The sequence below is a fragment of the Miniopterus natalensis genome, chromosome 16 (genome assembly GCF_054644295.1).
Source record: "Miniopterus natalensis isolate mMinNat1 chromosome 16, mMinNat1.hap1, whole genome shotgun sequence".
NCBI lineage: Eukaryota > Metazoa > Chordata > Mammalia > Chiroptera > Miniopteridae > Miniopterus > Miniopterus natalensis.
Window position 1 is genome coordinate 33111367 of NC_142096.1, and position 144179 is coordinate 33255545.

The 144179-nt window shown below is 42.0% G+C and overlaps 2 protein-coding genes across 3 annotated transcripts; one reads left to right on the plus strand and one right to left on the minus strand.

Annotated features, from left to right (window-relative positions):
- Nucleotides 1–8557: 8557 nt before the first annotated feature.
- Nucleotides 8558–51820, minus strand: ANXA13 (annexin A13). The gene is made up of 11 exons (XM_087825186.1): nt 51653–51820; nt 33500–33575; nt 26978–27072; nt 24047–24217; nt 21679–21712; nt 21501–21580; nt 19491–19559; nt 19013–19114; nt 14675–14750; nt 11133–11245; nt 8558–8677 (listed from the first exon to the last, which is right to left on the minus strand). Exons 1-11 carry the CDS (start codon nt 51818–51820, stop codon nt 8558–8560), a joined length of 1104 nt encoding a protein of 367 aa, XP_087681312.1.
- A 25584-nt stretch (nt 51821–77404) lies between these two features.
- FAM91A1 (family with sequence similarity 91 member A1) lies at nt 77405–117938 on the plus strand. 2 transcript variants are annotated; one of them, XM_087825474.1, is made up of 24 exons: nt 77405–77509; nt 84388–84472; nt 85476–85627; nt 87271–87328; nt 88033–88100; nt 88646–88759; nt 90100–90190; nt 90570–90632; nt 94392–94498; nt 96099–96137; nt 96648–96760; nt 97204–97319; nt 98116–98228; nt 98578–98664; nt 101283–101415; nt 103699–103847; nt 105165–105299; nt 105436–105549; nt 107812–107884; nt 109705–109854; nt 111885–111989; nt 112491–112614; nt 113923–113992; nt 115960–117938. In XM_087825474.1, the coding sequence occupies exons 1-24, from the start codon at nt 77438–77440 to the stop codon at nt 116143–116145; spliced, it is 2517 nt and encodes an 838-aa protein (XP_087681600.1). In that variant the 5' UTR covers nt 77405–77437; the 3' UTR covers nt 116146–117938. The 2 variants fall into 2 exon arrangements, with proteins under 2 accessions (XP_087681600.1, XP_087681601.1); XM_087825475.1 differs by lacking the exon at nt 88646–88759.
- The last annotated feature ends 26241 nt before the right edge of the window (nt 117939–144179 follow it).

The following is a 144179-nucleotide window of genomic DNA, read 5'->3' on the forward strand; positions in this document are numbered from 1 at the left end:
TATTCTCTGTCTCCCCTAACAGAATGAACACCTCATGAGAACAAGAACTTTGGGCCCATAGTAGGTACTCAGTGAATATTTGTTGGAGAAACACATGGGCAGGTAGATAGGGCCTAGATGCTTGCCTAAGGAATTAGGGTTTTATGGAAAATTAAGAGGGCTTCTATAAAAGCTATGTAGAGCCATACTGTATATCCCCAGAGGGACCCTTTTGTGACAAGGGTCAGTAACTGGTCCTCCCTCCCTCTCTGTTTAACATGAGCCTGGAGGGTGATGGGAGGTCCTGGGTGTGTCCCTGGGTGGAAATGGAGCCTGGGTTTCAGGGCCTCCTCAACCTGCAGCTGTGTCAGGGCAGCGGTTCCCACCCTGGCTTCACATTCAAGTCCCTGGGGGAAATTTAAAATTTCCTAATTCCCTGGATGCACTCCAGTCTAAGTCCAATAAAATCCAAGTCTCCGGGGAGATTCTGTAAGCTGTGCAACCAAGGGTGGGAACCTCTGTGCTAGACACCACTGACGTCTCCTATGGACTCCAGGCCTGATAACCGCCTTCTTACTCACTGTAAGAGATAAAGTAGACACCAATAACTTTTCTCTTGATCTGCCTCACACCCGGCCCAAAGGTGACGTGCAGCCAGCTAAGTTCTTGGGTACGTTTCTATATTTGATAACCTGTTTGGAATTAGCTGTACATATCCCTCCACTGGGGTGAACCAGTTCTGGCCAGGCCTCTCATGCCATCCAGATGAAACATTATTTGGGGGGCTGGCAGCCCTGGGCTGGCTTCTGCTCTGCTGGCCCCATCAGCTGGCTGAGTCCCAGCCTCCCCTTTTACTGCCCTTGTGGCTGTCATATCACCCAACTTCTATTTATCATGTCCTCAGCAATGCTGTGGACCTAGAGTGACTTACTGTGGTTGGATATTATTTACATGTCACACGGAAGGTGCCAAGTTGGCTCCATCACCAGCAAATCTCATGTCCCTACTCCCCAGCTGGCCCAGGTTGAGGAGGCTGTAGGAGGCAGGTGATCTGAGGTCTCCCTCTTGGAAAGGGCTGTTGAAAGTCCTTTACTCTTGAAACTTGCAAATGAATTCTTGAAACTTGGAACCATTTTGCTGAGTGTCTGTCATCCATTCTCCCCATCCTCTGTGTGCTGATATCTATGTTAATCTTGGGCTGCACGCACAATGTCACCTCTGATGAAACTGAACATCTGGGCAATTATCTATAGACCTGTTTCTAATTGGACTAATTGGAATAGAATTACTGGAGCTGCAGAGAGACCTGCTGCTCCCATCTGGGTTCTCCGTGCCAAACAAGAGGCAACCAATCAGTAATTAGGTGACGGATTCCCTGGAGCAGTTCAAGACCTATTTTGCTCACTAGCCAAATCTCTACTTGCCCTCTTCCTCTCTCCACCCCCAGCACTTCCTTCAGAATGTGATTTTCATAAATCATATCCATGTGTCTTGTTTTGGAAACCATGAACAACAGCTGTGAACAGCATTGAATCTCCCTTATCTTTGGTACCCTGAGAGTTAATCAACTAATCAGCCCTCCATGTAATAAATATGTTGAATGAATCATCTCTAAACAAATCTTTATTTAGCACCTACTCTGTGTCAGTCACTGTCCTAGTCACTAGGGTATGGGGATGGTAGACAACAGGTAAGTGGAACAAATAAATCCATGAATAAGGCTGAGTTGATGTGAGGCGATAGTAGAGCTGTGAAGGCAGCGCTGTGCTTGGGAAGAGGGTGGAGAGAAGTCTACTTTCTATCTAATGGTCCGGGAAGGCAAGTGGTCAGATACAGAGAACCGCTCTGTGGACTGGGGCTGGAAGGCTGAGTAAGATGTGGTCCTTGGGCTCGCAGAGTTGCCAGTCTAGTTGGGGATATGAAAAACGAGAGCGATGAAAAAGAATATATTAAGGCCTGTGACTGAAGTGTGAACGGGAGAGCACAGGGGAGTGACTAACTACATGGGGGTGGGGCAGGGAAGGCGGGATCGGGGTGCTCAGATTATGACTGAAGGACACAAGGAAGTCAAAGGATAAAGTTGGCTCGAGAAGGGGCAGAAGGAAATTGTGTGAGGTGTTCATCTGGTCCACCACATTTTATTGAGCATCTACTAAATGCCAGGCATTGTTCTAGGTGCTGGGGTTACAGTGGGGAAAAAGCCCCTGGCTTCCTAGCATTCACGTTCTAATGGTGGGCTGACGGACAATGGATAAGTACAAATAACGTAATTTCAGGTGTTGACAACCCCTGTGAGGACAATCCAGGATAATGCTAACAGAGAGTTTGGGCGCCTTCTGGGGGCAGTAATGGGGATGAGACTTGACATGGTGTCCAGCACCAGCTTCTGGAGGAGGTGACCTGTGCTCTCAGATGCGATCCTGGGAGAAGGGGAGTTCCAGGCAGAAGGAACTACAAATGCAGAGGTCCTGAGGCAGGGCTAAGTGTCACAAGTTTGAGGAGTAGAAAAACAGCCCTACGTGGTCAGTGCCTGGTAAGTGAGGGGGAGTGGAGGTTCCAGAAGGAGTCAGAGATGAAAAAACTAGGAAAGCGGGAAACCCAGATATGAAGCCATTGTAGGGGTCCAGGCTGGACAGGATGGAGGCTTGACATGGAGTGACAGCTATGGAGGTGGTGAAACACAGAAAACTGAAGGTGTTTGGAGCAGTTGGACTAATAGGACTTCTGATGCATGGTCCTTGAGAGTAATCCAAGAGTAATCTGGGAGTAATCCAAGATGGCTTTGATTTGAGCAACTGGGTGGGGGCTGTTACTGAGATAGGGAAGACAGAGAAAGGAAGTGGTTTTGTGGGGGAAATCAAGATTTTTCTTTGCACGCATTTAGAATGGGGCGCTAACTGGACATCCCAGCACAGAGGAAGCAGCAGCCCCCATAAAGGCTTGAGTTATGAGTGGCAAAGCCTCCCGGTGTGGGAGGCAGCTGCCGGCAGGTAGGAAAGGCCGCCCCGGCTATAGGGTGGGAACCAGCCGGGAGGACAGACGTGTCTGGAGCTAGGGCACCATCGCGGTCCGTCCTGTCATTCCAGGTGGGAAAGGGCAGGAGACGTGAATACGTTTGACATCTGGCTGCACCTTAGATTTGCCTCATGCAATAGGCTGTCTCCTGTTTCCATTTCACGGCTGGCTACCCCAGCACAGATGGGTGACTTGGTTAGACAACTACGCAGCTGCTGTGTAGGGGGCTCTTGGCTTGGGTCCATCTCCATGCTAAGGGTTTCAAATAATCAGCAACAAGATGCTATGAGGTACAACTCCTCCACTTACACATAAATGCAGTTGTTGCTGCTGCTGTTTTGGGGAAGCTCAAAATGACACTGAGTAGGTGACCTCTAACAACATCTCTTGTTAGTAGGCAGTGTTGCCCTGTTTGTCGTGGAGGTGTTGTTGTTTTCATCTATGGAGGCCCTTTTGCTTTTGGTCCTTAAGTAGGGGAGCTTCTGAACTATTATCACCCCATTTTACATGATGGGGAAACTGAGTCTTAGGAGAGAAAGGTGGCTTCCCAAAGTGACAGCCTGTGAATGGAGGGTTAGGTACCGGGAGATGCAGCAGGTGATGGCGATTCCTCCGAGCTCTTTGAGCAGAAGAAAAACCTGTGCAATCATCATAGACAAATTAATGTTTCAGAAGTGAGAAAAGATGTGTATTCAGTGGAAACCCTTTTATCTGATACACTTGAGAAGGGCAATCAGAGTGTATATTTAAGCTGAAAGAGGAACATCATTACACTAAAACATACATCCTTTTATTTTTCACATGAAGCATTCAAATGCATATTGATTTGCTAAGAACATTTCTTTGCAAACGAGCCACCGATGGGTATTCAGTGTTATCATTTATCCTTTCTATTTTAAATGCAACACATCTTTTCCTAGTCTTCCCAGGGCATTCAATTTAGCTTTCAGAAAAACAAGAAGTCTTTCTTTTGCATTTTTGGTTAATCGGCTTGTTGAATGCTTAATTAAATTATGCAATTTCAATAGTGAGTACAATATGTATAAATACATTTGGGAATAAATACAATGCACTCTTGCAAAATGCATGAGCCACTAGGAGAGGGCTTCCTAGTCAGTCCCCTCCCAGCCTCTAGCCTTCAGAGCATCAAGGACATACATACACCAATAAGCAGACTGTAGAGAGGATGGGGCGTGTTGGATAATATGTCAAGTAGGTTAAGTGAGATTCGATTAAAGGAGGTCCTACTAATAAAAACACACACACAGTGCATATTTGTATGTGCCAGGCACTTGAAGTGAATGGAATACTTGTGTGGAAAGATTTTGCTTTTCTGATTCTTTTTCCTTCTGGCTCAACATTTTCCAAAGACTGGTTCCGATTTGAACTGGTTCAGTAGAATTTTAAAAACAACCGCTTTGATTTTGTTTTCAGTGCAGTTAAAAAAAAAAGTTAATATTTGGGTTGGGTTCAGAGTTCAGCCAATTAGTGTGTTCATTTTGGTTTGTGAGTCATATTATCCAGTCCACATAACTCACAGTGAGAAATGATTCAAACCAATGCTTTTTTCTTCTGGAGCCTAAAAATGCCTCAGGCCTATTTTGTCCTGAGATATCATTGCTCTAAGCAATCCTGAAGTGACAGTTATTGGGGACCAAAAATCACGAACAAGAAGAGGCTGACATGAAAACCCACTGTCTCGATTCTTACATTGAAGGTGGTCTTTCTTTTCCTTTCGCTTGCATTGTATTAGTCTTGGCTGAATGTATTCTGAGTACATTGAAAGTTGGTTACCTTTGAAACAGAAGACATCAGTATTTCTAGTTTAGTCACAAAGAAGCCATGGAGCATTCTCATAGAAACCTAAGGACAATTCCTTGGGTACCAGGTAGTGGAGGTCCGCGGACCACTTGACCATGGCCTGCCCTTTCTCCCCAGACCTGGCACAAACTCTGCCATTCAAAATGGAAATACAATCAGTGGTGCAAGCAGGGCGTCTTGTGGTTTGCTTTGATTCTTCCCATGGCTCCTATTGCTAGGACCTTCTCTTCTGCTATCTTGTCTCCTTGTGTTGTTTTCAATAAGTCAAAATCTCCCTTCTAGCATGAACCAGGTGGTACTGGATGAAAGTTGAAGACATTATATAAGCTCATGTTTAACTTAATATAGATTCAGATGGATCTATGTTTATGCTTACCCCTACATCAATACCTATATCTACACCTCTATCTATATGTCATCTATCTGCATATATATATAAATATAGATATATGTGATATATGGTTTAGTATACACACCTATATTTTCTAGTTCTGTCCACTGAGTGGGCCTAGAAGCAATGACACCCCAGTAATAATGAGCACACCCAGCACCCAGATCTTGGTTTCTAATACCATTATTCAACAAAAGGAACCAGGGCACCTTGGACAAATGGCAGATTTTAGAACTTGGGAGGAGAATATTCAAGATGGGCTTGGAACATCTTGTAGTGTCAGAAATTAAGGACTCAAAAGCAAAGTGAATGGGTGTGTCCATGGAACACAGGAGCAAACTGTAAGAGCTCCCAATAGACAAAACTGGAACAATTTGAGCAACAAAATAAACAATATGGTATTGGATTATAAGCCAAAGTACAAAGTAAATATTCATAAGTCTATACTGATATAAGTAAATTATTGAATAGATGAATAATAGGAGAGCAGGCAAACCTACTGTACAAAAGAATCCCAAATAATTTATATAAAATTCCCCACTCAAGGAGGTAGACCATAACTCCCTAACCCTGCAGTGTGAGTGGTACACAGTGGCTTCCTTTTAATGAGCACAGTGGGAATACCTAACAAAACTCTACCGAACCAGGTGATCAACACCGACAGTGATAGGTCATGCTGATAGCATGTCCCCTTGATATGATGTGATGGGAATGGCGCTTCCTCCCCCAAACCCATAACCCCAGTCTGACCATGAGAAAAACATCAGACAGACCCAAACTGAAGGATATTCCACAGAATACCTGCCTAGGTCAACAAAAACAGGGAAAGTCTGAAAAACTGTTGCAGTCTAGAGGAGCCTAAAGAGACATAACAACTAAATCTAATGTGATATTTGGGAACTGGGGACAGAAAAACAACATTAGGTAAAAACTAAGGAAATGTGAATAAAGTATGGGCTTTACTCAATTATAATCTATCAACATTAGTTCATAAGTCGTGACAAATGTACCATATTAATGTTAGTGATATGGGAAACTGGGATTGGAGAATATGGGAACTCTCTGTGATATAATTGTAACTTATAATTATAAGCCAAAATTTATAGAAATAAGACAAAATAAAAAAATTAAAAGTTTATTTGAAAAATTCCCCTGTCTGCTTTTCTTTGTCCTGACCCTATGTCTCCCAACATTCTGCTCTGCATCTTATGTCCTGGTCATGCAAGAAATTGCAGTGTCACAAACAGTCAGCCTTGACTTCTCTCTGATCTCTCTGAATTTAGCATGGCAGCTCTTGCCTGTGGATATGGAGAGCTGAATACCACATGTGATTTTATGGCATCCTTATTTCTTGGCTTATCTAGTTTCTGGGAGCTTATCTGAGGCATTTTTATTGGCTGTAATGTGGTCTGAGACATAGTTTGTTTGCAGCCTGGAGGAGTCCTGTGCATTGGTCTCTTGCTGTTGGAGAAGCCAGACTCCACACTGATGGGGCAGAGACACATTACTCAGTATATTGAGAACACAAATGTGAACATAACTTCTTAATTTGTTAATCACCACTTTATAGCCTCTACAAAGACACACCATGACATGCAGTCTTATACTGAGCATTTGGGCTATTTGCTATATACATTGATTACACAACCAAAGTGATTTCCCAAGGCCCAAATGTTCCTCCCTTAAACATCTCCAGTGACCACCATTGCCCAAAGGATCAGGCCCACGCTTGGCAAGCAAAACCATTGCTAACGTGATTTAAGCAAACTCTTTGGCAGCTGCATCCTTGCCTCCCCAACCCTCTCCTTCCTTTCACTATGTCCTTGCCCCAGGGGAGTGGATATCACTGCTTCCTAAACACATTGGGTTCCTTGATGCTTCTGAGCCTCTGCCCATGCCCTTCTTTCTTTGTTTCTCTGGAGACCTTCTATGCATTCTTCAAAACCCAACACAAATGTATCTCTTTGAATCCTTCCCCAGTTACCCAAGGCAGAACTGCCCATTCCCTCTTCTTGTTCATGGGTAAAGAGCTTTACATGCCAGTATTCATGTACTTACAGCATTCTGTTGAATATTGGAGGCATCTGTCTCTATTACTGGCCTGGGAGTGAACCGACTAAGGCATGGCCAATGTTCTACTTATCTCTGTATCCAGAGCCCAACACAGTGATTGGCAGATAGTAGGGAATTAAGCAGGTGAATGAATACAGACCCATTACTATGCACTTTGTGTTATTTTTTCCAAGAAAGGCAGTTAGCCATATGATTTCTGGAGTCAACCAGTCCTGAATTCAAATCCCAACTCTATCACTTGCAAGTGAATTTAGCTAGATTACTTAATGTTTCAGTTTTCTCAGTTGATAAACGGGAGTAATATTAACCTCATAGGGCTGTTAGGAAGATTAAATATGGAAGTATGCCAGACACAATCATTCAATGAATGATAACTATAATTGTTGGACAAAGTGTCCACGTTCTCTTGAAGACCCCTGTATGTCTAGCAACATGTGGCTATGAAACAATCATCTTAGAACAGAGATGCTTTTGGTGCGGAACCAGTTCATTTAAGAGTCAGCTCATTGACCTTGATCATATTGGAACTGTGCCCAGTCTAATTGTATTTGAAGGTCAGATGGAAGACTCAAATGGGACAAATGTCTACAGAAGCAAGAAAAATCATTTAAACCAGGTAGTGGATTTTACCTCTGGTTAGATTTCTCGTAGGCAAGTCAGTTGTTTCCTTGCTGCTGGCCTTGATGATCATTAATAAATATAACTGCGTGTTTCTCAAATATGTTTGAGTTTCACAAGTCATATATTTCTAGGACAAGAGCCAAAACTAATCAACCCAGTCTTTAGAAAAGCAGCTGATGGAAGCATAATCCACAATTTTAATTAACATTGAGGCTTTGAAATTGAACACACAGGAGAAAATTAATGAATTGGTTAATTTTGTCTTCCCTGTACCTTAATCATTCAATCTTTACCCAGAACACACACACCCCTGTGCGATATATGTCCTTCTAAATGTTTTATTACAAATGGATAGTTTTTTTCATCAACTGCTGATTTCATTTGTGCTGATAAAGCATTCAGTTACCATGCTAAAGGAAAGTTAAGAGGCAGCCCAGATACTTGGTAAGCCAGCGTTCAAGGGTGACCTGCCCAAGCATCTCGAGGCCGCTGTCTCTGACTTAAACAGCCTGGCCTGGCTGCACTCCTGAAGCTGCCAAGAAAATAAACCAGGACTCTTGAAGGTTTTTTGTGCTGGAGTCACATTTGCAAATCTGGTTTGGAACAGGCTCTTGACAAAGATGGTTCCTCCCTGCGCTCCTACTGCTCTGGCTTGGTTCAGTGCAAGAGGGCTACCAGCAGTTTCTGGAAGTCCCCAGAGGTGTCTGAGCGAACCATGTCAGAGAGGGACTTCTGATACTTCTCTTGGAATTTAGCTTTTATCCCCTGAAGGTCCACCTGTAGGAGAAAAGACAATAGCAAAGGAGACAACAGCATTTATAGTGTATTCACCATAAACACAGGCAGGCACTATACTAAGCACGTTATTTTCATTTGCTCATTTACGCCTCAGAACAACCCTCAGAGGTATGGGCTACTGTTCTTCCTATTTTGTGGATGAGAAAGGGAAAGCTGAGTTCAGCTCACCAAAGGTTGCAGAAGTGTCTGTGTGTATGTTCTTGATGGACACTAAAACTTGGATTTCATAGGATTTTTATGTGTTGCAAAATACTACTTTTCTTTTGAAAATTTTTAGGTTTATTTAAAAATGAATTATTCTTAGAAAGCAGAAAGGGACAAAAGACAGAGATTTTAAATGAAGCCTCTTTTTTTCTTGTACCCTGATCAGCAAGGGCATTAGTGCCAGTCAGTAGAATTCAAATCAATATCAATTTATAGGACTTATTTAGAACCTAATTCATTGAAAGCTTGAAAAACCTAGGTGCTGGAAGTGGGGAGGGACTCAGGAGAAAAACAAGTTAAAAGATTGTTCTGCTCTCAAGACTTATGACCTAGGAAGGGAGAGAACACTTGTCATAGAAAAGATATAAATCCAGATGGAACATAGTGAGTCTCATAAAAGAAGCACAGCACTGTCTTTAAGCAGGAGTTTTGTTGGATTTTTTTCTTAACTTTGTAATTTAAACTCTGCTTTGCTTTCTAGACAGACCTACAAACCATCGCTCAAGTTCTGGTTCTTTTTACTCCCCCCCCTCCCCCCCAATTAGAGAGCTGAACAGGAGAGAGAAAGATGAGAGGAGAAGGTGGGAGAGCGGGGAGTTGTTCGAAGTGGGTGCTGAGCAGGAGAGAGACCATAGCAGGCAGGTGGTGTCTGTCTCTCTGCTCCCCTGGCTTGTGCACTGCTTGGCTGGGGGGGAGGAGGGCAGAAAGGTGGGAGGTTGGGGGGGCGCACACTGCAGCTCTGTTCTTGTACCATGATGCTTTGGGGGTTAGAGATTCTGGCCAACTGCATCTGGCGGGGCCTGGAGCATTCCGATGGGATGGTCCGCATGTGGAGATGACCCAGGACACGTGGTCAGTACTGAGATGGGCAGAGCATCTCGAATGAACAGTCCATGGCTCATACTGGGGTGAACATGGAACCCCGAGGAGCCCTCCAGACCCACCCGTTTCCCCGGGGTCTTTAGAACCCCTGCCCTGCTCCTTGAGTGCTTCAAGACTTTGGCTGGGGGGTTGAGTTGCTAAGGGACAGGAAGACAGAGAAGACAGAGACTGGAGAGGGAAGGGAGAGATTTGGAGGAGAGAGTGAGGACTGTGGGGAGAGCTGCAGACAGACTGGAGAGGGGAAAAGGGAGGAGAGAGAGACATGGACTTTAAGAGAGAAAGAAAAATATGAATCATAGAGGAGGAGAAGTTCCAGGAATAGAAATAAAAATGAAAGAACAGTCCTGTTGCTAAGCTGTACTTAAAGACAACAGTGCTAGACGTTAAGCATTTGTCCAAAGCTGTGGCCAGAATTTGGGTTGGGATCCTTCCCCCTCCATTTAACAATTTTTTGAGGGAAGATGTCTGTGGTTTGCAAGGGCTCAGTTACACTTCATCCCCTGCTTCTACTGCAGCTGAAATGCCACTTCCCCTCTGTTTTGTCATTTCTTCTGTGTGTGGCTCTGTAATCCAAAGCATTTGCTGTGGATCTTGACGGCTGCTCCCACGCTTTGGGCTACTCCGGCCCTGGCCCTTTCCCGGTCCCTTTCTTACCCTCATGCATTCTCAAGGGGGTGCAGCCTCGCTCCTAACAGGGCAAAAATTAGCTCTTACAGGGTGGAAAAACTCAATCTTTTTATGTAAAAGCACTTATAAATGGAACATAAACAGATATACAGTATATTTGCAGTGTTAACATTTCTCGATAGGGGGGAGGGGAGCAATTAGGAAAAAAAATAGGTCCCAAAAGGCTCCTTGGTGAGGCGATTGATAATTTAAGAAAAGTTGAGAAACACTGTCTTGTACTGATTTGTTTCTTGTGCAAGATCATACTCTTGCACAATTAAATAAAGGCCTAGCAGGAGTCAGGCAATTGTTTGCTCATTGACTCTGCTGCTGGGTGACCTAGGCCATCGCTAACCCTTCAGCGTCTCAGTTTTGCCTTCCGTAAAATGGGCCCAAGCCTAGCCGCAACACCCAGAAGGGTTCCACCAGGTCCCCTCTGCACACCGCCACAAATTTTCTAGAGCCACAGATGACAAAAATAGAAGTGGCTGTCACTAGTGTATTTTTACAAAAAGAAACAGGTTGAAACATAGCAAAAGGTCTTTCACAAAGTCTGGAAAGACAAAGGATGTCTCTGTTTTACTTTTTCTGTCAATAGGCCCTTGGTAAAAACTATTTGTTGATGACATGATGGCAAAAAGAGAAGTCCCAGCCCGCCACTTTGGAGTCAAGTGTGTCTTACCTCAGCCCTGGTCACAAAGATGTGAATTAGCATCTCCTCATCCGTCCCCACACCCTTCATGGACTTGTACAGACGGTCAGCAAAATAGCCCTCCTGGTCCCGGGCACACCTCACTGGCGGGTGCAGGAAAAGAGAATGTGAGACAGTCACATTTGGTTGAATAACATGGAGACCCTCAAAGGAACAGAGATGGCTGGAGTGTCACCTGCCACCCTCAGAGGTGATTGGATTGTCAGGCAGATGTTTGAAAGGAGCTAGTTCCATACTGTTGTGTAATGGGATCTGGAAGATTCCCCAGGTCAGGGCACCTGGATTCTCAACCAGAGCTGAATCAAAACACCTTCCAACAATTAAGAATCCCTCCTGTTCCCTGAAGACCCTTCGAAGAGGGAGGACCTCTTGGCCATCCTCAGGCTGTCCCTGCAAAGTCATGCTTCTCACCAGCAGAAATAACTTTTCATATCTCAGTGAAATCTCTGATGCCGGAGTCGGGTCTGGAGAGGAAACAGATGGACAGGCAACGTTGCTGTAGTAAAACGTCATGGTGCTGGAGATGCCCTCAGTGGGACTGCGGCCTGCTTCCCTTGCGAAACAGCCTTCCTTCCCTTTGTTTTTCCTCACTGGGTTTGCTCGGTGAGTCTCAGCTCTGGATCTTTTCCAGGTTCCCTGTTGTCCTCTTAGTTTGCGATCTGGGATGTGGGCTCGATGACATGTTTGACCCTGTCTACAGGTCACCTCCCTGTGATGCTGCTAGGTGCTCTTCTCTGGCCTTCCCCCTGCCTGCCAGCTTTGATTTAATCCACAAATGAATGAAGCTCGGTTTTGACTCACCAAGTGGAGATAGGGTGCACCCCTAGGGGATCAACCATTCTCTCCCCTCCTCCCAGGCTCATATGGGTCCCAATTGACTAACACTTTGGGAGAAATGAACCATTTACTCTTTAGGTTGTTGACATTTAACTAGAACACTTCACACATGCATATAATGCACGGCCTTAACATGTCCATAATGGAAACTCTTGCTTTCTAGTTAATCGCCCATGTGATGGATGAAGAAGGGAGAGGGATGGGATTAGGGAAGCAGAGTTGAAATTGGGGGCCTGCCTTCATTGTAGGACATGGGTCAGCCATCAGAGTGTCAATGGAAAAGAAAAACCCAGACCCAGGTGTCTGACCACTTTAGCCCTAGAACAATCTAAAAGCTGCTGGATTACTGCTGGTTGGGGGAACCCGTCAGTTTGGGGAATAGCATGTTTGGGACTCTCTGTGACCCCCAGACAGTCTGAGCTAGTGGCCGCCCAGCGTTTTCCTGAAGGTGCCCCCCGGGGCAGTCCTAACCGATGCGGACGTGTCTGCCTGCCTGTCAGTGGGCTCCCTACCTACACAGGTGTCTTCTCCCTGGCATTCCTTCGTCCTGGTATTTTGGGGAGAAAATTCTCAGCTTTTCTTCTGTACACAGTCTATGCCTGGTGAACAACCTCTGTCCGTGGAAGCAGCAGAAATCCCTCAGAAGTTTGCACGGAGCTTGCTAGGGAAGACGCGGGCCCGAAGGCGGCGACTGCGAGGCCGGGCAGCTGGCCACTGTGCCCTCTCCTGCCTCCCCTTACTTCCGAGCAGGTGCTCTCAAAATCCAGGGAGCACCAGCCAGTCCCAGGGGTCCCATCAAAGTGCGGCCTCCAGACTCCATTCCTGGAGGTTCCACTTGGGTGACCTGCAGGAGGGCCCAGGAAACTGAATTTTCACACCCCTCACCATGGGCGATTCCGATGCAGGCGGTCCCTGGACCCCGCTTGGAGAAGTGCTGTTCCAGTGGCTGCAAATGGGAGTCATTTGGTCTCACAGCCCCTCCTCTTTGATTTTAGCCATAAACTGGCATCTTTATGAGTTAGGTGGGAGTACGGGGGGGGGGGATTGTCTAGAAAATACAGTCATATAGTCCTGTCTACTATCTGTGTGGCTTATTCTTGAGGTCTTTTCTAACTGCTTTTATGTTTGCTACACTGGAGTGCACCTAAGTCCTGCATTTCACGGTTCCCAGCTACAGGGACTGAGCCTTTCCCTCCTCTCTCAGCTGTGTTCGTTTCTACCATCGCTGTCACCTACTTGGTTGATTTGTGTGTATCTGCCATGGACTTTAAGCTTCTTAAGAGCCAAAATTGGACCTATTTACCTCTGATCCCCACACCTAGCATGACCCCTGGCTCAGGCAGGTGCTAAACAATTGTTAAAGAATTGAATGGTTTTATTACCATTATTGTTAATAATGGTTTCATTACCATTAATAATTAATATTAATGAAGATTAATCTTACTCTTTTGACTGAACTCTGGTGTTTTCCTGATTCTCTGCACTGAAGCACAGGAAGGGTTTGGAGCCTCCTGGCTGGACCATGAATAAACCTCTCCATTTACCCAAGACACTCATTCGTTAAGCCCAAGGACAGACTACCATGTATATGCAGTGCGGTCAGGGATTTTAGGCCTCTGTGCATCACAATAGAAGTCGTGCTAATTTGAATGCAAAATGGGGGTGGATTTTAAAAAAATCAATTGCTGACATTGTTGAAAAAAAAAAAAGATAGAAAGAAAGAAAAGAAAAGAGAAGGTTTGGCAGCTGGAACACATTTTCTAACTTCCAGGGCTGCTTTCTGGGTTCTTCCTCTTCTGGGGAAGCACCTCTCCATTTCTTGTGCCATCTGGGATGGTGCCTGGACTCCTTGCCACAGGGGTATGGACAATGGACAATGCCTTCATTCCAGGGCTTGCAAAAAGGAAAAAGGAGCCTGCCAGACACAGCCCCATGCCCATCTAGCTATCTCTGTGCTATTTCCTGCCTCTGGGCTACACCTGGAGAGAAGGTCCTGGTGCTTGCTTGGCACAGTCAAGATCTGGTCTTCCTCCCACCTCTTTCTTAACAGACCTCATTCATTCCAACTGTTGAAGGGAACCAACTGGAAAAAGACACCCTCAAGCCATCAGGCATGTGCAGAAACTTGCTCATGAATCCAGAACCTGGGTACTTTGGAGTGTGTGTCCTATGAACTGCATACTGTTCCCTGAGACTGGACAGAGAGCAGTCCCAGGCTGTGGACAGATGCTCTCAGGGGCCTGCAATCTTAGTGGGCCTGTGGTGAATGCCATGTGTGTACCCAAGATGACTTCTTCAGGACACACACACTCAGTCCAAGTGTTGCCTGCTGGTTGCTCACAACTGAGTCCCTTCCCTGGAATTGTCCTCTAAGGAGGGAGCAGCCTTACTTGAGCTTGCAAATGCTCTGGGTTGCAACCAGCCTGCTGCTTGATGGGGGGTGCAAAGACCTGGCCCCTTGCTTTCACTTTGGACATCCCGGCTTCAGGACTCCTTGGGGACCATCAGAGCTCCCATTGCAACTGTATCACATTCATTCTCTCCCTTGCTCAGAGCTGCTTAGAGGTGCTGTTCCCAAAACTATTCTATGAAAGCTTCCTGCACACAAATCTCCCTCCCGAGTCTTTTTGCAGGCAGCCTAACCTAAGTCAGGGACCCTCCCAGCTCTACTTTACCGAGAGTTAAATAGGCCTTCTGCAGATCTCCCGACGTTTCTGCTTCAATGGCCTCTTCAATGTCTTTACCGATGAGCTGGAGAGACAAAGTCCAGACGTTAATTCAGGTTTTACTTTGGGTGCACTTGGGGTCCTCACTCCACAGAAAACACTAAACTCTCCCAGATTCGTCCTTTCTGGCTTCTGGCTTGCAGGGCTGAAGGTGGTTGCTCCCCCACTGGAGTGGGGCTCTCATTGCTGAGCAGTTTCTCCAGATCTGACCCCTAATGGATTTGACACCCATCAGGACCACACCCTGAGCCCCAATTTCCCCCTCTGTAAAATCAGGGCATGAAAGAAAAATGAACATACTGTATCAACAATTCTTTAGTTTATATACAGTACTGAGCTTCCTATGTGTTTTTAAAATATTTTCCATTTCTAATTTTCTACGAGGCTGTGGTTGTAATCATCTTTCCCACACCTCCCCCATCTCCTTTGCCCTGGGACTGGGCACTCAGTCTCCTACAGTCTGGGTGAAACAAGAAGAGGCTGGGAAGTTCAAGCTAGGAACTTGGTCTAACGTTTCTGATAGAGTGGGGACATGTGTGCTGTGTGTGTGTGTGTGGGGGGGGTTGCCACATCAAATGCCACTTCCCTTCATTCTGGGCTAATTCCAAGTGATCCTATATCCACACCAGCTCGCATAGCGCTCTGCACAGCGTTACACGTTAGGTTTCTTTCCAAATATTTACAGAAGCCGAAGTTCAGAGTAAAGTATGACTGTGCTTAATGCCAAGTATGGCCTGGGCCACTCAGGGCAGGCAAATAAAGAGGAAGGAGAACTTTGTGTTGGGTTTGGGAAACACGTTTAAGCATTAGAAATACTGAAACATCTTTCCTAGGAATTATCTTTAGAAGATACGACACAATTGTGATTCTATAAATAACTGGAGCTCTGAGGACATGCCAGTGGAGTTTATGTAGTTTATTTTGAAACATAGGTAAACAAAATATTCCTTGTGATGCGGGCACAATAGGTGTGTGTTTGGTGGAGGTGGGGAGGGTCCAGATGTAATGAAGCCCTGTTGGCGGTCTGATCGTGATTTGCACAACCAGAGGCCTGGTGTGTGTAATGGATTCAAGTGGACTGAATTGGAGGTTTCCAGTCCTGTCCTTTCCTCAGCTGTCCCCAGCCTCTTTGGGGTTTGATGTGGGAGCTGGTATTTTGGAGGGACTGGTATCACTTTCCCATGAACGGGCTCTTGTTCTGTAGACTGAGATTGCATTTCAAGAGGACATTGTATTCACGCAGGTCTGTGTTTACTAAAAAGACCTCACATTAAAACACCTTCTGTTTCTGTTGTTAATACTGGGCCAGGCAGTGCTTTTCAATTTGCTGTAGAAACTTAGCCTACACAACAGATAAACGCAGAAAAGCAGGGCTGATCTGGAAGGCAGGAGATGGTTTCCTTTGCTAGCGCTAGGCAGTAATGCCGGGGTCTGCCTTCTCAGGGTCTCCCTTTTGCACGACTCCAGGGGTCACTATTCAAGCAATGCAATGAGAAGGCATTGCTCCTTTTTCTCTACCTACCTCCTGCCCCATCCCCCTCCTGGTTGCTACTAAGGCAGCTCCAGAGGCTCCATTGGACACAAATGAAAATCCATTGATTGGTCCAAGCAATTGTGACTCTCCTTTGCAAGGGCATGCTTTTCACTTCCTGGAACACTTTGTTCTTAGGGGGCCTTTTGGACAGACCCAGGTTTTCTGATGTCAGTACAAAAACACATTGCCAGGGGAATTCCAGACAAGCCTCAAAGGCTTCTAGTTAACCAGGTAGGGAGATTATTAGAAAAATAGGGGATTAAAACCAATTCCCCCCAAATGATAGTGTGCCCACAGCTGAGCCCTATACACTTGCTTTGGCTACAGCAAGTAAAGGGCTAAAGACTGGATTGGGCTTAGGAACACTTAAAGGGGAGGGGAGAAATGGTGAAGGCATAGTGGGGAGGCAGCGAGTCTGGGCTGTGGGTCTGTGTACCTACAACGCATACTGAGCCCTGTTTGGGGAACTTACTTCGGCTTTATAATTATATATACCTTTCATATTTGGTATGCTTGGGGCTGTAATAATCTTGCATGATGCAGCAGAGTTGGGGAATCTCTGTTTCTTAGGCTGTGATTTCTGAGAACATCAGTACTTAAGATTCAGGCTTAGAGGGCAAAGGGCAAAAACCTGAGTTTTTGTGCCCAAAATTACAATTCAACTCTATATGACGACAATCTGTGCCACAGAATATGCTCCAGTGGTCTGACACTAGCATCTGAGTTCTTTTAGCCAAAGGCCATGAGATGAAACCATGGTCCTATGACGAGGGTGAGCTCTAAGGGTGAAATCAAGGGTAAAATAAAGATGAATAATGTTCCAGCAAGGTTTTTGGAATAGATGAATAGGTAGCCGTTTTGAACTGGTTTCATGTAGAGAATCATCAGATCAGTAGACTCTCTTATTGCCCATTTGAATGTTAGCTCTGATTGTTAACACTGTTGGTTCACATAGGGAGACTCCTCACAACTGGTAATGTTAATTGAGCAATACTGCATGCAAGGACTAAGTGCTTTACTTCTATTAATCCACTTAACTGTTACTAACCCAATGAAGTAGGTACTATTATTTTCTCTATTTTATGGTTATGGAAACTGAGGCACAGAACCCTTAGTAACTTGCTCAAGGTCATACAGCTAGTAGCATAGAGCAGACTTCTTAAACTTGAATATGCATTAGAAGCTGGAAATTTGTTAAAACACAAACAGTAGTTCCCCCACCCCAGAGAATCTGACTCAGTAGGTCCAGGGTGGGGGCTGAGAATTCTCATTTTTAACAAGTTCTCAAGTAATTTTGATGCTGCTGTTTCAGGATTAATTTTGAGAATGATTGGTCTAGAGAGGAGCCTTAGTCAGGTACTTAGTCCATGCGCACACACACATACACACACACACGCTCACATGTATGTGTGTCTTTATAGCCATTGGCAATGACCGCCATCCCCAGAACCTCCGTCCAAGGCCCCAGTCATGTGGGAATAAGTTCAGGTCACAGGGAAGACTTTCAGCTCAGTCTACACAGCTCCAGGCACAGAGGCCCTGGGAGTGTGGGGTCAGCTGCCTTTGATCCTGACTCTGGGCACGATTTGAAAGCACAGGGCCCTCAAGGCTTATATACAGTGATGATAAAATTCCAAAGCTTTATTGTCTTTTCATCTGCTGGCAACACTTAGGAAACACTATTTCGAGTGAGGAGCGGCCAGTTCCAGCCGAGGCAGGAGCTCAGGCTGGGGAGTCTTGGAGCCATCCACTCTCGCTACCGACTCGCTGTGTGGTCCTGGGAAGCTACAGATGGCTCCTTACTCACAACACACTGTCCTTGTCCGGCCCTTGTGGGTTACAATGGCTGTTCAGCCACATTATAGTTACGGTATTGTGAAATTGAAATGAGATACAGGGCACAGAAGCGATTTGAATGGTTAAAAGCACTCCACAAATATAAAATAGGAGACAAAAGAAATCTGATACTCCCCAAGAGGCTTCTTGCAATTGAAGACTGATTTTTAGGGAAGGACTCACCATTAAGTGCCTTGAAATAGCTAACTCACCTTGTTGGCTTAAAATTATCATTAGATTAAAAAAATAATTGTATAAAAGTAATTTATACACATCTTTTCAGGAGTGTATGCGAGGTATATCACATCCATCTTGGGAGTGGTAAGCACTGCAAGTTAGAGTGATAACAATAGCAAACGTCTGGGTGCTTACCACATGCCCGGGGCTGTCCGAGCCTTTTATGTTGATCTCATTTAGCTCATGAAAGAGCCCTCTGAGGGTGGAATGGTGAGGATCGTGGTTCCTGCTCTACAAATGAGCATGGCGAGAGTTGGTCACTTGCCAGATGTAGAACCAGGATCTGAACCTGGACGCTTTGGTTGTAGAACTTTGCTCCTGAACTTGACACTTCTTTGCTTTCCTCGCCTCGGTCATAAGCAGTGTTTCCCAACCTTGGCAGGACCTTTGGAGCTGGGTGATTTTTTCTTGTAAGGGACTGTCCTGCGCCATTGTAAGATGTTTAGCAGCATCCTGGTCTCAACCCACTAGATGCCAGTAGCACACATTGTGACAGCCCCAAATGTTGCCAGGCCTTATCAAATATCCCTTGGGGGGCAAAATGACCCCTGATTGAGAACCACTGTTGTAAAACACTGTCTGCCCCCCCCCCTTCCATGTCCCAGATAGTGGCTTCTCTTGGAAATAATTTAAGACTCAATTTCAATGTGGACTCCTTGCCCTTGTCCTTGATTACTCACAATCTGATAGGCTTGAAAGGTGGCTCGTAACTGCTTGTAGCTCCTCTTGGCCAGCACTTCATTGAAGGCAAGTTCATCAGTGCCCCAGCGGCCTTCTCCTGCCTGGGGCGGTCAAATACAAACATTTTGTAAAAGCCTTTTGCAAAAAGACTGAATAGACAGTGTTGGGACCAGGCCTCACGTACAGGAAATGATAAAATATACTTTGAATAGAAGCCAAATTGATTGACTAAACACTTTAAGCTTCTAACCCATGAGTATACCTCTGACCTATGATTTATATTCCCCCTATTATAAGATGGATCTGAGATGGTTAACCCCCGAGTATAAGAATAGGAATAATTCTTTTAGGTTTGTGGAGATCATACGTATTTCCTAAGTAACTCCCATTTGCATGAAATAAAGAAACACTTGTTGAAAATAATGCTAACACATTTTTAGAAGGTTGTTGCCGGGACTGGCACGCCTACACACTTACGTCATACAGCTCTTTGGCATCCTGACCAGCTAGATCTTTGTCCACATCGTCTCCTTCATCACGATTAGCCTAGAAAAATCGACACGTTGTTATGAACTTGATTCCTGCCTGACCACAGAACACAAAAAGGGGAGAACGGGGTGATTTCAGAGGGGTGGCCCTAGGGAGAGTCAGCCTGGCCAAGCACTGCTCTTTGCTGCCATCTTTTGGGCACAACTGATAAACAGAACAGTTTCACAGCAGCGCTTGTTTTTTCCTTTTTGTTTTTTTCTGTAGAAATCAGGTCACTCACAAACCCCACTGACCTCTTAAGCAGGCTGAAGGCAGCCTCGCAATGTCCCTAGAGTCAGTCCATTGGAAAGCTAATAGTCTTCCTTCCAAAATATCAAAGTTCACCTCTTAGGGCCCCAGTCCTGGAGAGCCCTGCATGTTGGTCATGGAAAGTTTTGAAGTGTAACCTAAGCCCTTCGTGGCAAGGAGAATGCTAAGATGACACAATGGCTCACACCCTTGGATAATCCCTTTCCTTATATTGTCCCAGAGGTGTGAATATAATGAGATATCACTCCTGTGATTATGTTGTGTTAATGGGGCAAAGGGGATGTTTGCAGATGTGATTAAGATCCCTAATCAGTTGAGTCCATCAAAAGTGATATTATTCTGGAGGGTCTGATCCAACAACATGAGTTCTTAAAAGGTCAGAGATGGAAGAAGTCAGAGAGATGAGCTCCTGCTGGCCTGGAAGAAACCATCTTGCCATGCTTTGAACTGTCTATGGGGCACATGGCAGCGACTGCAGATGGCCTCTAGGAGCTGACAGTAGCCTCTGGTTGACTGCTAGCAAGAAAACAAGAACATCAGTCTATAGTCACAAGGAACTGAAATCTGCCAGCCACCCATGAGCTTGGAAGAAGATCCAGGTCCTCAGATGAAATGATGGCCCTGGACTCACACCTTGATCTCAGCCTGGTGAGACCCTGAGCAAAGGGCTCTGCTAGCCTGGATTCCTAGCCTATAGAAATGGTGAGATCGTAGATCTGTGCTGTTTTGAGTGGCTAAGTTTGTGGCAAGTTGTTATACAGCAGAAGAACACATATACTTCCTACTGCAGTCAGTCTATTCACAGTGAGAGGAAGGAACAGAAGAAATGCACAAAGCTAATAGATGGATGTGTCAATGAGAGCACAGATGCTGTCTGATTGGAAGCCTGGGAGCTGTGTCCTTGTAGGGCCAGTTCCAAAAGCCCCACTTTCCTGGCTGAGCTCCCTGCACTGGTTCTTACAGGCTGAGACTTGGGTGAATCCTTGAAGTATGTGCACAGTTGTGTTGTGAAAAGGGCCTGCTTGGGGACAGATGGTCTGGTTCTGGCTCCTGGACAGTGTCTTACTGTGTGTAAACCTGGGCAGGTTACCCATCCTCTCCAGGCTTGAGTTTCCTCGTTGACAAAACAAGGTGGTGAGGCTCAATGAGATAACGCAGTGATTTTCAACCTTTTTCATCTCATGGCACACAAACTAATTACTAAAATTCTGTGGCACACCACAAAATATATGTTTTTTGCTGATCTGACAAAAAAAAGGTATAATTTTGATTCATTCACACTGGTATTGTTGTGTTGGCTGTTGACTTTTTATTTTATTTTATTTTATTTTATTTATTTTATTTTATTATTTGACAACCTAAGGGAAAAGAGGTCAGTGCCCTGACTAAATAGCAGGCATTGCATGTTTTAAAGATTCTCGCAGCATGCTGGCTGAAAATCATTGAGATAACTCATTAACAAAAAGTGATTGTAAACTGCAAATGACTAGACAAATTATTATTGTGGGAGAAATCCTAATTGAGTAATTTCACAATAGCTGATTTGATAGTCTAGGCTGATGATCCCTTGGTAACATTTTTAATAAAAGAAGGAAATGTTCACTATCTACATTGCTATTTTCCATCATGGTATATGTTGCTGAAGGATTTCCCAAGATCACAAAGCTCATGAGACCTCTTCACTCTCACCTGTAACAGGGACACCAGGATTTTTTTTAGGTTTCCACTTGTATCACCTTTGACATCTGATTCAAGGCTCCTGTCAAATACTTTCAAAGAGAAAAGGAGGGGAGAAAGCAGAGGATTTAGTTGCCCAGGTATCTGGAAAGGAACATTCTTTATCTGAAGTCAAATAAAGGTTACTTACACCTTTGGTAGGCCTCTTTAATGGCGATGATTTCCTAGAAGAGGTAATAGAGAAAATCAGTACTCCAAGGTGGGTTAATCGATGAGATACAGAGACACCCACAGAGGGAAGAGACAAGGGCCTGTTTCTGGACACAGGATGCTCCCAAAGAGGGCCAACCTCTGGGTCGGGGCCCAGGCCTGGAGCAGATCCCTAGAGGTATGAAGAGGCCCCTTCTGTGCAAACATTTCAAACCACACAATAAGTTATAGAAACACTCTCCTTAGCTATAGATGAAAATGCTACAGCTAAGCTAATGTCTTACGTTATCTCCTCACCGCATTTCACTTCTCCAGCCCCAGCCAGGTAGCCAGTGTTGGAAGTTCAGAGCATATCTTTGCAAATATTTTTCTTTGCCTTTGTATACATATATATGTGCTACTGAAAATGTAGAGAATTGCTTTGTGTATGTGTTTAAAAAGTAGAATGCTGAACATATTGTGCTTTAACTTATTTTTTCACTCAGTAATATATCTTAGAGATCCAGCTATGCTTATACATAGTTATTTACCCACGTTTTTTAAATGGATGCAAAATGTTCTGTCCTGCAATAAACCACAGTTTGTTTGGCCAGCCTCCAACTGATGCCCATTTAAGTTGTTTCTGATTTTTCTCTACTTCAAAGAAGGCTTTATTCAGTAAACAATTTGTTGAGTGCAGGAGTATAAATTTGTATACAGGGTGTGTCCTGGGAACAGTTGCTTTATATTTTAATGACTGGTGCCCGGTGGTCCACTCAGGAGCTGCCTCAGTTTACACTTGAGCCAGCAGTGCTACAGCAGGCGTTTCCCCACAGTGTCGCCTGCAGGCTGTCCAAGATGAAAGTCAGCTTGCAGCATGGGAAGAGGTGGAGGAGGTGGGTGGACAATAAAGTGAGAAGCCTGGCTCTTGTGCTTCGGTGGGTGGGAGGGGAGGCGGATTCGGGGGGTGGGCAACCACTTGGCCTAAGCAGCTCCCTCCCATTTCTCCTCCCAGCCCACTACCAGGATCTGCCCCAAACTTGGGCCTGCTCCCTCTCTGCTTTTCTTCTTTTTATTGTTGGACCTACTTGCTTGAAAATAAAGGGCTTTGCTTGTTGTTAGAGACCAGGACCTGAAAGAAACTAGGCTGAGAGGGAACATATGGTCAAACAGGATTAAGAAAATACTGATCAAATGAACCTTCTGGCCGAGGCAGGCTGCTGATTGCCCTGATCTTGGACGCCTCTTTGTAGGGACTGTGGTGCTTCTGGAAAGGGTGGGAATGTCAAGTAGGGAAAGTTGTATGACTACTGGGCTGAACGGATGCCATGGCCCTTTGCTAACCCTCTTCTAAGGCACAATCCTAAATGCAAACTCCCAGAAATGGTGGGTTTTATTATCTCGTGGGAAGTAAGGAAGCCAGGCAAGCTCCAGAGAGGAGAGGGGTTCACAGTTGTAGCTTGGAGCATGGTGGAGCTTCTGGAAATACAGTTGGACAGCACAGGCCAAGCAGAAGCAACCAGCTCAAGGTTGCTGGCACGCAAGGCTTAAGGAGCATTTTAGTGGCAAAGCGCTGTTGCTTTCTGCTCCAACCACTGCTTCTGTTTCCTACCTGGAGGCCTCATGAATGTTGGGATTTTCTCGCATTTTTCTTGCTGGGCCTCCCCATTTTACTATGATGGGAGGTTGTGGAAGAGGGAAGAGGTCTCCAAATAATGATCTGTAGACCCTCTTTACTCTTGATGAATTCCTCGGCCCTCGAGGCTTCTGGCACCGAAAACGAGTGGGCTTCCACTGGAGCCTTAGCAAATGTTCTTTTCGGCTACTGAAAGTGGCATGTGCCCAAGGGAGAGGTCTGCAGGTAGAAGGACACAGAAACCTCTGGAGAGGTGCCGGCAGCCAGGGGATCCCCCTGCACCCCTACCTCTCTGCCTCCATATCATCTTTTTTGTACTCCATGTAGATGAGAGCCATGCACGAGGCGGCTACCCACACATGCTTAGGCTGCTTGTTGTGTCATTCGTTGCAGAAGACGTGCAAAGTCGGGCTGGGAGGGGGAAAGCAGAACCTTGCCTGCTGCATGTAAAACTGTGCATCCATTTAGAAAAACAAAGGTTGCATTGGTACAGCTCTTCTGGAGGGATCTATTATGTCAGGCCAGTGGCAGTAACCCCCCTAGATTGACAGCCAGAGGATTGGAAGAGGCATCTCTCCTACATGGGCCAAGCGGACACATTTCTGCCCAGATACTTGCTCACCCCATGGGAGGGATGCCAGGTGTGGTTTCCCTTCTGGCTGCTGCAGCCATCTCTGAGGGGTGTTTGGGCGCTTCCTTGGGGGCCTGGTCCGAGGGCTCAGCTGGGACTAACCTTATTGGTCCTTGTGCACAGGACCTCTATGAGCATTGCCTCATCCTTGCCCAGACCCTTCATGGCCTTCTGCAGCTGCCGGGCATCGTACTCGCTGGGGAGGTCCAGAAGCGCCAAGGCAGTCTTCTTGAAATATCCACTCAGCTCACTCTCGAGCACCTCCTGCAGGTCCTGTAAGAAGACATCAAAAGCCCTGACCCGAAGTGGCCCGAGAGGAGGGGCAGGCGTCTGCTCTCCCCACTGCATGGCCTCGGGCTCCACAAGAAAGTGCTATGGACACTTGAGGAGTGATCGAAACAGGAACTCTATGGACACAAGTGACCTGCTGTGGAGGACAGTGGTCACCCTGACTACCCATCCAATTTCCCCCAGGGCTGGTAGAGGGACAGAGAGAAGATCCCCTGCTCAGGTCTGGAGGCCCCAAAGGTGAATCTCAAGAACAAGCTGCATTTGCAGAATATTTGGGGGGTTCAGGGAGCTTCCTCACTGATCCTCAAAACAGCCCTGGCAGGGGAAGCATGGCATTATTCCCATTTGCTGAACTCAGAAAGATGAAGAACTCGTCCCCAAACCTTTGGCCAGAAAGGACTGAAATATATGTCTGTAATTTCTAGGGGGACTGGATCATTTGTCACCCAAATAGGAATGCATTTGAGAATGAAAGGGGGGCACTGTTGACAATTTCAGGGGACAATAGGAGTAAACAGGGACCTTCTAGGTCAAACCTGACAAGGACACTTGGTAGCTGTTTGGATTGTCAGATCAATAGTCGCGGTATCACAGTGCTTGTGTCCAAGTAACCCTTATTTTACTTAGTAGTGCCACATTCCCATAATTTTCATTACAGTATATTTTTATAATTATCCTATCTTATTATCAGTTATTGTTGTTAATCTCTTCCTGTGCCTCATCTATAAACTAGCATAAGATGTGTATGCAGAGGAAGAAATGGTATGTATTAGGGTTCAGTACTATCCACAGTCTCAGGCATCCTCTGAAGGTCTTGGACTGTGTCCTCTGTGGCTGGGGCGGGGGTGCTATTGTATATAAAAGTGCAGAGAAAAGAAACCCAGCTGCCTATTCTTACAAACCACAAGCATGAAAACAAATCCTTGTGTGTTTACATTCTGTTTGGACACGGAAGCCGGCTCTGGATACTTTAGCTCTAATCCTGGTTTTCCTAAGTAGCTGTGCCCCCTTAGGGAGGGTATTCTCTCTGGCACTCAGCTGGCAGGGGGGCTTTGATTTGTTCTCTAATGTCCTCTAGGTTTGTGATGCTGTGATTACAGATCACCCCTAGCTTTGTGATGCTGTGATTCCAGATCACCCCCAGCTTCGTGATGCTGTGATTCCAGATCACCCCTCACTTCGTGATGCTGTGATTCCAGATCACCCCTAGCTTCCTGATGCTGTGATTCCAGATCACCCCTAGCTTCCTGATGCTGTGATTCCAGATCACCCCCAGCTTCGTGATGCTGTGATTCCAGATCACCCCTCACTTCATGATGCTGTGATTCCAGATCACCTCTGTGGCAGTCTCGCTGTCTGGAACAGCTGAGAACTGGAGAGTGAGCTCATGACTGGCAGGTGTTGGAACTGTGGAGCTTTGTGCCAGAACACACGTGCTTTATTCTTTACCAGAGTCCCGAGGTCCTCACTTCAAACCCATTTATTCTTGTCTCGCAGTAAAACTGAAGAAGCTTGTGTCTGACTTTCCACATAGCAACGGTGGAAATAGACATGGCACTTGAGGGGCTGCTACAGTTAGTTGGGCACCATGGCACAGAGGAAGGTTCATCGTCATTCAATTCTATTAAATGCAGCTGAACTGAGGATTCGCTTATTTTCCATCAACGAGTGACATTGACAAGCCTGACTGTGAAGAGAGACACAGAAGGACTGTAGAAGCACAGCCACCTGGGCCCCTGGGTGTATAAACAAACAGCTCGTCTCACAGCGAGGGGTCCTCCAGGAGTGAACCCTGGCCCTGCAGTCCTGGATTTGAGTCCTGGTTGTCCTTACTTGTGTGTGATTTTGCCTAAGTCGTGTAAACGGGTGCACTCCACTCCTCCTCTCTATGACATGGGAACATTTGCACCGGGCACAGCTCCCCTTTACCGGTAGGGGCTGGCATTACCCTGATTGATTCTCCCAGCAGCCTGAGAAGGCAGGTAAATGACCATTTTCCTTCTGTGTGTGAGTAGACTGGGCCCTAAAGAGACCGTTGCCTGCCTGATGTCAGGTAAGTCAGAAGGTCCATCTCTCTCTATGTCTGTTTATACATAGAGTGGTTGAAACTGTAAAGGTTTCATAAATATGGATTAGAATACATTTTAATAATTAACACTCACTTTGCATACCGATCATTCTAATGACATTAAGAAACAGTTAAATTGTGTTCATTATATAGTAGTACAAAATATAAAGCCTACTGCATACTTAACGATTTCTATACATAACACCATCAACAATAAAAAATGAAAGAAAACAGAGTAAAAGGGTGATGATGCTTAATGAAATGAAGGGGTTTTTCTTCTGTAACCATCACTTATGAAGGATATCTCATTTTTGAAGACAGCTGAAAAAAATAAAAAATTCTTAAATAAAGACCCACTTGTGAAAACTGATTTTCAAATCACTGGCTTATCTGTAAGTTAATGTGTAGAATTAATCTAAATGAGTGGAAAAAATGACAGAAGGACTAATAGAAAAATAAATTCAATTTTAAAAAATGAGTTCAAGAATACTGGTTTTACAGGCTATTAAGTTAACAAGCCAACTTCAGTTCTTCTAAAGTCAAGTCAATTCATTTTTTCCTCGGGGGCTAACTCGGAAGAGCCGTGAGGACGCTCCCCGCTGCAGGGGGTGTGGGGGAAGCACTGACTGTCAAGGCCAAGGCCGCGCGCACACGTGTGGGGACCTTGGACTCACCTTGCCGTACATCGCCTTGTACTTTTGCTTTATTTGTTGCCTCTCATTCGATGTCCTGCTTGATAAGATGTCAATGATGGTGGCTTCATCGGTTCCTAAAGGCAGGAGAAAGAACAAAGCAAGAAACGAAACAAGATGGAGACAGATGTTAGTCAAGCCTGACCAGGGTGGGGGGACCCTTTAGCTTTAATGTCCTGTGGAGAGTGGCATTCTTTTCACTCACTTGACAAGTATCCACGGAGGGCTTACACTGCACGAAGCACAGGGCCAGGCATTGTGGTGGTGAGAGGAAGGAGTATATGGCCTATCCCTTAATTTCTCTCCTAGATGTATACTTAAGAGAAATGTCCACACAAAACTTATACATGAATGTTCATTTCAGCATAATAACCAAACGGTGGAAAACAACTTGAATGTCTATCGGCGGACAAGTGGATAAACAAAATGTGGGGTAGCTATGCAACACAACGGAGTATTATTTGGCCAGGAAAAGGAATGAAGTACCTGCTATAATATGAATGAACCTTGAAAACATTATGCTAAGTGGAAGAAGCCAATCTCAGAGGTCCACATTAAATGACACCATTCATATGAAAGTTCAGAATAGGAAAATCTATAAAGACAGGACATAGGCTTAGTGGCTGGGCTGGGCTGGGCTGGGCTGGAGAGGGGACTGAGAGCTACAGAGTGGGAAGTTTCTTTTAGAGGTGATGGAAATGTTCTAAACTGAGCCTGGCGATGCACTGTTCATTTGGTCTTAAGGATTAGTTTCACCTTTACAATTCTGGGAAGGTGTAGCTTTTTAAGTTCAAGTAGAGAAACAGAACATTCTAGGACGAGTCACTGGAAAAAATAGTAGGGGTTACCTGCCTACCTCATTCTGGTTCAGTTCCAACGCCGTTATTTATGTTGTTCCTCTTCATTTCCCCCTGTAGCATCACCTACGTAATGCGTATCCAGTTACTTCCTCTGTGACTTTTTTTTTTTTAACTCCCGAGTGCCAGAAATCTCACCTCCAAAGGGATTTCTTTTTCCAGTAAAAATCTCTTGAGTCTGCCCCTTTCTTTCCATGTGAGCTGCTCTTGCCCAGGTCTAGGACTCCTGTGTCTCAGGCCTGGACCCTTACTGTTTTCATCCCTGGAAAGAGCCTTCCTGCCTCCCTGGTGGCCCATTCACTGTATTGTGGCAACCGGGGATCTGGGGCTCATCCTTGGCTTCCTCTTTTCCCTTACCCCACATCCAGTTAGTCACCACCAAGGCCTCACTATTTCACTCCTCAGGTCCACCCATTTCTCTCCATCTTTACCTCTGTCACATGGCTTAGAACTACTGACACCTGCATGGGTTTCCTGCCTTACTCTCACCTTTTCCAATCAGCATTTGCTGTCCCCAGAATGACCTTTCTGATGAGCAGAACAGCCTGCTCTCTCCTCTGCTTCAAACCTTTCACTATAGGCCCCTTTAAATCCAGAATAAAGTCTCAGCTCTGTAGTGGGGCATAGGAAGCCTTTTGGATTAGGTCCTACTTGCCTCTCAAAGTCTTCTGCCTCCTCGCTTACCCGCTCCCAGGCCTCCCTTCCATCAATTCTATGAATCACTTGCAGCTCCTAGAACAAGCAATACTTTCTTGCTCACCTCTGGGTCTTCGCACAGGCTGTTCCCTCACCCGGAACACCTTTATCTTTGACCATCACAATCACTGCTCCTCCTTTAGGGCTCAACTCACTGGCTCACATGGTCTGTTCTCCTCTGTCCTGTCTCTGCCACTTCATACTGACAGCTCCACAGGAGCCGGGGGCTCTGCTCACTGCTACATTCACAGAGAAAGCTCACAGCATTTATCAGATGGCGTGCTGAATGAATGAATGTTCAAGTGCATGCATACATGAATGAATGAATAAACAAATGAGTGAATGAATGAATGAATGAAGTTTGCACTGCATTATGACCGAATCTTTTCTCTGCGTTGGTGTAGGCTGCATTTGCTGCTCAAGTGGGCCTTATGTAGCAGGGACCAATAGGAAACCCTCTACTCTAATATTGTAGTCAATTTGTATCTGGATAATTCAGGAAAATCGAGTTATAATTTAAAAAGTAATGTCTTTTAGATTTTCCTTCTTAAAATGCTTTATGAGAGACCAGAGAGCATAGCAGATCTGAGAAGGCTCAGCAACAGCCTGGAGGTGTGGGGAGGCGTGGAAATGACTAGACTTCCCTCAAGCCCTTTGAGCCTGGGTCTCAGGTTTATCCTGGGAGCTGTTCCCACTACCCAAGAAGCTATGAACTGAACAGTGACCTCATCTTACATTTCACAATATGCGTGTCATATAAGCAGTCTGTGCTGCCCAACAATTTCCTGTAAACATTTACAATGGTTTGAGGCACTGGGGCCAGCCCCAGTGGTTCTGGGAAAGACATTAAAATATGAGACAAGAAGGAACCTCAGCCCTGACTGCACATCGGACACTGTCGAGTAATTACACAGCGGAGGTCAGGACACAGTGATCGTCAGCCTCGGGAGGGCTGGAGGGCCTCCTGGCTTTTGCTTTCCCAGTAATTTTCTGGAAAGATACCCAGCTGAGTTTCAGCAGGATGAAGGTCACTGGGTTTGAAGTGCCCTCCACTTCACACCAGGGACCCATGTGCCAGATGAGTGAGCCCTGCAGTGAACCAGGGACAGGCTCTGCTTTCCCCGCAGGCTCCAGATGCCAGCTACGGCCTCGGTGAGCCAGGGGCTGCTGCCCCATCTCCGGTGCCCGAGGGCCAGTCTCTTCTGTTAATACCACTGGGCTTTCCAGTCCCTCAGTTTCTCCTTTGGAAATAGAGGAGCAGGGAAAATAGATGAAGTAATGAGTGAAGGAGCAATTGCCTGCCTGGGAGGATCATTATTTTCTACTTGCTCATTGTATTAGTTTCCTGAGGCTATATTAACTTCCACAAACCCTGGGGCTTAAAACAACAGCCGTTTAGTCCCTCACAGTTCTGGAGGCTAGAGGTCTGAAATCAGGTTGTCAGCAGGGCCACACTCGCCCCAGAGGCTCTGGAGGCTGCCAGCCAATACTAGGCTTCCTCCGTTTGTGTCTGTGTCACTGCCTGTCTTTACTTGGCCTTCTCCCTGTGTGTCTTCTGTCTCCTTTAAGGACACTTATCACAAGATTTAGGGCCCGCCCAGGTAATCCAGGATGATCTCATCTCAAAATCTTTAATTACATCTACAAGGACCCTTTTCCCAAATAAGGTCACATTGAAGGTTCCAGGGGACATATTTGGGGGGCGGAGGGGCACCATTTAACCTGGTACACCCTCGGCAATAGAGAATAAAGATCCCTCAAGGGCGGGCCTGTCTGCTGCTCATACTGATCTAGTTGGCTTTGTGTGCATTTTGTATCTGAGCCTATTGTTGAAAAGGAGAAGGTGAACATATAGGGAGGGCCAGTGAGGTGCTGGGTCCTGTGCTGCCTGCTTTATCCTCAAGACCTCCCTGGGAAGAGACAATATTAGTCCCATTTTGCAGATGAGAAAACTAAGGTCACAGCACCAGTAAGTGGCAGAGCAGCAGCTCAAACCCAGGTCCAAAGTTCATTCCCATACCCGGGGAGTGGAAAGAGCCCTGGGCTCAGGGTCACAAGGCCTGAGCTCCAGGCCTGGCTCTGCTCCTGTGTGGCTTGAGCAGCATTGCTTAGTCTCCGTGGATCTCAGATGGACTATACCTTGCTCCCCAAAGTGTGGTTCCAGGATCTGCTACATCAGCATCACCTGGGAACTTACTGGAAATGGACAATCTCAGAAACCACTCCAAACCACCCAATCAGCACCTGCATATTAACAGTGACCCAAATGCACATTAAGGTTTGAGAAGCTGGGACTGGATCAACTCCATGGCAGCTTGCGCCTCTAAGAACCTGTTTCCATGCTTCTGTGAGGCAGAATGACAGACATCCTTTTACATTTCAGAGAGGATAATGGATGTTGGGGTCCATACCCTCTCAGGATTAAGGCATGCTCTTCAGAAGGGCCCTGCTGGGATGGGGGAAGCAGAGGGACACAGAGCCCTGAAAGGAAGTCCTGACAAAGAACATCGGCATTGAGGGGAAAGGGCTATTCAGGGGGCAGTTAACCAAGACCCAGACCAATCACTACTTAGTTTCATGTTGCTATTTGGAAAAATCAAATATTGTTTTGTGGTAAAGCATTCTTATTATTTTGATGGGTGAGTGGGTAGAAAGTGCACATAATCTTTTGGATGCAATGGGGCCTCTAGACCTCCTCTCCTCAATACCGTGGCTATATGTGGCTGTTGAGGACTTGCAGTGTGGCTGCTCCAAGTTGAAATGTTTTAAGTGTAGAATACATATCATATTTTGAAGACTTAATGTGAAAAAAAGGGATGTCAGCTATCTCATTAATAATTTTTGTATTGATTGTCGAAATGATACTTTGATAATTATTGAGTTAACTAAAGTATATTATTCAAATTAATTTCACTTGCTTTTTTTTTCTTTTAAAATTTGGCTTCTCAAAAATTTGAAATGATCCACATGACTCACCTTTGTGGCTGTTGGACAGCATGGCCCTGGACACTTAAATTTAGCCCTGGTAGAGGTGGTACATCAATGAGATGGGTGTATGGTCTTGCTGACAAATTTTGCCAATGATACAATTTTGCTCTGGCTTTCACTTCTTGGTAGAGGTTGGAATGCTACCTACAACCAAATAATAGCTTTCCAATAAGGCCCTAGTTTCTGGTCACCCACCCTCATTTCACAACTTTTTGGCCTTGGGCAAGATATTTAACCTCAGAATCTCGTCATTCTCTTCTGTTACATCATTATAATTCAACTTTACAGGGTTGTTGGAAGGATTATACAAGATGACATGCATGCAGTACGCAGCTTGGCACTTGGCACGCAGAAGGTGTTCTACAACAGTGACCAGGGCAAGACAGTGGTCCACCTTGTGGCACATCTGAAAGGGGGGAGAGAACACTGAGTGACTTTGCCATTCAGTAGGTGCCTCACCTGTGCTTACTGAACTAAACTCATGTGGTGGGCTGAGAATGTGGGGATTTATCTTTAACCACAGCTGAGTCATTCCCACACCCACATCCAGGTGTTAGGACCTCAACTTACCAGGCAGCAGGGATGCACCTGTGAGGCTGGCTCAGCCACTCTGCAGAACTCAGAACTATAAACATTCTAAACATCCTTCCCCTTCCAGGCAAACACGTCTCCCAACAGTTGTTCAAATACAAGGTTAGCCAAGTCTGGGTATAAGCAAGGGCTCTCCTCTCTGCTGAGCTTTCTTCTGCTACCCCCAAACCAAGCAACCTAGTTGCTATCCTTCATTTCTAGCTCTCTCCCCCTCTCTGATTTTTTTAAGAATACTGACTATGTAGAAATCCCTTCTCCAACCTCAGCTCCCTTGAGACTTCTCCAACATTTCTTGGGTAAGGCACTATTCTATAGTTAGATAGTTCCTTATACTGGAGCAAAATATGTCTTCTTAGAACTGCCACCATGGATCCCAGTTTTTCCTCTGGAATCACACAAAGAATTTATGGCTCTATTTATTCTACTACAATACCCATTTCTATAAAAGGAAATCTCCACTAACTTACTTCTAAGTAAAAATCTAGCACTTGTTTTCACAAAACATTATGCCAAGTGAAAGAAGCCAGACACAAAAAGGTCATATATTATATGATTCCATTTATATGAAATATCTGGAATAGGCAATCCATAGAGATAGAAAGTAGATTAGTGGTTGCCTGGGCCTGAAGAGAGGGGCGAATCATAAGTGGCTGCTAATGGATGTAGCGTTTCTTTCTGGGGTAATGAAAATGTTCTGGAATTAGTAATGATGGTTCGGTGACCCTGTAAATATATTAAAACTCAGGCTTCTGGGATGAGAACTTTATTTTATCAGGGATCTCCTTGGGTCTCAGAGCCTCTCTTCATGACTTCATTTCTAGATTCTTTCTCCCTTGTCCCACCTTGTTACTGAGGTTACTTTACTCTTGATCTGTTGCTTAGTCTCCTATTCTTGGCCATGCGCTTACCCTTAGGCCTGGACATAAAGAGCTTCTCCAGTTTTGACCCTTGACTCTTGACCTTGACCACGATTTTATGTTCACTTGATCTACTTACAGATAGCTCCCAGATCCCTAATCCAGCTCTCACCAGACCTGATTCCCACCACCTCCCATTAAAGGGATCAGACAGGTTTAGAAGACATTAGGATTGCATGAACTATACTTCTCATGATGTTTCTTTCACCTCCAGGTCAAATTAAATGTCGGACTATCTGGTTTCTAACTATTGAATCGAATCCTGAAAAGCAATATGATCTGATTATAACTTTGGAATCTTTTATAGAGAGAACCTTAGGAGTAATCAACTTCGGTTAGCCTGGAAGACACAAGTTAACTGGGAAGTCATCTTCCTAAGATCATGGGAAAGTTGTACATGAGATCAAATTTAATTAACTTCAAAAGTAAATTAGCAAACAAAATATCTTTCATACCCTTTCCTTTGCAGGCTTTGTTCAGCTTCTTGGCATCTTGATTCACATCAAAACCCTGAGGACTTCTCTCTTTGGCCTGGAGAAAATAATTGAACAGGTGGGTAGACAATAACAAGCATTCTTAAATTATCTCTGGCTGAAATTGGTAGCTAATTGGAAGACCAAACAGGTATTTAAATGAGGGACCAGCTGACACTTTACACATGGGTACATGTGGAAATCAGGTGGGGATGCTCTGGCCCCAGAGAGATGGCTGGTACTCCTTGGAGCCAGCTGGCCTTGTATGAGCACAGAGAATGGGCCCCTCTGTTCTCAAAGACAATCAGCCTGGCCAACTCTAGGATGAGTGATTTTTCTTATCAACCCTAATTTTGTGTGACTGTCTCTGAAATAAAGCATAATACAGTGGCCACTGTCTTGCAATATTGGTTCGCCGTTTTGCCATGAGACATAAGTATGTCTAGGGAGTAGACGTTGCCAGCCAGAAGCTGAGGGTTCTAGGATCTTATTACAGATCCACTTGGTGACCTGGACTAAAGCTTTGCCATTCACACAATGAGAAACATAATATTCAGTTTGCCAGAGACACCATATAGACCAGCAATAGCATCGTTACTGGTTTTTACTGCTCCCTGGGAGAGAAAGTGCCGTTTATATACTAAGCTAATGTTTCTCATACTTCAGTCATTGGCACAACACATGCACTGATTTGTCCCCAGCTCCTTAATTCTATATTATTATTTGCTTATTATTTTTATTTCAACTGACCTACTTTGTTTTTACTTAAAGTTATTTTAAGAAGGAAACTTTCTATTGGGGCTAAAATGCAAAACCAGTATCAGTTGCCTAAACAAAAGACGAACATGAAAATAAATACATCACTATAAAAATTGTAAAGGTTAATTACAGTTTTACAACTAGTAGCCGTTAGCACACCCTGCCTTCCTCAGTGCTCTTTGTATTTCCTCACAGAGACTCTTTGAGGGCGTGTGTCACTGTTTCCCATCCTTCAGTGGAGGCCAGTTTAAGTGCTCCTGTCTATTCCACTGGCTCCCCTCTCCCTCCTTTCATGTCCTTTGGCTCCTATTGGGAATGAATGGCACCCCACGTGAGGCACAGTGGACACGTTGCATTTATCTGTTTGGTATCTCTGTTTCACTTGGTCTCATTGGGGCTGTCAGGAGTGAGGCTTGAGCCCCATTGTCTTCCCTTGGGTGGGCACAAACCCTGTCACTCTGGCAATCGTGATTGGCTCAGGAGTGGGTAATCCAAGCAGGATCAATTAGTGTCTTTCCCTTGGTTGCTACATAGATATTGAGAAAGATACATCTGTCCCACTGGGCTTGGGAAGCTAGAGAGTGTGGATCTAGGGCTGCTGGCAGCCGTGCTGTCAGTGTGAAGGGAGCATGAGTTCAGAATGAAGCAAAGCAGAGACAGAAAGAGTATATATATATATATATATATATATATATATAGAGAGAGAGAGAGAGAGAGAGAGAGAGAGAGAGAGAGAATGAGACCATTGTATAAATCCTCAGATACAGCACTGCCTAGACCCTTGCACTTCCCAGTTTCATTAAGTAGCAAACTACCACCTTCTTTTAAGTTAATACGAGTTGGGTTTCTGCCCTTGCAGTCCTGACTAATATCCAGGGACTTGGGGAGGGGAAGGCTGGCTTCTAGGCCTTGGTTAATGGAGAATCATGTAATCTTAGAGCCAAAGGGATCTTCAGGGCCACCTATCACCCCACTGCCTTTTGGATTGTAAATGCATGGCCCACCCTGAAGTATGTATTGCCAAAACAAGTCAGGAGGGGACCTTACACTTGTTGAGCACCTGCCACGTGCCAATTTCTTCATTTGCAGACCTTTCTTCATTATTAACAGGGAAGAGTAGGCATTAGTAACCTACTTTGCAGATAAGGAGAGCTGGGTTCAGTCAGGTTAGGGAATATTTTGGGGCTCTTGAGGGATGCAGGGTTGCTCCCAGCTCAGTGTGCCTCCTAAGGTTCATGCTCTTGGGTCCAGTGAGCCATCCTGGACCCTCAAACTCCATGACTGGGGTCTTTGTGTCCAGTGGAGGAGTGACATATCCCATTTTCCCTTCCAAATCTTCTGTGGGATATAAGAAAGCTATCTGGTTCTCCGAGGACTTTTTGGCAGGATCAGTGACATAATTTGTGGGGCTCAGTGAAAAATTAAAATGCAAGGCTCCTTGTTCAGAAATGATTAAGAATTATAAGGTGGTGACATCAGAGCACTAAACCAAGGTGCATGATCCTTCTGAGCATGGGTCCCTATGTGACCGCACAGGCTTCACACTTAGGAAGCCCACCCTGTTTTTGTTTTTGCTTTCAAGATTTTGTGTTGATTTTTAGAGAGGAAAGGAGAGGGAGAGAGAAAGATCTATGTGAGAGAGAAACATCAATTGGCTGCCTCCTGCACACCCCCTGCTGGGGATGGAGGCCGCAACCCGGGCATGTGCCCTGACCAGAAGTCCAACCTGCAACCTTTCCGTGCAAGGGGGATGCCCAACCAACTGAACCATGGTGGCCAGGGCACCCACCCTGCTTTTATTTTTTTAATCCTCACCTGAGGACATTTTTTCCATTGCTTTTCAGAGAGAGTGGGAGGGAGAGAGAGAGGGAGAGAAACATCAATGTGAGAGAGTCATTGATCGAGCCCACAACCCGGGCATGTGCCCTGACCAGGAATCGAACCCCGATCGCCTGGATCCTAGGTGGACGCTCAACCGCTGAGCCACGCCCAGCCGGGCCCACCCTGCTTTTTGACCGAAGTCTGGAAGGAGTAGCTCTCCAAGTGTGGGACTGCGGGATGTAATCTCGGAGGCATAAATGGTGTCCTTGCTTTTCATTAGAAGTATTAAAGAGAGCTCAGGAAGTGAGGTGGAATTGAACCAGAACAGAAGAACTCTCTTATTAACAGGCCGATTCATATAATGTTCTGGATGTCATTTCAGCTTCATCAGTGCAGAGAACTATTATCTGTCCCACTTCACAACTGACAAATTGAAACAGAGACACAGGGCTCTGTGAACGGCCATGAGGTTGTGCCCTAGGCCAGGGCCCTCCGGGGCACTGGGCCTGGAGTCCAGCCGGGGTTACACTTGCCACGCCTGTGCTGGCAGAGCTGCTTCTTGCTCAGAGGGACACTTTTTCCTCCTTTGCACAAAGATGCAGCCAGGACTTGCAGATGCCACGTGGAGACTTGTTCAAGATCACCTGGCAGGGCGGTGGCTGAGTCACAGCCAGGGCTGGAACCAGGACTGTCTGACTCTGTCAGGTATGAAATGACATTCCCGCATCTAGTCTCTCACTGTTTTCCTAAGGTGATTCCATGATAAAATAGAGTCACAGGAGTGGAGGGATGGGAAAAGAGCCCTCTGAACATGCCCAGTTTGTTTATCCAGGGCCAGAAGATAAGCCCCATTCAGACCAAAATAACAGTGCTGTCTGGGGCTGCAGTGGGAGAGTGCTGACCCTCTTGTTAAGAATAAAGGTGTAGTGAGACTTAATTTCTTTCTTTTTTGCTTAACAAATAATGTGGCATAGAAGTCTATATCTGGTGCATGCCCATCAGCAGGGCTAAGTTCCCATCCTCTAGTTCCTTCTAGAAACCCCTGTTAGCCATGCTGGTTCGCTTTCCTGATCCAGACAGAATCTGGTCTTGTTCCTCTTTACAGCAGGGCATTTAAATCAGTATGAAGGGATCATGTGATGTGATTTTTTTTTTTTTTTTTTTAAAAAGGGAAAAAGAAAACAGTCTGCTTGGAATTTTCCCCTCTGTGTGGCAGGGCCGCCTCCACAATGGGCATGTTCACCAGTGCGGGCCAGTGTTGATGCGACGGAGTGTCCTTGGCGCGTTCCCATGAGCGGGGTAAGCAGCTCCTCTGGACCGTATAGAGGGCGGACATTCCACACCCATTGTTCATTGTTAGCTGACTTTGGGGCCTCGGGCCTGTTTGCCAATCAGGAGATTTCATTTTTGAAACCTGAGGCCGTGGAGCAGAACTTCCACATGAAGCAGATCTGCAGGAATGTGAGTTAGACACCACATGGGGTGCAGGGGGCTCCAGGACGGTGATGGACACGTTCGTGAGGGTTCAGGCAAATACACAGGCACTTTCACTTGCTTTCAACTACAAGTCATAATAGACTTGTTGTTGTTTTTTAAATAGGATTTGCACTGGTACTCAGGAGACACATAAAAAAGACAAGATGTTAGATGCTAATAAAAATGATTACAGAAGTCTGGGCTTTCAGCCCACATGAATCCAAGTTTAAATGTGGTTCTGCCCCCTAGCAGCCACGTGACCTTGGACCATTAACCTTCAGCTTCCACTTTCTTATCTGTGAAGTGAGGGCAGTGTCTGCTTTGTCAGGTTGTGTTGGGGGCAGAGATGTTGAGCGTGCTCTGTTGACCGTGACTGTGAAAGGAAGGGGGCCCCTAATAGGAACAGGACCATAGTTGTTTAATGATCATTCACCTTACTAACTATAGGTATGAGGTTTTTCTTACAGACCCCAGAAAACTGGAAGATGTGCTGTAAGAAGAAAAATGGAGCTGTAAAAAGATAAGAGACACCTGGGGGCCTGGATGGGTCCATTGCTCAGAAAAGAAAATGCATTTTGAGAACAAAGGACAGGATTCACTTTGATTTGGTTGCTGTGCCTGGAGCCTGACCCCACTCCAGGAGTTTACCTTGGGAATCCTGACCATTCACAGGTCCTAGGAACTGGTGGAACTGGGTTTTAACACCATTGAAAATTAACTACCTTGTTTTCAAGATTCTGGAAGGAGACACAGGACCACAGACCCTGCAGCCATCCTTCTACCCGCCCCCTACCCCCTTGCATGCAGCCCTATATAACCAGCCAGATAATAAGGGAAGGGCAGAGCAGATTTTATGTGGACAAAGCCTACTGCTCTCCCATTTTGCCAGCAATAATGGAATAAATGCTCCAATATGATTCAACTTTGTCTCTGCTTAATTGGCTGAAATAGCCACAGACACGCATCCTGGACCGACTGTGTCCAGTTTCAGTTGGAGGCTTACATGACATAACATTTCAAAAGCCGGAGAGATAGAGGGGCCACAGAGATGCCAGTCCTTCCTCTGCTTCTTTGGGCCATCTCTTGGTTTTTCTGTCCTGTTTAGATTTCAATTCTGCAAATTTTGATTCACCAGGTGGCCATCGAGATATAATAGTCTAGTTTAAAAACATGGCTTTCTAGTCATACTGGATTTGAATCCCAGTGTGACTGCTTATTACTTAGGGGCCTTGGGCAGGTTTGGGAACCCTTCTGTGCTGCGGTTTCTTTATGGTAAAATGGGGGTGATAATAGTGCCTACCTCACAAGTCTTGTGTGAGAATTTAAATGAAGTCATTTGTGCAAAGCATCTAAAATGAAGCCTAGCAGAGAGCATGTGCTTAATGAATGTAAACAATATTTGTTGAAGGAAGATCACCAATGAACCTTCCAGAATATTTTATACCCCTTCTTGCTTGAGGGGCTTTCATCTGTCAGTGGCACTCTGAAGGTCGGTTTTCCACTGGTGCGCTGCAGTTTCGATCTAGAGTTCCAGGCGTATATTTCACACGGGGCAGTTAAGTGGCTAACAATTCAGGCTTTGAAGTCCTGGGGACTTGGGATGACACACCAAGGCCACACTTTGTTAATCAGTCTCATTTGACAAGGGTGGCAATTCCCACCTCATGGAGTGTGAGACACAACCTTGGTGAAGTGTGGCCAGAGCCAGTCTGGCAGGGGCACCATGGGACCAGATGTTACTCACTCCACAGACGGCCCTGCCTGGTGCATGGACAAGCTGGGGATTGTTGATCTTGGCTTTTCTTCCTTCTAACGTGTGCGTGTCACTTCTCTTTGTCTATGTGTCACTTCTCTGTGTCCCTATGTTCCTGCCTCTAAAATAAGGAAGTGAATGATCCATTTCTCTAGAGGAAGGAGGTATAGAAAATAAACTGAGGTGCTATAAGCCTCAGAAGCAGTGTCACCTGGGTGGAAAGAAAACGCCAACTCTGGGAATTGACTCCGGGAAAGTCCAGCATCAGCACATCCACTGCCCTGGAGGAAGGTCGGCTCTGGGGTATCCAGTTCTGACACCCGCAGGGGGAAACGCAGAATGGAGAAGCAGACGTGAGAGCAAGGCCTTCTGTCTCAGTGCAATTTAAGGAAGTCTTAGCTCTTCTGATTGAAAGGGACACTTAAAGATCTCCCCCCAGCTTGCAGCAAACCCCGGGCATGGGGTTTGCGAACAAGTTAGCTGACAGATATGGTTTGCACAGCAGTTGCTTTGTGTATTATTTGGTAACCAGGGTTTTCCAAGACCCAGCCTTAAGTACACTCATATTTAAGTGCACTCCTTTTGTCAGTCCTGGTGACTTGGTCTTCTATTTGGATGGCATCAAAAGTGGAAAATAAGACTACTCTGTCTTTCAAGAAGCGTGTGAACTCACTAAAAAGCATTAAAAATCAGCCTGTCCTCGGAACAGAAGGGTCCCTCCGTCCTTCCCTCCCTGCTCCCTCCTTCCCCTCTCCCTGCTCCCTCCTTCCCTCCCTCCCTGCTCTCTCCTTCCCTTTCTTTCCCTCTCCTTGCTCCCTCCTTCCCTACTCTCCTTCTCCCACTCAACAGACAAATATTGAAGATCTATTATGTGGTGTTCACTACTCCAGGCCAGGGGCCCCTAATGACCTAAGAAACCCAGTCCTATTCCCAGGAAAATAAACATGGAAATAGATAAATGACAACTGCATTAGGTGCGGTAAACAGTTGGGTGCAAAGAGCTGAGGAGAGAAAAAGGGATTTTTATGGAGAAGTTGACATTGGTGCTGGTTTTTGAAAGCTGCCTAGAAGTCAGGCAGGGGAAATGAGGAAGAGGAGGGGTCGGGTGGGGGAAGGACATTCCAGAGCGAGCTACAGCGTGATGCTTTCGGAGTCAGCGCACATACGTGCTTACTATGACCTGTCCCTGGGCCACTGCAGAGCAAGCACGATCGATCTAAACATGACATGATGGCCTGACATGGACTTGGGAGTCAGACCTACTGTGTTCAGTTACACTTCGCCCTCGCAGGTTGTCTGAGGCTGGGGAAGCTGGCCCATCTCTTTGAGCCTTTGCCATCTGTCTTTCAAGTGGAGAAGCAAAATAATAATAATAATAAAAATTAAAAAAAATAAAGTAGAGATGCAGCTACTCTCACGTGGTGGGAGGTGGGGAGGCAATGGTGTTCGGGACGCAGTAGCGGGTGCCAGATTACAGCGAGCACTAGCCTGATGGCACGTAGGAGGTGGGATGCTTGGTGACATAGCATGTCAGGGTCATTTGTAAACTCTGAAGTGTTATCAAAATGTAATGGGAGTGGCATTTTGATTGTTTGCTCTTTCTAGTGGAGTTGCCCTGGCTCGCTGCAGTCTGCTCAGTAAATATTTGAAAGTGGTTGCTTGGAGCCTGGGCTCTGAGACAGCAGGGCTCTGAGGAAGTGCTGGGAGCAGAGGGCAGAGGGCTCGTTGTACACTTATCTAAAGAAGGCTGCTGTTCAAGCTGACGTGAAATCAGGTGGAGACTGAGGAGATTAAAAATGAGAACCAGGATTAAAACCTGGTGGTGGCATGGGCTTATTAGCAGGAGCAATATGGGGGCAGGTGAGGGTTGTGCTGGGGAGAGCCCTGGACTCCCCTGAAATCTCCTCACTGTAAGAAATGACCATTCTCACTGCTAGTTAATGGTACCTTGAGCTAATTTTGGCAATTTAGGCTAAACTTGTTTTGTGTAGATTTTAAGATCATTAAGTTGGGGAAACTGAGGTCCAGTTTGGGAAAGAGACTTCCTTGAGGTCATATGGGTACCTCTTTCCCAAGATATCCACCCTTGAGCTTGTTATGATGTTATTTCTCTCCTTATACTTTCTAAGTCTCTGTTTTCCCATTTGAAAGGTGGTAATAACAGTACCTTCTTGTGGGTTGTTCTAAGGATTTGTATCAAAAGTGTTTGGCAGGATGCTTGGCACATGGTGAGTGCTCAATGTTATTCTTATCACTTCCTTCCACCTTGACCTGATTCCCATGGAGTATTGAATAAACTCTTGACATGGCACCATTAAAACTGATTAGATAATTTTGTCCGAAATCAGAAACCATTTTGTACTTATCAATAAGTAGTAGCAGGAGCTAAGAGTTTAAGAGAAATTTATGGGGGAAAAACACATAAAATTGAGAAGGACAGCAGACTTTAAAACACTTATTATGTGCCAGGTACTGATCCAAACACCTTACATATTATAACTCATTTAATCCTCACAACAACCATACGAGATAGGTATTATTACCTCCTATTTTGCAGATGAGAAAACCAAGACACAAAGAGGTTAGTAACTTGCTTGAAGTCACGCAGCTAGTAAGTGATGGGATTCAAGCCTACACGAATCTGGATCCAGAAACTACTATTAACTTATTAACTAATTCTTTTTGTCCTTGTCAAAACAAAATAAAAAAAATTTAATGGTAGAAAAGCTCAGTTCAAATCTTAGAATGCTGGTCTTTTACAGAAACACCAGTTGAGACCTGCTGCTTGTCTGATGACCAGGGAAGCCAAGGACACCTTGCATAGCTTGTGGGATTATAAATGTTCTTGACAATGAGACAGTAGGAAGTGAAACAAAAGATAAAGACTGGTTACCACTATTTGCAAGGCCAACAAGACAGCTGCTCCTGTGGGCAAACAGTGTGCAGGAGAGGCCTTGTCCAGTTCTGCTCCCAATGTTTCTTCTGGGCCAAGTGGAATCATGTTCTCTGCTTCGAATCTGTAAACTGGGACCAATTCCTGCCCCTACCCAGCAGATGCTCAAGAAGATGAAATAAGACAATGTGATTCATTGTGGCATTATTCACAGTAGATTAAAAAATATATATATGTGGTATATAATATATAATATGTATAATTCTGGATCCAGATTGTGTAAGTTTGAATTTCGTCACTTACTAGCTGTGTAAAGATTATACTGACATCTGAACTTTGAGAAACAGTGAGTGTACCTAACCCCCATATTTTACAGATAACTGAAGCCTGGTTAAATCATCTTCCCAAGGTTACTTGCTTTTGGAAAAACCCTAAACTCCTTTCTCTCAGGATAATTTTTAAACCTCTAACTGATCACTTATTTGTACTTTGAAACCAGTTAGTATGAATGCAAAGTATTGTGCTATTGAAGTTCATGAATTCAGAGCCAGAAAACATCCTGGTGACATTTACACAGATGTGTTTGGTAGACACTGATGGGCAATTTGAAACAGAACAGAGGGGCCATTCACATTTTTAAACATGAATGTTGGGTGATTAGTGGGATATTGTTTTATTAAGTTGACTGTTTCTTGGGCAGTTTCCTTGGGACAATAAATTTGATAAAGTCTTGCTTTGGGGTAGGGAGTTTAAATCAAAATCTACTCAAATGCTTGTCAGAGAAAAATGAAAACCATTGAATCAAAAAAAAAATATTGCAGTATAGTCTGTTGGCACAGGTTCAATCTTAGAAGAATATCTGGCATTAAAACCATGTAGTTATTGCTCCATTTTAATTAGGATTCTCCCTGGTCACACTGACTATGGCAAAGGCGATTCCTCCATTCTTAGACCCTCTTTCCACTTGGACCCCTCTTTAGAAACCTAGTCATCAAGAAGGTAGACCAGATAGCCAGGAAAGTATTAGGAAGCCTGAGCTCTGCTCAACCTTAGAAGGGTGCTGAGAATGTGTGGAGCAGTTTATTGTTCTTGATCCATCTTTTCAGAGACACAATTTTAAAATGTCATGTATAAATTAAGTATTGGCCATCAGTCTAAATGAGTAGGAATATTTGCGTCATTTGGCAGATGAGGCTGGAAAAAAACACAACACAAAAAAACCCAAAACATCCACTTGGATCAGATCCCAATATGATTTACTTACATATGTTGACCATGACTATGAACACTGAATGAAACTTTCTTGATTGAAAACGGACTTTTCTCCTAAGTTTGAGATTATTTATGTGTTGGCACATTAAGAAAATCTTTTAATGAAGATTGGTATAGTTAGGTCATTTCCAGAAAAATAAGCTTTCTTAGACTATGCTCTGGGTTATACGTGTCACTGTGATACCAGTCAAAGGTGACTGTGGGGTTGAGACCTGACCTTAAGAAGATCTGACCTTAAGACCCTTCAGGGCCCTAAGGTGGTAGGCACCGTTATTCCTGAAGGCACTGACAATATACTCAGAATTGCATCCAGTGTGATGGGCCTACCATGCACTGAGCTCTGGTATAGGGAGCCTGAATGGGGCAGCCCTTTGAGGGCTATGCCCAAACTGAGGAGAGGTGAGTTTCAGTCAGTGTCCTTCCAGGTGAGTGTTGCTCATCTAGGCAGGAAAACCAGCAGCTCATCAGCCTCATTTCTGGGTGCTTTTGTAGAAAAGCCCTTCTCACCCTGGCCATCAGAAGTTACTAATAGGCTAACAGCCAGAAAAAGATATTATGGGGACACCTCCTACCCCATAGCCTTGCTTTCCCATCTATGTCTAATGAAATGATGATTCTCAACCAACCAGGAGCAATTTTGCCTCCCTGGGGACATTTTTGGTTGTTACAGATAGGGGAGGTGTTACTGGTATCTAGTCATAGAGGGCAGGGATTCTGCTAAACATCTTACAAGGGGCAGAATAGCCCCTCACAACAAAGATACCTGGCACCAAATGTGAATAGCGCCAAGATCTAATGTGCTAAGGGTCTACAACCCTGGCCTAGTGGTAGAAAAAATTCTGTCAACATGTTAGTTTAAAAGGTCTTGAGAGAGCTGTGCTTCTCCTGGTAAATGGGACCTAGGTGCTGACTAAAGCAATACCCCCGGTCACAAAGAATAGATTGCTGTGGTTACCTAAAAAGCAAGATTAGAAGTGGGCCATCGTGTTTTTAATTTTTATTTTTTTATTTTATTTTTTTGCAAAGCAGCCCAGATGACAAATCTGAAAGAAGAGTGCAAGGATGAGGTAGCTAGGAGGAAGTGTTTGAGTTAAAGTCAGTCCACAGGGAGAGGTCTGTCATCACCCCCCTGCCTCTTTGTCTGCATCCATCCCTGTTGTTGGAGGCCCCACAGCCTCACCCAGCAGCCTCAGCTGACTCATTCTCAGGGGCCCTTTGGTACCGTGTTGGCCTGGAGAACTCAGAGTCCCTCTAGAGGCAGAATAACATGCATTGTCTGGAAAGGAGCTTTTGGGTCCTGGGGAAAATGACTGTCTGCTTTGAGGTTGTCCACAGACTGCTTGGAGAGTCAGAGACCCCTGGAGAGTATTAAACCTCCAGCTATCCAATTACTGCATCAACAAGGGTGAACCCGGAGGATGGTGTGCTGGGGGGGAGATGATGACTATTTCTCAACTGTGAAAGAAACCATGCCTTCAAGAGTTATGAAAAATGAAGCACTTTCCTCACTAGAAAAGAATTATCCATTTCCTTCTTCTATTGCCAAGGGCTGTTTTCTTTGCCAATTTAATGAAGGTATGAACTTGGGACTCATTGCTTACAGGAATAAAAGAAGCTAGTGTGGTCTGGAATCCTCCAGAGTCAATGATAAGTGGGCAGATGGAATTGAAAAGAGAAAATATTGGTGGTTGAGCTGAGCCACTGAAGCATCGAATGGTGCTGTGCAGTAGAGCATAATCAATAACATGAGCAAGTTCTGATTTGCTGAAAAGGAAACAAGGTGAAATAGCTAAATTTGCTTTGAGAGAAGTTCTGTCTCCATCAGAATAAAAACAATGGGTGTTATTATTCCCCCTGGTAAGAGAGTTTAAATGTGCATTGGATCCACACCTATTAATTCTTCCTTTAAACATTTTTAACATTTTTTATCTTTCTTCTCATTCCTGCCACAACCATCCAAACTCCCATCACCGGGAAGGTGGATGATTTTACTGCCTTTCTAGCTCATCTTCAACTCTTAATTCTCTTTCCATTCCAGCCCATCTAATGGTAGCAGCAGCAGCATTAGTAGGAATATTAATAAAAATAATAGTTACAAGAAAGCAATAATGATAAAGCAATATCCCCCACTCCCAAATATAGGTAAGGCCAACCTTGGCCACAGTGGTAGACCACGGAGTAGGTATACAGCCCAAGCCAATCAGAATCCTTCTCTGACACTTTATGGATAGATGTTTAGAGAACGAAACTCTTTTCCTTGAGGTTCTTAATCTGGATCTATTTGAGGCCACGGAATTCCCTGTGGAGCCTGAACTATCTGTGGCCATGCCTCCCTCTCACCAACTCCTTTTGTCTCCCATTGAAAAGGAAAAGCTCATTTTCAGTGGGAGAGGATGAGCCAACAGAGAGAGAGAGAGAGAGAGAGAGGAGAGAGAGAAGCTCTGGGGACGAGTCCTGATTCATGGTTGTTCTCTTCCCCTTTGCCAGGGATTGGTCCAGGGATGGGCTTTTGACCAATTCTAGCCAATGAGATAAAAAAGAATGTCTGCTTGGGCTTTCCAAAAAGATTTTCCTCACTGACAGGAGTGTGGTACACGAGGAAAAAGGCACTTTTTTCCCTATCACCTTCCTTCTTGCGTGTGACCCTATCGTGTGCGATCATTAACTTGAGCACATGACCATTGTCTTGCACCCACGAAGGAAGATGCTGCCAGCACATCAAGGGTGCAGAATGGGAAGGCAGATGGGGTCCTTAATGGGTCCTTAATGAACTGTGGAACCCACACTGGAACCCCTTCCTTTCAGACTTCCTGTTAGGGTTGATAATTAAATGTCTTTGTTATTTAAGCCACTGTTAGTTTGGCAGTCTGTCTGCTACTTGTAATCAAACATACTATCTTAAAAACAAAGCAAACAAACAGCAATAACTGTGAATCCATACCTCCCAAACTACCCCAAACCCACACTTCTCTCTGAGTTTCAGATCCAGCTATTTGCTAAGCCTTATACCCAGGTGTACCACAGATACCTCCAGCTCAGCAGACCCCCAAACCAAACTCATCCTCTAACCTTGCAGACCTCCCCTCACCTTTCCCCAGGATGCACCGCCACCCACCTGGATGCACAAGCCAGGTAGCTGGGAGTCACTTCAGCTTTCCTTGCCCCTCACCTCCCATATCCATCAGTCACAAGTTATGTTGATCTGACCTTTTACTCTGCCTTCTTCTCCAATTCCACGGTCATTGTTTTATTGGGGACAGAGGTTCATCATCTTTCTCCAGGGCCACTGCTTCCCAAGTGCTTTACTTGCCTTAGGTAGTATTTCTCTCTAAACCTTTCTCCACCAGCTTCCAGCATGATCCTTCCGAAGAGCAGCTCTGACCCTGTCATTGCCTTGTCTGAGATCCACTGAAGCTTCCCAACTGCCTAAGGGGGTGCTTCTCAAAGTGTGGTCCCCTCATTTCTCCTGCACAGAATCATTCCCTCCACTGTCTAATTTCTGAACTTAGTTACCATGGACACATTTCTATTAGTACATGCATCACACATCATTATAATTATTTGTTTGCCTCTCTTTCTAGACTATGAGCCATCTGAAAGCATGGACTGTGGGCTTTTCTTACTCTTTGTTACCTAGAGAGCCTCAAACAGTACCTGGCTCATAATAATTTCTCTAAACCGATACGTAAAATTGACTGAAAAGACAGAGAGTGGTTTCCTTCCTCTATGCTGGAAGAGGGGCTCCTCTCAATGCCTTTTCTCAGCTCTAGGATGAGGTGGGAGAGAGTGCAGCCTGGGGTGGGGGGAGGAGGGAGCAGAATGGGGCAGTTCCCTGGGTTGCATTTGATGTGAGAAGCCTGGGGAGGAGGGCATGGGGCTAAGTAGTTTTTAAATGCTATCATCCAGGGATCTCTTCCGGCTGAATGGCGGGAGTGGTTCATGGTCAAGGCAGGGGCACAGCTCTAGCCTAGGCCTGTGAGAGCCTTGCGCTTCCACATTGCTTCTCAAACTTGAATGAACATCCGAATCACCTGGAGGGCTTCTTCAGCTGCAGATTGCTGGATTTTCAGTTTCAGTAGATCTTGGGTGGGGCCCCAAAATTTGCATTCCTAACAAGATCCTAGATTATACCCATGATGCTGGTCCAGGGACCACGTTTAGGAACCATTGCACTAGAAGCATACTGGTATTGGACCCATGTTTCTGAACTTAGGACACATTAGAATCACTTGGGGAATCTTAAAAAATATAGATGCCAGGACCCTACCCACACATGGGTCTGGAGGTGTAAGTGGACAAAGGAATTTGGACTTCCATTGAGCAAAACATTTGTTTAAGGCTCACTTAGAAAATTTAATGAATTGATGAATTCATCAAATGTTTATTGAGCATTTGCTATGTGCCAGGCATTGTGCTGTTAATGGGAACGCAGAGATGAAAAAGACAGAGTTCTGCCTCTGGAGAACCTCAATCCAGTGCCCGGGGGATGTATCAACAGTTCTAAAACCACGTGGGAGAGGAAGGATGGCCTTATACCCACAGTACTATGGAAGCATTGAGATAGAGCCTCTAATCCACCTTGAGGGACAAAGAGGAAGCTCAGGGTGGGGTAGAGAGGAGGTGATGAGGGGACAGCCCACTTCAATAGTTGCAAAAATCCCAACAGTGTAGCTTCCACTTGGTGTAATATGAGCCTTCACTGAGCCCCAGGCATAGTGTGAAGAGCTTCTGCCTAAATCCAAATCCATGCTTTGCCTCTTACTAGATGCACAACCTAGGACCAGTGGCCTAACCTGTCTTTTTCTCACTTTCCCCGTATTTAAAAGGGGAAGGATAATAGCGTCTCCCTCATGAAACTCTTGGGAAAACTAAATGATACAACACATGTAGAGTCCTAGGTAGAGTGAAGGACTCCAGTGTCAAGGACCAGAGCCAACCCCTCGGACCAGCTCACAGTTTAGTAAGCACTTGACAAATTTCCCATATCATCATATTGTTTCAGAAGGCCCCTCCCCTTTTTTAAAAAACATATCTTTATTGATTTCAGAGAGAGGAAGGGAGAGGGAGAGAGAGAGATAGAAACATCAATGATGAGAGTCACTGATCCGCTGCCTCCTGCACGGCCCCTGCTGGGGATCGAGCCCGCAACCAGGGCATGTGCCCTGACCGGGAATCTAACCATGACCTCCTGGATCCTAGGTCCATGCTCCACCGCTGAGCCACGCCGGCCGGCTGGAGGGCCCCTTTAAACCTCTGGCTGTGCCCCATCCCTGGGAGCTGGGCTTCTCATTGCTGCGTGGGGGACCTACAGGCCGGCGCACCCTGGGGCGCCTCGGATTCCAACCCCTACACTAAGCGGCCCCCGCAACCACAGTTTCAGCGTCTTGTATCAGGTTTCCAGTTTGCATGTTCTTTCTTCTGCCTGTGTATTTGTCCTGGGCAGCCTTTCCCCCACCTCTTTAAAATGACTGTTTTTATCTACCATACACAAGAAATCCCCAAAACCAAGCCCGTGAAATTGTGTCTCAAATGTATCCTGACTTTGAATGGGAAACCTGTATTTAAATTCAGAAGCTGTGCTGTGGTGGATGCCGTGTTTGGACGTTCGAGGGCCTTTTGTTTCCTCTTGCACTGGTGGTGGTGTCCTGAAGGACTAACTTCCTCATGAAAGGTTTCCTGAAAGGGGAGGTGTGACTGCCTGGTTTCTGCCTGGTTTCTAGGCTGGTTTCTGCGTGGGGCTCACTATGTTTCTTTGGCTTTTGGGATCATATTTTAATGCACCCTTTTGGTTAAAGCCACACTTCCTTTGATCCCAAATTCTCAGTCACATTTCTACCTGCCCCACAGCTTCCCTTCTTTTCTCTGGAATCTGGACCTTACATGGCTCCCAGGTGTTCCTAGCCACCTTCATTTGATCTTGCTGGTGTTCACTGGCTGCAAGTCCCAAGTCTCCCTTTTAGACAATATTTATGTTGGCTAAATATTGGCACAAGGAAGTCATAAAGATGGCATGTGCACAAACACCACGGCAGGTCGCTGAGCAGATGTTCTCACATTCACAAGTTTTCATTTATGGGCACTCATGATGACACCTGCCTTTGTGGGCAGTGTGCCGATCTGTCCTCGTAAGGATGGGGGTGTGCTCCAGTTCAGTGTTTCTCAAACTCTGCTGCACGTTAGCATCTCCTGGGGAGCATTTACAAATCCCAGTGCCCAGGCCTACCCCAAACTAATGAATTGGACTCTCTGGGGGTGGGACTCAGGCGTCAGTGGTTTCTAGAAATCCCCAGTGTGCAGCCAGTCTGAGAACTGGCTCCCCAGTTTAGTGCTTCTCAGACTTCAACGCACATAAAAATCACTTGAGGGTCTTGTTAAAAATGCAGACTCTGACTCAGCAGGTCTGGGTGGGCCTGAGATTCTGCATTTCTAATAAGCATCCCAGCAACAATGTGGATGCCACTACCCATCTAGGGACCACACTTTGAGTAGCAAGGCTGTAGACCTGTCTAGTGCCCATTCATCAGTTTTGAAAATAATTTTCCGGAATCATTAGACTTATTAAGTTTGTGATCACCCCCATATTTATCAATGTCCTCTATGTCTCTGCTCCTTCTATTTTACCCTGCCAATACCCTACAGGCAAGCTCTATGGCAAAGTCATCTCTCGTGATCTCAATACTCTTTTCCTCTAGATCTCGATTCACTTGAAAACAACTCACACGGTAGAATAAAGAGCCATCTGGCTAAACCTAAGCGGATTTTTCTGTGGATCTTATTTTTCTGTCTATACACAAAGCTCATTGCGCACAAGGACATGCCCCCCAGGCAAAGCAGACTTCGAACATCGTGTGATTTAGCAAATCATAATAACCCAGGATCTTATTACTGTTCCAAATAAGTGAGTCACAAACACTAGGTCTTCAGTTCAAAAAAATAATTAACGATGACTAAAGGATAGGGGAAAAGCACAAAGCAAAAAAAGTAATTTTCAGTTTTCAGAATTGGCTAGGATTCTGTATTATAGTACCTTGGAAAATGTAATCCCCTGGCCAACACTCTATTGGCTTTAGAACAATGTTTGTCAAGCAGTTATCTGTGAACCCTGGTCTGTGGACATGTTCTTGGGGATTCAAAACTCCCCTGGTAGGCTTCTTAAATAGTGTAGTGAATGCTGATAATAACTTAAAAACTAATATAAAGCATATTACATCATCAGGGTGGCTAATCATGACCAAGACTCATGGTTCCAATGCTTGCATTTTCTCTTTGCTTATGATTGTATAAATGCAAAATAGTCGTACTTTAAATGTTGCAGGCTAGTGATAAAAGAACAAAAAACAGGGGGAGGTTTAATATAGTAATTATGCATTTAAGCCAAGAGAAAGCCCAATTGTATTACATGGAGTCTTATAAAAGTTTCTCAGTAGTTTGGATAGAGAAACGCAATAGAAGAGCTAAGAAGTCACTCACCATGTTATATTTCGCACATGGTGCCACCCAAAGAAACCACATCACAGCAATCAGGACCATTTTACATTGAGCGCGACCATTTAATCTCAGCAAAATAACATCGTCTATCACATAAAATCATTAACATACATTTGCACATCACCGACTAGTATTTAATTTTTTAAATTTGTTATGCTGTGTAGTTGCTTCAGAACTGCAAGCATTGTTTTAAACTTGTACATACTCAAGTTACTTCCTAACGCAAATAATTTAAGTCATTACTGGGACAACTTTTTGTCTTTCAAAAGGTCTTGCATTTACTCATTTAGAAACACAGTCTTTGAACATACTCATTCCTTGGGCACATGTTAAATTGCATTAGTATTGGCACATGTTAAATTCCTTTAGTATTTTCAAAAATGTCCTTGTGGCCACATTGTAGCCTCATGTTCTGAATTTTAAGGCCCTGTTAAGGGGACTCTGTTGGAAATGTAAACTCAGTGCTTAGATTATATTTTCATATTAGCTGCAAATATCGTAGCCAACATTTTCTGGGGACAATATTTCCCTGCTTGGAAGTACATGTCTGGTGATGCCATTTTCAGACTGGAGGGTTGTGGAGGGCCCAATATGACAAGTCAGTGGTGAGTAACACTGGGCCCATAAGAGAGCCCACTCATACCTATGATTTGGAGGGAGAAAAAGTGCTTACAGGCTGCTGGGCTTCTGGCTGTCCACACCCTGGAGAGGGGCAGAGTGGCCGTACGACTGCCGAGGGTAGGGTGTCCTCTTTGGGCAACTGTTGGCTGCCTTTTGAGAGGCAGTAAGACTGGCTCTGAGGATTCGAAAGAGAAATACGTAAAAATGCTATTCCACTCATAAAAGCCAGCTGCCCCGTGGGGTTGACTTTCAAGGGATGCAATGTCTTGCTAAACTGCCAGTGCAGGGCACATGATTGTCCTCTGCATCTATCTAAGTACTTTATGAACAGGTTTCAGTTTCTCTGAAAGATACACTGACAGGAAGGCTCATAATCTTGGCTAGTGTGTAATGCTATTTACAGATGATTTTAAAAATAATGTCTTTCCGAAGAAGATATTTGTAGGTTTGCAACCATATGAGTGTAAGTTTAATTTACAGCAAAGGAAAAAACCACATAAACGAAGTCAGAATTTACATAAAATTTTGGAATTTTATTCTCTTTGCTCCTACTGTTCACCTAATAAATCATTCTTGCTGCAGGAAGCTATAGTAGATGCAGCAAGACCTTATTAAAATTCTTATTTCAACAGCTTTAGCTATTCATTTTTCAAGGTTTTACTCTGCCCTGCCCTGTGGATAGTTGGTTCCAGCTGGTAGTCTTTTAGTCACTTGTTGGTTACTAGTGATTGAGACATGTCATTCACATTAACCTAGGCATTGCAGAAGAAAAGTAAACTACTGAGTCTGTTTCATGGATATTTGCAAATATCTGGGTGTTTGACTCTGTTTAGAAATAATACTGGTATATTTTCACCTTTCAATCCAAGTTATATGGCCTTGTAGAAGTATTTTTACCTTGATCTACTGATATTTGCAACAAGACCCTCTCTTCCCTGCAAAACCCTGATGATCATAGTCTATGAACTTTTGTGCAACTTTGCTATTTACTAATAGCACTAGTTATTCATCCCACAAATACATATTAACCATTTTTCTCTCTACAGGGCACTATTTACCACCCCATTTTAAACACTTTTCTAAAAGCATTTTAATCTCCCTCCTAAGAGGTTTTAGACTGATGGAGAAAAAAATATATTCCAAAAGCATTTTAAAAGCATGGGATGCTGTTTGAAAACCAGTAATAAGGGGTAATCACAACCCAAAAGTCTAAAAGTATCAATCATGATTTCATAGTTTAAATTTCTACACATGCTATAACCAAAACAAAAACTGTGTTCGATTCCCAAAGGCAATAAATACTTACCTGATGATTGCCCATTTTCGTTTTTCTGAGATAGTTGTTCTGTATTTTATTAAGAGATCAGCTCTCCTAAAGGCCAAATTTATAATGGTTTTCCCAGGACATAATATCTCTTTAGTTTAATAAGTAACCTTTGGCATTGAGTTTGAATACATGGTTGGGGATGGGTAGGGAGTGGCCATATCTACAAATGAGCTTAACTTGTCCAAGCTGCCTTGGCAGGCCCTTTTTAAAATAAAATATTTATTAGAAAATCAAGAGTAGGCTTTTTAAGTTAAATAACTTCTTTACAACTAAAGGGCTAAACCTCTCTCACTTCTGGATTATTGAAAGAGTGTTTTTAAAAAATGTTAGATATTCATTTAAAATTTCATACCTTGTAATAATAAAAGCATTACCCAAACAAGAAAGACTGAAAAATCTATTTTACTAACATCACTATTATTGGTACAGAGAATCTTTGAAGGTCTACACTGAGTTATGCTAACATCATTTTTATAATTTAGCTAGTTTTTAAATTTTAAAAAGTAATACATGCAGTTAGTAAATTTTTTTTCTAATAATATGAAAAGTTCCCATGAATAGTAAGCCTCCTGACCTCCCAGATCCTCCCCCCGTGGTTTCTTGTTAATCCTTCCAGAAATGGTACGTGTACACAGCCATGTGTGTCTGTCTCTCTATTTATCTGTTTATCTCTTAGCTCTGGACTCCTTTTTTTCTCTCTCAACAAATGAATTTGTACAATGCATTCTGTTCCATACCTTGTATGCTTCATATGCTAAACACATACATGTCATTGGCCATGTGGTTGTTTATTATGGGTATGAACCAAACCTTATTTCATCAGTCCACTATTCAAGGTCACTGAATCTTTGCATATGTGTCCCTGTTTATCTGTAGGATAAAATGTTAGGATGCAATTGCTGGCCAAAGAGTATGTGCGTTTAAAATTCCAATAAATGTTGCCAAGCTGTCCTTCTCGCGGACATAAATATGCTGAACCACTCTCAAGGGCCAGCCGACAGATGAGGCCGACTTTCAACAGACAAAGCGTGTGCCCCACCCCCAGGATAATATGTCAGTGCTCATTTCCCCACATATCGGCCAACACTGAACATTATTAAAGTTTTTCATTTCTGCCAATTTCAAAGATGAAAAATGGTTACCTCACTGTTTAATGTACATTCCTTTCCTTTGATATTCCTAAAATCGTATATCCCATTTTTAAAAAGCCATTTGCATGGATTTTTCTGTGGTCTGTGTATGTCCTTTATTTTTACTTTGAGTTATTAGTGTTTTCATTATTTATTTGTAACAACACTTGGTTTATAATAATAGCAAGGCTTCAGTCAAGTGTAACAATTGTTTTTCCCCAACGTGTTGTCTTTTGTCTCTGAGTATGTTTTGAGTGTGTACGTGTGTGTGAAGAAAGTGTTAGCATTTATTATTTAAGTAGATCACTCTTTCCTTCCTTGGCTTGCTTAGAAAAACATCTCTGCATTAAGAGGATTAAAACTTTGTGTACGTTTTCCTCGAGTTCTTTTAATGACTTCACTTTTTAAGGCTTACATCTTTGATCCATTTGGAATTGAGTAAGGAGGGAACAGAGTCAGCTTTCGTTTTGGTTGTTTAATCAATCCGAGATAGTTAATACATAATTCACCTTTCCTCTTCTGGTCTAAGATGCCATCTTTAGTTTATGCCAAAATTCCCATGTAACACAGTATTAAAATTCTGACAGGCTTATTAAATTCTGAGTGTGTATGTTGATTCTTTTGTTCTTTAACCTATATCTATTGAAAGCCTTGGATGTGCTGATTGTTGGGGCTACAACAGTGGACAAGATGGATGTGAATTTTCTCTTCCTAGAACAGTCAAGTGGAGGAGCTGCCCAAGAAGCAACCCATTGCAGGTTGTTGTATGGGCTGCGAAGGCCACAGACAGGACGCTGCGACAAAGGGGGACGCGTGTGCGTGCACGTGTGCGATTTACTTTGAGCAGAATGTGTGCTCTTCAGGGAGCTAACATTTAAGCTGGGGACCAAAGCATGAAAAGGAGCCCATCGTTTCAAAAGAGAAAGTGTTCCAGATCAGGTGTTCTTAGCTTGGGCTAAGGCTCAGCAATAGGAAAGAGCTTTTGCAAATGAGAAGAAATGAAAGGTGGTCAGAGGCTGGAGCCTCTCGTGTGCCAGGCAGGGGCATGAGCGCTGGAAATAGGGTGGCAAACAAGACAAAACTCCCCTCCAGGAGCTGCCAGCGGAACTGGGGGGGGGGACACACACAAGAAGACGTCAGTTACAACTAACGCTTTGACCCTTCGCTATTATTTTGTCGTTAGTGTGTAATTTGTGCTCCACAGGTTTTCCCAGCCCCAGGCTTCTCAGGGCCCAGCCCTCCCCGCCCCCCTCTGTGACTCAACCTCCGCATCACTGACCCCTCCCAGACTCCTTGGCCAGTGACGTCTCTCTCCCGCCCTTCCTCTCCCACCCCCGACTGTTGAAGCTCAAAGTCCAGGAGGAACAGGCCCATCCGATGGATGTGCAGTGTTCGATGCAGAGATAAGCTCTGCTCCAGGGTGCTGAGCTACTGAGCACAGGAAATGCGTAAAGAAGAGTCATGTGCAGTTTATGGCTCCAGGGAGGTGAAAGACACAGGACACAATGCTTAGAGGCCAAGTGAGAAGCTGACACTGTTTTGTTTTAATTTTCCTAGATCACCACCACTAGAGCCACCTCTGGGGTATTTAAATTTTTCCAGAGTCAGGTTTGGATTTGGCTGAAACATAACTCTTCCTAATATCACCTCCTCCTGTCTCCTCCTCAGCTGGATGGGTATGCAGTAAGGTGGCCAGGGTAATTCTAAGCAACAGCAGGGGAAGGAGAATTCCTCTAGGAATTTCTGGAAGGATGTCAGGGCTGGAGGCCCAGAGAGAAGGTGGAGAACTGCTTGGGAAGGAAGGGTGAGAAGACACGACAGGGGCAGAGAAGGCCCAGAAGAACATCAAGAGGATTGTTTGTTTGTTTTTTTGTATCATTATGAATATTTAGTGATTCTAAGTTATTAATAGGTGCTGTGTAATATCTTTAGTAGACTAGGTCTATTTATTTCCACCTCTTGGGTTTGGTGGTTCTCAAAGTGGGGATGTCTGCCAAAGTCTTAATTCCCCCTAACCTTGTGAGTCTCCATAGCAAGTCATAATTCATTCTGGCTGAAGAGTCTTTCCTTCTGTACCCCCCGCTAAAGTTAAGTTTCTAATACTTTTAAAAAATGCTACTTATACATCTATTAAGAGTTAAATTGCACCCCTACCCCCTCCAGAAATAAAGATGCATTGAGGTCATAACCCTCAGTACCTGTGAAGGTGACTTCATTTGGAAATAGGGCCTTTGCACATGTTATCAAGTTAAGAAGAGGTCCTTAGGGTGGGCCTGACCCCATTATAACTGGTGTCTTTATAAGAAGAGGAAAATACCATGTGAAGACACACACACAGGAAAAGAAAAGGCCATGTCACGATAGAGGCAGATTTAGCTACAGACAAAGAGCACCAAAGACTGACGGCCACCACCAGATGCCAGGAAGAGGCAGGGGATGGGGGCGGGGGGTTCTCCCCTACAGGTTTCATAGGGAGCAGGGCCCTACCAGCAGCCTGATCTTGGACTTCTGGCCTCCAGAACTATGAAGCAATAAATTCCTGTTGCTTTAAGTCACCCAATTTGTTGTACTTTGTTACAGCAGACCCAGGAACTAATGCAACATCTAAACCCCCCCCCAAAAAAACCCCAAAAATACCTCATTAGTTGCTATGTTTCCCACAGCAAATGCATTATGTTGTATAATTTGCATTTGATAACATTTCCATTTAGAAAGGCTTTGGGAAAATCTCGAATATATGATAAGATCACAAGTGTTTCAGGTTATTTTGTAGTCATACAGTATTGAAAATAACAAAAGCACACAGATGCTGATTTTTAAAATATAACAGACAAATTGAACACTTGCCCAATATCTATTTCTGCAGGGAGAATCCATAATATTTTATTTATTTAGTGTAATTTAGGTAGAATCCAAAAATTGTAGTTGATTTTTAGACTGATATTTTTCTCTACATAAACAAAAGCAAAAATGTTAATATTTTGTCATGTTTGTTTATAGTTTTTCCCCCTCCACATTAGTTAATAAATTCCCAAGAGCAGAGACAGGCCTATTGCTTGACAAATCTCCACAGTGTCTGCATGTAACGGCTACTTAAAAAAAGCTGTTGCTGGTCTGGATACATGGAACAGACGACAGATCTCAGAGCGGAGGGGAACTGGAAGAGATTAGCCAATGAACACATATGTGTATATGCATAACCCATGGACATAGACGGTAATGTGTGGTGAAGGTGGGGGGGGGCTAGCTGTGGGGGCAAAGGAGGGATATGGGGACATCTGTAATATTATCAACAAGAAAAAATTGCAACAGATTTCCGTGTATTGATTTTGTATTCTGCAACTTAAAGAAAAAGACTGAAATCTGCAGAAAATGGTTATGGTTGCTAAAAACAACTATTTCTATACTCTTATACCTTCCCAAGTAGTATAAAGCATGAAAGTAATACATTTCAGCTTGCAAGCATAAAAACAATTTTTCAAAAGCTCCTAGAAAAAGAAGCCTCTTAGCTCAGTGATTGGTTAACAAGTACATATTCTATATTCGCCACATGCTAGGCTCTAGGGCATGCGAGAGATCCGGGACACAGCTCCACCCCTGCCCTGGTGGGTACTTACGCTCTAGTTGGGGAAGTAAAACATCCATATAAGAAAAACACCTTGATTGAATGTAGCATTTTGTGGCAGAAAGACCATAGCAAAAACCCAAGAGAGTGAAGACCTAGGTTTTAGGCTGATCTCTGATGGCTTATGAGTGTGATCACATCAGAGTCACAGTCTCCCCAGTAACAGATTTCACCTCTACATTTACTTCCAGACCTAAACTCCTGTAAATAATTTGGATTTAGGAAGCTATAATGGGACTCTTTTGGTTGCGAGTGACTAAAAACCTGACTCACAACAACTTAAGGAAACAAGGAATTTAGTGGATCACATAACTGGAGAAAGGATTAGCTTCAGGCACAGCTGGATCTAGCTACTCAGAATATTTCGCTATCTCTCTCCGTGCCTCAGGTGTGCTTTCTCTCAAAGGGATTCCCTTCTCAAAGGCAAGACGGCTGGCAGCGGATCCACATTTCCATCCACACAATCCCAAAACCAGGGAAAGGAAAGTGAGACCTTCCCTTCACCCTAAGTTTATTATTATTATTATTATTATTGTTGTTCAAAATATTACAGATGTCCCTTTTTCTCCCCATTAACCCATTCCACCCCGCCCCACCCCCCTCCCCAGTCCCTCTCCTCACCATTGTCCGTGTCCTTGAGTTGTGCATATTTGCATTATAAGTTCTTTGATTAATCTCTCCCCCTCCACCCACCCACCGCCCTCCATCCCTCTGAGATTCGTCAGTTCTGATCCATGCTACCATGTCATTGAATCATTTCTGTTCATCAGTTTATTAAGTTCTTTAAATTCCACGTATAAGTGAGATCATGTGATGTTTGTCTTTCGCTGCCTGGCTTATTTCACTGAGCATAATACTCTCCAGGACCATCCATACTGTCCCAAAGGGTATGAGATCCTTCTTCTTTACAGCTGCGTAGTATTCCATGGTGTAAATGTCCCACAGCTTTTTTATCCACTCACCTACTGATGGGCACTGGGGCTGTTTCCAGATCTTAGCTATTGTAAACTGTGCTGCTATATGCATAGGGGTGCATAGATTCTTTCTGACTGGTGTTCTAGGCACCCTAAGTCTTAATGTATGTTCTGGTCTGATTCTCTGGCCCAAACTGGGACTCATGCTCATCTCTGAACAGGTCACCATAGCTGTTGTGAGGACTGGATTTTATGTCACCTCTAGAGTTGAGAGAGGAGCCAACCCCACCCAAATCACATGGTCTGAGAGTGGGAGAGGGGTGGTTGTCTGGAGGAAATTGGGGTGTCCTTGATAAAAGAAGGGTGAATAGATGGTAGGCTGGTCAAAACCAAATATGTCCACTACAGAAGGCAAAGGGGCAGCATGTGGGAAGTAAGAGAAGGGAAAAGAAGGGAGAAGGGAGAGACCATGAGGATGGGAGTGTTTGGAGGCCACTCGGAGGCTGAGAATTGACATTGGAGCCACTGAAAGAGGAGTTAAGTGCCCTTTCCCTTGGAACTCTCACTTGTGGTACAGCTTTCTGTTTACCCCCTTGGGCGGCCTGGCTGTGGCTGACCCGCCTGTGGTTGGGCACATTCAATAGCTGTCCACACACCTGAGCAGTGTCCCTCTTCTAATGGCCCCGTCCTGTGGGAGTGAGTGGGGCTTGGTGCTGGTGTCTTCAGCAATGGAGCAATCAAGGAAGGAGCTACTCTAGGAGGGAAAGAGGGAAGTTGAGGTGCTGGAAGACCCCCAAAGAGAAGAGTTGAGAGAACTGGGCTTGGCTGGGAAGTGAGGGATACAGCGACCAGGGAGCCCTCCGCAGGGGGCGTTAGAGTCTGGAGCCGTGCGGGGGCAGAGCACAGGAAGGGAGGGAAAGACCGAGGGCCAGCTTAGGAAGCCGGCCTGGAGGTGGAAGAAGAGAGAGGCATCAAAGAGGTCGGATGGTTCATCAGAGAAAGTGATAAAAGCAACGCGACACAAATGAGGAATATGTAGCCTTGTGATGCAGGCTGCCTCCTCCGGGTCAGCCCTCACCCACTAATTTTGTTTTGTTTCTTAAGGGGTATGAGAAAATTTAATGGTGGAGGAAGGTTTGGACTAAAAAAGACACAAGAACAACATTCTGCATGGCAAGCGGAGAGGCAGGTCAGCTCTTAGCGCAATGTGATCGGTTTTATTGCTGTTCCACCCTGCAGCTGCCACCCCTCTCCCAACTTCAGAGAACCAGGGAAGCTGGGTTATACACAGAAAATATGAGGGAGGCCTAGGTCTTATTGAGTGGGATTGTCCCGCTCACTTCAGTCCTGTGGTCACTGTGTCACCTTGGGGAGTGGTTGGGCCTCACACCCATCTTCTAAGCAAGGATGTAGTTATACTAAATATACCAGTACCTCACTATTCCTGAGAGTCCTTACGCTTCTAAAAGCTCCCAAGCACAAGATACTTTCCCCCCACACTGCTCTTCTCTTACTAGAAATAACTTTTCCAGTCTCTGTTGATTTGTGGGAGTAAACTACAGGGAGGAATGTTAGATAAAAGTTCTAAATTTTAGAAAAGAAAACGAATGCCTTGAGTTTGGACGCATTTTTGTACTTCAGGTATTTATAAGACAGCTAATAAAAGTCCCAATGGACAAAACCTTTCCCACCACCAGTATGTGAGATTCCCTTTTAGTCTGGTCTTTTCCCCCAAACTGAGCCTTATCTCAAATATCCTTAGGCCTAAAGGGAACACTGTTTTTAAATTTGTTTCCCTGTTTACATATTCTCACCCCAAAATAAGACATCCCAAAGGCAATGACTGTTTCCTCTCTACCTTTCTGTATTCATAGCCTTGGATGACACTTGTCACATGGAAATAATGCAGCTGCCTTATAACAGTTATTTGTTGAGTGAGTGACTAAGAGCAATGGATTTTTTAGAAAGCTGTCTCCCATTGGTCAGATTTTGTTATGAAGAACTCCAAGGGACATAAAAATTTCTTAGCAGCAATTTAATTCATGCAAAAATTCCTTCAATAAATGAGTAATTTGGTTGGAAAAAGTGTGTGTGTGTGTGTGTGTGTGTGTGTTTGTACAGGGATTTTTCTTCACATTAAACCAATGCAGGTTAGGAATGAGCCTGTGCGTGATCCTGCAGTTCTTAAATTGTTTCCTATTAGCTTTCTTTTAAAGGGAATTGATTAATTCGCACATTCTAATCCACTGCTTACTTAATGAATGAAATAGATAATTTATTGAGTGTCTACTATGTGCCAGGTGCTCTGCTGGACACTAGGGACTGATGGTCACAGAACCAAGTCTGAGCCCTGCGGGGCTTACATTCTGTTGGGGGAAACATAAAGAAGTGGACACAAACAACATAATTACAGATTTTGAAAAGTGTGAGGCTGTGATGGAAACTGACAGTGATGAGAAGGTGAGCAGTTGGGAGGGTGAACTGCAAGGGGGCAGGAAGGAGAGGCCTGTGTGCAACAGGGGGCTGGGGGCTGGGGGCTGGGGGCTGGAACCTGGAGAATAGACACAGCATTTTGAAGAGGTAGGAAAGGTAATTTCAGGCCAGAAAAAGGAGGCCCTGAGGTCAAAACGCTTTGGTACATTTGACTATCAGAAAAGATGTCAGCTTGGAAGCTGGAGGGAGGAGAGTGCGATGAAAGTGGAGAGAAGGCAGAAGAAACAGCAGGCTCTGGCTGGCTATGGCGAGGGCTTTGAAGTTCCTTGCAGAGAATTTTGAAATCACTGAAGAATTTTAGCTAGGAGAGCGGCACGACCTGTTTAGTGTTTAAAAGGTTGCCCTAGGTGTGTGTACGCATGGATTTCTCTGCGGCAGGGCAGAAGAAAACACACGGGTGGGGAGGCTTCTGCATGGAGCAGGTGAGAGATCCAGGGGCTGGATGCAGGGGTGGCGGTTAGAGGTGGACACCGATCTGGAAGTGGAGCCAAGAGGACTTGCGGATGGATTGGAGCTGGGGACAGAGGACAGAGGAAAATTCAGCCTGTGTCTCCCAGCTTTGAGGCTCCAGGCCCTGGATAGAAGGCCGTACCTCTAACTGAGGTGAGGAAGCCTCGGGGGAGGGAGGAGGTCTCGGAGCAGGGCCACCAGGATTTTTGGCTTTGAATCTGTGAAGCGTGAGTGAGATGTTTATTGGACACGCAGGGGGTGATGTCCACGGGCAGTTGGGGAGGAAGGATGCCTGGGTTAGAGGTGCCTTTGGGGATCGTGAGCCTCAGTTAAGTCGGAAGTCAGGTGGGTGGAGAGTGGGCGGGTGGAGAGGAGCAGAGGGGGGGACAGAGGAGAGGGCTCAGGGCTGAGCCTGCTGGACCGGGGAAGCGGGGAGACAGCACAGGGGGCAGGAAGGAGCAGTGGGTCATCACTGAGCGAAACGGGGAGAATTCGATGTCTGGAAAGGCAGGACAGTGTCCCAAGCAGGTGAGCAGGTAACTGTGCTGAATGCAATCTACGAGGCGAGCGAAGTGTCTAAAATATATTTTATTTGTAAAAATTGACCTTACAGACTTTTAGGCATATACATGTCATGTGAATGAAGCAATCTTTTCTCAGATAGTTTTACTTTTTTCATTACAAATTAATAATACTTTTTTTTTAATTGTTTCTTATTTATTTATTTAGTTAGTTAGTTTTATTATTGTTTAAAATATTACAGATGTCCCTTTTTCTCCCCAATGACCCGTTCCACCCCGTTCCTTCCCCCTCCCCAGTCCCTCTCCCCACCATTGTCCATGTCCTTGGGTTGTACATAAATGCATATAAATTCTTTGGTTACTCTCTCCCCCTCCACCCACCCGCCTGCCCTCCCTCCCTCTGTACCTCTGATATTCATCAGTCTCATCTATGCTTCCATGTCATTGAATCTATTCTGTTCATCAGTTTATTAAGTTCTTTAGATTCCACGTATAAGCGAAATCATGTGATATTTGTCTTTCGCTGCCTGGCTTATTTCACTTAGCATAATATTCTCCAGGTCCATCCATACTGTCCCAAAGGGTACGAGATTCTTCTTCTTTACAGCTGCGTAGTATTCCACGGTGTAAATGTGCCACAGCTTTCTTATCCACTCATCTACTGATGGGCACCTGTCAGAATGGCTGCCATCAACAAATCAACAAACAACATGTGCTGGCGAGGGTGTGGAGAAAGGGGAACCCTAGTACACTGCTGGTGGGAATGCAGACTGGGGCAGCCACTATGGAAAACAGTATGGAGCTTCCTCAAAAAATTAAAAATGGAGCTGCCGTTCCACCCAGTGATTCCACTCCTAGGAATGTATCCTAAGAATCCTGAAACATTCATCAGAAAGGATATATGTACCCCGATGTCCATAAAAGCACAGCTTACAATAGCTAAGATCTGGAATAATACATTTTTATTCAGTTTAATTTTTGAAATTTAGCAAATTTAATTGAGTTCTTGTAAAGAGAATTGATTATCATTGGAGTCAGCCTGATCGGGATGAGGTAGAGCAGGCGGCTGCTCACAATGTCACTCCAAGGATGCACGGGTCTCCCTGGCCACCTCGCTCACCAGGCAGAGGCTCTGCCCCATCCTGCTACTCTGTACTTAGCTGGGGACCATGAGCTGTCTCTTTCTCTTCACAGACTTCCATTTTTATAACTCTACAGCTTGGGGTTAGACAGCACCTTGTAAAGTCCCTTCCATCTCAAGACTACTTGGACCATTTATCTAGCCCTTTTTTATTAAAATGTATTAATATCCATTAAAAAAAAAACAACACATTTTTTTGTTCCAAAAATTTGCCTAAGGTTAGCACTGCCAGTGTTAATGTGCCAAAAAAAAAAAAAAAAGTTTCTGACTTCTCTTTTTTTAAAGAAATATGTTTTAATTGATTTTTTTTAGAGAGGGGGGAAGGGAGAGGGATATAGAGATAGAAACATCAATGATCGGCTGCCTCCTGCATGCCCCCTACTCGGGATCGAGCCTGAAACCCAGGCATGTGTCCTGACTGGGAATTGAACCAGTGACCTTTTGGTTCGTAGGTCAATGCTCAACTGCTGAGCCATTCCAGCCGGGCTGTTTCTGACTTTTCATTTCATGATTCTGGGCTAAGCAGCAGCAAGATGCAAGATCCCCATTTTCAGACTCTGATTACATTTATGACATTGAAAGCCTGTTCCACATTGTAAATTAAATTTTACTTTACAAGGGCACGCTATGGCTAAGATGCCTAAGATAGGAAGAGCTCCTTGTCTCTTAAACTCCCCCGTATTTTGGCTCTATATTGCTGGCTGACTTCAAGACCTGAACTTTCTATAAAGAAGGCACATGTTGCAAGTTCTTTGTTCTGAGGCCCTTTGCTCTCCCAAGGACCAGCATGTGTGGGCTCCACTCAGGAGGTCGATAAGCTTTATTTGATGATCTACACATGGCAAAAGGTAGACTAAGAATGCTATTCCATAAAAATCTTTTCTCAGTCTGCATTTCAGATCTCATGAATATTCCCGAACTATCTTTAAAGGCTGTACAAAACTGTCATATAAGTCCTACATAGCGATAAAAGATAGATCATTAATAGTACAAAAAGCTAATAAATCACTTGCTGACCAATATGCCATAGAAATGCCAAAAGGTAAAGTGATGAAGGTTACACATCACTTTTTAACAGATAACAAAGGCGTCCTAGTATTTCCTGATAGTCAAGACTTTTACAGATAGAATTCTCAAAGTAACAGGTACGATCACGCATTGCTCAGAATTTAATCAGTAACTTAGATAAGCTGACAATTTCTTTTCCACAATTTATTTTTTTAAATCCTCATTTTAATCCTACTCATATTTATCAGCCCCCCCGAGAAGAGCAAGTTCAGAGTTTTGCAGTTTACTTTTGGGGTACATTTTAAGTGGCTAAGACAACATGAAGCCTTTCAAATGATCAGTGAGTGAAGATATTGGGGTGCTGTGTACCTCAAATATGTTTAGCAGCTGGCTGAGAAAACAAATACACAGACAAAAAGTAATTATGTGCTCAGTAGATGCACAAAATAAACAGCGATAAGAATTGCAAACAGCACTGTCCCCCCCCCCCCCCCCTTAGCAAATATAAAAATCCCATATGGTTGGGGACTCGTTTTCTACGTAAAAATATTCATTTGTTGTTGATTTGGGGTTGTCAAGGGAATTTGGGGAGGGGACCCTGTTGTGAGCAAGTGTTTAAAAAGGAACATTTTTAGTTGGTTGAAAAGATACACAAAGACCTTCTTGTAGAAAAATCAACTGCATCACACAGGCAATAGTAAAACCCCAGGTGCCTAATGATAGCTGTTATATACACTGCAGGGTTTTAATTGGGTAGAATTTTGTCTAGAGCAACCACCCAAGAGAAGATTGTCCTGTGGTACCTGAGAGTACAGAGGGGGGTTGGAACGGGGAGGAAGGCCAGAGGTCAGTGTACTTTGGATTGGTGAGTGTGCTAGTTCATTTTATGTGTCAGCTTGACTGGGCTTAGGGATGCCCAGAAGCTGGTAAAGCATTATTTCTGGGTGTGTCTGTGAGGGTATTTTCAGTAGAAATTAGCATTTGATTCAGCAGACATGAGTGAAGAGAAGGTTGCCCCTCACTGATGTGGGGTGTTTCCAGAAGAGATTAGCATTTGATTCAGTAGACATGAGTGAAGAGAAGGTTGCCCCTCATTGAAGTGAGGGTCTCAATAGAACAAAAGAGGCAAAGGAAGGTCCAATTCCTGCTCTCTCTCCTTGAGCTGGGACATCCATCTTCCCCCACTCTTGGGCATTGGAGATCTGGTTCTCAGGCCTTCAGACTTGGACTGAATTATACCATGAGCTTTCCTGCTTCTATGGCTTGCAGAAGGCAGATTGTGGGACATCTTAGCCTCCATAGCTGTGTGGCCCAATTCATATACTATAAATGTATGTATGTATTGGTTCTGTTTCTCTGGAGAACCCTGACTAACACAAGGTTTGTAAATGCTGCGGTATTGAGTTGAAAGATGGGCTTGGTATTTCAAGGTTGTTATTACCTACCTCTGTGTTTCATTTCACTTGACAAGCCTAGATGTTTTATGAAATCTGCTGAAATAAACCAAATTGACCTACTATGTGCTGAGCACTGTGAAAATGCTAAAGATATGTGATAAAGAGATTATTAGTGTCATTGATTGCATCATTGTTGAGAAGACATGCAGGCATCATCTCCTGCATTATGGAAGGCGCTGTGGAGGCAGGCCTTCTGTTAGCCTGTGTGCACCTGGACACTCATTCTGGTACCAGGGAGTCACTATCCCATGGCTCAGATTTCCAATGGGAAGTTGAAGACAGGAAGGAGCCAACAGATTTCTCACTTCTCTTACCCCTACATAACAGTTTTGAGTTGCAGTAGTTTCATACTGATGCTTGAGAGTTGTCGCACAAGACTAAGCAACAAACTGTTTTCTTTTTAAAAATTTTTAAAATTTATTGATTTTTAGAGAGAGTGGGAGGGGAGAGAGAGAAAGAGAGAGAGAAACATCAGTTTGTTGCTCTACTTATTTATGCTTCATTGGTTGATTCTTGAACGCTCCCTGAGTGGAGATCAAACCTGCAACCTTGGAGTATCAGGACCACACTCTAACCAACTGAGCTACCGAGGCAGGGCAAACTGTGTTTTCTCGAGAAGCTGTGGTTTGCTCAGGAACATAGTATCTTTTATTTACTTTTTATCATTTCTTCATTCATATTTCCCCCCCCTCACTCTTGCTGCCCTGCGATTGTACCCCCTGATAAAGTGTTAGCATGCAAGCTCTATCCATCTGTTTTCTAGAGAATTGGGGCTAAGACGTTATTTTTAATGTCTGGAATATTATCCCTGGGTGCCATTGGGTACGTAACCTAGAGTGGAAGAGAGGAGGAGGAGGGAGAGGGGGAGAAAATCATGGAGGGCTTCCAGAAGGAGATGGCCCTTATATAGGGTTTAGAAGGAAAAGCAGTTGGGCAAAGTGGGGTCAATAAAGGAAGATGAAACAACATGAACACAAGTACAGAGACATGAAACTTAATCAGGGAATAAGACTTCTACTTACAAGGCAAGTAGAAAATGTGGAAGTCTTGGAGTCTTACTAATATTTTATTACTTATTTTTATTGCTACTTAATGATATCAAGTAGTATTAATACTTAATGTTAATGTTATTACTAGTGATATTATAACTTAATATTATTAGTTACCTGAATATTAGTAAAAAGGCTGCTTTAACTTTTCTCTCAGTCAAACCTCCCACTAAGAGGCAGGTAAGAGGTGAGAGGGTTTAGGAATACCCTGGAATTTGCATATAGGTGGCCTGAGGACTGAGGGCACACAGTGGATTTTTGTTTGTTTGTTTGAATTGGTTGCCAGTCAATTTCACATAAAACTCAGAATTCCTGTTTTTCTTGAAAGATCAGAACTGGTAGTATGGGAATTATCACCCCCCCATGCAAACAGATGGCGGGGGGGGGGGTGGGCACACTTTAGATGAAGGGCTCATGTTCCCACATCACCACTACCCCCTATCCAGGTCATGTTACTCGTTCACATGACTTGCCTAGTCCCTCTAGCATCTGAGTTTGCAAATCTGGGAACTTGCTTGATATTGGGCAACCTTGAACCAGTGAGAAACTCTCGCCCCCTCAGCCTCCCAAGGCCGGATGTCTCTGTAGCCATGAGAGCTCATCTTGCTGAGACCAAGACGATTGACTCAGGCGCAGGCACGTCTGATGGGTGAAGCTGAGGTCACATGCTCATGCCTTAGCTGCAAGGGTGGCTGGGAAGGAGTGTATTTGGCACTTGCAGCTTCTTTGATTGGAGATGGACTCTGCCTCCAGCCGGATTAATGCAACGTTTAGATGCCGAGCAGCCAAATGGATGATACAAGTCCACTAGAAAGGGGGTGACTGTCTAATTGTGGCACATCTGCCAATGGGGCACATGAGATGATTCCAAACAGCCTTGCATCATTTTACGTATATTAGAAACATACAAATAGGGCATCAAATCTGTGAAGGACACAAAAAGTTTATAAAGAGTGTGAAGTATCACAGTTTTAAGAAAAATCTTGAGTAAATAGTAGGTTTGATGATACTTAGAAATTATTATTCAAATAACTTAACTTTTGGAAGTTGGTCTATCTAGATAAATGCAAATCATTAAATTTCTCTTTGTGCCATAACATAACAATAATAATATGTTTACATTTAATAATAATATATTAGATAACAAGAATAATATGTTTACATTTATTTAATTCTATGGGCCAGACAGACCCTATTCTAAGCACTTTGCGTTTGTTTGTTTGTTTGTTTGTTTGTTTGTTTAAACATCTCATCAATTTTATGAGATAGTGACTATTATTTTCCCAATTCTCCAGATGGGGACCCGGAGGCACAAAGTGGTTAAACTACCAGAGATCCCTCAGTAAATAGTTAAATAGAATTCAGGCCACTGCTCCCTACCTGAAAACCATGTAATTAGGGTGGATGTAGGTTTCTGTGCAATGATTGTATGGAAAATCTTCAGAACTGATCTGGAATTTGGAGGTGAATGCTTTTGGAGAACTCCCTTTTATGTCAAATGGTCGGTACTATTGACATTTTGGGCCAGGTAATTCTTTTTGGCCAGGCTGTCCCATGCATTTTAGGACAGCATTCCTGGCCTCTATTCAGGAGATGCTAGTAATACCTTCTCCAGTGGTGACTAAAGTGTCTCCAGGCATTGCCAATTGTCCCCTGGGGACAAAATTGCCCCCTGTTGAGAACTCCTGGTCTAGAAAATTCTGAAGCATCTCAGAATTCCCAGAGGAGCCCAGAAACATATCCAGCCTGATGAAATGATATGACTAAGCAGCTCTGGTATGTTTTCCTGTCTATTCTCTCACAGTATCATGTAATTATTTGTTAATAGCAGGTGTGTCTAGTTTCTCATTTCAGAAATAAATGCATGGTACCAGCTTGTACCAGCTATTGGTTTTTAATGCAGTATGTGGTAAATCTTTAACTCTGTGATTTATTATTATGAACAACTAGCTCCTTATTTTTTCTAGAATCCAGTGGCCACACACTTGGCAAGAAATTATAAGTGACCTCAATCTCTTTAAATATTTAAGCCAGTCCACATTTTTTTTCCTTGACTTGGTGTTTAGTCATATAAAGAAATTTTTGGGGGGTGGTGGTGTTCTGTGTAAAATAAACTAGATCCATTCTCTATAATTAAATATGTTTGTTAAGATTTTAATTACAAAGTTTAATATTATGATCATGTTATATTAATATATCATAAAACATTGACAAGCTACAAAAGGTCAAGTCACCTTTCAGGTGAGGAGTTTCGGTCATTAAATCATTGACATCATACTCTAGCAAGAGCTTTAGCTAAGCCTTTTTATTTTAGTGTGCCTTGGCCTGCGTGGCACCTCTCATACCATTCTCTGCCAGTCAAAACACTTTCCCTTCCAATCCTTTCAGATCTACCCAAACATTAAAGCCCAGAAAAAAAATCCCACCTGCTCCATGATTGCTTCCAGAATTTTTAATCAGCAGAGCCACACTCTTCCACTGGGCCTACATATCACCTTGTACCCATCACCATGTTCAGTGTTTCATTGACGTAAGGACCCAGATTCTCAACCATACTAGAATGTAAATCATTGAAAGGTAAGGATCATGCCTTATTAGTCTATCTCCAAATACTTAGCCTAGGACCTAGAAATCACTTAGCACATTTTTGTTGAAAAAATGTATCCTTTTGTTAAATGAATCCTTCTCTAGAATCAGAAATCAATATATTTGACAGCAAGACAAAATCAGTTGCTAACTATTTCTGCTGTTCGGCTGCAAGAATCATATCATGGCGGGATCCACGTGTCGAGTCTTCCAGCCTCTCCCAGCTGTCTACAGAGTGAGAGATTTTCCTCTGGGATTTTCCTTAATCCAAAATGTTACCTACTTTGTGTTTCTTTCACATTTGAGAGTTAATCACAATCTTTTGTGTTAATTTCATGGATGGGGCCCATGAGGCAATCTTGCACCCCATATACTCTCTGTAGCCCGGATCAGGATTACCTGCCTAAAAAGAATACCACAGGAACTTTAATCCTTCAACAGATTCACAGTTCCCTTTAGATACAGGCCCTTTGGTAAGTCACAGTCTGAGTCCTCTTATTTATTGTTCCTTCTGAGAAGCCCATGGAACCTGCCATGCCTCCCCTCTTGACAGGCCCTGCTACCCAAGGTGTGCTACCCAAGGATGGTACTGTGTGGACACTGATGCTCTCTTAAAAGGAACATAGAGTGACTATCCCTCTACTTCAATATTGCCCCTCATCTCCTATGTGCAGAAAATAGGTCTTAGCTCAGAATAAAGCTGGCAGTTGTTTGAGATTGAAAATGTTCATAAGAGACTATTCATATAGACAAAGAAAATTGCAGCTGCTTTATTTTTGAAGGTGGACCTAACTGTCCTCACACTCTCGCCTGGCTGGGCAGTGTGTGTGTGTGTGTGTGTGTGTGTGTGTGTGTGTAGGGGGTAGAGGTGAGAGGAGTGGGGCCTTAAATCCACCAATTAAGATGCTCTTAATTTGGCCCTTCCGGTTTAAATACCGTCATCTCATCGGGTCAATCAACGCTTTCTATTCGGCAAATGCCCCACCTTGAAGATTCCATCTTCCTCCCCTGTTTCCCCTTTAGATGTGGCAATGGGAACTAAAATAATTCAGAAAACCCTTTCTCAACAGAGCCTGGATTTCAAAACGGTGTTACTCAGACTAAAAATATCCTACATTTTATTTCAAAAGGTGAACCTTGACTTTCTCTTTGCTTTTCTTTTTCATAATTGTTACTTTCTCAGAGGCAGATGGTTGGTGCTGGCTTTTTCATTATTTTTTTCTGACTTCTCCTTCCCTGGATCTACCTTTTATCAGGTATACAATTCAGTTGGCTACACAATTCAGTTGGCTTTCTATATTCTTTAAAAATAAAAAGAAGAAAGAAAAACAATAATAAAAAATGACTTTGCATTAAGGCTATACAAATTATAAAAAGATATGGTTTCTAATGACGTTTAATTTAATTTTCCCAAATTCTAAAAGAAAGAGTATTTCACATTTCTATAGAGCAAGGGAACAAATGCTTACACAAAGCTGGACCAGGAAAGAACCGATTCACCCTTTTCCGGGATCAGCTGTAATGTTGCCAAGAAGGTCTCCTCTCTCTCACTCAGATCTCATTGATAGAGGTCGTGACACAGTCCTACTATGCCTGAATTTAATTCTGGATCACATTTACACTAGTAGACAAACTTGTATTTCTTGTTAGACAGTTAAGAGATTATATGTTGCTAGAGGCGTAAAGTTTCAATGACATAATGTAGAAGGAAACAAAAAGATTTTATTTCAGCCAGGTTCTAAGGCACTGTGACAATGTACCCAAATAAGCTAAAATGATCGGAGATGGACCAATGCCATATGTGTAACGCAGACTCAGATAATTTCCATATTAGTCCAATAGTGTGTAATTATCTCATAGCTCTCCCAACGGTTATCAAAGGGTGGTGAAATTATTTCCTTGGTCTACATGAATGTTGAACAGAGGCCTGCTTAATTCTCATGAGAAAAAGTCTAGATTTATTTTGCATATGCAAAAAATATATTATAGTTGGCTATGTACTCACAAGTGTGTTCGAATGCACATTAGAAGGCATCTTTGTTCCAACTCCTCATCTTACAAGTTCATTTCAACAAGTGCTTATTGAGTACCTGAGACCTAGGGAAGCCTGGTAAGTGGCTGTCAACCCTTGATGTGCCTTGACTCACCTAGGGATATTTTAAAAATATGCATAGCTGGGGTCCAACTGAGGAATTCTGGTATAATTGCTCTGGTGTGAGGCCTGGATACTGGTAGTATAAACCTTCTCAAGTGATTCTCATTCTGCTAGGACTATCCCCTCCCCTATTTTTCAAAAAAGTTGGCATTAACATTTTTTATTGTGTATCTTATCCAGTTACTTAAATTAACTAATTTAATGAAATAATGGAGGAAAAAAGAGTAACTCTCCAGCTGCCTCCTCACTTCTATAGGCTTTCATAACCTTATCCTTTTGCCTGTTTATTTTTCCAGCTAGTCCAACCTCATTTTTTTTTTTTTTTAAATCTTCACTCGAGGATGTTTTCTCCGTTGCTTTTCAGAGAGTGGAAGGGGGAGAGAGAGAGAGAAACATCTATGAGAGAGACACATTGATTGGTTGCCTCCCACACACACCCCCACCATGGCACCGGGATGGAGCCTGCAGCTGATGAAGGTGCCCTTGGTGAGAATCGAACCCGGGACCCTTAGGTCTGCCAGCCGATGCTCTAACCACTGAACCAAACCAGCTAGGGCCAAAATGTGATTTTTAAAAAATTTTACTCCTCATCATAGATATTGTGAAAATATATTCAAGTAAGGATAACTCATGCTTTGTAGCTGACTGTCCTGTCCCCCTACCTGAGCTACCAAAGGGCACAACACTTCAGGCTCAGTGATGACCCTGAGATTCTACAAACCTCAGCTGAACCACTGCCCAGCGGTCCCAAAGGCATCAATTTCCAAGGAAGAATCCTGTTATCGGGCACTGGAGACAAATTAGATCAAGAATTTCAGGGACCTAAAGGCCGGAGAGAATGGTTTGGAGAAAAGTCCACAGTCAGAAAAGGGGAAAAGTAGAGCGTGCGGGTTTCAGGTAAAGAAGTGCTGGGTGCGATCGGCCCCTAGTGGGCGCCTCCGGTATTACAGCCGCTCCTGGAGCGGAGGGGGCGGGCTTGGTCCTGGAAAGGTCATGTCCCGTCGGACCATGAAGCGTTTAGAAATGAACACCCACTGACTCCAGATTGCAGAAATATCACATTCTCTATATTATTCATAAATACATAATGTTAATCTTTCACAGGCTCTATGGCAAGAGGATCTCTCTACCTCTCTCTGAAACAAACTTGTAAATCTTCAGTTGTTTCCCACCATTTGCACAAAATGAAAATCCTGGAAACTCCTCAATGTAAAAAAAAAAATAAAAAAGTCCCACATTACCTTTCCCCTTTCTCACTGCTCCATCCTCGCCGGGACTCTTCAGGATTCCATTGGCAGACCTAGGACTAGAAGTTTCCCAGGTAGAGAAGAGGGAAAAGGCATCCAGAGAGTATTCTGGGTGCAAAGCCCCAAAGAGATGAAACAGCATGGCTTGTTTAGGGGATTGCAAATGTATTTCTGAAGTGTGTAATGCAAGAGAGGATGGCTTTTATTTTCTTTACTTTCAACAGAGACGAGGGCACAGAAATATTTCTCCACTCCAGAATAAACAAAGCTCAAGCAGGATGGTTTTCACAACAGACAAGGTCCATAGCAGGCAGTGGGAGTCGTGGAGAACATGGCCCGTGAGAAAGTCCCTGTTCCGACCCCGCCAGGCGGCCTGTCCTCAGCTCCTGTCCTCTGGGAAAGGGGGTCTAATGCTGTGGGATTTTCCACATTTTCAAGAGAATTCCCAAATCTGGATTTTTATGAGAATTCTGCTTCTTATGCCCCATCTAATCATTCATTCAATATTTATCCAGTGACTACTATGTCTTGTTCTAAGCCTGAGGACACATCAGAGAACAAAACAGACAAAAGCCCCTACCTTGGGGGCACTTCTAGTCTAATGGGAGAGACAAGTAATTCTAAAAACTACGTAAATTATTAAATACACAGGATGGTATTAAGTGCTATGAAGGAAAACAATGCTGGGCAGACAGCTGAGGAGGACTGGGGATGTGTTACAGTTTTGAATAAAGTGGTCAGGGAAGACAACCGAGAAGGTGACATTTCAGAGCTCAGGTGTCATGTCACTAGCTCACTCATTCAATACATTCAGTGGTATTTACTGAGCACTTATTGTGTGCGAGGCTCGTTTCTAAGTACTGGAGATAGACTGATGAATGAAACAGACAAGGTCCTTCCTGCACCGAGATTATATTCTCGCTGGGGAGACAGGCAGCAAACAAGAAACCAAACAGGATAACGTGGGAAAGTGGCTCCTTGCAACGAAGGAAATAAAGATAGTGCGTTAGAGAGAGGAGGTGGAGAAGTGGGTAAGTTGGACAAAGTAGCTGGAGACGGCCACTCTAAATGAAAACAGGTGGAATGAAGGAAGCCTGCTATGCAAAAGTCTGGGGAAAAGAGTGCATTCAAGGCCAAAGGAACAGCAAGGGCAGAAGCTGTCAGGTGGGAACGACCTAGGTCATGGCGTCCAGCATCAGGGGGCAATGAATTGGTTCGTGAGACAGAGCAATGCATATACATTAGGAAAACCCAAGGCCAAGGTCAAGCCCAGGCAAAACTGTGAAATAGAAAATGTTTCCAGTGGCTTCCTCCCCTTTCTTTTCTCCAGACACCATTTCCTCCTCTACAGATGCTTCTCTGGTCTCATTTAATTCCCAAGCTCTTTCTATTTCACACTTACTCTCAGAAAAGAATGTAATAGTTCATGTATACAACCCCCCCAAAAGGCTGAAAAGCTATTATTCCTCCTAAGGGAATTTACATTTAAATGACAATGATTTAATTATGACATTTAATGCATAAGCTTTTGGGGTGTTGGAATATATTTCATTGTTGGGGGAGTATATTAACATCCTATGGCTGCTGATGAATGGCTTAAAATGATACAAATTTATTATCTTGGACTTCTGGAGATCAGAAGTCCAAAATGAGTTGGCAGGGCTGTGATTCTTTTTGGAAGCTCTGAGGGTGAATCTCTTTTCTTTTCCAGCTCCAAGAAGCTGCCCACATTCCTTGCCTGGCTGCCCTAAGTCACTCTGACCTCTGCGTCATTGTCACCATCTCCATCTCTGACTCTGACCCTCCAGCCTCCCTTTCATAAGGACCCTGTGATTACATTGAGCCCACTCAGATAGTCTAGGAAAATCTCCCCATCTCAAGATTCTTAACTTAATCACATCTAAAAAGTTCCTGTTGCCATGTAAAATAACGTACTCTCAGGTTCCAGGGATTGAGACATGGACATATTTGGAGTCATTATTCCATATAACACACAAAGTGATATTCTGGAGTCTGTGAAATTAGATCACCAGGAAGCTCCCTATGTTCAGGTTGTTTCTGCTCACTATTTTTGTTGGAATTGCAGGAATGAAACAGTTCTGTAGTCTTTCTGAAGGGCAGCTTGCCCAAACCATGGGGTAATTTTCCTTCATCTGAGTTGGTAAAATCAGATAAGACTAAATCTCATTGCCCTTGAATTTTTGAACACACTGTTCACCCACAAGGTTCATTTGCATGGCAGCTTCTGGGAAAGGGCTTCTAACACTCTGCAGTTTCTGACCCCTCTGGACTTTGAAAAGCAAATGTCTAATGAAGCAGAAATAGCAGGGACCTGAGTGAAGGACCTAAAAGGATAGTCATTATTGTTTACCAAAAAGGCGCAGTGACATAATGAGTGCTCCATGTGGAGCCCAGTGAACAGTTGTTTGTGCTTCCTGCTGGTTGAGGGAGCAGTCCTGTCCTGAACTTCCCAGCAGAGGGGCCTTTGAGCCCTGTGGGTTAACCTGTGGTCTCTTTGAACAGCTTTGTTTCCAAACTCTCAAACACCGGTCACCTTGGGGGAAATGAGGCAGATCAGTACTTTAATTAGCACCCTGTATTTCATAAGCCAAACTCTGTCACCAGATTCTACTCTGAAGGGCTTGTCATTTGGATTCTTCCCATACGTAGCTTTGACCCATTACCATTTCCTCCTTCAAATTCTGCCTTTCTCAGCTACTTACTAAGTTAGAGTCTTTTCTATTTTTTTCCTACCTACTGAGTCAGAATCTTTCCTTTTCCTGGTCAAATTTTCAAAGGTCTGTGCCTTATTGATTCAGCAGGAGTTCATCTCCATCATCTCCCATCTACTTTCGTAGTTTTTGATGTGTCCACACTATAGTCAATATTTGCTGATAAAAAAGATGAATTTAGCAGGTGTTCATCTGTTATAATTAGCTAAAATAATTGTGTACAGGGATTTAAAAATGATGTTGACTTTAATTTTTGTTGTTACATTGCATTAAATCAAAGTTAGATTTTGGGTTCTGTACTTAGAATCATTAAAAATTATTTTTGAAGGAGATTTATGTTGCTGACTTTAAATGAACATTGTCTGAATTGGAAAAGGGGGCAGAAGAGTCCAGGGAGAGCCTGAATCGAGGAATTAAAAGGATGGCTCTGGCATCAGGGAGCTTTGGGTTTCAGTTTGGCACAGTCCGTACAACCTGTGTGATCTTGCAAGCAAGTCAGGCAGCCCAGCCAGGCCTGTTTCCTCATTTATTAAATCAGAAAAGTAATAATGATATTCTTTCATAAGGTTGTGAGGAATAACAATCTATTGCAAGTCCAGGGCTTTATACATAGTAGGCAGGTAATCAATATTTGTTAAATGTTTCATAGTCTGAGTTTTGTTAACTTTAGCTATGATGACGAGGGTCTGTAAACACAGGATTCAAAGCACTTAGTTGTGGGCTCTTATAATTGGATAACCTGAGACCAATGCATCTATGCAAGGGCGGTGTGGACCACATTTGTTTCAAATCATCAGACACAATGGGGTTCCTGCTATGAGTCGGACTGCTCGGCTGCTGAGATGCAGGCTAGACATCTTATAAAAAATTCCTGAGTACACAAGTGTCTGTGTATAAAAAAAACATTGTTTAAAGCTGAAAAATAGTTGCAAAAATGCTGAACTTGTCTCTGGGTGCTGCCGGGAACAATGGTCATGGGTTTGCTAAGCTAATGTAACAAATTATGGAAGAAATTGTTCCCAAGCATCTCACTAGAACCGAAATTAAGATAGGCTGGATTCCTGCCTTTAGCAAGTGACTCTGGAGGCATTTGTGTGGAGAGAGCAGAAGAAAGCAGTAACCAAGAGGCTGCATGCCAGGGTCTTTATCTCCTCGATTCCCTTTGTGCCTCCCCTACTTGTCAGCACCAGCTTGTGTAAAATTTCAGCTCCCCAAATCTCTACATTTTAGGAACCTGGATCTTTGAAGTAGATCCCAAATCTTCTCTGCCACAAGATTCAGCTATTACCCAGACCTTTGCTCTGCTGCTTCAGCTTCTCGCTCAATTGCGGGGGGAAAGCTCTGACTTAGAAGCTCACACGGTGGCGTTGCCCCGAGGCACAGGCTTGGGGCTGGCTATGGGGGAGCTTTTTGGGGGGTTACTGCTCTTGCCCAGCTTGGAGCCCGCGATGGGCCCTTCTCGCGTCGCTCCCGCGAATCGCCTGCTCTTGCGCCACCTGGGTCCAGGTTTCGGGGAAAGCAGGTCATCCAACATGGCAATGCGGACCCAAGCGCCTCCTGTAATTCTTCGGGAGAGTGACAGCCGGAGACTGAGGGCGTGGGCGGGGGGCGGTGACCCCGGTACCTCCGCGCCCCACCGCGTTGCCCCGCCCCCCCGGGGTAGAGGGCGGGGCAAGAGGCCAGCCGGGCGCCCCGCCCCCCGGCCTCGCGCCAGCGGGCGGAAGTGACGCACGTCCAAAGCCATTTCCGGCGGGCCGAAACTAGGAAGAAACTTGCAGCTCCGGAGGCGTCCCCGCTGCCTGTCCCCGCTGCCCCGGTGTCCCGTGGCTCGGGCCGCGCCGAGCCGTCGGGAGCCCTGGCCATGGCGCTGTCCGGGCCGATGGCGGTGTGAGCGCGGGCCTTCCGCGCGCTCCCCTGACAGGCCGAGGGCGGCCAGGCGGGCAGGCGGGAGGCGTCGCTCCAGCCGCGGTCGGCGGCGCCGCCTGCCCGGGCTCCCGGCACCATGAACATAGACGTGGAGTTCCACATCCGACACAACTACCCCTGGAGCAAGTTGCCGGCCAACGTGAGGCAGGTACGGCCGCCCCTGCGGCCGGGCCCCGCCCCGCCGTCTCCGGCTCGCGGCGCCCGCGGGGCCGGGGCCGGTTCCTCGCGGCTGACTCCCGCCCTTCCCCGGCCAGGGTCTCGGGAAAGCCGAGCCGCAGCCCGGGGACGAGGAGGCTGCGGCTCTGGGGCCACCGAGACAGGAGGGGGCCGTGGGTCAGAGGGGTGGGGGGGGATCGTACCCTGGACTCCCCGGCGCCTCTGCCTGGAGCCGCCGTGCACCCGGGACTGCGCTAGGCGCCCGCGAACCTGAGATTTAAAACACTGACCTCCAGAACTTCAGGGCGGCGGGAAAGGGACGGGAAACGAACGAATACGGCACCGGTGGCAGCAGCTCCTCAGTACCTGCGTTATCATGTATATGGGCGCACAGAGGAGGAGGTAAAAAAGGGTCCAGGCAGCGTCCCGGGGGTATGTACCGGAGGCATTTAAACTGGGCCTTTAAAGGATGAGAGGGAGTCAAGATTTTCCCGGGAGAGGGCAGGTCATTTGAAAAGGCTCTGACGAGCGAAGGCGTGTTTGAGAGAAGCGAGCGACCTAGTGCCCCCGGAGCTCGGAGGTGCGGGCACAGGCATCTGCTTGGAGCTGGGGTTTCCTGAGAGCGCGGGGGCGGGTCGCAGTGGAGGCGACGGAGCGTCACGGCCAGATTTTGAAGGGGCTTTGTACTTTGTTTTGTTGGACTTCATCCTCATGACAAGGTGGGTTTATAAGTGACGTTTCAAGAAGAGAGTAATAGGAGGTTTTTGAGAGTGAGTTCTCAAATGCTTGAGTTTAGTTTTTACTAAATTGTTTAACATTTATTGAACACCTACTGCATGTTACGCCTTGTTCAAGACAGACCCTGCCTTTGTGGAGCTTACATTTTAGTAAAGAAAGATGGTAAGTGAATAAACATATAACGTGGCAGGTGGTGTAAAATTGTACGAAGATGGTGGTATGTGCTACACATGAGGCACTGTTTCTCTGATCATAGATTGACCTTCAAGTTCCTCCCATTCTCCTGGGTTGAGAGTGAAGTTTTGTTTTTTTTTGGTGCTGGGCAGTTGTATTTGGAAAATTTGGGATGGTGGTGGTGATGGTGTAAGAATTATTACTCTGCCTCCTCTCCCAGCTTGGAGACTTACTTCTAGGAAATGAATAATTAAGGTTTGGCGATGCATCATGTGGCAGAGAAAATGCTTTCACTTTATGATTTCAAGAAAGCAGAAAAGTGGAAAAAAATGTTAGGAACTCAGAATTCTTGGCTGTCAGTGGCTGCCCATGTGGTACTTAGGCTGACCTGGAAAAAGAAAGGTCTACACCTGAGGGAATAAGTTTCTGTTAAGCTTGAATGAAGGTTCTGGTGGATACTTGTTCTTTAGGGTTTTGTCACATATCTGAAGACATTTGGAAGAACCAACAGTTTTCTTTGTTTCCATTTTTCCTCTACTCTTCCTTTCACAAAAATAAATGTAGCATAATGGAAGAAGGATGGATGATTCAATTATGTCCAACATGAATAACTGACCTTTATTAGTATTGGTAAAAACATTTCTAAACCCTAGCCATGACTATTAAAAGTAATCACAGAACAGTGTTAAAATTAGGTACAAATGTGACATCAAATTAAAAAAACTTTTGGTAAGATCACTTAAAAGAATAGCTGTTTTTAGCTTAAGATAAATTTCCACTTGTAGATGGTATTGCATAACCCATCTCTACAAGGTACTTCCATGGTCTTTCTCTAGTTTTGCCACTGCTTCCCTAGGTCAAGTTGCACCAGGATTACTGCATCAGCTTTCTATCTCTGGTGTCTTGCTCTTAGAATAGGACCCTCCCATCCAGTCTTCATACTGTACTGGGGTGAGCTTTCTAATACACAAACCCAATTCTGTCCGTACCCATGTCCTGTAGATTTGCATGTAGCTTCTTTTTGAATCTCAGATAGTAACTCCTCCGGGAAGGTATGCCTGACCTCCTAAATCTGGATCAGTTGACTCTCAGATATATTAATTGCCACAGCACTGTATTTCTGTACTCTAATAGCACTTATCCCTCTATGTTGCATTTTCTGGTTACATTACTTGTTTTGCTTTAGTGTTTTGAGCACCTATCACATAGCTGGCTTTTAGTAAACATTTTTGAAGAGAATGAGTGATGGCATCAGTCTGAGATTTTTCTCCAGGAGCTAAATTAAAGCTCAGGCAATTTAAAAGTGGGGAATATTCCTTGTATGGAAAGGATTTGTTTTTTGCATTAGAGATACTAAGTACTTTGATAGAGTTTCCAGTAACTTTTGCTAAATTTAATTTGGAAAGGACTCATATTTTCCAATTCTGAAAGCTGGGGGAAGGGGGTTCAGATTAAAAAAATATATATATTTTAAGCTATTGTTTCCAAACTTGTTCAAAACTATTGTTTTTATATGGATGAGATGAAATATTTTTGTGTGTTATGGGCTATACTAGACTTAAAAACCACACATAGGAAGTGAATAGGGCCATGATTTTAGGATTTTAAAAATAGTTTACCAGTATCTTGTATTCATTGTTCAAAACAATTCTGAATTGTTTCATTTTAAATCTTATGATGAGGTTCTATATTATCCAAGAAGGGTCAATTAAAAAAAAAAAAATCTGTGTATTTTTTTTTGAGATGCACATTGGGATTGGGGTTTACAGGAGCAAAAGCTTTTAGCATAATCTGATGGTGGGTGTTTTACACCCATTACCTATGTTGCTCCTTCATCTGTTACAGGTCCTTTTATATGCAGCCCAACTCCATTTGTCAGACCTGGTCAGTATTTCTGCAGGGTCAGCACTGTCTGAGAGTAAATCAACTTTTAATGTAGTTCTCAGGTGTAAGTGTGTGCACACGTGTGTTGATCAGGACCAGTCATTACTTAATGCCTACTACAAAGACTTAGATGTTCAAAAGATATTGTATTCTCGATTGAAACAAGATGGCAGAGCAGGTAACAGCTGTACCCGCCGCCTCCCGAAACCACATCACAATTACAACTAAAATACGGAACCACCATCACTCAGAACCTCCTAAGATCCAGCTGAACAGAAGCCCCACAACCAGGGAACTGAAGGAGCATCGAGACTGGTAGGAGGGGCGGAGACACGGGTGGATCAGGGCTGAATTGGAGACTCTCCTCGGGCCCACCCCGGTGCCGCAGGTTAAACCCGGGAGGGAATCTCTGCGACAGGGGTTTCCCGGAGGAGTGAGGGGTTCCAGCCCCACAGCAGGCCCCCAGCCCAGGGCTCCAGGGCCGGGAAGAGACGTCCCCACAACTTCGGGCTGTGACCAGCGGGGACTGTCCCTGAGGGTCACGGAGGCTGCGGGATCCCCAGCAGCTCCTCTTAAAGGGCCCACGCAGGGGCTCACTCAGACGCACTCCGACTGAGCCCAGCACTGGGCAGCAGCCTGAAAGGACCTGGGACACTTGGGGTGGAACTAACCTGCCTGGAATCGGGGCGAGAGCTGGAGGGGCGGCTTCCTCCCAGGCAGAAGGGCTGGCAGAGGCCGTGGCTCCTCTGACGAGTCCTCCCTGCACACAGCCAGCAGGCAGGCGCCATATTTGAATCGCCAGCACCTGACTCACACCTTTGGCCCTGTCCCCTGATTCCCGGAGGCCCCTCCCCTCCCCACCTGCAGGCTCATCTGGGCCATTTCCAGGGGCTTTTCTATGCAAGTGGCCTCTCGAGCCTCATGCTTAGGGCTTTCCTAAAATCTCTCAAACAAGCAGCAGTGTGCCCCATAAGTGGCCCCAGGCCTGGCACTAGCGGCAGCTGCATTGGCTCATAGCTTGGCATCTCCTGGACACCTCCAAGCCCAGCACAAGTAGCAGCCAACTACATGCTGGGTGGTCCTGGGCAAGGCACTGGCACAGGCTGACTTTGCACCTCCCGGGAGGCCCCAGAGACAGTGCACCTGGTGGTCAAACTTGACCACGCTGGATTACAACCCTACCACATCCACGAGTGACACTCAAGGGGCACACTTGGTGAACACTAAAGCTCCATTGAAGTAAATCCTGCTCCATAGGGGTGTCTCCGGCACATCAGCTCTCTGGCTTTAGTTTTAGCTGGTCCTCACAGCTGATTGGCCTAGGGGTTAATTCCTCCCAGTGACACCAGCAGCAACCAAGGCTCAACTACAACAGGACAGTGCACACAGCCCACACAGGGGAGCACCTAGAAAGCCAGCTCAGGTGACTGGGGAGGCTGAGCCGCTGGACCCTATAGGACACCTACTACACAAAGCCACTCTACCAATTCCAGGAGACATAGCAGCTCTACCTAATACATAGAAACAAACACCTGGAAGCAGCCAAAATGTGGAGGCAAAGAAACATGTCAAAAGGAAAGAACAGAAGAAATCTCTAGAAGAGGAACTAAATGAAATAGATCCAAGCAAGCTAACAGATTCAGAGTTCGGAATCTTGTTTATAAGGATGCTCAAGCATGTTATTATGAAAACAACTGAGAAACTCGATGACATAATAAAGTACCAATTTGACTTGAAGGCTACACGAACTGAAATGAAGAATAATTTACAGGGAATCAACAGTAGAGTAGAGGACTCTGAGAATCAAATCAGCAATTTGGAACATGAGGAAGAAAAAACACCCAACCAGAAGAGCAAAAAGAAAAAAGAACCCAGAAATATAAAGATAGTGTAAGGAGTCTCTGGGACAACTTTAAGAGGCTCAACATTCATATTATTGGGGTGCCAGAAGGAGAGGAAAGAGAGCAAGAAATTGAAAACCTATTTGAAAAAATTATGACAGAAACTTCCCCTACCTGGGGAAAGAAATCGACTTACAAGTCCAGGAAGCACAGAGGGTCCCAAAGAAGAGGAACCCAAAGAGGCCCACAGCAAGACACATCATAATTAAAATGCCAAAGGTTAAAGACAAAGAGAGAATCTTAAAAGCAGCAAGAGAAAAGCAGTTAGTTACCTACAAAGGAGCACCCATAGGACAGTTATTTGATTTCTCAACAGAAACTTTGCAGGCCAGAAGGGAGTGGCAAGAAATATTCAATGTGATAAAAAACATAGAACTACAACCAAGATTGCTCTACCCTAATAAAGCTATCATTTAGAACTAAAGGTCAGATTTCACAAATAAGAAAAAGCTAAAGGAGTTCATCATCATCAGACCAGCACCACAGGAAATGTTGAAGGGTCTTCTTTAAGAAGAAGCTAATGAACAAAAGAATCTCACAAACTCAATAGATCCAGAGACATTGATGCATGCAACAGACGATATTTCAGAGGAAAGAGGGAAGGGGGGTGGAGGGTGGGAAGAGAATAACCAAAGAAGTCATATGCATATATGCATAACCTATGGACACAGTCAATAATGGGGTGAAGGCCTGGGGAGGGGGTGGGAGCGAGGTGGAGGGGGTTAATGGGGGGGGAATGAGTCACTTGTAATACTTTAAACAATAAAGATAAATTTAATAATAATAAAAAAAGATACTGTATTCTCTTATTAGCTAATAGTGGACCCTTATATTTTGTATGAGTGGCTTGATTTAGATTTTTTATTCTGGAGTTACCAGGAATGGAGTTGGAAAGAGAGAAAATGGTTTTAGGTTAAGATAAACTAAGGGACTTACCTTGAAACAGAAGAGCGAATCATCAAGTTTGAAAGTTGCTAAGATTTTAGCATATTGTCTACTCTGTGTGTGTGTGTGTGTGTGTGTGTGTGTGTGTTCCTTAAAAAGGAGACTTTGATTTGGCATTAGAGCTAGAGAAAATCCTTTAAAAGTTTTACAGAAGCCTTAATATTTTGAATCTCCTAAATATCTTCAGTACTTATCCTAGCTTTGGTGCTTAGGAATTTTATTCCTAGCTACTTCTTATGTTAAAATGGATGAAAATAATATAAGCACGTACATTCTGACAGTAGTGTGAGTTATGGTTTAACCTGTGATAAATAATCTAGTTGAGGAAGAAAGGAAAAAAAAACTAAAAAAGTTTTCTCACATCACCTCTTTTTCCTTAAAATACTACCCACCGGTGGTTCCAATTATTTGCTAGTTTATGTAGATGTGAGTTTCATCTGTTTTATGAAGATTGCCTTAAGTGAAAGGATGTGTATGGATATTTACCTTGGCTTTCAAAAACCTGAGTAGGAAGTATAATAACTGAACCGTCTGATCTTTCTGTCATTAGTCTCCTAAGAGGTCTCATTTTATTTTATAGCACGTTGGAAATATCATACTTAGTAATTAGAAGGAGGATAGCAGTCACATTCAACTAAGTATATAGTTACACATTAAATATAATTTGACTATAATCAGGTAGATGTATTCTTTGCTTTCATGAGAACCCAACTTTGAGCTTAAAACCCTAGGTGCACAGTTAGTGTTTTGAACATTAAAATATATTGGAATTCTAAAATCATATCCCTCAGCTATAAATAATTATCAGACAGGGATTTGTCCTCAGTTGCCATTCTTATATTTAAAGTAGGTGCAAAAATCTATCCATCCATCCATTCATCCAACAGTCATAAATTGGGGACAGTGAGAAAAGGAAATCTTTGTAAGTAGAACTTAGTGCCTTGTTAAGTGGAGATATGCTCTCAAACTGCTCTTTTATTTGATAGTAAATAGATCAGATAATTTCAGTAAGTCCTTTTAGAAAGGCAGACTGAAAATAACCACATCACATTTTTTCTCTGAAACCATAGCAGAAAGTTAGTACTATAATATTTAAGAAATTCTTCTTTTTTCCATTTTGGAAATGAGAGATTCCAGGATAAAATTAGGGGGCATGGTTTTGAAATCTTACTGGGAAAAAGTACTATAGCTTAGAAGCTATTTTAAATCTATTTGAAATTTTTTTTAGAGTCTTGGAAATTCACAGAGAGAATATGAAAAACAGGTTGTCCTGTACAGTATCCGCAATCAGCTACGGTACAGAAATAACTTAGGTAAGTAGAGACATTTTTACATTGAGGTAGAATTGGACTGTTGCTAAATTTTTATTGTCATAAACTTATCCTGTCTTTTCAATACATATGTTATAGTACTGAAATTATTCTGTGTACAGACTTTAAGAAACTATACTGACCCATCCCACCTAACAATTTGCGTTAGCAAGTAGATTTTTCTTTCTAATTCTGATGAAAATTATTTTTTAGAGTATTGTTAATAAATTTGTTTTAGAGTATTAGTAGAATATTAATCTTGATTCAGATGCCCTCTTTTTACTAGATAAGAAAACATTTCAGAAAAGGAATACATTAATTCTTAATAAGTTTTGACTTTGAGTTTTGTTTTTGTCTCCATAAATTTTCCAAATAATATAGCTTTAATGAAAACTCTTTCTAAATAGTTGGAACAATTTTTAAACCCAGTTAGTTCCATGTTTTAATGTTTTCTTTTTATTTTCCAGGTTACTTTGATAGTCTATTCTGTTGTCCTGCTAGTCTTCCCTCCCAGGTGCTACTCTTATTTTAAGCATAGTATTTCAGAGATAGGTTTTCTTTTTAAACTTACTCCATGGAAGTCAGATGTCTTTTTACATATAAATCACAAAAAACAGCAAATAATTTTTAAAAATAGACTTGATTTTATAGAAAATTACCATTCAGTTTGGCTGTCTTGTAAAGTGACATAGTAAGGGGTTGGATGAATTATAGATTATGTTTTATACCTTTTGGGTAGACATTCCATTCTTTCTTTGCTTCTTGATTTGGTAAGAATTATTTCTCTATTTGTCCTATTATACATTTTACTTATATTTATATTACTTATATATTTCTTGTGGTATAATTGTTTCTTTGTTCCAACTTAGTTTATTTTATTCATTCTCTTCCAATTTATATACTTTTTAATTAATATTGATTTGTAAAGTATTTCTCATTGCATTTGTAATTATATGTAAGTATAAGACACCTGAAAAAAACTGGAGAATTACCTTCTTTCCCCTAGTTAAACATGTCAAGAAAGATGAACGCAGATATTATGAAGAACTACTCAAGTACAGTCGAGACCATCTCATGCTGTACCCTTACCACTTATCAGATATTATGGTAAAGGGCCTGAGGATAACACCGTTTTCATATTATACTGGGATTATGGAGGTGAGTTTACAGTGTACCTGAACCATTAGGAATGGGGTGGGACTACATGTCAGGTACACTTTGCAGATTATGACCAGCTCTTCAGCTCTCAGTGACAATGAACATTATTTCTGAGTTTATAGTGTAAAAAGTTCTGATGGTTACAAGTTAATTGTTTTAGCCAGCTTTTAACAGTAGTTGTCATTATCGGTATTTTCACAGTGGAAAAGTATCTGTTTTGTATTTGTTCTTGAAAGCCTTGTTTACTCTATGCTGTTATAACATTAATCAGTCATTTATGTCAGCAGAGTTTGTATAACATTTATTGCATTTAATGCATGATTAAAGTTAAAAATGTGGGTGACAGAATTGACCATTAAGCTCAGAGAAACTTAATGTATATAGCTATTTATTAACTGTAGCAACAACAAATGATTATATAGACCTAGCATTATATAATACATGTGTCACACTGCTAATCTTTCTGTAATTATTAACTTTCAGATGTTAGCCTTTGTCCAAAGGCAGTTTTAGGCCTCTGATGAATAACTGTAAATACTAGTTGTATACTTATTAAAACTGAGCTTTTTTGTAAAGATTGGCAATATTTATCTAGTATTCATTTGCTGCTTACTTATATTTGAGTGCTACTGTTTTGCGCTCACTGTCCACTTTAAGAGCAGAGAGAAGTTTAGGACTAAAGGAATTGGGAACCTATAGTAACAGTAAGGTTAGCTCCCTTTATGATGTGGCTTACTTTACAAAAGCTCCCTTTGCTTATGTCCTTAAGCCCCTTATTCACGGGCACTTCTGTCCCCTGTCTCCTGTGTCCCTATTTTGGAGGAAATACAAAGTAAAGCTGGAGGCCTGACAGCCTAGGTTTCTATCAGTCCCTTTCCTGAGAGCCAGAGTAGCATAATGAAGGTGGCTGCTAATCAGTGAGTAGAATCGTTGTTGCTTCTCTTTGACTTTTTCTGGTGTTGTCCACAGGTTTGGGGGAGATAATGGAGGTTTTGTCCTATTTATCAGTTTCCAGTTATGTTTACGTGTTTGCTGCTGTCTGGTTTCTGTTCTTACACCATTGGACATAGCTTTTGGGTTGAAAATGGGTCTTATTTTCACAGTAAACAGTTGGTTTGTTATTGGAAAAGCAGATGGGAGTTGGAAGAAGCTGGATATTGAGTTTAACTCTGCAGCTGACTGGGACTCCCAGGAGCAAAGATGACTAAGTGGTTAAACACTTTGCTGGTAGTGCATGTCTTAGATGTGTGTTGACGGAGCTGTAACACATTATTTTAGGCCTTTTCTCAGGGTAGGAGTCGAGGCCCAGGTATGAAGTGTGGGGAGACTGGAGCCTTGAGCTCTCATAGAGGTATTTGTCTCATAGCTTCCATAGGGCAGAAGTTACAGGGCAGCTGTGTGGGATTCACAGAGAGTGCTATGAGAAACCCAGACCTGAAAGTCTGATCTTTAGTTATTTGGTTGAGACCAGGAGTTACATGCCACTGTGTGGCATGTGTGCTTTAGGTTGCCAAACTCTGGTCTTAGTGCTTTGTGTCATAGTTATTGTTCCTCTGTTTGCTATAGAAAAATATATTTAGACACATGTTTTTATCTAAGGACATTTTGCATTTAAAATTTTTTCCTTTTTTTCTTTTAAAAAGGACATTATGAACAGTGAGAAAAGTTATGATTCTCTGCCCAATTTTACTGCTGCCGACTGTAAGTATTTAATCACACTAAAGGAGGTAATGTTTAGAGTATCGTCATGCATGGGTGCAGTTGTGTCAGTATTGTAATATGTATTTTTAACCTGAAACACTTGAAAGATGAGAACAAGAAGCATCATTGTTGATGGGAATTTTATCAGGTGATACAAGTCAAATGTAAGATTTAATCTAAATGTCTAAGAGGAATATTTTGGAGTGTTAGAATCAGAAAAATGGAACTAGTCTATATATTTCTAGAGAGTGAAGTTCTTTCTGATGCTTGGGCTGTGTTGTGCACCAAATGAGGGGAAAAGACTTGTATACATTATTTTTACACCATGATACACAGTTGTTACCAACATAATTTGCTGGTGTTTTATTATGCTTATTTTAATGAAGTGTATATTTGGAATGTGACATAGTTCTGTTGTATAAGAAGAAACTTTTCTGAGAGGTGCACTTTGACTTCCTGAGATTGGGAGGATTTCTGCTTTTTAAAAATTTTCTCATTTAACATTGTCAAAAGTGTTATCTTGAATTCATCTCTCTCACTTTCATTTTCTTTTATATTTTGTTTGAAGAATTCTTTTTAATATGATATTGCCAGACAATATCAGGAGATGAACAAGAGCCCAGGGTTTTTTCCTAAAGGACTGTGAGTGTACTGACATTTCAAGATGTACTGGAAGTTTCTAAAGGAAAGGCTCTTCCTTTCAGGTCTAAGGCTTCTTGGCATAGGAAGAAACCAGTACATCGATCTGATGAATCAGTGTAGATCGTCCAAAGTAAGTTAGTCATTTCCTTCTCACTTCTTATCCTCCTGTCACAGTCTGGTTAATTTTTTAAGTGTAAGAAATAATGAATTGTAATTTCTCTGATCAAATAAAATATATTTAATACAGAAACGGTACAAAAACTCCTCAGCATTCTCTAGGCTATAGCTTTTAAGTGATTATTTAATTAAAACAATTGAAGGCATAAGACATACAGTTTGTTTTTAAAAATCAATTTTATTGTGCTGGTCTTTTTTCTTGCTCATTTCACTCCCAGGGTTCACTTAGTGGATGAAATGAGTACACTTTTCCAAATGCATTTTCACATCTTGGGTTTCATTTTAGTTTCTGGATTTAGATCTAGATTTAATGATTAGTCTTTTTTAGTAATTTATTTCTAAATAATTTGAGTATGATTTTCTCCACTCAGTGTATCTATAGTAAGAGATTTTGAAAATTAAGAATTTAAAAAGGTTTTAATATGTTAGAAACAGTCTTCTTGTAGGATTGATAAAAAGAAAGTAAATTTAGACCAATTGCAAATTGTACTATTGCAGAAATTTTTCAGAAGGAAAACGGCCCGTGATCTTCTACCAGTAAAGCCAGTGGAAATTGCCATAGAGGCATGGTGGGTGGTGCAGGCTGGATATATCACAGAAGATGACATAAAGGTAGTTATCTTATAGATTTTTAAAAATTACTAATTATAGTAATCTAATTTTTTAAAAAAAATAACAATATATTTGGTTTTCCTGAAGAAAATTAAACAAATTCAAAATTTAAAATGATCTTAGTAGGCTATAATATTGGTGGGTTCCCAAGATACTCTTTAATAATAAGGGAGACTTGACTTGGTTCACGTACAGTAATCTGGGGATTTTAATTAGATAGTAGTTTAAATTGACATGGTGCTACAGCTACCGACGATCATATTGGCTAACACTTTTGAGACTTGCTGTGTGCTGGATGTGCCTCATTTGATGCTCATAACAACCTCAGAGGTATGTGTGATCGGTACCCCATTTCACATACGAGGAAAGCGAGCACAGAGAAATGAAGTAGATGGCTCCAGTCATAGTGGTAGTAGAGACCCAGGATTTTAACGCAGGCAGTTTGCTGTGGAACCTGTGTTCTTTTTTTTTCTTTTTAAATTAAATTTATTGGGGTGAATGGTTAATATGAACACATAGGTTTCAGGTGTGAGTTCCTTTGTTACAAGATCTGTATATTGCTCTGTGTGCCCACCACCCAAAGCCATATCTTCTCCCATCACCATAGGAACCTGTGTTCTTAATTACCCCGCTAAACTGCTGTATTGGCAGGTGCTGTGATAGGGTGATAGTGTCAAAATGAAGGGAAGTGGTATTCTCAGTGGTCAGACCACATTTAATCTGAGCCTTATGCATTTTTAGACGAGATGATGTACAGGAAAGGGGTGCGGTGATGGACAAGGGCCCTAGAGACCAGGTCATATCTCTGTGTGGCTGAAGAAATGTCAGTGAGCATGTGGACTTCTTGTTGTTTGCATTATATTTTACCCCAGAGGACAGATAAATCAAATGAGTGGAAGGCTTAAAAATTTTGCTTCAATATAAGTACTTCCTAACAAAGCTTCAAATTATGTCATAAGATAGTGAACTTCTTACTCATAATAATCATGTGGAGTTTGAATTAACTTTATTTTTGAGAGGTTCAGAATCACAAATGGCTCAGATTCCAATTCAGAGAAGATGAGTAAGATTGGTATTTATTAGTGAACATTTATTACCAGCAAGTATTGTTATCTATAGATACTTTGTTCTCTAAGTTCTGTTGGTAGCATCTTTTGGCACCTTAATTGATGGTTATGTACATAGCTGTTTTTGGTTAGAATTCTGAAGTGATAAATGAAAAAAAAGTAGTTGATTCAACAAATGACATATAATCATTGGTATAAACATGAATAGATTTGAGGAGACATGAATTAGTTAATTTGGACAGAACTTAATTGAAAATATTTTGCTTTTCTTAGATATGCACTTTGCCTGAGAAATGCGCTATTGATAAGATCATCGATGCAGGCCCTCAGCTCTCTGGATCACTAGATTACAATGTAGTACATAGTAAGTGGTTAGTAGAAATGGTCTTTTGTCAACATAAAAACGTGTTTTAAGCCATCGACAATTAATAGCAATTATTTATTAATTAGGCAAAAATAGTAATATTTCCTAAAGGCATGTTATTGTATGAAATGTAGCCATAGTCCATTGTTTTCCACTGTGGCTCTAATTAGTCACATCCACTAGAAATTTATACAAGGAAACATTTTGTAGTTCTAAGCATATGAGGGAAGCTGAGATCTGAGAACTTTAATTCTTCTATTTTACTTTTTTCTTTTTCACATGACATTCAATTGTATGAATCTTTACTACAGAAAATCGGGAATCAGTTTTTTTCAATGTTTAGCATTCCATCTAAAAGGAGGTGTTTTTGCTTCTGTAGGTTTATATAACAAAGGATTTATTTATCTGGATGTACCAATATCCGATGACAGTTGTATAGCAGGTAAGCATGTGCTAATATTTTTCCTTTTTTTTTTTGTTGTTTTTAATGGTTTTGGGCACTGATTATTACTCTAATAAGTTAGGATCTTTGATGTTAGAATTTTGCAAAAAAGACATTTTTTTTCTCATTACTCTGTAACATATTGTGGTGATTTTACTTAAATTCCTCATTTTCATTTTTATAGTATTTGGTGTACACACTATATTAAAGCAATAGAAATCTGAGACCAGTTTCTCACAATCCTAAATCAAATTATTGTTTTTTATAAATTTAAGTCACATTTTAGTCCTTGTTTAGTGCATCACAGCTTTTACATATATTCAGTAAATATCATGGAACTGTGCGTTACCCATTTCTACTTATCTTTGCCTTACATTCTGTGTCACTGCCGTCTTTTTTCTCTTCATCTCCTCCTGCCTTCCTACTTCACCCGCCTCTCCTAGTTAAATCAATATTAAGGCCCTTGTGTATTTCCTTCTACACTTACGGGTGTATCAGTTCATTCAGTCATTCCCCTATTGCTGGTCATTTAGATTATTTCTAGTGTTTTGCTACGATAGTGATGTGGTTAACATTTTTGAACAGAGTGGAATTTTTTTCCTATAGGTTAGCTTTCTTACCAATTTGTAGAAGTACTTGTTATATTTAGGTTATGCGTTGCAAGTATGTATGCCAGCGTATCTTTTCGCTGTTGTTCTTGTTTGTGTTGTCTGTCACCATTACTAAGATATTTAATATTTGTATAATCAATTATAAAGTGTCAAAAAAATTCCAAGGAATGGCCTTACTATTAACAATTGACTGGCTTATTACAAAAATATGACTGTGAATCTTGACCAGTTACAATGCTCTTGTGTGTCCTGATATTTATTTGTTAGTGTGTATGATGATTCTTTAATGATGCATTTTGAACCATGCATAAACATGAATTCTGTTTTATGCTTGGGAGACAGCTGAGAAACTCAATGAAAATATGATTCTGGTTTGTATAGTGGCCCCTATAAAAAATAAAATACTAGTTTTCAAATTTGGAATGTTCTGACAGGGAATTAATTTCTGGAAGACAGGTAGGTGGTAGTGGTTTCCTGTCACTACTGGAAAATATGAAAGCATTACTCTGGTCCCTGCTCTCCTTTGATAAACTGACATTGACTCATTTGAGATCCACTTACAGAGATTGGTCTTGATTAGTTCATTTCAGTCCATTTCGATAGTTTGAATATTGACTCACATTAGCAATACGTTTGAAGGAAGCATTAGAGAAGGGCTAAATGGGTGGCTTCTCTATTATCATGGTCTGCCATGCTTCACACAGCATCTGGCAAGTTTTGGTGGTACAGACAAGACCATGGTATTTAACTGCTGTCACCATGTGACGGCTGGCTGTTCCCCAAATTGGAATAACCCATGAAAGGAAAGCAGTTTGATAACATGGAAGCCATCAAATTCAGCACAAAAGGCACCTGAAGGTGATTTCAGAGGAAGCAGTCCAGCTGTGTTTCAACAAAAAATAAGTACTGTTGTCGTCATACTTTATACTTGTGCATTTCGTGTCTACCTTTCCCTTAGAGTTTCTAGGTTTCTTTATTCTCAGGTACAGTGCTTCTAGGACATATAAATAGTCTAAATATCCTTGAAAACTTTTGTCATATATATTTAAACCTGTAGTCTTGGACTTAGTTTCTTATTTGATTTGAGTTGAGGGTCCAACTTGGTTTTCTTCAGTTTGCGTAACCAGTAGTATTTGGATAGATGCTAGAGTGTTTTTTCAATAACTCGTTAACCACTGAAAGGAAGCATAACTTTTGTCATATATTAAATTTCCTCTCTATGTTGGATTAATTCTCATATCCTTTATTCACATATTCGTTTTTATTCTTAGACCATATTATTTTCATTATAGTGACTTAGAGTAACCTTTTCCCCCCCTGAGGATATTTTTCCCATTGCCTTCTCAGAGAGAGAGAGAGAGAGAAAGAAATGTCGATGTGAGAGAGGCACATCAATTGGTTGACTCCTGCTTATGCCCCAACCAGGGCCAGGGATCAAGCCTGCAATCGAGGTATGTGCCCTTGGCTGGAATCGAACCCAGGACCCTTTACTCCGCAGGCCAACAACACTCTAACCACTGAGCAAACTGGCTAAGACATAGAGTAACCTTAAATATTAGTTATAGCCAGGCCTTCCTGTGTCTTTTCTTTATAGCTTCCTTGGCTATTCCTAGGTACTTTGTAAAGAATATTTATTTATTTATTTATTTTTAACATTTTTTGAATAGGCAATAATTATGATAGAAAAATCCTAAATTTATAAAGGAATATAAAAACATTTGCTTCCCACCCCTGTCCTTAGCTACCCAATTTTTCTCTCAGCAGCCACTGTTACTTTTTTTGTACAGGTTTTGTACTCTGGTTTATACTTTTTTAAAAACTTAATATATATTAGAGACTTCTATATCTCATCATGTAGAATTGCCTCGTTCTTTTTGCCTAGATGTGAGTTGTGTATTTCTAACTACTCAGTGCTGTGGTTTCCTTATCTCTAAAATAGGGGTATAGTATTGAACAACCCATGGGGTTAAGAGGATTGAATGAAATTGTGTATGTAAAGTACCTGGCAGTAGTCTCGCCCTTAGTAAGTCTTCAATAAATGTTTGTTATTACTAATTATTACACAACTGTAGTGTAGGAAGATAATTATATCAATTATGGGAATCTGAAATATTTTTAAAAAGAAACCTTTTATCCGTAATGGCTAAACTATGGCTGGAACTATGGGTAGCACTAACTTAAAAAAAATGGCGTGCTCCAGATCTGAAGTGAATAACCTGTCCTGAAATGTACATTGTGGTTTTTCATGGTGCCTTCATTTGGACCACTTGAGTTTTGTCTTATTTCTGTCTGTTGGGAATAAGTTAGGTTTGGGGTGCAATTAGATGGTATCAGGGTCAGGGACACAGGAATACCCCAGCTCTGCTATGGCCTAAGCACTCTGCCTTCGCAGAATATTTTCAAGGAAAATGTGCCCACAGGGCAGCATGGCAAAGGGAAGTATAGTGCTTCCATTATCACCTGGGCAGAACACTATTAAATTGGATTAGAGCATCTGGACCAAAGAGATGGAAACAAGTGGGTGTGAATAAACTTTCAGTTGGAGAGCCAGGATGGGCAGCGCCTTGTGCTGCAGAAGGTCTTGGCCTCGTTCGCACTGAGGAGGGTACAAAATAGAAAGCCCCAAAGAGCAGTTTATACCAGTAATTACTGGTAAAAGGTGGGTGGCCGTCACACAGATGCGTTTCCCTCCTCTCTGGATGGAGCTGGGTGATGAGAGAAAGGCAGAGAGCCAGCACTTGCCTCCACCTGGTTTTTGTGTAGCCCAGTAAGTCAGTCCTTTGCTTTTCTGCCTGAGCCCAGTACCTCTTCTGCCTTCACCATTCTGAAACAGCCCCAGGCCCCCTGCCTTCTTACCAAGCCCATGTCCACCAGCACTTTCTCTGCCTCTGTAGTGCTGAGAGGTCCATGGGAATTAATTACTCTTTGTAGGATTTATGCTCTACCATGGGAGTCTTCTCTGTAGACAGGGTTGTATATGACTTGAACTTTGGGAGTTTTAGAAAACTTACTACTGAGTAGGTAAAATAAATCACAAACTGAACTTATTCTTTTAAGTTAGAGTTCTCTTTTTGAATAGATTTTTGGTTTACATGTTCTTGTTTTATAAAATTGTATTACTGAGAAAAGTCTATTTTGTTTATTTTAGTTCCTCCCCTTGAAGGTTTTGTAATGAATCGAGTGCAAGGTGATTATTTTGAAACTCTACTCTATAAGATATTTGTTTCAATAGATGAGCATACTAATGTTGCAGAGGTAAGTGTACCAACGTCTTGCGAAAGAATTTAACCTCAAGATTGTAAGTTAAGTTTGTATAAAGTAGGTAAAATTACTTAATGATATGGTTAAAATGTTTTAAAAATCTATACATGGGTAGGTTATGGACTGTTAATATACTTAAGTCACTCTTCTTAAGTTACTTCCTGCATTTATAAAATTTGGTAAATAACTTTTCATAGGACTTGACAGTCTTGCACCGTGTAACAACATGAGAGAGGGACCACATATATGACGGTGGTCCCATAAGATTACAATGGAGCTGAAAAATTTCTGTGACCTAGTGACATGATAGTGTTCCTAGGGTCACACACAGCACAATGAATTACTGTTTTGTGCTGGTTTCAGTCTATGGATAGTAATGCTGTCATCTAGAAAAGCCTGAGGGCACTCACCTGGGCCCTGTGCACTTTCCACAGATTTCCCCTTTCTAAACCAGTGTTACTGCTGGACCTGCCTTTGTGGTTCTTACTACAATTTTGCAAGATTCCCTTCAGCAATATCCATTAGGAAACTTTGAAGATAATAAGTTTCTTACAGGCCCTGGAGTGTACAAGGCAGCTGGTTGGGGTTGGGGGGGGGCAGGTCCAGAGAAGAAACAGGTAGCCCAAATGCTAGTTATTAATATCAAGATGTCCAAAACATGTGGCTCAAATGGTCACTTATGGAGATCAAGAGTGGAGTGGGGTGGGGTTGGGGGGATGCTCTTTATCTAGTCCTGTGGCTGGCGAGGTGTTTATTCCAGATAGCCTTCCTTGCAGTGGCCACCTTTGCAATCAAAGCTTAAACCAGACACTTGCATTACAAAAAGAAAAGCCAACTGTAGGGCTTAAACTTACTCAATTACTCACATGTTTGTGGTGATGATGGTGTAAACCTGCTGCACTGCCAGCAATGTGAAAGTACAGCACATGCAATTATAGTAGTAGGCTATACCATCTAGGTTGGTGTAAGTACTCTCTGATGTTCACACACTGGCGAAATCGTGTCATGTCGCATTTCTCAGAATGTATTCCTATCTTTAAGCATGACTGTAGAGTAAAAGGATTGTAGACTATTGGTTGATCTAGGAGTTAATTACTCTAGGAGTTTTCTTATTTTATTTATTTATTTAAAATATATCTTTATTGATTTCAGAGAGAGGAAGGGAGAGGGGGAGAGAGAGAGAGAGAAACATCAATGATGAGAGTCGTCATTGATCGGCTGCCTCCAGCCTGCCCCCGACTGGGGATCGAGCCTGCAACCCCTGCATGTGCCTTGACCAGGAATCGAACCTCGATCTCCTGAACCCTAGGTTGATATTCAACCGCTGAGCCACGCCTGCCAGGCAAGTTTTCTTATTTTAAATGAGACAAAATTAAAGAGGAAGGAATCTTAAATTGTTCAGATCACTACCTGGATTTGTACTACTATAAACATCTTAGAGATATGGAGAGAAGAAAGTTCTGATTTCAAAATTTATTCAGTCTTTCAGTTATTCATAATTTAAAATTTTGCTGATTATGGTTAAAGTGTCTACTGCAACCATGTAATATGCTGATAATTCTAAGAATGTAAAACAATTTTTTTTATTTTTCAGCTTGCAAATGTCCTTGAAATAGACTTATCCCTGGTTAAGGTATGTAATTTTTATACTCTTTTTACTTAGAGTGTAAATACTGAATGGATTTTATCATAGATTTTGTCTTGATAAGCTATGGAGAAACAGGCAGTGAGATTCTTTTTAGCTGTCAGAGGGAGTGTGCACAGTATGGGGGTGCTTACAAGATAGAAAAGAGCAAGATAAGCTCCTGAATCAGTGTTCCACCCCACAGAGTGAAAGGGAGCACCCACACATCTGTGCAGAGCAGGAAGCAGGCTGATCAGTGTCTTGTAATGAGATAATTAAAGCAACAACTCCGCCACTGGGATAGATCTAGGAAGGACCAGGCCAGAGAATTGGATGCATTCCCTCTTCTATATATGTGAAGTTCTAAGGGGAAGAACAGCCTACTGAAAATGTTTTCTACTTATGGGATGAAAATGTTTGAGGATCACTATAGGCATAGTCTGTGGTAATATTTTGTCTACAAAGGTTCTGATGTCTGGTTTATTTTAAATGCTCATTTCCTATATATATTTCTTTCAGAATGCTGTTTCAATGTATTGCCGATTGGGCTTTGCCCATAAGAAGGGACAAGTAATAAATTTGGATCAACTTCATCCGTCCTGGAGAAACGTTCCATCTATAAACAGATTAAAGTAACTCATTTATTTAATATGAGATATTAGAGTTTTCTTTTGGAAAGTGAAACAAAACATACTTTTACCTACAAAAATTTTACTTATTCACCCTGTCATTTGAGATGAATCTTTAATATTAGTGGGGTTTTTAAATCTTTGTATGTGTTGAATCTTTTTTAGAATCTGAGGAAAACTAAGAACCCTCTCCCCAGAAAAAGCATATACAATATTTCACATATAATTTTAAAGGGTTTTTAAATTCCCTGGAGCCTGTCTATGGGTCTTGGTTAAGAACCTTTGCTCTGTGAGGGCACAGCATTTTGGGGCTACATCTCAATTTCAGGCTTGATTATGACTGGATTTAGATGGGTGTTTATAATTTAAGTACTGACTTCATTAGCTACCTTTATGTAAGATTATTTATATGATTTTTAAAAAGTGAATAATTTCTTCATTAATAGGAGTACTTTAGACCCACAAAAGATGCTTCTATCCTGGGATGGCGGGGAAAGCAGGAGTCCTATACAAGAAGCTTCGTCGGCTACTGACACTGATACAAATAGTCAAGAGGACCCAGGTTAGCAGTTACTTAATTTAATTTGGAGTTTCTCTGCAGATATGGCATGTGTCTGCACAGAGTGAACTCTTTGGACTTAGTTATTTTATAGTTTTGTTCTAGATGTCCCTCGTTCAGTGTGCAGTCTTGAGTACTAACCAACATGTTGGGCACCATGCTAGGTCTTAAGGGTATAAAATTGATGAGTAAGGTACTTGCCTTGTAAGAATTAAATCTAGGGAGAGAGAAAGCAGTGTAACCACAGAAACCACAACAGTGTGAGAAATGTTACAGTGTTTGTGGGGGCAAAGAGGTAGAGCCCCTTGCTGGCTGGAGAGGTTCAGTAAGCCTTCTGGGAGAAGATGATATTTGGGCAAGAATAAGAGCTAGCTGGTGAGTGAGGGAAGGCCGTAGCATGGGCTCAGCACAAAGGGTAGCAAGGCATAGGGATTGGGAGGCCGCACATGGTTTTATGTCGAGGTGGAGAGGAGGAGCACAGCAGGGGCTCCCAGTTCTTCCCCAAGTGGCTCTGTTACCTGTGCCAGGTGACCTGTCTGAAGAAGTTAGGCTGGTTAGTCTTAAGATCTCACAGTTATCAAGTCTTGGTTTATTACTGCTTTTCAAGAAATTTACTACAAAAGTGAGTGCTTTTAAAATCCTTTTTTTTTTTTAAACTTTATATTGGGACCTCTTAGGTTGACAGTATTGCTTATACTTAATTATGTACTTTCTGGTTATTAAATGAAGCCAAAATGATAAGCAGATCATAAGCAAAGAATACTTTTCATTTACTTCATTTTAAATTATTTTTTTCCAGCTGACACAGCCAGTGTAAGCAGTTTAAGTTTGTCTACAGGATATACAAAGCGTATTGCGTTTCTGTTTGACTCAACTCTCACTGCCTTTTTAATGATGGGAAATCTTTCACCAGTAAGTCAAATTCTTGTTTAAATACAAAAATGTTTAAAGTAAAGATTAGATATAAAATAATTTAGTGCTGTGTATCTTTTTTATTAAGTACTAGATTTTATTCTTGAAAACGTAACTGCCTTTGCTTTTATTCCTTAGGGGAGTATAGTAAACTTTTAGTGACCTTTACTTTTGTAATGAGAAGAATTAGCCTCTCACCTCACCCACCCTTAAGTTTAAATATATTAGAAAGCATAATATAAATATAAGATGCTATGCTCAGCATAAAAAGGGAAAACTAGAATTTGAATGACTTGTATAAGGCACCAAAATACATTTTAGTGTTTTTGTTTTCACTTCTATATTGCAGAACTTGAAAAGCCATGCAGTCACCATGTTCGAAGTTGGCAAACTCTCAGATGAGTCTCTGGACAGCTTTCTTATAGAGCTGGAAAAGGTAAATCTAGATTGCTTGTTATGGGCTGTCAGGGCATTTGGAACCTTTTCTTGCTTGATAAAGCATCAGTTATTGATTTATGTAGATTCATGGTGTATTCTTTCTCGTTTCTCCTTCATTCCCCACCTGAACACTGTGGTAGTCATTTACATTTAAACATATCGAGTAGATGAATGAAATTTGTGATTTTAAAAATGACTTATCTATCTCATCTAACTCAGCATAATTTGATATAAAGAAGAAATAGGGTATAGAAATCTTAGTCTAGTGTAATTTTTTAAATTGCATTTTTCTAAAATAGTCTTTTTGTATGTATGTATGTATGTGTGACTCTCTGAGATCTCCTCTTACAGTTTCATTTGAAGTTTTTGTTCCACCTGTCCCTGGGTATCATATTTATGTCCACTTACTACCCCCTTTATCCTCCTGAATACTTCAGCCATACAGGGTGGGGCAAAAGTAGATTTACAATTGTTTGTATGGCAAATGATTAATAAATAATGATATAAGAATAAACTCTTGTGTTTTGTGTACTCACAGCTGTAAACCTACTTTAGCCCCAACCTTTTGCTTTTTACCACCATTTTTCCTGTGAGGACAGCCTTGGTTTCCCTTAGCTCTAAGCCTTGGTTGCCCTTTGAGCGTTTTCATGCCCTGGATATTGTATTCTGTCCTCTGCTCTTTATGCAAATATTTCTTGTGCCTAATCTGTTTCTCGACTAGTAATTGTGGTACCTTTTGTGCTTTAGTGATGAACACTGTGTGTTAAATGGGCTGTTTAGAGAATTTTTGATGATTTTGTAAATTCCTTTATATCTTCTCTTTAACATACAGCAAAATTCACTCTCTTGAGTGTACAGTTTTATGAATGTGTTTCCAGTTTTTGTGAGACAGTGAATATAACTATAATTGTATGTGTGAACATAAGTTTTCATGTCTCTTAATTAGACATCAAAGATTGGGAATCCTGGGTTATATGTCAGTTATATGTTTACCTTTACTAGCGATTACCAAAATATTTTCCAAAGTTGCTGTGCTGTTTTTGCATTCGAGCCTGCAATAGGTGAGTTCAGGTTGCACTATATCCATGCTATGTGGATGTCTTTTTGATTTGAGGCAGTCTGTGGGTATGTAGAGGTTTTTTATTGTAGTTTTAATTTGCATTTTCCTAATGACTAATGATATTGAGCACCCAGATTTGTTATTATTTTTCTTCCATATCTAGTTTGGATATTAACATTATTAATTTAGATGCTATCATATGCCCACCATATATCTCTTTGGTGAAATGTCTCCACATCACTTGCGTATTTTATTGGGCTGTTTGCTTTTCTTATTATTAAGTTTTTAGTGAACCATATATTTTCCAGGTACAAATCCTTTTTCAAATTCGTCTTTAGCCAAAATTTTCTCCTAGCCTGTGGCTTGTCTTTTCAGATTGGGTGTGATGTATTATAGAATTGGACCCCTGAATCCTGTATCTTAAAAAAAAGACTTTCCGTAACATTTTTTCATTGCTCCTTCTCCTAGGACCTTTACTTTTTCAACGTAGAAATAGATTTGAGGTAACCCTTGTCCTTAACTGGTCTCTTTTACTTTAAATTTCCATTATTCCCTCAGTGCCTTTAACACCTTATTAACCCCACTTCTTATTGTGTATCCTCTTTTGCCAATACATTTATATTATATTCTTGTGCATTTTAAGTTCTGTTCTTCTGACTTTTATTTTTCTTACCTCATCTAGTCTTTTATCGAATATGGCAAATTGGAAAATCACTTTTACTCTTTACGTATCTATAATCTTTCTTAGCACATAGTCTTTCTTGGGAAGATCTATTAGTGTGAAGTTTAGTTTTTAAAAATAGTTTCTTGGCTGTTTTTTAAGACACCTCATCTTGATTAAATTTAATTGGTTGATCTTATTTAATGCAAATCTCACTTAGTTATTTCCCGCTGTAGACCTGTCCTTCCATGTTCTGTGTTGTTTTTGGGATGTATGTGTTTTCACATATTAAACAGGTGACTAACTCAGAGTCAGAAGAACATGCATTAAAATGAAAGCCCAGTGAAGGTAGGGGTTTTGTTCAGTACTCTATCCTCACATCCTAGACAGTCATAGCACATAAGAGGGACTCAGTAAATCCTTGTTGAATGAATTTAAGCTGTATTTTCAGCAATGGTGAACAGCTATAAGTCACATTCTCTATTGTCCCTTGTACCCAGTTATCCAAAATCGTGAAGAGGGTGATGAAAATTAGAGGCATAATTGGTGGCTGTGGATTGGAGTACTTTACTGGATGAAGCAGAATATAGACCTTAGAGGTTTTTAAGCACCCTATTTGAATCATACATAGGACATATAAATTATATAATTGTATGATTTAGTATTATTTGGTTGCTAAAATTGTTTTACTTGTTGGGGTAATTCCTACTATCTTCAAAGTTGTGGTCAGATGGAAAAATAGAGATTGAGGTTAGTGTTGTTTCAGTAACGCTGGGGCAAATTTTTGATTTAATGATTTTTAATAATGTCTAAATATCTCTACTATAGAGTTACATATTAGAACGAATGGCATAAGAGCGTTATTTGTTGGAAAATTTATTTTCTCTTGGTTTAGGTTCAGAGCACCGGTGAAGGAGAAGCACAGAGATATTTTGACCATGCACTTACTCTGAGAAACACGATACTGTTTCTTCGTCATAATAAAGATCTAGTTGCACAAACTGCACAGCCAGACCAGCCCAATTATGGTATGAGATATATTCTTGATTTTGAAGATGATCCCATGGAACTTCTAAGAAATTAAATAGCTCATGTTCGCTTATTTAATCACTTATTTAATACATTTTGTGTAAGCATATTGAATTTATAGCTAGAGGCTTGTTATGTAAATTTCCTTGCTTGTCAAATGTTTCTTACCTTATTTTACTGTTTCTCCTCTTACGTGCCACTGATATCTGTAGTTTTTAAATCGGATTAGTACCTACAGAAAGGGTTGGGGTGTTTAATTTGTTTTAGTAGCTGGGGAATTCAGAACAGGCATTATTTCTAGTTAATGTAGGAAGCATAAAATTTCAAGAGTGAAAGATTCCATTGTATAAAAGTAGTAACAGGAGTTTCCTATTCAAGTGCTGCTGGAATATTTGTTTACTGAAGTATTTTACTTTAAAAAATAGACAAGGGAACAGATAACCTCTTTTTAAAGAGTAAAAGAAAGTAGTAGCAATTTTAATCTATTGGTGAACTGTGGCTGCTGCCTTAGGGCGAACTCTTAGTTTTGATAGATAGGTAGTGTTCTCCAACTTGAGTTGGACTGATGGAATTAGAATTTCAGATTCTGATTCAGTAGGTTCTGAGTTGTGGAATGGCACCCAGGAATGTGTGTTTTTTAAAAGGTGGAATGGCTTGAGCACTAGTGTTAAGAGCATTTGGCTCAAGTCCTTGGATATTCACAAGAGTTGCATCTTAGGACTTCATGAGTTCTTAGCACCATGAGTTCTTTCACCCATTCTTTCAAATCTGTAACCTTTTTTTGTCTTTTATGACGTTCATATTTTTTGAGAATATAGTCCCTTTTTGTTGGTTTTGCTAGAATGTTTCTCATCTTGGGTGTATGTGATGTTTCCTCGTAATTAGATTTAGGTTACGCATTTACCTCTAGAATATTATGTCAGTAATGTGTCCTTCTAAGGGAGTGACATCTGGAGGCACATGATTCTCACCTGTCCCCCACTGTGATGTTAATTTTGATCCCCCAGTTAATGTGTTTTCTGATTCCTGTGCTGTATAGTTAACTATTCCTCCCCCACCCCACCCTGCAACTAGTAGGCAATCTGTGGGCAGATACTTTCCTACTAGATTCATCATTCATTGTTGATTCTTGCCTGGACTGTTTTTTATTTTTCCAACTTTAGACTTCTCCCATATTTGATAGTTGGGACTAGACGTTCTTTTATATTCTCAGTATGGATTTGTGAATTCTTATGTTTTTTCAGTGGTTTATAATTAGTCTTTACTGTCTCTTAATTATTTTATGCTATAGTTCTCTCAGATTTTGCCAGTGGGATTTCTTTCAAGCTGGTTCCTGTCTCCTTGTGCTATGCCTCCATCTTTAAAATTTTTTTTGAGCAATTTTTCACTTTCTGGCAAAATAATCTTATCTTGTACTTCTGTCCCCCCTCTAATCCCTCTTCTTTTCTTTTCTTTTTTCTTTTTTTTTACTGAAGGTATGGTATTAAGCTAAGATTCTGACCCTAGTCATGCTCAGGGCTTCTAGTCCCTTTCAGCAGAGAGTGAAATCCTTAAAATCTGTTGTATACTGAGTGAATTCATGTTTTATGGACCAGCAGTCTAGGCATATATTTCTTTTTTTTCTTTTCTTTTTAAATATATCTTTATTAATAGATTTCAGAGAGAGGAGAGGAGAGGGGGAGGGAGAGATAGAAACATCAATGATGAGAGAGTCATTGATCAGCTGCCTCGCATGCCCCTGATGGGGGATCGAGCCCGCAACCTGGGCATGTGCCCTGACCGGAAATCGAACCCTGATCACCTGGATCCTAGATCGACCCTCAACCACTGAGCCACACCCGGCTGGGCGGCATATATTTCTAAGTGCGCAACTCCTGCTCCTATGCTAAATTCAGAACTTGACTGAGATGATTTTGTAGAGATTGGAAATTGGAGGAGGGAAGGGCACAGCTTCCTTGTGGCACTCAGGCTTTCATAATTCCATTGGCCTGGAGTGGATGGTGATGGAGAGGAAGAAAGGCAAAGCAAGCACTTTCTTACAATTAAAAGGTAGTCTAAAGAAATACCAGTGCACAGTTATCTTTTTAGACCAGAAGTAAAAACTATTAGCTTACATTTTAAAAGTGTCTTCTTAGTAGTCACTTAGGAAATTTGGAACTTTCAATATTCTACCTTTAAGAAAAAATTAAAATCTAAAGGTAATTAATCGGTATTTTGTCTTGTACATTTTTGTTTCATATTGTCACAGTTTCATTCTCTGTGTATGCTTGGTCATAATTCAGGTTTTCCTCTGGATCTCTTACGCTGTGAAAGCCTTCTTGGTTTGGACCCTGCAACTTGCAGCAGAGTTCTAAACAAAAATTATACACTACTTGTTTCCATGGCTCCTCTCACCAATGAAATTCGGCCTGTCAGCAGCTGCACCCCTCAGGTAAAGACCCACTTGGAAGAAGGCTGGTGCTGTCATTTCATTCTTCCTCGTGGTGACTTGAAGAAGAGGTTTAACAGTCTTATTGGTTAATTCTCAACTTGCAGATACCAGATTTAAATCGCTGACTCAGAAAGCAGTTTTGTATTTATGCTGTTATAAGATATTACGTTCAATTTGTGAGGTATAATTGGTACATTTTATTTATGTGTCATCTAGTGACTTGTGACACAGCAGATTAGTTTTCTTGAATGTAGTCTTTTAAAGAGAACGTTTCCGGATGCTCTGGGAAGGGAGTCTAGGTTGCCTTGAGGGATAAGATAAATTTAATGAGGAAAAATGAAATGTTTTAGAAATGGGGCTGTGATGTTAAAACTGAAAAGAGGATTGTAGTGGAAAGGAGGTAGATCTCTGGTTATCTTTAAAATTTATTTGTGAAAATGACTTCTGGTTTTTACTTTTTAAAAATAAATCAGGTCTGTTGATTTGTATACTTAGCAAGGACTTTGTGGTCTGTGCGGTTTCCAAACAGTGGGGATTATGTTGCTCTTTTTCAGTGTTACATCCTGCCTGATTTCCTAGATGTGCAAGGTTTAATGGTGTAGGATAAAGGAAGGGATTCTTGTACAAGGATGATTTTGTTACTTGTGCTGATCTAGCTGCCTCAGTGAACACACCCACCCCCCACATTTGTCCTCTGTTCAACTGGAGTGGTTATTGGTTTGCATTTACCAATCTCTTTTTATAATTCTTTGTGTGCCCCCTCCAACCCCACCTCACTACACACTTCCTCCTATTCTTTAACACAACCTCTAGGCATAGTAGGAATTCATGAACTGTAAATGAATGGGAGAATAGTCCCTTTGGTGAGAAATTGCATGTGATTAATAATAATTATAATGAACACTTTGATATAGAGCTTACTGTATACCAGGTACTATTTTAAACTTTTTTGAACAACCCTACTATGCCCCTATGAGGTAGATATTTTATTGCTACCTTACAAAAGAGCAAAATGAGGGCACGGAGAGCCTAAGTAACTTTCTTAAAGTGATATGGCCGAGGGGATGGAGCCCCAGTTTAAACTTTGGTCTGCCTCAAAGTCCATTCTCTAAGTGCAGTGATAAGACGTGCTTTCTTAGTTCCAGCATAAAATTGAAACTATTTGAACAGAGCATTTGAAAGTTATTTTCAGAAGGATAATAGTAGTTAGCGTTTATATGCAGCATTAGCTGTTAATGAGACTATACTTGGTCACTTGTGAATTTGGCTTTTTTTGATAAGTATTACAGCTTTACCTCACCTGCTTTATGATTATAGCATATTGGACCAGCTATCCCAGAAGTCAGTTCTGTCTGGTTTAAACTGTACATTTACCATATCACTGGGCAGGGACCACCATCTCTTTTGCTGTCCAAAGGTACAAGACTTCGAAAACTGCCAGATATTTTCCAGGTATGTTGTGTGAGATTTGTTTTAATTATTTTTGAGGAAGGTAGAAATTGGTATGTGGTATTATGGATAAATTTCTTAATTTTTCTCCCCATATTTCTAAACACCATTTTTTCTTTTATTCATTTCTTTCCCATAGGGTTATGATCGATTACTAATAACGTCTTGGGGTCATGATCCTGGAGTAGTTCCTACATCAAATGTGCTCACAATGTTGAATGATGCTTTAACACATTCGGCAGTTTTGATTCAGGTACAGTGACTTTATTTGAATCAATCCGTTTTGGATTTTATTTTAAAGATTGTAATTTGTGCATCTTTCTGCTGAGTCGCAATCAGATGTCAGTACTTTGAAATTTGTTAAAGCTGAACTGTAAGGAACCAGATCCGGGTTTCAGGCCTGGCCTTTGTCTGGCAGTGTGTGAGTGGTAGAAGTAACATGGACTTTGAAGCTAGACTCAGCTTTGAATTTCAGCCTCACCTTTTTTACCCACGTGGCTGTATTTTTTTTTCCTTTAGGAATTGCTTTATTGAGATATAATTTATATAGCATATAATTCACCAGTTTAAATTGTACAATTCATTTTTTTTTTTTAGTATATATTAGTTCCCCTTATTGGTGGTTTCACTTTCTGTGGTTTCAGTTACCCATTGTCCACCATGGTCTGAAAATATTAAATGGAAAATTCCAGAAATAAGTAATTCATAGATTTAAATTACACGACATTCTGAGTAGCATGATGAAATCTCAAGCTGTCCTGCTCCATCCCTCATGGGGCATGAATTGCCCCTTTGTCCAGCGTCTCCACACTTGTATACACTTCCGGCCTGTTACTTAGTAGCCGTCTTGGTTATCAGAAAGAGAGAGAGAAAGGGAGGGAGAGAGAGAACATTCACATACCTTTTATAACAGTATATTGTTACAGTTGTTCTATTTTATTTTTGGTTATTGTCAGTCTTTTACTGGGCTTAATTTATAAATTAAAAACATAGTATGTGTAGGGTTTGGTATCATCCTGGTTTCAGGTATCTACTAGCAGTCTTGGAGGGTTTCCACCATGGATTAGGGTGAACTCCTGTGGTCACAGATACCTGCAGCCATCACCACACTCAGTTTTAGAACATTTTCATCACTGCACAAAGAAATCCTGCACCTTTTCCTCTCACTCCCCTATTCTCCCAGCCCCCTAGCCCTAAACAGTACTATTTACTTGCTCTCTCTCTCTAGAATGCCTATTTGAGGCATTTCCTATACATGAAATTATATAATATGTGGTCTCTTGTGACCCACCTCTTACTTAGTAGGATGTTTTCAAGATTTGTCATGATTCAGCAAGTATCATTACTGGATTCCTTTTTATGGCCAAGTCCCTTCTATGAATACACCACGTTTTTGTCCATTTATCATTGATGAATATTTGGGTTGTTTCCACCTCTTAGCTATTATAAATAATAATAATCACTGTTACAAACATTCATATACAAGTTGTTGTGTCGACATTCAATTTTCTTAAGTATATGGCTAGGAGTGGAAATGCCAGGTCCTATGATAACTCTGTGTTTAATTGTTCAAGGAACTTCCAGGCTGTTTTCCAAAGTGGCTGCACCATTGTACATTTCCACCAGCACTTGGTATTATCTGACTTTTAAAATTATAGCCACCCTAGTGGGTTTGTAGTGGTATCTCATTGTGGGGGCAGATGATGATGTGTTGTGTTGTGGGCATGTTGAGTATAAGGTGTCTGTGGGACATTTGGGTGGTAGAGAAATCTAGTAGGTAATTGAAAATATTGTGAAATTCAAATGAGAGGTTGAACAGGAGAGACTGATTTGAGTGTCAGAATCAGCATGTATTAGTCTCTGCTGTGCCCTCTATATTTCTTTATGCAAGTGCAGGCACTTACACACTGACACGCCCCATGCGTTTTCCACTTAGCAATCGGAGATCTTTCCATTTCAGTTTGTAGAGCGCTTCCTCTTTCTTTTTATTTTTGTAGCAGAAAATACATACATTTATTTATTTAACCAGTCCCCTATCAATGGGCATTTTGATTGCTTCCAGTTATATATAATTATAATATTGTAACAAGTAATTTTGGATATATGTCATTCAGTGCAGGTTTTTGAGTTTTGCACTCCTGGTCAGTGGTATGCCAGGTGATTATGGGGATTTTCACCACGTCTGTCTCAGAACTAACCCTTGTGCCTGTACACTTGATCTCATCCAATCCCCACTTGGCTGACTCCCGATTTATGTTTGTTAAATTAGCCTCCTTTTTAAAATTTAGCCCATACACACAATTTGAGGCCCATTGCCTCATAGGTTCATATCTACTTAAGACTGACTGTCTTTGCTTGCTGGAGAAAAATAGAAACTTGTTGAAAGCACTTTGATGGAGCTAAAGTAATGTAGAATATACCACTGCGTGGCACAGTCTTATTTAGTGCTTCAATGTCTGTTGTTGGAAATGTAGGTTTCTCATGTACCTTTCAACTTGTATTTCTTCACGTTTAGGGCCATGGTTTGCACGGGACAGGAGAAACTGTCCACATACCGTTTCCCTTTGATGAGACAGAACTACAAGGAGGTACCTCACTTCTGATTTGTATTCATTTGACTTCTTTATTGTCAGTCTTTGTCACCAGTTTGGTGGAAAACATGGCAGGAAGTGAATGCTTAAAATTTTGAAGTTCTGGGGTGTTACCTTTTTGTTTTTAAAGATTGCTGGCCAAAGGGAGTTTTCTGTCATGTGCGTTTTCCCACAAGAATTGATAGAATAAGTCTCACTTAGGACCTTTGGAAGAATTCTCATCTGTCTCGGAGCTGAAGAGAAGTCATTGTCTTGCCCAGGTGGAAGACTAGGTTTTCTGTGTTTAGTTTTTAGTTTCCTTTTTATTGTTTATTTATTTGAAGCAAGCCATAGGGAAAATTTTATGCTTAGAAAGTTGATTCCTCCCCCCGCCATAATGTTATACACTGGTTTTCTTTAAGGGGCTTTTTTGGTTACTTTAGAAATCGGTGCTAATGAACATTTGTCTCCTACTTCAGTTTATAGAACACTTGCATGTATTTCCTGTTTCCGCTTTTTTTTTATTTTTTTGCTGTTAAATTTTATTTTTGCTGATGAGAGGATTTGAATGGATTCCAGTTTGAGCTAAGTTAAGCTGGTTAGAATGGAGGGGGAAAGCCCTGTTTAATGTTAGCTCTTCCTAGACTTGGATATGCAGTCTAGTATTTGATAAACATGCAGGGAATTTCTGTAACAGCCAGTTCACTCTTCCTTTCGTCTAATAGAGAAGATACCTCTTTTCTGTTGAGTATTAAGAAAATATGTACATTCAAAAGAAAAATACTATCTGATTAAAACAACATTTATGTATATAGCACTTGGGTTTCCTGCTACATGCAGAACTGCTGTTCTGTAATCTGTTTTCCTGGTTTTCAGAGCCATGTTGCTTAGATTTCAAGAGAGCAGTGACTGGCCCAAGTAACTTGACCTGAGTTAATTCATATAAGAACTTACTGTTCTTTCAGAATGTTGGCCACCACTGCCCCACCCCCCAAAGGGGAAAGGCGGAAGATTGTTACAGATATCTTTTCCTTTTCACGTGGCCAGACTGCAGAAGCCTCACGCTTGAAATTAACTTCTCTCTTTTGCTGTTGTGAGTAAATGTGTACAAAATGTGGAGAAGAGAGTTTTCTCTTCCAAAAAATAGCCACTTTTCAGAAATAAGTACTTGTCTGCCACTAAACTTTGCTGTTTAACCATCTGATACGTTATAAATTCTGTGGGGAAAATAATTGTTTATCTGAAGATGCAGGGTAGTGACCACAAAATCTTAAAATTCAGAAAAATCTTAAGAACTGATTGGTAAATCTCTTGCCTTGGGAGATTACTGTGTGAATTATAAAAAAGAAAAATCTTCATATTTGGATATAGAGCATCTTTCTCTTTTGTAAGTTTACATATTTATAAGAACTTGAGCTAATATTTAATTTCTTAGGAATATAATTTCAAGTATATTAGTTTTAGTTTCAATAAGGGTAATTTTACTTTTCTTAAATTAAAATATAATACATATTTAATAAAGTCCTGGTAGAAGCCCACTAAGTATTTGGGGTAGAACCACTAAGAGAAGTCTAGAGAATTTGTCACTGACTGGCTCTGTTTGCTTACTTAGCAGGTAATTTGTTCTGATAGAACAAATGCCTCCTGAAGGCTCTAAATCTGTTATATGTGTATAACGTCCTTTTATGTTCACAGATATTTCTTCACTTGAATCAATCTTGGTAGATTAAAGTATAAAAGGAGTTCTAAGAATTGTTTAATAAAAGTATATTTTAGGTTTTTCGTGTTATTTTGTAAAACTGTTCACTTTTAATTTGATGTCAACTCTTTGTTCTTAGAGTTTACTCGTGTCAATATGGGTGTTCATAAAGCATTGCAGATATTAAGGAGCAAAGTCGACTTGCAGCATTTTTGTGGATATATCACCATGTTGAATGCTTCGAGCCAGCTTGCAAACAGGAAACTCAGTGATGCTTCTGATGAGAGAGGTTAGCCAATAGTTGGGTTTTGAATTAAGACCATTGGTATTGAGTTGATCACAACCTTCATATTTAAAAAGAATGGAGACTTTGTAGGGATGTTGACTTATTTAATACTTAATGCTTTTTCACTGAAGTATGAGAAAATGTTCTGTGACATCATTTGGACAAGTATCAATTGTTCAAATGGCGAAAATACTAAGTACATAATTAAAGAAGTAATGACCTGGGATTGGAATACAGAATGATTATTAGGTTGTAGCCCTTTACTGGCATGTCTCTGTTTATAGGCTTTAAACGAACTTCTTTTATGGGGTGATGGTTTCAAAATTTTAGTCTCTTTGTAAAGATGTTTCCAAAACAGAAAGAACAGTTCTTCCTTTTCGACCTTTGTCTTTCTGTCAAGGCACCATTGTCTCAGGTACCCAGGCCTAAAGTCCCCTCTCTGGCATCCTCCTTTCCCACTCTGTCCAGTTGCTTCCAAGTCCTGTAAATTAGTCTTTTGAAATGCCTCTCATGCCCATTTCTTCCTGCTCTCGTTTTGTTCTTTGTAATGCCATTCGAGCCTGAGTCCTGGTCCTGGTCCTGGTCCTGTAAGCAGCCATTTCCTGCTTCACCGTCTTGGCCTCATTCTCGTTTCTGTCTGTCTCCACCCTATCCTGCGTATTAACCATGGCTAGTTTTCCTTACATATCTTTTCCTTGCTTTTTAATTTAAAATTTTATTTTCCAGTTACCTTTTCATGCTTACCAATTGTTTCTGCTCTGACCTAATTTTGGCTTGTATGTGGCTGTGGTTGCCATGGTGCCAGCCCTAGGCCATGATTCTAGAAAACCTTTCAATTCAATTGTCTGTCATCAGTTGACTATTCCTTGAGCCTCTTAGTTTGAAATCCTGGGGAACTATTTACTGCTAGCCATCCAGTGGATTGGATTGGCTCCCTTTGAGTTAGGTATCCTTTCCTGGTCCATTTACCTTTGGCCAGAGGATCTGGGTAACTTTTTATTTTTGACATAGCAGGTTTTTACATTTATCATTGCTGTATAATAGGCAATTTTCAACAGTTGACTGCCAGGTATCACAGGGGCATTTTCCAGAGAAGAAGGCTATGGGTTAGGCAGTCATTTCAAAGCATGTCTGCTATAGCTGTCATGTTTTATTTCATTCATTCCATGAGCATTTATGGAATATCTGCTTAGGTGCTGGAGACATTTAAATTTGTAAGCCCTAAGGAGTAATACCCTAGAAAGGGAGACAAGCAAGTGAATCAGTCTTTGTGTAGTGTGAAAAGACTGCAATAGGGTCTGCTCTAGCTCACAGTGCTGAAGTAGGACAGAGAAGGCATGTCTCAGCCTAGCGGAGCTATCAGAGAAGGCCTCATACAGAAAGTAAAGTTTGGGCTGAATTTTGAAAAAAGGAGTTACCTCCACAAAAGATGATTGTTGTTTATTTGGAGAGTAGCAGTCTTTCAGGCAGAGGGAATCAGGGAAGAGGGTAGCTTGTTTTTGCCAAAAGAAAGGATCTATTGGGCAGTAATAGATGAGAATGGAGAAGTAGGTGAGATCTTGGAGCATCTTATGTGCTGAAAGATGGGAAGTCAAAAAGAATTTTGAAGAGGAATGACATAATCAGGATGCATATTTCCATGGTGATAGAAATGACTTTAGTAGTGCTCTAACTGAAAGTCTAAACTTCTTTTCTGCCTTTTGAATCCTTGTTTCTATAACCTTAGCACTATTTACTTTCTGAGCTTTGTTGTGGGGCTGCACTGTGCATTGTAGCATGTTTAGTATCGTGAATATCACTGGCACCCCTGTTACCATTTGTGACAACCAAACCTGTCTCCAAACGTTGCCTAGTGCCCCTTGAGGGACAAAATTGCCCCCCAGTTGAGAACCACTGCTTTACGGCTAAGGACTATTCATTGTTTTCCATTGCCATTTCTGTTGCCTGAATCTTCTTTTATGTTAGGACTGATTTATTGACAACTTATACCAACTGCTAGAATCTTAATATGGCATTTATCCTTAAATTACAAGGCGAACCTGATTTGGCTTCTGGCTCAGATGTAAATGGGAGTACAGAGTCATTTGAAATGGTCATTGAGGAAGCAACTGGAGATTTAGCAACTAAACAAAACTCTGGTAAGGTTTTAAAAATTATTTGCAATCTTAGACTAATTTCTGAGGTTTAACTCTTTTGTTAAGTTATTTGGATATCATTTGTCTACTGTTACTCATAATGGACCTTTTAATAGGAATTTTCTAGGAAACTTTTATATATTTAGGATAATAAAGTATTGTAAAAATATGACCTGAGAATAGTGACTTAAGTTTCATTTTTCCCGTTAAATATTTAGGTTAATTTGTGCATCTTGTAGATACCTTGCAATTGGGTAAAAGACCACTTTGAACGCCTAATGAAAACTAGTACCTTCTCCTCTGAAGCATGTACATACTCAAAAAAACATTCTTCCCTGTTTCAGAGATTCATTGACACACCCCTACCCCTGAGTTCTCTCCCCATTGATGGGCCATTGGTGGGGTGAGGGGAATCTATGAAAATCCATGGACCTCAGTTGAGAAACCTTGGTCAGTCGTAATATATAAAATATGTGATTAATAAGTTTACATGTCCTTTTGTAGTTGCCACGACAGAAGCAGATTGGGTTCCTCTGGAGCTGTGCTTTGGAATTCCACTGTTTAGTTCTGAATTAAACCGGAAAGTTTGTAGAAAAATTGCTACCCATGGCCTTTGCAGGAAAGAGAGGTGAGGGTTTATATTCATTGTCATCTTTTCATCTATGAGACTTTAAGTCAGTAACAGTTGCTATATCTTTCTTTTATTTTACACATGAACATAGTAATTCCATATTTGTTGATTGAATAAAGGTTGCTAGTTTAAGGGTTTTGTTATATTTTCAGAATTAAACTTTTGTACCTCAGAAATTAGGCACATGCAAACATTTTGGGCATGTGTTTTTGGTTAATTATATTTCCTTAGTTACCCAGATTTGGTGAGGGTGTGGTAAACTGAGAATGCTTATGTAAGAGTATGAATCTAGTTTCTTAAAATATGTATATGTCTGTATAGATTTCTCTTGTGGACTTCTCTTGTGGATTTCTCTTGTAGAGTATGAATCTAGTTTTTTAAAATATGTATATGTCTGTAGAGATTTCTCTTGTGGACTTCTCTTACCGTACACACGCTCAAGTTATGTTATGCTAATAGTGATTATGTCTTATGGTGGAATTACGGCTGATTTTCGAAATTGTCTTCAGTTTCCACATTTTCTAAAATGAGCATGTATTACTTATCAGAGATGACATGTAGGTTTTCCCTCATGACATCTCTGATCCATTGGTCGTGGCTGCTAAGAGGTGGTATTGTAAAGGTCTGAGACTGTCTGGTTAGTGGAAAAGAATATCATTGAATCTGATTGTCATAGTGGGTAACTTGGTAAGGTGATACCCACTGATCTGTTCGACTTATTTAGGAAAACAAACTTGGGTAATAAATCACTCATTTAATTGGCATAATGTAGCTTCTATCAGAAGATTAAAAGTATTCAGTTGACAAGGAATTTTTAACAACTGTCCTCTGAAACCAAAATAACAGACATGAATAAAAAAGTAGAAATACTGCAGCTTTAAAGATTGCCACTATAATTGTTACCTATTTACATATTTGGAAATATTTAGTTTGGTGGGTTGATGTATGTTAAATCTGTCAAACTTAATAATTCCCATCCCTCCAAGTGCATAAATTTTTATTTAAAAAGGTTTATTTAATTAACATTTATATTTGCTAACAGTTTAAACCATTTTAACAATAAATTTTAATTTTGATAATATATGATGTTTTATCTTTAAAATGGTCTTTCTATAAACTGTTATCCCCTAAAAGGGAAAAATTTCATTGACAAGAACCATTGAAATTGGTTTTTAAAAAATTTTAATGTGGTTATTCATGATTTATATGCAGATATAAATGTTTTTAAATTATTAAAATTAAACTCTTGTTAGGTTTAGTCCTTGTTATTATATGTGTTCTAAACTTTTCCTCCCTTTTTTTCAGCCTTCAAAACCTCTTACATTCCAGTCGAAAACTTTCTCTACAAGTCCTTAACTTTGTTCACTCATTCCAGGTAACAAAAACCAAAAGATCCAAATGGTGTTTGTATAGAACTTTAAATGCAAAACACTTCCTTATTTGTTTTGAGTCTCCACAGAAGTAAGACATGAAATAAGCATTAACTTTAAACTATAAATGAAGACACTGAGATTCAGGAAATAAAGGAACTTGCGCCTGAGTTCAGGTATTCTGGGTCTGAAGCTTGGACTCTATTCTGTGCTAGTGCTTCATTCAGCAGAAGGGTGTTAAACATCTTTACAGGCCATGCACCCTATGAGGTGCTAGTTCTTGAGTCTGGTACTCCATCAGTAACTGCAGTGAGCCTCCACCGTCTGTTGTGGTAGTAAAAGCCAGTGCTCTAGACCTTTTTGTGTCCTGTGCCCCTCCCAGTGAAGGAAAGGAAGGATACCTAGACTTGATTTGTAGATAAATTTCTCGAATGAAATATTTCTGTTCAGAATATCTGATCTAACATTATGAAGTCAGTATTTTGGAGTTTTGTTTCATTCTTTCAATAAATACTTGTGTCTACTCCATGCCTGACCCTTCACCAGGTGCTGGAGAAACAATGATGTCTAGGACACTAGTGGAGCTTATAGTGTTGTATGAAACACTAGTCAAGTAAACATTGAAATATGTAAGTGATTACAGATTTCAGTAAGTACTTTGAAGGAGTCAGACTCCTTCAAATCTGATGGACTCCAAAGGTAGACCTATTTTAAATAGGTAGAGATGATGTATTATCTGAAACCTAAAGATTGGAAAAGAGTGTTCCAGGCAGAGCTTAGCAGGCATAAAGGTCCTATGCCAACAAAACAGATGGCCAGTGTTGCAGAAGCCTTGTGAAAGAGGGGTAGTGGCAAGAGGGGAGGGGAGGGCCTTCTAGAATGTATTAAAGAATTTGGTTTGTGCTGAGTGCAAAAAGAAACTATTAAAGACTTAGAGAATGACATCATTTTCTTAAAAGATTAGTTCTGTTTAGAGAATAGATTAAAAATGGACAAGTATAGAAGTAAGGTCAGTTTGGAGGCTATTGTAATAGCCCAAGTAACAGATATTGGTAACTGAGCACCCTTTCTTATTAAAAAACACACATAAAAACAAAACAGAATGACAGTTTTGTATGTATCCACAATAAAGATTTGTTTATTACACATATATACTGTTAAACCAATATATTATGTGTATTATAAAACCTACGCAAAAATAGAAAATTTTAAAGGGTGCAATAAGTAGATATAAGATTTTTAAAATTTTTGTAGTACCATACCCCACTTCAGAGTGAGTACCCCACTTTGGGGACCACTAGCCTAAACTGTGGCCGTGGCTATGGTGAGCAAGGTAAATTAATTCGGGACCCATGTTGAAGGTAGATTGACAGAATTTGGTGATTAGTTAAATGTGAGGAAGAGATTGAGGGTGTGGCAGGAAGGGAAGGGTCAAGAGTGATGCTTGTATTTCTGACCAGCTTAATGGGGGGAGTAGGGAAGGCTGGGGAGGAACATAGGCGGGAGATTTGAGAGTTCGTTAGGAACATGGTAAGCGTGGGTGTGCGGTGCAGCATCTGAGAGCAAATGTCAGGTGCATGTTTGAGTCTGGAGTTCTGGGGAGAGGTCTGTGCTGAATATGTGAATTTGAGAGCCCTGGGAGTGGATGGGTTGTTCTGGGGCTTAATGCTGTGCGAGGGTTTTTAGAGATTGTCTGAGAACTAACCTTTTCTTATGCCATAGACTCATAGCCTATTATTTCTATTTATTGCAAAGCCCTTATCATAGTCTAACTTGTTTTAGCCATTTATGCATATGTTAATACCTCATTGATTATTTTGGGTTTGTGAGGTAGGTCTTTGCATCTCCGTTAGTGCTTTGTATACCATAAACATATCTTGGGTAATCAAGGTCTATTTTTCTCATTACCTATACTAAGTGGTTTGGGAAAGTGTTGAATACAGGATTTTTCTCTTGTTTCTTGATCTTTTAGGAAGGTGCTTCAACATTGGATATTCACACAGAGGCCAGCTTTTCAAGTTTGCTTTCCCAGCCATCCTATGCCGATCTGGGAGTTCCACTTCCGGCAAAAAACTTAATATTTAAAGATGGCATCTTATCAGAATGGAGTGGACGGTTACCTTCCTCACTGCGCATTGCTAGTCTCCATTTGCAATAATTTAGTTACACCATTTGTTGCTCACACTTTCTGCCTTTTTTCTTTCTTAACATTAGCTTTATAGTGCCAGCCACTAAAAAGCATCCTGCTGCCACCGTGAGATTCATGCTTTACTGGTGTTCAAAGTTTGGGGAACTTATTCATGTTTTCTGAAGTTTTCCTCATCAATGCACCTCCTAATGCAACAAAGAGCTTTTTGGCAGCCTGCACTGTATTTTTTACCTTGAGACAATCTGCATTTCTTTTATAAAACAGGATATACTTTATAGTTATGATGACTGTTATGTTTATAAGCAGTCACTACAAATATTGCAACGGTAATTTTATATGTTAGGTTATCAAACATAAATCTTGTTTAGTTTTGTATTTTGTTACCTACTCTTTAGGGAATCAAGGGAAGAAGGTAACTCTTCCTCTGCAAGGCCTCTTGGTATTAAAGTAGCAAAACTATGAAACAGTAAACATCCGGTATTAAGAGATGACATGATGGGGCATTAAGAATTCCTGTGGCTTCTGTAAATTATGTATATCAATTGAACATTGTTGAAGGTATGTAAATCAGCATAGTTATGTATAACTTACCCTTGATTTATAAGGTCTTAACTCTGACTCCAGCTATATATTGACATCTCATGAGAAGTTCTGGAAAACATTCTATTTTTAAACACTGTTTATATGTGGACTTCTGTTGTCACTCACTTTGGGCTTTATAGTTTCATAAAGTCTTTCTGGAAAAAGAGAATTTATTTTCTGTTCTCGTAGCTGTGGCTGCTGCACGTTTTCACCATGACTTATTTTTTGTTTGTAGCTTTACCAATGAATTGTTATAAAATTGAATTTGATGTTTGTAAAGCAAGGGTTGTGATTTTAGGTTAGACTTATATAATAGAAGCATTAAAGCTATGTCTTCTGATCAAAATACTTTAGTGAAAAGCCTACTTTGAAGACATATTCTTAGATAGTTTGGATCTTAAATTTATGTGAATAGTTTGGGAGGAAATGATAAAGGAAAATTGAGTAATTTCAAAATGTTTCTTGAGTCATTGATTCTTTTAGTGTCTCAGATGTTAATTAGAATAATTGGAATCACTTTTTAGATTTTTTAAGTTATCTTGGGAAGTTTGTGCAGTGTTATAGTTTAGTTTAGCTCTTCTCCTAGGATAATTGCTAGTTTAATACTGTAACCAAACTAACTGGTCAGAGAACATATATCTAAAACACTTAAGGCATTAGGAAATTTGGGAATGTTAAAACCTAAACATTTTTGCTGATGATTTTTGTTACTTATAGAACTGATGTTTGTGGATTTTAACATACTTCTGGAAATATATGCCTTTTTAAAAACTTAACATAACCATGCATTCAGTACCATGGCCTACCTACAGAATTGGATCTTTTTGAGCAGATTACCTGTGGCACAGTCAGTGCCATGTTTTGGGTAAATGCAGTTAATGTTTAGTTTTCTACTTTCTCTTATATGAGGTAGAAACCAGTGTATGTTATATGTGTTTGTCTATAAAAGGAAAAATACTAATATTAAAATAATTTCTTATGACTGTGAATCACTCATTTATTTTTCCAATAATTAATATTGTACATTCCTAGTGCTATTAGGTATGTATGTAACTTTTACAGTTTTTCAACCGAAAGTTGCATTTCTTTTGATCAGGGCTCTTTAATCTCATTTTTATCTGCTTTGTTTCAATTAACTGTAGTTATTTTATTTATTCCTGTATTACCGATCTATGCCTACTGTAGTGACATGTACACTAATAAAGAATCAAATATTTGTACTTGTTGTCAGTGAACCCAGTTGTTGGTGAATTTAAAACTTAAAATATGGGAGTGATTTGCTGCTGCATTTCCTTTGAGAGGTAATGAAGGAAGAAATAGAACCTAATAATGATCATGAATTTTAGGGAAAGTACTGAAAAGGCATGTGGCCTGCTCTGGTTTCTTCCATGAATGAGGAAGGATTCTGGTTCCCAGCTGAAGACCTCTCACTTTTAAGGAAGGCAGTCTGCATGTTTTTTTGTAATCCTCACGCACGGACATTGATTTTTAGAGAGAATGGAAGGGAGGCGGGGAGAGAGAAACATCTATGTGAGAGAGAAACAACAATTGGTTGCCTCTTGCATGTGCCCCAACCGGACCAAGGATCAAATCTACAGCCCAGGTACGTGCCCTTGACGGGGAATCGAACCAGTGACCCTCTGGTTTGAGGGCTGTCACTCTAACCACGGAGCCACACCAGGCCGGGCAGGCAGTCTGCATTTTGAGAGCTGTTAGCAAAATGTGAAGGCTGCTTTTTGCTTTCCTTTATGAATTTGACTTTGTTTCACTCATATGTTAACTCATGTAAAATGCATCTCTTAAATCTTAAATGTTGATCGATTTCAACAAAAAAGTAAATTTAAAATATAGACTTTTTTATTTGCCAAAGATGATTTGTGAAATAATTTTTTTGCAGATGTTTTAAGTAATTTTATTGGCTTTTGCTACCTCCCATTTCTTTTCCCCTGTAATGTAGCTTAAACCATGGCAAACATTCCTTAGAAACCAAGAGAAAAAAAGATATCAAAAAGGACACGGAATTTTGTGTAATACAGTTTCACCTCTCAAGTGGGTCTGAAGAACAACAACTTTATGTCATTAAAAAAGATATGTAATCAGATGTTTGTGTTTTTTTTGAATATTGGTTTATTTGATGTTTTCAGTTATCTCTGCCATTCATCTTTCTCTTTATGTTCAGTATTTCAAATACTGTTTGTATTTAAAGATTTTAAAGTACCAAAACTGTAACTAAGTACAGTGGATTGTTTTCTGGTATGATGTTAATACTATACAATGAAATGTATAAAGTGTTGTCAATTTGATTATTGACACATATGTTTACAAATAAACTGGTGTTGATCAAGTTACTGAGAAAATGTGTATAATCTTCTGTAAGTCCCTTTTTAAATGTAGTCATGCTGCTGTGGCTTTCCTGTACATTTTTTTAAACAACCTTTTCATTTTATAATAATTTCACATTTACAGAAACTTTACAAGTATAGTCCAGAGATGTTCCCTATGCCCTTCCCTGAGCTCCCCCTAATATTAACACCTTATGGCACACCTGTTAAAACTCAGATATTAACACTGATGCAAACTGTTTACTAAACTACAGACTTGATTTGGTTTCACCCATTTTTCCGCTAATGTTCTTCTGTTCCAGAATCCAGTCCAGGACACCACATTGCATTTGTTTAGTCATTAGTGTGTCTTTAGTCTCCTGCTGCCTGTGACAATTTCTCAGAGTCTTTCGTGACCTTGACACTGAAGGGTACCTGTTCGGTAGTTTGTAGGATGCCCCTCTCTGTGGGTTAGTCTGATGATTTCTCGTGATTAGAGTTGAGGTGGTCCTTTATAGAAGACGAGCACGGAGGCGACGTGCCCTTTCCCACTCTCACGTCACGGGGTGATGCTCCTCCTCTGGTTTGAGGTGGTTGGTGTCTGCTAGGTTTTTCCACTGGCAAGTTACCATTTCCCCACCCTCCATACTCGTTCTTTGGAAGTGAATCACTAACTAGCCCACACTCAAGGGGAGGGGGCAATATTTATATAATTTAGACTTTTTCTTAAAAATCTTTCTCGTATTTATTTGTTTGATCATTTCTTTTTATTAGTATGTGACCCTGGGTATTTATTTTATACTTTAGGTTAAAATCCAATACTGTTGTGCAAATTGTTTCAGCTTTGATTATTGGGAACACTTTAAGATCCTCTCTTAAATTCTTTTGACATGCCATCATCTGTTTTTTTAAGACTATATTCTTACTTTGTAGCACTACAAGTATTATCCGGACATCTGCCCAGGAATGAGCTATTTCTTCAAGCAGCCCTGGTTCCTTTCATTGGAGAATGGTATTTAGGAGCCAGGAGCTGGGGGTTGGGTGTGCTTGTTGCTACTGCTTTCACGCTTCTTGGGTGAAACACGCTAAGAGAGAGAAATAAGTATACTAACCAATGTGTAGGTAGACATTTCTATATTATTTCTAGATCTAGCTTTGTGTATATTAAACATTAAGCTAAACCAATCCTCCCTCCCCACCAGGCACATTCTAGTTTTGCCTGTGCTTATTTGTACTTCTTTGTCTGAGGGAGAAACCTGGCTCCTTTCGCCTGCAATTTATTTGCTTATTTGTTCAGCCCTGGAATGCTTATGAAGTGGTTTCAGGATAGTTAAGTTGTGCCTGTGATAAACAAATCGACCAACTACAATATAGTGTTTAAGTACATTTTTGCCTTTAGCCCTATAGTACTTACTCGATACAGTGTCTGTTGCAGTGGGGTTTTCACTTCTGTAATGAAAGATGATGGCCACCTTTTCATAAGCTTATTTGCCATCCATATACCTTCTTTGGTGAAGTGTCTGTTCAGATTTGTTGCCCATATTGAAAAAATTGGGCTTTAATGTTGAGTTTTAAGAATTCATTATAGGTTCTGAATACAAGTCCTTTATCAGATAGTGTTTTGCCCATTTCCCCCTCCAAGTTTGACTTCTCTTTTCATTCTCTTAATAGTATCTTTTAAAGAACAAAGGTTTTTAATTTGGATAAAGCCTAGTCTATTAGTTTTTTTCTTTAATGAATTGTGTTTTGATGCTGTTATCTAAAAACTCATCACCAAACCCAGGGTCAGGCAGATTTTCTCTGTTTTCATCTGAAAGTATTATAGTTTATGGTTAGGTCTTTGATCCATTTTGAGCTAATTTTAATATATGGTACGAGATGGGTGTGGAGGTTGATAAAGCACCATTTCTTGAAAAGGCTATCCATTCTTCATTGAATTGATGTTACACCTTTATCAAAATCAGTTGTTGACAAAGTAGATTGGTGGTTGCCTGAGGTGGAAATGGGGAAGTGACTCAGGGACATACAGCATTTTCTGGAGTGCCAGAAATGTCCCAGAATTGGGTTGTGGTGGTGGTTGTACAGCTCTGAGTTTACAAAAATAAAAAAATACTGCATTGTATACTTAAGTGAATTTTATCCTATGTAAATCATACTTCAATAAGTTGTTTTAAAACTCAGTTGTCATGGTTTATATGGGCCTATTTTGGGGCTCTCTGTTCTGTTCCATTGATTAATGTGTCTGTCCTTTTAAAACCACACTGAAATTAGATAGTGTGAGCCTTCCAACTTTTGTGTGTATTTTTTTTAGTTCGTTTTGGCTCTTTTAGTTCCTTTGCTTTTCCTTACATATTTATTTTTGTTTTTTCATTTTTTAAAGTTAAATTTATTGGGGTGACAGTGGTCAACATGAACATACAGGTTTCAGGTGTGGGTTCCTATGTTACAAGATCTGTATATTGCCCTGTGTGCCCACCACCCAAAGTCATGTTCTCCCATCACATCCTTATATATTTTAGAATTAGTTTGGCAATATCTACACACAAATTTGCAGGGATTTTCATCAAAACTATTGACTCTACAGATCAAATGGAGGAAAGTTGATATCCTAATGAATATCTCTCCATTTATTTATAACCTCTTTGAGTTGTACTGTAGGACTTGTCTCTGGGCGTGAACAGTGTTAAGTGCCAGCCCTAGTGGCCCAGTGGGGACCCTTAGGCTGTCCCTGGCTGAAGGAGAGGCTCCAGAGGAGCCTTCCATTTCCTGCCCAGGCGTTGTGGGCGTGGCCACCAAATTCGGGGCGCCAGGAAGGACCGTGGCCTCAAGCTCTCACCCACCCATCCTCTCTGACCCTCGCCTTGCGGAGTCAGTGTCTCCTTTGGTGTCCCAGCCGAATGAGGAAGAGGGGACTTTGGTGGCTGCGATGCGCTTTTTCTTTTCTAAAATGTAATCAGACCAGGGTTTTCTTTCACCCGTCCCCCCAGCGCCTCCCCCTTGATGTCTAATCCACTTCAAGGGGGTTTTGGTGGTTTTGTATATGGTTTAAGCTGCCCCAGCTTCGTTCTCAGGGCCCTTTATAATGAGCCCTGTTTTCTGCCGAATCCCTGGTCTGCTCTGCCCGCCACCTGCCCGCTTTCCCTCTTCGTGCCTGTGGTTTGGTTTAAGCCTCTTAGTTTCATTTGTTTCCCAGTCTCCTTGCGGTTTTAATGGCTGGTTGCCGAGAGAAGGGTGAAACCTGATCATTTAAAATAAAAACTCCGCCCAGCCTGTTTATATTTTATTTCTTTTGTTTGTTTTTTCCCTTTATTTTTTTTAGGGGACAAAGAACGCCACCCACAAAAGCAGCCCCCGTGGTGGCAGGTGTAGGACACGAAGGTGCTGCCATGTGGGAAGCTGGCATTCCTGTGGGCTCGTCCCTGTCCCTCTCCCCCCCACCTCGCTGGAATGGCCGTGTCGCGCTCTGTGCGATGTCCTTGCTCAGTCACAGGCTGGCGGCTGCCCTGAGGAGCTGCCCAGGTGGGGACGAGAGGCCACCGGTAGGAGCCAACAGCTGGAGGCTGCCGGTGACCGTGTCCTTGCAGCTCGAGAGCAGGTCCATCCTTGAAGCGGGATCTGCGGCTGCCTCTCTGGGCCTGCTACACAAACTACACAAAACAAGGAGACAGGCCAGCGTTTGTATTGTTGGTGTTTAAAAATCGCCACCCACGTCCCTGGAGTGTTGGCGACAGGACTCAGCCAAGCCCTGATGTTTAGTTTAAGCTCCGGATCCAGGCTGCCGAGGCCCGAGGAGCTTCAGTTCCTTTGCAGGCTCCGCTCCTCCTGGGGGTGGCGGTGTTTCACTTCGCAATCCTTTCTCAGGGACTTCTCAGCTTGCAGGAGGACAGCACAGATTTTCATTTCAAAACAACAAAACAAATTGGTAGTTACAGAGTATTACGGGATGTAAACTACAGTGTAAGGAATATAGTCAATAATATTGTAGTAACTCTATGGTGTCAGACGGTTACTTCACTTTGTAAGTTATATAAATGTCTGATCACTGGGTTGTACACCTGAAACTAATATAATATTGTACATCAACTGTAATTGAAGAATAAAAAATTATTTAAAAGAATGGACAATTTGTTTATAGTCCTCCCTCTTCACCCACCACCCCCAGGCCTGCTGTGGGTTGAGTTTGGAAAACTACTTTGAGGACATCAGGACTTACTGTTATAGGTTGATTATGAATAAATGTCCAGAGGTCAGGAGAGAGGGGAGACAGAAGTGGAGAGAGGAGAGGGAGGTATTGGGCATCCCGACCCCTGACGATGATTTGGTTCCTGGTTCCTGCCCTGAGCTCATAGGACTTGTTCTCCTTGTTTCTACAGGCCTTCAGTTCTCTGAGATACTCCAGCATCCTTCCAAATGAAGCCCCATTTCGACATAAATTTCGGAATTGGGCCTAAGCCTCATAACTGGAGGGTTTCATACCTAGAGGTATGAAAGGGAAAGGAAAAGAGAACAGAGACTCTCGTAGGCCATCAGCCCCTATCCCTGTCCTCACCCTAATTCAGCACGCTTTCCCTGAACCCACCTGTGCTGTCATCAGAATCCTTAACACTGTGCTCCACGCAATTGTAGTTCACAATAACAAACAGATTGGTCATCCCTGATGTAGGGACTATACTAGGATTATCAAATGTATTCCTTGCAACAGCCCCAGGATGGTGGCACCCTCACACCGCAAAGGAGAACTGGTGGCAAAGTGGGTCAGTGAGTTGCCTAAGGTGACAGCTGGTACACACCCAACCTGATCTGTGTGATCAAGTCCAGGCTGCTCCCACCGTGCCCCACTGAAGTCGCATGGAATGTCACTGAACCAGGGCTTCAAGCTGGGCCTTGAGACCATGGTGGGACTCCATTCCCCACTCAGTGAAAGAAGTTATTCTGAGAAATGAGCATTAGCTCTAGAAATGCAACTGTCACCACATCCCAGTCTGAAGATGGCTGAGAAAGGCAATTCGGTGACTGGTCCCTAAGAAGCTGTTCAGCGGGTGAATGCATCATAGGAACCTTAGTCCCAAATGCAGCCTGCCTGTCTGCCAATAGCTGTGTCTGGAGATGAGGGTTATTAAAGAATTCTCAGTTCCCCATAGGAACAGTGCAAGATAAATGGGAGATATGCGTATTCCTGTAGTTGTTTAACTACATTCGATTAATTTTGTTGTTAAAATTAATGTGTTCTGTGCGCCCCCCCTCCCCAAAAAAAACCCCCACTATCTTGAGGATTTAAAACATTTTATTTTGCTTGGGAACAAATGTGCCAAATAAATATATTCTGAGTAGCCATTGTTTCTTTTTTAAATCCAACTGAAAATCCAAACTAATGAATATCTGCAAAGTAAAAATGACCTAAATGGGGGATCATTTTATAAAGACTTATGCAACACATCCTGTAGGGGTTGGTTGGGGAAAAGAGGCCACATTAGAACCAGGGTTTGAGAGACAGTCAGATATTTGGGGCAATATATTAGTGATCCTCACTGCGGTCTAAGACCAAATTTGCAAGTCATTTAGTTAGGCTAATTTGCATGTAGCCTGGAATGGAGGGCCCAAATAATAAAATCTCCCTTGTTCTCTATTTCTTTTGTCTCCAAAATGATTAATTGACAGGAGGAGAGAGTAAGAGCAGAGGGTGTGGGGCTGAGGATTTAAGAGGCCTGGGTTCAAATTGTGGCGCCACCAAAGTGGTAGCCATTAGGGTTGCCCCGAATGTCCCATTTCCTCTTCTGGCCCATGGCTGATTGTATTTCCCACCTCCTTAAAGTTAGTCCAGCCAGTGCACAATTTGCTCATTTCCTTCCCTTCATGGTCACAAATGAGGCTGCGGTGGCAGAGGAGCTATCAGCCTGGGTCCCCGGGTGAGGGTGCTGCGGAGCCGAGCCCCCGCCAACTTGTGACGGGTGGAAGGGAGCCTGAGTGAGAGACCTTTGTTGTTTTAACCCCTGAGATTTGGGAAATGCTCATCACCAATGCATGTACCCTAGTCACCCTGACTGACTCACCACGGGGCCCTGGCAGAAGGCACTTACCCTCTCATTTCTCAGTTTCTCCTACCTCTGCCACTAACCTCCCCCCCCCCCAATGTGGTCCCTGTTCTTTCCTCTCACCAGTTCCTGTAGAGGGGCTCTATCCCATTTTTTCTTTCTCCCTCCTCCCTCCCTCCTTCGCCTCCTTTCAAACCCCCTAATCCAAGGCCCCCACCTTGCCAGGGGCCAGAGCTGGCCCTTGCATCCCAGCACCCGCGGCCTTCTGCTCTCTTGCCTGCAGACATTCTGAACACTCTGGGGTCACCCGGGCTCCATGATCTCTTGTTTTCGTGACTTTGCACATGCAGTTTGAAGCCTTGTCTTCCCAACAGCCAGCGTACGCCTCCAGGTTGCCCACCCCCGGGGTCCCATAACACTTAGCACACTGCAGTCCACTTGCCCACGTCCCTGTCTAGTCCCCTCACTAGACTGTGTGTCCTTGAAGATAGGCTTGTCTTGTTCGCCCTTGTGCCCCAATTCCTAGCACAGTTCCTGGTGCATCTCCAGGCTCAATCAATAGAGATGGTGCAGGAAATAGGGTGCAGGCTGGCTCCTTACTTTTTGGTGCTGGGAAATGCCAGTAAGCTCAACTCAATGCAGGAACACAAGGCGGGGGAGCAACCTCCTTGGTCCTTACGTTCCTCTCACAGGTCTGGGCCACCCTCTGTCTCAGAGCCTTTCCTTTCATCACTGGCTTGGAGAGTGTGGTGGTTCTTGCCCCAATCGGAGGTCTTCCCAGAGGCCATCGTTTCAGCCCAAATTGCTTCTTAGAGGAACATGGTCCTTGTGTTCGTTTCCTGAGCCTGCTGTAACAGATCAGCACAGACTGGGTGGCTTAAAACAGCAGAAATTGGTTCCCTAGGAGGCTGGGAGTCGGAAACCAAGGTGTCAGCAGGGCTGTGCTCCCTCTAAGTCTCTAGGGAGCGTCTTTCCTTGCCTCTCCTGGATTCTGGTGGCTCCAGGCATTCCTCCCCTTGTGGCTTCATCACTCCAGTCTCTGCCTCCGATTCTCACAACCCTTTCTCTTCTCTTAAAAGAAAACTTATTATTGGGTTTAGGGTCCATCTTAACCCGGGATCATCTCATCTGGAGATTTTAACTACTGTAGTCTCTGTGATCTGCAGTTTCACTTTCTGTAGTTTCAGTGACAGAGGCCCAAAAATATTAAGTGGAAAATTCCAGAAATAAACACTTCATTAGTTTTAAAACACTTCATTAGTTTCATTGTGTGCTGTTCTGAGTAGCGTGATGAAATCTCTTGCAGCCGGGGATGCGAATCAGCTCTTTATCCAGCATCTCCAAGCAGTAGACACTCCCTGCCCATTAGTCAGTAGCATCTCGGTTATGAGATCGAATCCCTCGTGTTGAAGTAACCCTTGTTTTACGTAATAATGGTCTCAAAGTGCCAGCGTGGTGATGCTGGCAACTCAGATACACACAAGAGCTTTAAAGTGCTTGTTACCTATTGTCAGAAGGTCAGCATAGCCTAAGGCTAGGTCACAGTGTCTAGGTCATTCACCCGATGTCATCTCATGTGGGCATTTTATTATCTCACATCATCACATGAACAAGGGTATGTTTTGACAGAGGGAGAGGCCATATTCATATAACTTTGGTTACAGTATATTGTTGTAATTGTTCTATTTTATTATTAGTCATTGTTAGGAATCTCTTACAGTGCCTAGTTTATAAATTAAACCTTATCATAGGTGTGTGTATATAGAAAAAAAAACAGTACATATAGGGTTTAATTCTGTCTGTGCTTTCAGCAGCCACTGGGGATCTTGGAAAGTGTCCCCTATAGATAAGAGGGGACAACTGCACATCTGCAAAGGCGCTTTTTATAAATAAGGTCACATTCACAGCTTCTGAGTGGACATGTATTTTGGGGGAGTCCACCATTCAACCCACTACAGTCCTTATGGTCACTCTGATGGGTGACCTAAAAAGGCCCAAGAGGTGTCCAGGAGTCCCCTCTCAAGCAATGTGGGAGGAAGGTTCATCAGAGGGAGCCTGTCCTCCCTCACTGTGCCCTTGAGGGTGTGCGAGGGCCTGAGCAGAGGGCCTCCATCCTTGTGTGTTTGTGTATGTTTGTGCATGTGTGTGTGCGTGTGTGTACAAACTAAGCAGACTTGCTCACACCTGCAGACTGCCACCTGGTGACTTCCCTGTTCCCACGTGTCACAGATCTGGTGACCAAGCCTCACACTGTGCTCCTAGACCAGGCCCTCGGGTTAATCAGCCCAGGCCTGGAGTGGCGGAGCCTGTCCATAGCCTGTGGTCTACCCCTCGGGCTGTTCCCCTCTGACAACAGAATGCTGATGGGCCTGCGGGCACACTTGGGGAAGGAATCTCAGCATGAGCTGGCCCATATTGCAGCCCCAGGGAGTTGGTCATAATCGATGCAAATTGCTTCGGTAATCTCATCCCCTTGCCTTTGGCTGATGAGATGTAGGGCGTCTACTCTGGAGAGTTTCCCTTCCCAAAGGAAAAGACGAAGCCTTGTGAGGAGAGATTTTTTTCCCTCCCCTTCTTCCTACCTGGAACTTGGATGTGATGTCTGGAGGTACAGTAGCCATTTCATAACCATGAGTGTCAAGTGTATGACAAAAAATAATAAAGATGGTAGTGCAGAAAATAGAGCCAGGTCTTTGGTATTATTGTCAAACAGCTGAACCAATGTCAACAGCCTCTGAATTCCTTGTTATGTGGCCAAAATAACCCCCATTTAAGTCATTCTAAATTAGGTCCTTGTTATTTGTAGCTAAAAGTATTTCTAAAAGATTCAGATTAGGAAATAAAGAATCCTGGTATATAAACATTTAAGATTTTAAAGAAATGAAAACTTAATTTGATTTAAGTTCATCATCATTTAATTTAAATAATAGAGTTTGATTTTAAATATAAATAAATATATAATTAAAAATTACAAATAAAATTATTTATATTAAATAATTTAATTTAACTTAAACTTAAATTGATCATTATTCAAGGAAATAGGCTTATCAATTTTATTTATTTAAATTTAAAAAAGTTTTTTTCAGTTACAGTTGCTATTAATATTGTATTAGTTTCAGGTGTACAGCATAGTGGTTGGACATTTACATAACTTGTTAAGTGACCCCCCTGATAAGTCAGTACCACTTGATGCCATATGTAATTATTATTATTAACTATATTCTCTATGCTGCACTTTACATCCTCTACTTTGCTTGTCTATAGCCTTAGCTAGAGAGTAAGCTCCATGAAGATAAGGAACTGTGGTTAGCTCACCAATGCTGTCCCAGTGCCCAGGATATAGTAGCCACTCAATAAATGTTTGGGGAGTGAGTGAGTGTATTAAGCTCCACTCACCTGGACTCGTCTCATACACAGTTCTTTTTCCAGAAAACTCTGAGGTATCCCAACACAGTGCCACCAGACTCTTCCTTTTGAATGAACGCATTTTTACAAGCCCATGCATCTAATTTTTGTAAGGTTATACTAAAATCTCCTCACCTTCTTTGGCAGAGGCTGGATAAATGATCCCAAACCCACTTCTTTCCAGGAAAATCACTAGCCTAAATATTCTAGCACTTTTGCATCTGGGTGGGGCCATCTTGCTGAAGTGTGAGTAGAAGAGATGGGTGGTGCCTCCAAGCCAAGGCGGTTAAGGGCAGGAAAGCCTTGTCCGTATTGTCTCTCCTTCCCTCGGCTACCAGCCAGATCCAGCAACAAATGGAAGGAGCCTGAGTCACGGAGAAGCCTCATCACCTGCACTGGCATGTGACTGCCACTAGATTATGCGGTTGTTTGTCACCGCAGTTAACCTACCCTGACCAAATATACCCTCCCTTGGGATGACCCTGATTCCCTTACATGTCCTCAGGTAAAAAGCTGTGAAAATTCATCCAGTGCATTGTCTTCTCCTGAGTTTCAATCTTCTCCACTTTCTGGTGTGTTTTTTTGTTTTTGTTTTTTTTATTGACTTGAGAGAGAGGGACAGAAAAAGAGAGACATCGATTGTTGTTCCACCCATTTATGCTTTCACTGGTTGCTTCTTGTGTGTGCCCTGACCAGCTATTAACCCACAGCCTTGGTCTATTGGGATGATACTCTAACCAACTGTGGTACCCAGCCAGGGCCACTTTCTGCTTGTTTTTGATCACTTATTATTATTTTTTAAATTATTTTGTTTGGAGTTGATATATGGGTTAGGTGTTAGGGGCTACTGGGCAACTGCCTACCTCATTGCTTCTCTGAGAACTTCCAGCTCTAACAATTAGTGGTTGAGTAGCGGTGGCATATTTATACCCTTAAGTTAGATTAACTTGTTTGGTAAAACTGGTACTTCAAAAGAGTTTCAGAAGAAGGAAACAAAGTGATAAGAAGCTTGGACGATCATGTGGGAGAAGCCACTTAGCTAGGAGCAGGGTGGAAAGAGTGGGGCAGCCGTGGAAGAGCCCATGCTCCTTTGAGGATGGAACAAGCAATTAGCTTCTAATAGCCAAATGTGAGCCATCAGATTGGAGCCCGGGGTCATCTGATGCAGAGGGTTGTGAAAATGGGAACAATGCTAATTACTGTAGCCTGGGGTGACGGGAATAGCAATTGCTGCTCCTATTGTGCACGGGTGGTTTCTAATGTGTTGAATCCTCTTATCCTTAGACACAGTGAAAGCACTCAAAGAACTCTTGTCTTATTAGCCCTGTTAAACCGAAGTCTTTTTTCTGAAGATAAATAAAAATACAGGTTTATTTTTCCAGAAACTGAGCACTGATCCTTCAATTTCGTGTCCAGTATCTATCGTACAAGACCTAGTATGTAAGTTTCAAGAGATATAAGTTACACGGCTGATGCTATAACAAAAAGAAAAACCCATTGCTTTCTGCAGTTAGGCAGCAGAATGCCCGGGGTCTTCTTCTGCTTGAAGAATAAGCCACTTCAATATTCTGAGTGTCACCAGAACCTTGGTGGCTCTTGTATTTGCATCATTAGTACAAGAAGGTGGGAACTTAAGGGCAGAGCCCTTTGTGCCGTCTACATCTGGACATCCCGTGGGACAGCCAGAGACAGTGTGGTCACATTGCCCGTCGAGTCCTTCGAGGTCAGGGTGAGTCTTACTGTTTGTAACGCTGCTCGGTCCCGCTGAGAGTCTGACTCGCTGTTGGTGGTCAAAGAGCCTACTTGATAAATAAGCCAGATTGAGACAAAGCTCTTGTAATTAAACTCAACCATGGTCTGTTTTTCATCGTTTTCTATGTTTCCTGATATTTTATAGAAAGAGATAAGGATCCCCTTGTGAAATAGTTTTCCTTCAGGGCCCCTCTCTCACCCCTCTGAAATGTGAACGTCTACGCTTGCTGAACGTCTGGGTTTGTGAAGGATAATTTACATGTTAAGACTCATAAACCGTGTCTAGTATAAGAGATAACAGCAGCGGTGTAGTCTACCACTGTTAGTCACTTCAGCTGTATCTAAACAAAAACCAAATGTTCTTTCTCTGCATTTTTTTTTTCAATTTAGAGTTAAGTCATTTGTTTTGTATGCTTAATATAGCATCTGGTGTTTAACAGAGATATTTATAATTGCTGTCTCATGCTGCAGAGGTTTTCAAGAAATTTAAATTATATAAAAGTATTTTGGACAGTTTCATATTGCCAAGTGTAATTATCTACAGTACTCAAAAAATGCCTCTAATTTTTAATTCGTCTGAATTCTATCAGAAGAGCTGTGAGAAAGAAAATTAAAAACCTGATGTTTGTGGTTCAACCATAGCTGACCAGAATGATATTAAGCAGCCAATGGGGAAAAAAAGTCAGGCACTCAATGTTTTCCTAAGACTAGGTTTTCTCAAAAAGGAAACCAGGCAGCAATACCAGTACTGATTCTAGTTGTCATGGTGATGATCTTGACAATCTTCAAATCTAAGACTTATAGAAGCATAAGAAATGCTTCATTAGAAACATGATCCGAGAAACTCCAAACTCCCTGAGGCAGTAAAATTCATGTTTAGAAATTTTAGTGCAAATGAGACAAGTCTTGTTTTTATGTGCACCACGCTTCCCAAATTTCCATTTGTTCACCCACCAGAAGCCCATCCTTTTGGGTTTTTATGGAGGCTTCATTACACAGGCATGATCGATTAAATCATTGGCCATTGGGGATAAAACTGAACCAGCAGCCCTTCTCCCTCCCTGGAGGTGGGGGTGGGACTGAATTCTATCAGAGTTCAGTTTCTTTGAAACTTTCAACCCTCTAATCATGTGGTTGCATCTCTGGGCACCTGCCCCCATCCTTAGGTGACCTAGGGGCTTTCCCAAAGTCACCTCACTAATATAACAGAAGACATTTTCATTGTGCTCATCTCTTAGGAATTCCAAGGGTTTTGGGAGCTCTGTGCAGGAACAGGCTAAAGAGCAAATGTATGTTTCTTGTTCTAAATCACAACAGCACAAGCCTAAACCGATATTTAAACATGTCAGGACATGTTTGATGGGCTGAAGGTCCAGGGAAGGGCTTTTTTTTTGGCAGAAAGAGGAGGGAGTAGGTCGGCATGGGTGGATAGAGATGTGGAGTGGAGATTGGCAGCTTGGGTGCTCTGGGACAAAAGCACCCTTGGCATGGACGTTCTCAGGATGGGGGCAAGAGAAGCAGAAATGTGATCGTCTTGGGCTGAGTTCACTGACGAGGGGTGCTGGAGAGAAGTGCATGGTGAACTTTGTGAGGTGAATGTATGTCTTAGTTATAACAAAATACCGTAGATTGGGTGGCTACTCAACAATAGGAACTTATTTCTCCCAGTTCTAGAGGCTGGAAGTCTGAGATCATGGAGTCACTATGGTTGGGCTCTGGTAAGAGCCCTCTTCTCACATCCTTAGATGGCAGAAAGATGGTGAGACAGTGCTCTAGGGTCTCTTTTATTAAAGACACAAATTCCATTCACGAGGGCTCCAGTGTAATGACCTAAGCACCTCCCCAAAGGCCCCACTTCCTAATATCATCATACTGAAGGTTAGGATTTCAGCACATGAAATCAGACGTTCAATCCATTACAATGTAGTTGGCACACCAGCCCAAGAGCACATGCAAGACGAGCCTGGGATATAACGTTGTTTGAGAAAATTACGGTACCTTTGACCACCTTGTAGGAATTACAACACATGTAATATTTTTATTTCTTTTTTTCTGCTTCCTTCAGGCTTAATTCCCTCTTATTTCTTTAGATTCCTAAGGTGGACATTTAGGTTATATATTTTAAGTCTTTCTTCTTTAATAATATGGCATTCAATGCTATAAATTATCCTCTCTCACTGTATCCGAAAGTTGTATTTTTATTTTATTTAGTTCAAAATATTTTTAAAATTTATCTTAAGGCTTATTCTTTGACCCATGGGTTATTTAGAAGTGTTAGTTTCCAAATATTTGGGATTTTCCAGCTATCTTTCTGTTATTGATTTCCAGCTCAATTCCATTGTGATCTGAAAACAATCCTTGCATAATTTCTACTAAAATTTATTTTTTAGTTTTTTGTTAATCCTCACATGAAGATATTTTTTCCATTGTTTTTCAGAGAGAGGAAGGGAAGGGGGAGAGCGAGAGAAACATCCATGTGAGAGAGACACATTGACTGGTTGCCTCCTACACACAGGCCCACGGGGGTGAGGGTGAGGGTGGGGGTGGGGAATGAACCCACAACCCAGGTACATGCCCTTGACCAGGAATGAACCGAGACCCTTTGGTGCGTAAGCTGACGCTCTAACCACTGAGCCATAAGGTCCAGGGCTCTACTACAATTTTTTTTAAAAGATGTGTTTTATGGTCCAGAATGTGATCAGTCTTAGTGAACGTTCCATGTGAGCTTGAAGAGAATGTGTATCCTTCTGCTTTTCAATGGGGCATCTATAAATGTAAATTAGACCAAGTTGATGGAGCTGATCAGGTCATCTATATCCTTACTGATTTCCTGTCCGCTCGACCTATCAATTACTGAAAGGTGAGTGGTGGCATCTCCACCTATAATAGTGGATTTGCTTATTTCCCCTTTCAGTTCCATCGGTTTTTGCCTCATGCATTTTGATGCCCCTTTGTTAGGTGCATATATACTTAGGATTATGTCTTCTTGGAGGATTAACTCTTTTATCATTATGTAATGTCACTCTTTTTGTCCCTGGTAATTTCCTTTTGTTCTTGGTAATTGTTCTTAAGTTTTCTTTATCTTAAAATAACACAGTTACTCCAGCTTTTTTTTGACTGGTATTGTTAGCTTGGTATAATTTTCTCCATCTCTTTACTTCCAACCTATCTGAGTCTTTATCTTTAAAGGGAATTTCTTGTAGGCAACAGATAGGTCTACTTAAAATTTTTTCTTTTTGCCCACTCTGATAATCTCTGTCTTTTAATTGATGTATTTAGATCATTTTCATTTAAAGTAATTATTGTTATAGTTGGATTAATATATATCACATTTGAAACTATTTTCTATTTATTACATTTATGCCCTTACCGTCCTACCCTCCCCCCATTTTATTCAGCTTTCTCTGGAGCATTTTATGTGATTCTATTTTATTTCCTCTCATAATACATCACTTATACTTTTTAAAAAAAATCTTGGTGGTTGCACTAGAGTTTACAACATTCATTTTTAACTAATATAAATGCACTTGCAAATAAAACTAGACCACGTCATGTGTAGTTCAGGTGCCTTATAACAGAACATTCCCAATTCCTCCCTCTCGCCCTTGATGACATTGCTGGCATTTATTTCACATATCTATATGCTATAATTGCCCAGTACATTGTTTCTATGATTTCTTTAAACAGTTACCTTTGTTGATCAATTAAGAATAAGAAAAAGAAAATATTTTGTTTTACACATAATATTTTGAAAGAATTGCTAACTTGGATATTGCTCTTTAAAATGACATATTTCAAGTGAAATATCTAAATTCATTCCAAATACAGCTGTTATTGTTGGTGAAATAAAGAAGTTTATCTTTGAGTTGAGATCAGAATGAAGAGCAGAGATCGCAGTCTATGACAGATACCAGTTGTGCATTAGTCTTGCTCCACACCCCCACATTTTTGCTTGTGTTTTTATAAAAGCCCTGCCATCCTTTCACTAAATTTAAACAAAGACCCAGGGCCACTTCTTACAGAAGATGGAATTTTATCCCCCATACCTTTTTCTCCTCTTTAATCTTCTTGGTAACTCTAAAAGTAGGTTTGTCAGATTTAGCAAATAAAAATACAGATGTCCAGTTAAATTTGAATTTTAGATGAATAACAAATAATTTTTTATATATGTTCCATTTACCTGAAATTCAAATATATATATACATATATAAGTGTGTATATGTGTGTATGTGTGTATCTGAAACTCAAGTTTAACTGGGTTTCTTGTGTTTTACCTGGCTGCTCTTTCTAGAAGACATTCATGCTAGAAGAAACCCAATAGGCTTCTTTCTTGCTGGGAGTAAATGACCTGATTTTGTTTGGGAATCTACCACTCCCTGTGTGGATTTACTTCAGAATTAAATCCCGATTGGTCTAAGTGAACCATAGTAGTTCCATTTCCCTTGGTATGATTGGTTTAGACACGGGCATGTGACTCAATTCTTGAAAATGGGATTTGAGAACAAGTCTGCTGGTGTCGGGATTCTGGGAAAGGCTTCTTTGCTAATTGAAAGAAACATATGAGAAGAACTGGCCACTCATTCCTCTGAATATTTTTGTCTGAATGCAACACCTGGTGCTGTGGAAGGCATCTTGGGACCATGACGGCAGCTAGACTGTGGGACAAAGCTGACACTCTGAGATTGTCAGGGCAGAGAGTTGGGAAGAACCTGGATGGCTAATGATGTTACTGAAGCCTGAAGATACTTGACCTTGGAACTTCTTACTTGGTGAGATAATAAGAGTTCCTTATTATTTAAGTCATTTTGATTTGTTTTCTATTACACAAAACCCAAAGCATCCTAAATGATAAATTATTTATTAGACCAGAAACCTAAAGTTCAAATTGGTGAGACAAGTTAGCCAGTATCACCGAATAAGGAATTACTGAGGGTGATTTGCACTTGGGGCTGTCTGACTTCAATGCTTTCTTTGTTGTGCCAATTCTACTGTTTTTTTTATATTATTGTATAATTCTACCACTTCTCTGAACGTTGACTTTCCTACCTGTAAAGTGAGGATGTGCCTCTTCCCTCTCCATGGTGTATGAAAGATTTTAAGAAATAGTGTGGATAGAAAGGTCAGCGCGAAGGTGCTCAGTAGGTTTCTTCCTTTCTTGTCTTCTTTGTGTTTTTATTCTTAGGAGTTTTCATTTACTCCTTGCTGTGAAAGAGACTAGTCTTCTTTGAAAAGGGCTGGTGTTTGATAAGTTTCTTGTTCTATGAAATTACTTAGACACTTGAGTGTCTCACTGTTTCTCTTACTTAACGAAGCTCGTCAGTTCAATGAGTTCTTCAGACGATGGGGATCACTCAGTTATGTCTATGGGCTGGTCATTTCCTTCCATCTTGCTACAGTGCTTCAGTCCAGCCGTCACCCATTTCCAGTTTTCAGGCCGTGGATGATAATCCCAGTGGGGAGCAGCCCCCACCAGCAGCCTAGCTGTAATGTTCTTGGAGCCAGGGACAATGGAGGCAGGGACATCAGTTTTGAGGATACTGGCTAAGTGACCTTGGACAGGCTGCTTAATCATTCTGAGCTTCACTTTTCCTACCAGGAAAACGGGGATAATAAGACTTACTCTGTAGACTGAGGCAAAGATTAAATAAGGCAAAGCAGGAGCATCTGATGCACAGGTGAGCCTTCAGTAAGTCCTGCCAAATGCAGCTCAGCTTCCTGTCACTATCCCCTCTGCAGCCGCAGAGTCACCTACCCACACGTTCCCTTTTCTGAAAACAGAGATTCATGAAGAGCGGCTTCAGCTTTTCAGTCACATATCATTTCTCTTTGGAGATAGGGTGGCAATCAAGTTTCCGGAGCGAGTGTGGCCTGCAGGGGACACAAATTGGTCCCCGCTTAGTCAGAACCTCAGCTGGCATCGCCCCACTGTCTCTGTTTGAATATAAACAGGAAAACCTGTGAGACTCTCAGGAGGCTCATGTGTGGGGTTTGAGTAACTTGAAACCTAGGCTGATAATTACCTTCCCTCCAAGATTGCCCTCTAAATTAACTTGGGCCGTTGAGATCACTCAGTCCATTTCAAAGGGTAGGAAAAATGCTGAAATAAATGAAGTTTTTCTTAGAATCAAGATAAAATGTGTTTCTAATGAGAAAGTGCAGAGAAAATAGACTAAAAGGACCCTGGCTCGTCACTCAGGCTGTACCCTCCCTTAAATCATTGATCCAGCTGAGCCCTGCTTACGGACAGACCCTCAGCCCTTCCCTCTCTCTGACCTCTTCCCTCTCTCTGACCTCTTCATGAAATTGCAAGACTCAAATACTCTTTGCGTGTGTGTGTGTGTGTGTGTGCGCACTCACAGACATCTGGAATGAATATTTCTAACACCCCAGAAAACTCCCCTGTGCTCCTTAACTAATGCCACCCCCCCCCAAGGTAACTACTATTCTCGCCTCTATTACCTTACCTTTGTGTATCTTTGAACTTTATTTGCATGGAATCATGCAGCTCACATTCTTTTGTACGTGGCTTATTTTGCTCACTTATGTGTATGTTAGACTGATCCATATTGGTGCTTGAGCATAGTATTTTAGATAGAGTTTATTTTTTAGAGCAGTTTTTGGCTCACATGCAAATTGAGTAGATGGGGGTAGATTTCCCATATACCCCGCCTCCCTATCAACACCCCCACCAGAGTGGTACATTTGTTACAATTGGTGAACCTACAACTGACGCACATTATCACCCAAAGCCCGGAGTTCACATTGGGGTTCACTCTTGGTGTTGAACATTCTATGGATCCACCATTATGCACCACCCAGAGTATTTTCACTGCCCTAAAAATCCTGTGTGTTCCTCCTATTCAAATCCTGACTCCAGAATGTTCTGTGTGATGCGGGGCAAGTGACTTATCTAAGCTTCAGTTTCTTCACCTGTGAAATGGGGATAAGCTTAGTACTTGCTTGGTAGAGTAGTTTTTTGCTTTGCTTGTTCAGGTTTTTTTCTGAGAATAAAATGGAGTTAATTCATCTGCTGTTATTTCCCTCTATATCTGCATGTGGTTTGCATGAAGAGGGATGGTATTTTCCCTTACTTTTGAAAGTTTCTATAAGGGCCTATAGAAAACTTCATGTATCGTAAGTGTCCAGATTAATGAATTTCCACCAACTGGACTGACCCTCATAATTGGCATGCAGGTCAATACACGGAACATCACCAGTACCCACGAAGGCCCCTTGTGCTCTCTGCCAATCACTATTCCCCCCAAAGGGTAAACCGTTATTCTAAATTCCAACAGCATAGACTCTTTTATGCCCATCTGTGTACTTGATATACATGGAATCATATAGCGTGCATTTTTGGGTATCTGGCTTCTTTTAGTCAACATGGCACTTATGACATCTATCCCTCTCCTCTCCTCCCCCTTTCCCCTCTCTCCTGTTTATGGAAGGGAATGAAGTGCCAGTATGGAGGGAAAGTACATGGGTGGGTGACTTAATAGGAATTTTTAAAAAGGAAATATGTTATTTAGATTAATTTAGGATTTGGTGAACTTATTCTGCCTTATTAAAATCCTGACACTTAGAAGAATCCCAAGTGCTGTAAGAAGGTTTGAATTAGTGGCCTGGGTTTTGAGGAAGGGATCAGAGAGAGGGAGTGATGATAAATAAAAAACCTACTTGCATCTTACCTAGGGTGACTGCTCAAAGAGGCCTGCTGCTGGATGCACAGAGTTCAACAGAGCTCTTTCATCACCCTCTACAATTTTTTCCTGGTAATTTTATTTTTCATAACTCAGGTTCATTTCTTTATAAAATGAAAGCACACTCTAAGTACAAGATGTTTTTCATTTCGGAAAATTGATCTCTGCTGCCTGCACACATTTTGTGAGGTGGCCCCGAGTGACCCCCTGCCTCTTTCCCCAGGCACACCTTCCTTGGACCTGTTGGCCTGTTTGTGTGAAAAGTAAATGGCTCTTGACCTGAATTGATCTCCATCTTTATTTTTACACGTCAGTAGGACCCGTTGTCTGCTTAGTTTCAGGACATGGAGGTAATAATTTTTCTCTGAGCTAATGGTTCAACAGGGCAGGAAGTCACCAGAGAGTTGCTAGACATTTTGAGAGAGGAACAATAAAAATATAAATGAAGAGCCTAGCTCCAGGGAGAGATTCAGAGGTGATTCAGTCAACAATTCAGACGGGGAGGGAGGGTTGTAGGCTGTAACTTGTCAAGTTAGCCCAAGGTCTGCAGCTACAACTGGATACAGTTTGTGGCTGAGTTGGGATTGCTGCTGGGTGAGGCTGAGTGGTTGTTCAAGGTGACTGAGGTAGAATAGGCAAGAATATTTTCCCTAAAGAAACAATGGAGGAAGTTGCTGTTGGGTAAGGTGTGAAAGTAGAAAAAGCAAAGGATCTAACTAATATCTGTTTCAGTTTTGCAAGAATTTACTTTTTACTGTCATAGCTCATTGTGGAGTTAGGCATTTTGAGAATTCCCCTAACCTACTCTGTTTCTTAACCAAGTTATTCCAGTAGTCTTCCAAGTGATCATTTGGTCTGCCGTCTTGTCTGTCTACCCTGAACATTGATGCCTTGATGGTGAATCTCAAGGGCATATCCGAGTCTAACAATGTATAAAGAGAATTATATATAACGACCAGGTGGTATTTATTTTGGGTATGAAAATCTGGTTCATGAATCAAACATCATTCAGTGTAATTCACCAGGTCAATAGGCTAAAGAAGAAAAATTATGTCATCATAGCGAATTGATACAGAAAAAGATTCAGATAAAATGTAATGCCCATTCATGATAGAAAGTCCCTGAACACTAGGCATAGAGGGGAACATCCTCAACTTGATACTGAACATCTACAAAAAACCCTACAGCTAACGTCATTCATGCTTAATGATGAGAGATTGGACACTTCCCCCCCAAATTAGCAGCTAGGCAAGAGTGTCCTCTCTCAGTACTCCTGTTCAACACCCTACTGGAACTCCTAGCCAGTGGAATGCAAGACAAAGAAATGGAAACTATAGGGTTTGGAAAGTTTTACTTCATGTAAAAGGCAAAACTACAGAAACTCTAGAAGGAACTGTAAAAGAAAATCTACGTGACTTTGGCTTTGGTGATGAAATATTAGATACAGCAACAGAAGTGTGATCTGTGAAAGGAAACATCGACAGGTTGAACTTGATTAAAATTAAAAAATTCTGCCCCTGGGAAAGACACCGTTAGAATAAAAATACAAGCCACAGACCTGGAAACATATTTGCAAAACACATACCTGATAAAAGCCTTGTATCCAAGTTATTCAAAGAACTTTTAAAGCTCAACATTAAGAAAATAAACAACACAATTTAAAAAATGGGCAGAAGATCTCACAGCATCTCATTGTAGAAGATGTATGGATGTCAAGCAATGAAAAGTGTAGAAAGTCATTAATGCAAAGTAAAACAAAAATGAGATTCCAGTAAACATCTATTAGAATGGCTAAAATCGGAAAAACAGGCAAAACCAATTGCCTACAAAGACATAGAGGAACAGCAACTCTCGCTCATTGCTGGTGAGATGCAAAATGGTACAGCCACTTTGGAAGATAGTTTGGCATTTCCTCCTAAAGCTAAACATAATCTTAATTTTGTAATCCAGCAATCGAGCTTCTAGGTATTTACTCAACTGATTCGAAAACCGATCTGCACACAAATCACAGCACACGAATGTTATAGGAGCTTTATCCATAATTATAAAAACTGTGCGGCATCATCCTTATGTCTTCATTCTCACTGAAATGAGATGGAGGCCAGGCAATAGGAGCCCTTAACAGGATTCTGTGGCTCTCTGGAAGACAATGGGGAAATGAGTCCCACTCAGAGGGAGCATCATGTCCAGCAGCATGCAAGTGTGAACAGGCATGGCATGCATGTGGCACCCAGTACGGGCTCACTTGGCAGGCGCACAAGAGCTACACAGGGACTACAAGGGTGCCCAGGGGTCTGGACATGGAGGGCCTTGGACACCATGTGAGGAGCTCGTCCTGCCCAGTAGAAAGGGGAACCATTGAAGGCTACCAAGCAGGGGAATGACCCTATCAGATATGCTTTTTTTGGATATTAAATTTTTAAATTGTAGAATAGTTTTAGACTTACAGAAAAATTACAAAGTTAGTACAGAGAATTCCTATATTTCCAGTACCCAGAATCCCCTATTATTCATATCTTACATTAATATGTTACATTTATCACAATTAAGGAGCCAATATTGATACGTTATCAATATTTCCTTAAGATTTTCCTAATGTCCTTTTTTGGTTCCAGGATCCTGTCCAGAAAAGCGCAATACATTTTGCTGGCACTTCTCCTTAGGCTCTTCTTAGCTGTGACAGTTTCTCATGTGTTATGAATCAGAGCTGGAGCCTGAGACATCAGAATGAACTCATATTTAAAATAGGTACAGAAATTTACAGACAAACATATTTATACATATGTGTATATATGTGCATTAGTTTACATAAATACATTTCCTGCTCTGTCAGCAGAAAGGGCCTAGAAAGAGCAACACCCCGGGACTAACAAGCACAGCTAGCACTCAGATCTAAAAGCAGTCTCCAAAGAAGCAACCAGAGCTCTTTGGAAAAGTGGCTGATTCTAGGTGGGTGCAGGAAATATACAAGAAGAGCCTGAAATTATTCAACACCCTGGGACCTACTTACCGCCGTCTGATCATCTTTTCACTGCTCTTCATGCCCCTTATATTGTCAGTTTCCTTTTTTATCAGTTTTAATTCTGTAGAACATCTTATAATTGCCACCTTGCACATACCCTTGGCTCTTTTTGCTCTTCTCTCCCTTTATTATACTAACATAGCCAAATTCCAACCATGCTTAATTACAACTTTCCATTTATCTTCGCTTGCTTCCAGACAGTTAAATGAGGCTAGATAAAAATGCCCAAACACATTGATCAGTTTTAGTTTATCTCCATGATTACTAATCTCAAGTGAGCCCTTACTGGTATATTTTCCTAGTCCACTGACTCTTTCACTCTCCTAGGGGTCTCTTTCATATTTCTTTTCCTCAAATCTTAGAATCTAGAATCAGACTGCCTAGGATGACATCCAGGCTTTGCCAAATACTAGCTGTGGCATGTTCCTTAACCTCGTCATGCCTCAGTTTACTCATCTGCAAAATGGGAATACCAGTAACCACTTCAAACAGTTGTGCTTAAGTGAACCATGCATGTGCGCTACACAGAGCAGTCCTGGCTTATAGTAAGTGCTAAATAAATGGTAGTTAGCTTCCTATTGCACACAGAGAGCAGTCAGAATCAGAAAAGAACTTTCACATGCTTCTGACACTTCGAATACAGATACATCTGTAATAACGCCATACACACTCCATTTCTCCTCTGTCTATACGAACTAAATGATTGCTACATGTTCTTTTCTAGGTGGATCCCTTCCACTTGTGTGTCAGTTGCTACGCTCCCTCACCTACCTAAGCTCATCTACTTACAATTGTACCTTTCCTCTCCTGCATCATCAAACGTTCCTTCTTTAGTGGATTGCTCTCCCAAACATAGAAACATGCAATATTTTCCATCTTAAAAGACCTTCTTTTGACACTGAGTGCTCCTCCAGTTACTGTTCTATTTTTCTGCTTTTCTTTAAAACAAATCTCAAATGTTTTCTATACTTACTATCATCACTTTCTATTTTCCAATTCTCTCTTGGGTCCACTCGGCCTCCACGTTGCTGAATCCCAACAGCAGTTCTCATTTCACTCTTCACCTGGCTTCTGGGAACCACGGAGCCTGTTTTCCTTTTAGCTCAGCACCACTTTTTCTCAATTTCCTTTGTTATTCCTTCTTCTCTTTTCAACCTCAAATTTTTGGAACATCCAGGATGTAAGTTACATTCCTCCTCCTCTTTTCTCTCCTACTTCTAAATTAACACTTGCACTTAAGGGCCTTACCTGGTTTTGTTATTGGTGGAGAAGATGCCTTATCCTCACTGGTGGCTGCTGGGAATGGGCATCTTGTGATATCCCAAGAAAAAGAATTTTCTGAGACTCAAATGGGAGAGTGAGACATTGTAGAAAGCTCTATTTCTGTGGAATCAAACCCTTGAGTTTCCAAGATCCCATTTCCCTTTGTCCCCCGAAGGACGAAGCCCCATTTTGCCCTTAGCAGGGCTAAGATCAAAGCCAGTGTGCGGAGTTTCTGTTCCATGTTGGCGCATCAGGCTCGCTTAGTTTGAGTTCCCAGCTGCAGTCCATTAGTCCACTGTGTGTGGGGTCCACATAGCTACGTGGCTCTGGAGGGAACATGGGCAGGGGCAAAGCCGAAGGAACCAGAGAGCCAAGAGCTAAGAGCCAAGAGAGCAAAGTCCTTTGTCTGCAGGATTATGTATTCTCAAATTTTAACAGGCGGACGATGGCCCCGCATACTCCCCCCAATCCACGGTTCCTCAGGCCTGACTGCCAGGAAAGCACCCTCCCTATGTCACCCTGACTCGCTGCACATGTGCCCACCCTCCCCTTTGGCCAGTCCCACCCCTCTGCTCCTCTGTGCTTGTGGCTTTGCCACTGCATGTTGGTCTCTCTGTCCCAGCCCCTCTCAACCCCACCCTACACTGGTCTGTAAGACTTTCCTAGGCACAGTCTCCCTCCTCCTCAGCGCCCTGGTGCCTACTTGGTGCATAAAAATGGGACAAAAATGATATAATTCAAGTGAAAGCACTTGGTGTACATTCACCCAAGAGCTATTCTTTTATTGATTTTAAATTATAGTTGATTTATTAAACTTGTCTGGAATGGCTAGCCTTCTTTTCCTTCACTGCTATGGTGTTATCCAACCCTTGTTTATTTAGCATATTTTTTACATATCCCATTTCCTCTGTGCTCCCAAAATAACAATATAATTTTCTATGATTGATGCTGTTTCTCTGTATAAAATGCCAAAGTTCATGGGCTCACACACCTGAGTTCTCTGGGCTCAGGTGGGGTGTTGAAGGATGCCTGGGGGTTCCGCTGCCAGCAGCTGGATGTGCTTGGCATCAAACGAGATGGAGTGAGGGAAATGGCAGAGCGCTTTACAACTGTAGGCATGATAAGGGCCACTTGTCACTCTGCTGCTGTGACAGGCAGTTTCTGGACCTGGTTTGTGAGTATCCTCATTGGAGGCCTCATCTTGTGTGAACCTACATCTCTTAAAATTTGAATTAACATTTTTATAAGATTGCTCCAATGACAGGAAACTTCATCACATATTATGCAAGGAAATTCACTGGAAAAGGCATGTGAAATAAGCTTCCTTTAACATTGTTTCCTCTACATGCTCCTGCAAAGAAAATGGAATTATCTCCAACAGGACTGATTCTTTCCTAAAAAAGCTTTACCATTATGAAGAATAATTACCAGCCATAGTAGAGGTTGACTAACTATTTTGGTTCTTTGCTTAAGCAGATGTATCATTCTCAGTTCAATAAAAAGGGAGGGGGAGGGAGAGAGAGAGATTGCTCGCTCTAGAGAAGCCTTGTTTTGTATTGTGAAGAATCTAATGCTGTAATGGTTTTGACATATTTTATTATCATTATTTTTAATAAAATGGAGGGTCTCCTTTCAGAAGTCAGGCTCAAAGCTGTTAGTCCATCTTGTGCCACTCTCCCAGAGAGCAAAAGTCTTCCAGACCATTGAAAAGAGCTGGGGGAGGGGATGGGGACAATACAGTCACCATCCAAGTTCTAGGGCAGGACAGAAAAAGACAGCAGGAAGCTGGCAGTTCTGGAAGACTGCTGAGGAGCGGGGCACTTAGGGAGCTCACTGGAAGCATTTTGCTCCCAAATCTGCTTTTTAACTTTTTAATGGCCAGTGAAAGCTGGAGTTCATAGAATAAAGTTATAAGGAGCGCTTGGAGGGGTCTTTGGATGGGAGTAAGTTAAAAACAGGGCAATGG

Excerpts from the sequence above, each read along its gene's own strand:
- FAM91A1 (XM_087825474.1), top strand. The coding sequence starts at position 77,438 with ATGAACATAGACGTGGAGTTCCACATCCGACACAACTACCCCTGGAGC. Across the intron at positions 90,191-90,569 it reads AGATTACAATGTAGTACATA|GTTTATATAACAAAGGATTT; the intron begins GTAAGTGGTTAG and ends TTGCTTCTGTAG. Across the intron at positions 98,665-101,282 it reads TTCTTATAGAGCTGGAAAAG|GTTCAGAGCACCGGTGAAGG; the intron begins GTAAATCTAGAT and ends CTCTTGGTTTAG.
- ANXA13 (XM_087825186.1), bottom strand. The coding sequence starts at position 51,820 with ATGAGTGGAATAGCATTTTTACGTATTTCTCTTTCGAATCCTCAGAGC. Across the intron at positions 27,073-33,499 it reads CAAAGCCTGCAAAGGAAAGG|GAACCGATGAAGCCACCATC; the intron begins GTATGAAAGATA and ends TCCTGCCTTTAG. Across the intron at positions 21,581-21,678 it reads TAAAGAGGCCTACCAAAGGT|TATTTGACAGGAGCCTTGAA; the intron begins GTAAGTAACCTT and ends TCTCTTTGAAAG.